Genomic DNA, 135,593 nt, shown 5'->3' with positions numbered 1-135,593 from the left:
GTGAATGTATCTTTCCATATACTGTGTAACACATCTTGGAGTCTCGGTGGAACTGGAGTTCAAGGCACCAGTTGAATGTGTGTATCAAAAGTGGCATGTTACAGTTGTGCTGCTCACATTAGTTTATATATGTTTTTTTTTTTTTTTTTTTGTGGAAAAAATATATTTTCTGTTGTCCATGCAAAGAAAATCAAATGTACCAGTCTGTGTGATAGGATTTTTATTTTTTGGATTAACAATCCCTTTAGAGTGAACAGTCTCTTTAAAAGGTATAAAAAATTAAGATTTAGAATATTTTGAACTCTCAGGAATGTTTTTGTTGTTGTTTTCGTCAGATATATGTGTTGAGATTAAGATAATGTTGAGATTAATAATTCACATTGTTATTTTTCTTTTAGTAGCCTCTCCTCTCTCTGTCATTAGTCTCTTCCTCTCTATCTGTTTATCTCACTGTAAATATTTACATATTCATAAGGCTACTCACCCTTCAGGGCACACCTGACATCGATGTTGATGTGTACAAGGTTGAAAATGAAAGCAACATTTACAACAGAACTAATGTCGTCGATTTAAACAGTGCCATCTGCAAATTCAGCATTTAGGTTTGTCTTGGTTGTTTTTACCACAGGCACAGCTCAGACAACACAGACATTTTAAGATGTTAAAATGTCTAAGAAGTAAAATAATTTCTTTCAGTTTGCAGTAATAAATCTCAGAGCATAAGGCCCATTAGCTTGTAGTATCATCTGCATGACTGGAGAAACATCATTATTGGTTATGTCAGCTGAAAAATGTTGGTCACCTATGCGTACATTTAGCCCACTGTGACCCGATTTACACATTTTTTTTCTGCTTAATCGACCATATTTCATTTTCTTATTCCTCCTCCTCCTTTCTCATAGTGTCACTGAGCTTTAAAGAGGCCCATAGCACAGGGCAATTACAAAGGGTGTTGCCGATCCTTCTCTGTAGACCTAGTGTTTTCTGGCAAGGCTAGAGAGATGAGATCACTCTTGTTCAGCCAGAGGGTCCTGCCCCCGGCCACTGTAGCCCCACAGGCTGTTATTCTCAGTGGCAGACCTCATTAAAAATGCACAGGGTTTTAGCTAGACTGAGTATAAGTGTGTTTGTGTAGTTTAGGAAGCAGATGGCCTATGGGAGAAAGGGTATAGGGGAGTATCCCATCCCTTAGCAGATGCTAGTTTAATGAGGAGAAGAATAAAGAGATCAGAGTAACCAACTGCACCCAAATGCAGAAGAAGAGAAATTACCATAAAATTATTACAATAACAATTTTCTTGAAGAAAAAGATTTTAACATGTTTGCTTTAAGAAGGAATTGAGTATATTGAGTTGCGTGTTTCAAAGATTGGGTTTCCCTCTGCTATTGATTTGACTAGTCCAGTGGTTCTCAAACGTATCATGGAGTACCCCCAGCTCTGCACATTTTGCGGCCACACTGAACTTTTCTCTCCATTGACTTCCATTCATACGCATGCGAATGCGTCAGACCAGAAATGCAAGCTTATGCTAAAAATTTCGCATTTCGCTGCATTCCAAAGTTCAAGTTTGGTAAACTCTGACCTTTGAATTCACATCACGTGAATATGTGGGACCAGTAGAAGATCGATACGTCACTGCATGACCTCTCTGTACAGAAATTCAAAAATGAAGGAAGCGCTATATAACTTTAGCTGTAGAGCAGCATCCTATTTTATATAATATAAAGATAATAATTTCGCACGTTTAAAGTCTAGTGTGACCGCGCCTTCAATCTTGATTCAACTCATCAAGTGGGTGTATCAGATATAGGTAGACATACAAAATGTGCAGTGCTGGGGGTACTTCATGGAGAGGTTTGAGAACCACTGGACTAGAAGAAACTAAATTAAATTAAGACTGCGGCTGTGTATCGGCTTGTGTAAGATTTTTGACAGCCATTTCCTAGTGTAGCATCATAGCAGTTATTAAGAAGGTGGCAAAATTCTGATAGATTAACTGCTATTAAACTGCAAATCATTATAAAAATACTGTGTTATTATGTAACACCTAGGTAGCTTGGTCCAAGCCATTATTTTTTGTTCTTAATTAAGTAGTCGCCCCAAAACCCAGGCTACTGCTGAGGTGATAAAATGAATAGGACAATGATTTCAGTGATCTTCATCAGTGAGGTCTGGTACCCACAGTCTTTCTTTTGCTTTTTCTCTGAAAGCAGAAGGAAACGGTATTGTTCAAAGGTTGTGTGTGTCAGTGCCTAATGTAGAAGCTAGTCAAAACTCTCAGTTCCATTTAGTTCCAGTTCAGTTGATTTAAATCAGCTGAAGCAGTGGTCGCCAATAGAGTTGTTACATTCCAAAGAATCTAATTTCAACCCTTTTTTATTTGAAAGGCCATTTGACTCTCTTGTACACTTTTTCTTGTTCTTTCTCTGTGTTTCTGGGTGTGTGGGGTCTCCGAAGGGGCTGTAACCCCTGGAGCTAAGCTCTGGTTAAGAGACAGCTGCAGAGCTGTAAAAATGCTGATATGGTTGCCAGGCCTGCAGGGTTCAGCTATAATTCCTTTTAAATGTAGCCACTGCAACGTTCCAGCACATCATCTAAGAGGTAGGAGGGACACATTTTTATTTAGCCAGAAGTGAGTCCAATATTCAGTCAGTAACAAGATGAAAGGCACAGCTGTGAAACACCAGGAAGATGTTGAAATGCAGTATGTGATCTTGATATGGAGGAATTATGTTGGAAATCTGATGCTAGAGTGAGAAAGCTTATGACTGTATATTTCATGTCTTTGATAGATGTGGTGAGAAAACACAAATTAAGCCTTAATCATCATTATATAATGTATTTAACACCATTCATGTAAAAATACAAACTGTGTGTGCACGTAAAGATGTTTGCAAGAGTATGTGCTGCCATCCACTTAAGAAATCTATTAAATCCCTCTGGGCTTTTTCAAGGCTGTTAAGAACAGTGTACTTCCTCTTGTAGATTTGATTATAATCTAGTCATACGTAAAATTACATTTGACTAGAATAAAAGTTACTCTAAATTTATGCTTCACTCTCATCTTACCTTTCTCTTATGAAGTATGTTCAAAGGCACTGTAGAACCTCACTGAATCACTGAAAAGATGGTGAGATTATGAAAAAATGAGAACGAGGCACAACCTGGGGTTATGCTGGAGTAATATTACCAGGATGAATAATCCATAAAGTGTTGGCACAGAACTGCATACATTTAGGGAAGTAATACTGATTCCATTAAATATTAACAGCCATATTTAATGAGTATAAATCCACTTATGAACTTTTTTCCATGCCTTGATAATTTACTGACTAAAACCAATAAATATTTCAGCTATATAATGTTTTAACAGTAGTTCTTTTCTAGCATTTTTTAAGAGAATTTTAGCTGTAATGTATGCAAAACTGTCTGGACTCATAATGGAGATTTATATTTATAGGTGAGATCATGTGCAGAGCAGACAATTTTTGTTCTATTTTTTGTTTGTGCAGTTTTATTACTAATTTTTACTAAGTATAGTGGAAATGTTATGGAAATATTGTCTCATTCTTTTTACATTTTGCCATATCGTTTAGAATGTGTGGACTTGTTTGCTAGGTTGAACTTTTGAGAGGTTACATTTGCTATTATTTTATTACTTTTCTTGAAATATTTATTGTGCACAGGATTTACAGCAATGTTTATCTGAATAAGCAAGTTATGTTTTTCTTGTCAATATTCAAATAGATACAAAACAGGCTGTTAGAAAGTTTCGCAGGGAAGATAGAGCAGGAAAATGAATGTTTTTAAGCATCTTGTGAGTGTGACTGTTTACTCAAGGACACAATGGAACCATTTTTTCCACTGGCTGTGTGTGTGTAACGTGTAGGCAGCAGTAAGCTGATTATTTGCTGATTAGTTTTTAAGGCCTATTGTCTTCTTTTAACCACCAGCCAAACTAACATCGATGTCAAGGTGTAACAAGGTAAAATAAAATAAAAAAACAACAAAGCCAAAAAGCATTCAGTCTCAAAATGACCAATGTGTAACACTTCAAAACAATAGCAAACTTATAACAAGTGACGATATTATAAATCTATACAGATTTCAGAGTATATATTCAGTCAACAATTTCTATTTTTCAAATGAATTGGATCTCAAAACATTTTAAACAGTTATTCTTCACCTGAAATTTGGTGAAGAAAAAATTTGTGCAGCATTCTAGGAGTACTCATATTCAGTCTAATAACGCTGGGATATTTCACTCTTTGTATTACTCTGCATTCAAGACAAGTTGCATGTGTCTCATTTCGAAGCCTGTACCTTCCAGAGAAAGCAATTTCTGGCCACATATGTCATCTAATTTCAAAAATCAACTATTGAAATGCTGACTCTAATTCCTTATGTCGAGTAAATTACTGTAATTTAATACAGTAATGGTAACTGAAATAATATAACAAATGCAACCTTCTGTGGGGGGCAGCCTTTGAAATCAGACCCAGTTGCTGTCGGTCTGTGCTGTAGAATGCTACTCGAACTGTTTTTATGTTATCTATTTATCTCAGAAGAAGCAGTAAGAGCAGTATGCTATTTCAAGAAGTCTGTATGAACTGATTTGTTGAAAAATATGTATATACTGTATGCAAAATGCATAATTTTTAAGTACTGCACTGTACCATCTGAATTATTAGTATTTATTTATTTTTGCATTTGCCAACAATTATCTGATCACCAATTTATTGAGTATCTTTTATCTCAAGGGAAAAAATTATAATGTTTTGGCACATAGCAGTGCCTGTTGATATTTGTGACATTCAGAAAGTGGTATTAAGGCTAACATTACCTAAATTTGATGATATACCCCAGCTAAATAATATGCCATATGTTCAACTTACATACCTCCTGTGATTTGTTTGTACCTTATTTACTTATGGTGTTGTACTGCTGAACATCACTTTCTCAATACATGCAATCTTTGGAGACACAATCAAGCAGGTTGTGTCAAACAGAACATAAGACGAGTAGGCAGGCACATCTTTCTTTCTGACTCACGTTTCGCAGAGGTTACCGTCTATCAGCTTGTCAGGTACTGATACCCACATGCTTTGGTGCTATTTTCCTCACCACTGGACCCCTGGAGTGATCAAAGGCCATTATTAAAATGCTAACTTATCAAAGTCAAACCTTCATCACTTAAATTAAATCATTTCAAGCTTGGCTGGCTCTCCTCTTCTCTGCCTCCCCTTCATTTTTCATTTTCATCCCTTGCCCATCCTCATTTCAGGAAGACGATCTGCCACTCACCCAAAATTGCTTCCATTTGCATAACTGATGCTTCATTTGGGCTGGGACTGTTTCCGTGGCGACATCATTGCACAATAGCGATGCAGTGACAGCAATAACGAGCGAATGGAACTCTCCCACCTCTCAATTTAGGGATCAATCTTGCAGTCAAGGACAAGTGTTCCATAAGTTGACATTTCCTTTCCTTCACCCTCTGGCTGAGTAGATGTTCAGGCTTCAACTTTCTGCGGTGTTCTGATAGAAAGTCATTGAATTATTTATTCAACATTCAGAATAGCATTTTAAGATACAAGTCTGAATATTCTATTGGTCATATGCTCTCTTTATAGTTGGTTCTTCTTTTTACTGTGTATGTTTTTGTCAAGGCAGAAAAATAAAGGTTAATGAAGTAAAATTAAAATGATTTTTTTATGTATTCAGTATTACTGTATATTGCATACGAGGTTCACAGCAATTTAGGAACATCTTTCCGTCGTATCTACCCCTCAGTCAAAAGTTTATACATTTGAACTTCCAATTGACATTGACCGTCTAAGTTAAAAAGAGTTGTAGCTTTTCACATGCCAGGCAGTCGCAAAGGGGACACAGTCTGGGAGATTCTTCATAAATTGCGATGGTCTCTTGGAATGAACAATATTGCCACTGACATTTCAGTAGCCGACAGATTCAGCTGAGCAGTTATTAGAAGAACCAAAGATGACAAGTTTGCTGTCGTTCTCTAGATGCTGTGGCACATTGTGAAGTGCATTAGAGAGATTTTCTCCTACAGCGAGGATTTTTTAAAGTGTTTTCCTCTAACTCATTAACCACTCTCTGGTAACCTCACTGTGCACTCCACAAAACCGGGAAAAATGATGTGAAGAAATTCTTTTAATTTCCACAAACAATTAAATTCTTCCCAAGTGCAGATTAAGCTATTAAAAGATTGTATCTTCACAGGCTTTGAAGAAAGTTTTTCAGAGGCTTACTTCAAGCATACTGTTTTCAGAAAGTAATACTTTCACATATCTATTTGAAATTGTTTTCTATTCATGTGCAGAACATGCAAGTTCCGTAGATAGGTGAGCCATTAAGTAGTTATTTCAAGTTTTAAATGAATAAAACTTTGTAGAATTTCGAAAAATACCTTACCGCATTGTCATTCTCCAGCTAAGATTTTGTGCTACACTACAGTGAATCAGGCCTATTACACAGGACTGAAGTCTTTTATCAAGGGGTAGTGATGTGCTCATGTTCCCATTCCCATCATAATAGGACGTTCAGTGGGAATCCGATGCTGTTTAATTATTTAAATGCCCTCAATATACAGTATTGCTCTTTTTACCTTTTTTCTGATTGTGGCAATGCTTTCCCAAATCATAGTTTACAAAGTAATATGGGAAACATATCAGTGTTCCCTGCATTTTCTGTGAATTTATTCTTTAGAGACCTGTTCTCTTGATCCACAGTATGCTAAAAGTTATTTTTCTTTAATATCAAATTTTCTCTTTGTGTCAAAATCTGTAGGGAAATTGTATGACTAATCATAGTTATTATTCTTTCATTCTCTCTCCCTTTTTACTTTAAAGTATCAGGGTCATAAGAAAAAAGTTATAAGATCTGACCTGGGTGGGAGAAGCATGGCACAGATTTGACTGACACCTCTGAACGACTTAGTATAGAAGCTGTCAAGAAGAGGGCAAAGTAATGTCATAAACTTGGAGTTGAGTGTAGTCTTTTAAGACCAACATTCCTTTTTTAACTTTAAACTGGTGCTCCGTTTCACCTTTTATGGTTTATTATAATTTTATGGACAGGAAATTAAACATAGTTTATCTAATGTTATTGTAATTGTTATAGAATTTCTTTCTTGTCATGATAATGACGTTCTCTCCCCTCCTGATAATGAATTCTGCTGTGATTATCACATACATGTAGTCATAAGTATTTAAATACCTTGTTAAATTTGCCTACACTTGCACAAAAAACAACAACAACATTATATATGTTAATTTAGGCAATTACTCATGTGCTTCTTAGAATTTGCAATTAAATCTTAATATTAATGGCATATTTTTTTTGCATTAGCTTCCACTTAATGTAATTAAAGCATACAGAACTATGTGTTGTAATATTTTGTCATTTCCTTTAGCTGCCTGCCAATTGAATGGACAGAGTCTAATTAAGCTCATGCAAGTTTATGATATTTATTTAATTTGATTGGCTCACCAGGGGTTTAAGTTTACAAACTGACAAATAACACCAACAAAATGAATCAATTAGACATTAGTAGATCAACACTATTTTTGCACAAATGAACTGAAAACATATTTTTGGGGTGGCAAATCCAGAAATGTCCCTGTTTGACTTGTTCTTAATGAAATTCTTAGTTTTGAAACATTCTTATCTAATTTGAGCTGTCAAATTCTTTTAGTTATAAGGCAACATATGTACTCTGAAGTGTTTTTTTCTGTGTAGCATATTATAAATAAACTCTGTTTAGGATATAAGCCTTCAAACATATAGAATGTCACTGTGTTTTGTAAACTGTAGGTCCTTGAGGGTACTTCATGTGGCACATTATGGATAACAGAATAATCCACTTGCCCTTGAAAGGGAGCATTCATGAGGAGGCTCCGCTAAATGAACGAACCTCCCTCACATAAAATGGAAATAGCTTTTTGTGATGAGGTACTAAATAATATAGAAGATTAGTGGAAATGATGCTAGCATTTTTATTGTCCATCCTTATAATGGCCTTCCTACACCTGTTTGTTAGGAGGGAGTTATCAGTGTTTTTAATGAGGAGTCGGTTCCCACCAACTGAACGATTTCATCCTTTTGCTTTATTTTTTTTAAACTCCCTGTCAAAGTTTAGAAGTATGCATATAATGATATTTGTATACAATTACAATAAAATCAATAATTACAAATTGAAAACAGACAATAAAAGGCTAAAGGGCTTGGCTTGGTGGTCTGTCTCCATGTGTATGCTTTCTGTGCATGTCCCAGCAGCCTCCCATCCTTTCATGTGGAACGGTGTCAGCAGACAGCCATTACACGGGCCACTGTCAGTGGCATCCAACTCCAAAATAGCTCCTCTTGCAGTGTTTGCCCAGTTGGTTTCAGAGTAGAGAGGGGCTGGGTACTGTAACTCACAAAGTAGACAGATGAGTCCTGCTCAGAGTGAGGCCCTCTCTCCATCTGTCCATGTAACAGAGCACAGGGTGGGGAGGACATATCTGATCCTTTGTACATCGAATTAATGAGCAGGTCTAAGTAGAGCATATCTGTATGTTTGTGTTTAAAGCAGTGTTATTTAAATTTGTAATTTAACATTTTTGTTATAATTATAGTAATTTTGTGGTGTTTATTTTTAAATATGTCTGTATAGTTTTAAGCTTTAGATTTATTTATTTAGTAGTAATTCAGTAATTTATATAATAGTTGTTTACTAATTTCAGTTAATGTATTGTTTTATTCACAACATCCCATATATTTATTTTTTTTGGTAGTTTTCCAAAACCCTGGTTTTGATGTGGTTATTCAGCTTGTGATTATGATGCACAATATGTATGTTTTATTTATTTATTTATTTATTTATTTTTTGTCAAATGAATAATACTAATACTAATAATAATAATAATAATAATAATAATAATAATAATAATAATAAAGAAATTTGTCTAAAAAAACATTTATACAAATTAAAAGTTTAAAGATTTAAGATGTGGTTGCATTTATTGTTGATCTGTGAAATTTTGCATGACTGTGAGTTTTGGGTAAGGGCGAAAAACTTCATCACGCAGATTTTGCATGTTGTTCATGCAAATTCACCACATTGACCACCAAAAATGCTTTTTGGTTTGACTTCTGTGTGAGCTATTCGTTATACATCTCTTCTCAATGCTATTGTCAATGGACAATTGGACTTTTGGCATGCAAAATATTGCTAAAATTGAAGTGAAGTGAAGTGACGTGTGGCCAATTATTTAACCCGTCCAAGTGCACACACACACAGTAGTGAACATGACTAGAGCAGTGGGCAGCCATATTGCTGTTGGGGGGTTTATATTTCTGGTTAACCACTGTGCCAACACCCCCCCCACCCCCCACTCCCTTTTTTAATGCATTCTCTATATAAACAATCTTATCTTATACAATAAAAAACAATAGGCTTATTTGATTTTCATGCAAATAGTTTCTGAGGATTTTTTCATAAATAGTTTTTTTTTAACTTTTCAAAGATTTATTGAATAACAGATATAGTGTAACCATACTAAACACCACTGTGTATGTGTGACAAGACCAATGCATTAAAATCCTTCAGTTTAATCACAGTTCTGTATTAATGCACTGCTTTAATTGATGCGCGCACACACGCACACGCACACACACACACACACACACACACACACACCACCACCACACAAAAATAAGCTGTAGCTCACATCTCTTGCACCAGAATTTGAGAGGCATTAATAGATGGTACCCCATTATAGATGGTATCCCTCTTAGGTATTCAGTAGTGAAAATACTATGCATTCATTAAACAGGAAATGCACAGTAGGGTTTCTAAATTTCATAGAAATTTGTTGTACATTCTTAATGGGAATGTGCCCAGTCAACATCACTTGGCAACATTGCCTGGCAACATGAAGTTGCCCCTTGCATCATCAGCCTTAGAGTGGTTCCGGTGAAATTCCTCAGAGAAAGGTAATAAAGTGAAACTATGTTCATCTGCCCTTGCTCTTATGATGAACTGCAAATTTGCTACAAAAAATGATGTCTTTCTTTCAAACACACACATACAAAACAATCTATATTATATTCGGTTTCATTATTTTGTAAAGAGAGCTGTGAGAAGTATGTCAGATGCTTGAATAAAAATGCACTTTGTGAATTATTCAGTGAGCTGTTTAGCATAGCAAAGGCCGGCAGAGAGGAGAGGGTTGTGGAATCGGGCGAATCTCGAGTTGAAGAATGACACAGTGTTGCTTCCTCCTCTCAGCTTCTCATCATGTTAATTACCGTATCTGGCTCTTGTCTGGGCTGCAGTACCTCTTGAGTCACAGCTGCATGCGGACGCTTTGACAGTGGAAAGAATAGGACATTTGTCTTTGTTTTTCTGGAAGGGATTGGTGTGATTATCGCTACAGTAAATAACTTTGAAGAGAATATTTATCTGTTTTAGAACATAACATTACCACTCATCTGTCATTTATGACAAAAAAAGGTCATTGGATTTAATCCATATTGTCGTGACTATGACTAATGAAAAGTGAAATACAAATTAGAAGTCCTAGAGAATTGAGAATTGTTGATTGTCAGGTTATATGTGAAGAGTTTTGGGAAATAACTAATGAGATAAGAGAAGATAAATGATAGCAAAACCCTTGACGACTTCATGCATTTAAACATACTCATGCCATATGGATTTACGCATTTGTCCTGGCCAAGACTGCATGGCAAAGGGGGTGTTTTCGCTGTCTACCGTGATAACCTCCAAATCATTTTCCATGACAACGATACATATGAATATATGGTACAGAAGGCTGACTCTCTTATTTTTCACCACTCTCTATCGTCCTCCTAAATCATTTTCAAACTTTTTTTCTCAACTGTTAAACCTCTCCTGTCTCAGCATGTTCATTTTCCTACACATTTCCATGGTCATATCCTTGATTTTATCTTATTTAATTTACAATGTTATTTACTTTAATTTTAGTTTGCCTATACATAAGAAATTTGCTAAGACTGTTGATTTACAGTATCTTCTCCATTACTGTTTGTTAAATTTCAGTCTATATTATCTGATATTTTGTTTGTGCGTGCTCCTTTTTAGACTAGAACTGTTCCTTACACCCAGTCTTCTCCCTGGTTTATCCTAGAACATATTATTATTATTATTATTATTATTATTATTATTATTATTATTATTATTATTATTATTATTCTCTTGAGATTTAGCATATATTTGTATAACTTTATGTAAATATCGAACACCTGTTGCTGTGCAGGATGGACTCGGAGATGATAATCAATTACTTGACCTCAAGACATCTATTTGTTTTTCTCTTAATTATTCATGCCAACATAATCAGAAGGAGTCTTACATAAGCAAGATGGTTTTTTCTGCTACTGTACTCCCAGGGCTATAACAAAATGAACCTCCCCACTCACAAATGGTGTATTGTTGATAGCCTGGAATAATTAGGGCTGCTCTGGTGGGGTGAGGACTATGTCCTCCTCAAATGACATTCTCCTCAGACAGAGGGACTCAAGTCAGGACTGAAATAATCAGTGATTTGTGGTGTCCATTTTGAGTCTCAGTGTGAAGCTGCTTAGTTCTGCTCCACTGCACAGTACGTTAGTTGTTCGGTTCATTGCTATTATAGTCATCCTTCCTCTCCGTCTATGGGATGTTGCCACACACTCACTTTGCATAATTATAGATTATACATATACAAGAACAAAATAGATAACATTACAAACTGGTGCACAATCAAAAAAGATTCAATTCAATTACATTTTCAATTCAAGTTTACTTGTATAGCGCTTTTTATGATACAAATAATTGCAAAGCAACTTTACAGAAAATGAAGTTTCTACAATATTTAGTAGTATCTTATAAGTGGTGATCAGTTTATGTGCAAATGACAGGAATTTTCAGAAAAATGTATACAAGTCAACCAGACGATGAACACTATTAACAGCAATTATAATGTGGTTGCGTAGTAAGTAGCAATATTTGTTAGTTCTGTATGTTGTTTCAGTGTTAGCATCATCTGAGGTCCTCTGAGGGGTTGGCATCATCTCTTTTCAGCTGTTCTGGATCCAGACTGGAGCTTGTGTAAATCCATGGTAAAACAGAGAAACATACAGAGACATCATTAGCGTAGCTGCTGTTCCAACAAAGTAAAATTAATTCGTTTAACCCAAGCTAAAGAATAAGAATGCGCATTTGATCAGAAACAACTGCAGTCAAAAATTATGAGATGCATTATTCGAATGCTTGGCGAACGAGATGCGTTTTTAATCTAGATTTAAACAGAGAGAGTGTGTCTGAACCCCAAACATTATCAGGAAGACTATTCCAGGGTTTGGGAGCCAAATGTGAAAAAGCTCTACATCGTTTATTGGACTTTGCTATCCTAGGAACGACCAAAAGTCCTGCGTGATGGGTTGTAACCTGGTTAGGTATGCAGGAGCTAAACCATTAAGGGCCTTAGAGGTAAGTAATAATAATTTATAACTGATACGGAACTTAATAGATAGCCAGTGCACAGACTGTAAAATTGGTGTAATATGATCATATTTTCTTGAACTGGTAAGACTAGCCGCTGCATTTTGGACTACCTGTAGCTTGTTTATTGAAGATGCTGGACAACCACCTAGAAGTGCGTTACAATAGTCCAGTCTAGAGGTCATAAATGCATGAACTAGCTTTTCTGCATCAGAAACAGGTAACATACAGTTTTTCGTAGCTTGGCAATGTTTCTAAGATGGAAGACTGCAGTTTTTGTAACATGGGAAATATGGTTTTCAAAAGACAAGTTGCTGTCTAATATAACAACCAGATTTTTGACTGTAGAGGAAGTAACTAGTTGCAAATTGTAGTCTACTAGATTCTGTGTACTGTCTTTTGGTCCAATAAGTAATATCTCTGTCTTTCTAATAGGAGAAATTCTTGGTCATCCAATCTTTTATATTTTTAACACACTCTGTTAGCTTAGATAATTTAGAAGTTTCATCTGGTCTTGTTGATATATATAGTTGATTATCATTAGCATAACAATGGAAACTAATCCCTGCCCTTGAGTACCTGTATAGTTTTGTAATCTATCTATGAGTATGTCATGATCTATGGTGTCGAACGCAGCACTAAGATCAAGTAAAACTAGCAATGAGAAGCAGCCTTGATCTGACGCAAAAAGCAGGTCATTTGTAATTTTAACAAGTGCAGTTTCTGTGCTATGGTGGGTACTGAAACCTGACTGAAATTCTTCTTACAGATCTTTTTTTTACAGGAAGGAGATCGAAAGATGTAGCAGAAATGTGAGCTCTCACAGCAAAACTCCTTTAATAATTATAAGAAAGATTACAATTAAAAACAGCATGAGTCTCTTTTATATTTTGACTACAATGGTTTATACAGAAATCAATTTGGGAAGGTTTTTTATTTATCACTATGGCTACAGCACTTAACACAGGAGTTGAGTTTCAATATATTGGCACAGCACTGCTATTACCATTTGTTCTCTCACCATCCCTATGCCATCTCCTCATCCACCTCCAAAACCCCCTCCACCCCTCCCTATTCTGTCGCTTAAACTTTATAATTTTCAGTCTTTGTACACACACAGCTATTCACTTCTGCACTTTGTTTTTCAGTAATTTTTTTTGTTTTTCCTAAAAAAATGGCATTGTAATTTGTATTAATTTATGTAAAATTCTGTACTTTTTATTAATACAGGTTTAATAGAAATGTTCTACAAATGGAAAAGATTGCCATAGCATTTCAGTCTTTTTTCATTTATTATATATATATATTTTGTATAATGTATTAAAATGAAATTGAGTATGTTTGTAGTAATATAAATACTATAAATACTGTTACGGATCACTCGGGAAGCTGAGGAGTAACAGATAAAGATGTTTATTTTTAACAGACACAAGCAGAGGAGCATATAGTGAGGGATGAGTGAATGGTTGGAATCGTGCTGGCTGGGTGAAGATGTCTTGGAGTGAAGGTGAACCACACACATGCACACTGGGGATCTGGGTCTTCGGAGAATCGCTGGAGAGAGTAGAAGAGGAGTTAGTTCTAAGAGTAAGCATACAGGAATGACCTTGTCGCGAACGTGACCGGACAAGGATTTAGTGCGTGTGTGTGGCTTTTATGGTGCTGAGGTGATAGGATGGTGATGCAGATCAGGTGGAGGTGAGGGTGTGCGTCGTGATTGCGTGGAGGTGGAACCTGGCGTGTTTGTAACACATACTCGTACTTCAAGTGGATTTGTAATACATTTAATAGTATGTTTTGTTTATCACCAATGTATGTAGTGTATATGACATATTTGGTTGCTATGATATTCTGAATGGTTGCTAGGCTCTTGCTATGCAGTTGCTGTGGTGTTGCTACAGTATATGGTTGATAAGAGTTTGTTTTGGGTGATTACAGACACTTCTGTTAATAACAGAATATCAAACATTGTTTTAAAAACTGATCCAGTTTCAGTGCTTTCATGTTAAGAAATTCAAAAGTTTTTGTTGCTCTTAAACTTGCACTAAATGTGATTATACCATCTAAGTAGCCTATGTAATTTTAATAGAACCTAATGTCTTCTTTAGTGATACGAGCTCAAAAACATTTATAACCTCTTGAATTTGTTCAATATTGTGTATTGACATGGTGCCATAATGGAAATGGAATTGTTATTTATAATTATAATGAAAGTTTATTTAATGGTAACGTTTGTGAACACAACTGTAGTGTATGTCAGATCAAAAATCCCCAAAAACTGTGAATGGGGGCTTACTTTTGTACAGCAAACCCTCACAGACCCTATGCCAACCCTTTGCCACCCTAAAACGCCATCTTATAAATTCTATCTTTCTGTAACCATTTTCTGAATTTGTGATCTGTGTCTGGAATTTCTGCCAGTGCTGCTTAAGGATGGAGCTTGCAGGGTCCATTGCTTGTGAATCTATTTTTAGCCATGTGTAATTTAAAGATAATACGCTCTATTTGCATTTGCCAGCCCTATCAGTCAGCACCGACTGTATGGCATTCTGTTTGCCTCCTTACTCACGTCAATTATGCTAACTAACACTCTTTAATTTTGACTCTTCTTTCATTTAAATTAAAAAATAATAAATAATTGAATACTAATCAGCATTTAATACTTTAATTTAATGCTTTTCTCTCATTTAAAAGGTGCACTTAGCAATCCTTATTTTTACTATCCCCCCAACATTGTCACTCATGACCAGAAGTCAAGACTAAACCAATTCACATTGGTGACCACATAATCGTTTTGTATTACCTATTTTATTAGCCATTTCACACAATTCAGAAAAACTAAAATGTGCAGAAAATATAGGCCTGTTATTATAATATTATGAATGTGCTTTATTTGGAAGAAAGTCAAGGTGTGAATGACTTTAGCCCACTTATTCCATTAGAGTATTGCTCTATACAGTGTATCCCCCATTCCACCCTCCTTTGTCCGTTCCATTTGGGAGAGACCCAGAGGTGAAGTCTCCCTCACGCCGTGCCCCGCTCCCCTTTCCCCTTCTCACACAGCTTCTGTGCACGACACCCTCTCAGCAAGCAGGGGCGCCAGTTTGCCAATTCCACACACAGTGAAATGATAGATAATGGAAAACTGCTTTGCGGTGGTGGCGCAGAAGATTATATATATTTTTTAACTGCTTGTGCAGTATCGTGAAAAAAATGCAGCTCAAGTCAATGATTCTATGACGATTCTAAGACAATGATGTTTCCCTTGATCTTTTGAAATAGAAGAGATATTTGTATGCTTAATACATCCTGTTTCATAACTTCATCAATAAAAAGGCTTTTGTGTAATAACAAATTTTTTGTGTAATAAAGCTCATTCTGATTTTGATTCTGATAACCCTCAGAAAATGGCTCATTTTGGATCAGAGAGACAAGGTGACATGACATAGGCACAGTCGTTTGCATATGACCGCCACCAGAGCAAGACAGCTATGCCTATTTTTGAACCATTGCATCTTTTTTATGCCCACATCTATTCAGTCAACATGCAGCGAGTAGGTTTGAAGGAGTAGTTGTTTACAATAATATTGCAATGCCAGTCAGATGATGTGCCATTCCTGGCTGTGGAAAAACTGACTATTTCAGTCAGAGGATGTGAAACAGGGTTGAAAAGGTCATGAATCACTCAAATTTGAATGTTTTTCATTCAAAAAAACTTTAGTAGTATTATAATTACCGCTCTGGGAACATAATAATTAAAAAAAAGAATTTGTTTTTATGACGCAAGCTTCCACAGCACAAACAGAATGACAGTGACAAGACAAGACACAGATAATAAAAAGAATAAACATAGGATAAGTAAATAGGGAAAAAAAAACAATATAAAGAAGACAATACAATATATTTGTTTATACAAGTGTGTTATGTACAGATGCATAGAAAATATAAAAAGAGGTATATGTGGTAAATAGAGAAATGTATAGATAGTGTTGTGTATTACATGTTTACTGCCAAGTTCATGAGATGGATTGCCTGAGGGAAGAAACAGGCTATTCTGGTGCTCAGTACTTTGTGAGCACCGACCAGATGGCCATGGTTCAAAGAGGAAGTGTGAGTCCAGAATGATTTTGCCAGCTCTTTTACTCACTCTGGATGAGAGCAGTTCTTGGCCAGTGGGGAGGGTTGTTACCAGTGTTTTGCTCAGCAGTCCGGACTATCCTCTACAATCTACTAAGGTCTGATTTGGTAGCTGAGCTGAACCAGACAGTTATAGAAGTGCAGAGGACAGATTCAGTGACTGCAGAGTAGAACTGTCTCAGCAGCTCTTGGTGCAGGTTGAACTTCCTCAGCTGGCAAAGGAAGTACAGCCTGTGCTGGGCCTTCCTGACAGTGGAATTTATGTGGAAGCCCCACTTCTGGTTCTGAGAGATGGTGTTGCCAATGATGGTGCAGTGCAGGTCACAGTACTGACCATGATGGTGAGTAGGGGGAGTACAGGGGGGTTTCTTCTGAAGTCCACTATCATCTTCATTGTTTTGAGCATGTTCAACTCCAGTTTATTATAACTCCACCAGACAGCCAGCTCTTTAACCCTTTTTCTGTAAGCAGACTCATCTCCGTCTTGGATGAGGCCTATAAGTGAGGTATAAGAACACATCCCTGGGGGTGCCAGTGCTGATGGTGCGGGTGCTGGATGAGAATTTTCACAGCTTTACTAGCTGCTGCCTATCTGTCAGGAAGCTGGTGATCCACTGACAGATGGAGGTGGACACAGAGAGCTAATTTGGACAGGATGAGGTTTGGGATGATACTGATGACGGCAGAGCTGAAGTCCACAAACAGGATCCTAACATAAGTCCCTGGTCTGTCCAGATGTTGTAGAATATAAAGCAGTCCCATGTTGACTGGATCATGCAGACCTGTTTGCTCTGTAAACAAACTGCAGAGGGTCCAGTAAGAATTCATTGATGTCCTTCGGGGGGCCAGCACCAGTCTTTCAAATGACATTATGATCTCAGATGGGCCTGGTGCTTTCAGTCCTCACACTGATGTTATATCATTGGCAGAAAACTGGTTTCTCAGCTTTTCGGAGTCGTTCCTGTTAGCTACTCTGATCTCCTTTGTCCAGTATATTACTGTCTCTGATAGGATTTGTAACATGCTGTCTGTATTTTGGCAGTTCATGTTTGAGGTTTGCTTTATTAAAGTTCCTGAGAATGATTAGGCCTAGTAGTCCGGGTGTTGTTACTCATGTGCACTTGTGGTGGATTGTAAACACTTACGAGAATAAAAGAGGAAACCTTATGCAGCAAGTACAACGGCTTACAGTTGATGAAGTGTGCTTCTAGATCAGGACAGCACATCTTGTTCAATGCTGTTACATCTGTATACCACCTTTTGTTAATGTAGAAGGATGTCCCACTACAATGCGATTTCACTGTTGATTCTGCGTCATGATCTGCTCTGAACAGCTGGAAGCCCAGCAAATGTAAAGACCTCGAATGTCTTCATTCAGCCAGGTTTCCACGAAACACAGAACATCAGAGTTTGAGAAGTGTTTATGGTTACACTTTATCTCGATAGTCCACTTTAGACATTCTACTGACTGTAAGTAACTTTGTAACTACATGTCAACTACATATCAACTAAATCTCAGAATTTTGCAACTACATGTCTGCTAACTCTCAGAGTAGACTATTAGGGTAGGTTTAGGGTTAGTGTTAGGGGTAGGTTTAGGCTTAGTATTAGTTGACAAAGAAAGTGTTAGAAGATATTAAGCAGACAGTCTACTAATACTCTACTAACTGCTAGTTGACATGTAGTTGCAAAGTTACTTACTGCTAGTAGAATGTCTAAAGTGGACTATCAAAATAAAGTGTTACCGTGTTTATTTATTTGGGAGAGCAGAAGTTTGTCCATTTTGTGGAAATTTGCTAGATGGATGCTAGGCAGTGGCGTTCTAAAGCCGCGCTGTCAGAGCTTGACAAGCACGCTGGCTTGCTTCCCACGCTTGCTTCTGAGTTGCTTGAATAGCGCTGCTGCTCTGCCAACTACAATGTTCAGCGAAACATCTGAGTAATCAAAAACCAGTAGAAGATTGTGTGATCTGTACTGCTGAATGCTCAGCAGTTCATGCTTCGTAAAACCTATAAAACTTACAACTTTTAAACTTATAAAACAAAAAACAAACAAACAAAAAAACTAACAGAAACATTAAAACAACTGGCAATCTGGATTTATGAATTTCATGCTACCTCTGAGCCAGGTTAAACATTTGTAAAAATACCTACATGCCACTTTTGTGTTCTTCTGTTCCATCTCTGTAGTGCATATAAATTTTAATACTGATTTGTTTTGATTGGTAACTACTTCTTCTTCTTATATTTTTTTTTATTAAAAATTTAGAAAAAAAGTTTTTAAAATATTCCCTTTCAAATTTGACATAACAGATGAAATACTTTTAATAAATTAAAGTAAAAAAAAATGCAATCACAAATTAGAAAGAAAAAGGCCCCTGTAAATCACTTTAAGAAGTCAAATATCACCTTGTAATAGGAAGGCCAAAGTTGCTCTGAGAATTTTTGACTGCTCTTAAATTAAAGTGCTCCTAAAAAGAAAACTAATCATAGAGCCCTGCATATAGAGAAATTAATATGATTTTAACATTAACGTATTTTAAATGCAATATACATTATTAAAAGGTATTAGTATTTTATTTTTCAATTGTGTGGCGTTTGAACAACATGAACATTAATTCCAACTTTCTAGTACATGAAATCTACCGCAGTTGATTTAATAGAATGTGATACTGTCTCAGTGGAAAAAGCAATTAGCTTGAGTTTGTATTTGGTTTTTTGCTCATCTCCTCATCCATCTAGAATCAGCATGCTTGAAATTAATTGGCCTCCTTCATATAGACTTCCTGCTAAGTTCCTGTCCTTCTCCTTAACATGGAAAAAAGCTTCCCAAATCAAAAGAACTACAAATCAGAAGTTTCTCATCTCAATCCCAGCCATCTGCATCTTTTGTGAATAAAATTGAGCCCATGGGTTTAGACCTGCCTTCTCATCTTTTCAATCAAATTCTCCGGCCCGCTGCTTCTGAGTGGCAACTGGCCAACATCTAAGCCTGGCACTCAATAGAGTTTCTCTGTGGTAAGAAGCTAAATCTGTTGCAGTGAACCATGCCTGATGTGTTAATGGTGGATTCTTTGCTCCTTCTGAAATGCCATACTCCAATCAGAAACCCCAGTTGACTCTTGTTCTTTCGTCCTCCATGCATCCCTTTCACTGTAATTAGATATGGTGTGCCCACTGATTGGATGTTTTATTCTCTTTGTCTATTAGCTGTGTACTGAGAGGCATCTTTTCTTTCCCCAGAAGGTAGGCAGGAAGTGTCATAGAGATTGGGCTTATCATGAAAAACGAAATAAGGAACATTTTGCCTGTATCACTGCGCAACAAAGAATGCCTCTTTTTCTTAAATTGGATTTTGTTTTCTGACTAGCTGATGCTAAATAAAGTGATCGGGGTTGATGCGTGTTTATATGTCACAAACTTCTGATCAGATGTAATCTTTTGACATGCGCACACTGCATGAATATACAGCATTTCACACCGTTATAAAAAGCACACTTGAAATATATCTACTTTGGGTCCCAATTAGGCGACGACCAGCACATGAACTGTTGTCTGTGGATGATAGTCTTAAACAAGGACTGGTGGGACATTGTGATGTTCCACCACACATACGCTGAGTGAAAGGGAGTTTTATAATGATGGGACACTCATTTATGACACTTTACTCCCCAGGAAGAACAGCTCGTTCTGCATGTCATACGTCATTGCACTATTTTTTTTTTGTCACTGCAAATGCGCAGTACTTTCCAATTTCATTTTTAAATCTGATCAAGTGTTTACATGTCTTCTAGCTTGGATTACAAAAGGAATAAACCACCCCTTACAATCCAATCGAAATCGGAATTGGCCAATTCAATCCGATTGATGTGGTTACATGTGACTTTTTTATTCTGACTGTGTTTCTAGTCATATTACAATCAGATTACTAGGGTCCATGTAAACACAGTTATTGATAGGCGACAATGAACCAGGACAAGCCATTATTTTAAATTGGAATTTCTCTGGATTTACAAATCTTTGGGAACTGGGAGTGCACAAAAGCATGAAATATGTAACAATGTGCAAGTGGTCTTGGGATATTTTATCACAAAATCTTACATATTGTGCCTTTAAGGCAATAAGAAAAATATATTTTAATAAGGTCTTTATTTTCATCCTGGAGATGAACTCTATGTCCTACAATGAATTCTCCTCTTTCTGTCTCCCAGCAATCATGAAAGCTTGTTGATAGAAGTTAATGAAATGAAATAAATTGGCTTGTAATGCATGGGAGGCTGTAAAGGTAATGGAATTTGAAGAGTGTCAGTGGGAGTGGGGAAATGGGGTGGAGATTGTTTGAGGTTTGTATCCCGAGGGCTGTGAAACAAGGCAGCAGTGATATAGAGCAGAGCCAGAGAGTGTCCAGAGAGTAAGGTGCTCCTTTATACAACCTTCTCTCAGACTTTCCATCAATTAAAAAATCTTGATATCTTTTTAAATATCACATCATATGATATAAATCACTGTGATATTACATGATGGTTATGCTAGAATAGGCTTTAAAAAAAGCAGCATTAGTGACACATAGTATGTGAACATAGTATCTTTGTATTATTTGGCTCTCTCTTGGCATTTCTTAACAACATATTTCTATTTTGAGAGTGTTGTAATTTTTTCTATTACATTGTTCAATGTAGACATCAAGTGCAGAGCATTTGCCTTTTCGTCTGCCAGGATGAGATTGAGAGATTGGTCAGAGACCAACAGAAAAAAATAAAATAAAAATAAAATAACCTCCTGAGGCATTAACGAACCTTTCAAATAGAGTTATGTTTAACATGGAGAGGGAAAGAGGGATAGAGATATAGAAGAAGGAGATAAAGAAGGAAGGAGAGAGACACACACACAGAGAGAGAGAGAACCTGTTTCCAGTTATAAGTGATTTATAAGTGATTTTGGTGTGAATAAAATTTAAATGCTAGACAGTGTCACACACAAACATACACACACTGTAATTTATTTTATAAGCATCTTGTAGACATTTCCACAGTTCCTCTGGATTGAGTCTGTCTATTTGTTCTGTTTCTTCATATAATCTCAGACAGACTGAATGATGGTGAGACCAGATCTCTGTGTGCAGCAATGGCTGTTTTCAGAATACTTGTGCAAACAAAAAATCCTACTTATTATTATAATTAATGGCAAAATGAATGCTTAAAACCTTAAAAACACTTAAAACCATTCTTTTCAATTGTCATTGAAAATATTTCTAATCATGAAATCTATGGTTATTGTATTTTTAAATTCTATGCTGAAAAACAAAATTTTAATTAGAACCGTACACACAAAATGCTGTCCGAAAAAGTAAAATATTGACTACTTTTCAGATTTTTGTTAATTTTGTAATTTTTATAAAAATTTGATAAAAGCACAAATGAATATAGTTTTCATTGGTCAAATGTAGTGAGGCTTAGGGGTTCTAGACTCATTCTTCCCACTAGTGCTCTTTTGTGACTTTCTCAGTTGCTACTACATACTACAATGCATGCTGATGAACTTTTATCATAGTTTATAGTTATATGGTAATGAGTGTTCTTTTTCATTAGTATTGTTTGTTATTTAAATTTTGTGAATGGGAATTCCTCTTTTGCTGTGTTATAAGCCGGACTTTAGATGCTTTCACATCGAATTTGCGATCTTGATGGCACGTTTTACAAGGAAAGATAATTGTCTGTTTTGCTTATCTATACACTTTTCACTTTTTCAGGCCTAAAACAAAATCATTGACAGAGTCACAGAGTCATTGTACTGCTGCTACAGTGTGGAGCACAAATGCGACCACGTCAAATCTGAACTCCCACACTCTCAACAAAATTTGACAATTTTTGTCGCAGTCTATATGCTGATGTTTGCAACGTGCAACTGTCAGTGGTCCAACAGCATGAAAAACAAAATGTATTCAAATCCTGAATGAATTGTCCATGAAAACGTTCTGTGTGCTGCATATAATAATTATAAAGCTGTCATTCATTTCATTTTATCGCAATCTCTCAAAAATCCATTATAATCAATAAGGCTCGGCCTCATTGAGGGGTTAAGAGAGACTGAATCTTAGAACTGCTTTGAATTTTCTTCGATATTAAATACATATTTTGAAAAAACAAAAGAGTTGTTTGACCTTGCATGCATGTAAACCTATTGTAGAAGACTCCAAAAACAATACTGGGAACCTTAGAAATTTCATAGGGCACTAAAATTGTAAAAATACAGAAAGTTTTCTGTGAGGGGTAGGCGTGGGTTTAGGTTAAAAAAAAGTGTATAACTATCTGTATATAAAAACAATAGAAGTATATTTAATGTCCCCGTTTAGATATCTAAGTAAACGTGTGTGTATGTGAACAGCTGGAGTTTGTCTGGCATTATTTTCTCAGCCAAGGGCAAAAGTCTTCCACAGTGTGAATGTGCAACAAAGAGAGAGAGAAAGATAGGGGTAATTTGTTTTGTTTGAGAGGGGACGGCAGGGAGTGAAGAGTGCTTAAATTGATTGATTGGTGGCTTGTAGAGTAGTGGACTGGGCCATAATTACTCGTTGTGCCTAGTGTGATAAAGAAATTAATCAAACCATTATGTTGCTGTGTTTTATCATCAGGTAGCAATAATTTAATAAACTAACTTCACTTGTCTTCAGAATGACTTTCCTTGCTATGTGTGTTGACTATCTTTTGCACAGAAGGTTAGAAATTTTACATTACATCTGTTGGTAGGGGAAGGATTTTCCTGTTGTTAATTATATAAATAAGAAAATAAGTCAGAAATTATTCATTTTTATCATTCCATCTGTCTACCCTTCTGTTCGCCGTCATACCTGTCAATAACTCTGGATCTGCTACCGCTCTATTACTCTGTTACCGCTATGGAAGTATCACATCAGACTCTATTGCAAACTGTAAAAATACACTCGGTTGAAGTAAGAAATCTAGGGAGATTTTAAAAGATTCACATGCGCAGTGAGGTTGTAACTTTTTGATGCTATGTCATTCTTGCGTACCTCCCGCTGAGCAGAACAAATGAGAGGGGCTGGAATAATCTGCTGGATCAGTCTGATTGTTCTTAAATCCTTCATGTCCACTTGTATCGCTGAGTGGAGCCTTCATGCAGAGTTGGAAATAGGGCAGCCAATTCTCCATTCGGCTCAGCTGTTTGTGGATTTTCTTCTCCTTGACTATCCCCCCATTTGCCTCAATCACTTTCCTTTTCCCATTCACTCTAAAAGAGTCTCTGCAAATCAGTTACCTTCCCTGGCTCATTTTGGATTTAGCAAGGATATTGTCTGTGGCTGATAATGAGGTGTGGTGCAATGATTTTCTTTCCCCCATGATGCCACACAGGTTATTTTGTCAGTGGAGGCTGCAGGCCTCATGATGTAGAAATTTAGGCTGGTGTTATTGTCTTCCCATTTTATCAAATAAGAAGCTTCAGCTCAGCCTTACACTGAGTAGATGTTACATCAAATCAAGGCCTGACATAAGAACTACAGAAAGTAAAGAACTTTGATGCAGTACTTGGATTTGTTGTGATATGATATTATATTTGAATACACATTCATTTTAAATTGCATTTGCCAGAGGATTATAGTGTTCTATGGCCTGCATCAATAGCCAATGGCTTGAATGTAAAATTATTTTGGTCAAAATTATTTTTTTCCTTTTACTCTAAGCTTACATGCTTTTATATCTACATGGGTAACCTTTTAGTTTTATATTTCCTCTTCTTATAAGTCACCCTAGGAGGAATGCAGATCTTAAAACAGTTTTGAATTGCTTCCATAAGGAGACATGAGCTCAGTTTTTTGTTTAGGATTCCCATGGGACTGTTATGCACATCCATTGTTGTTAGGAAAGTGTGTGTGTGTGTGTGAATAACTCAAGAATAGTACAGCTTCTATAATTAGCAAATTTTTTGCTCAATTTGCATTGTTCCTGACCTGTTGGCAGTGGGATGCAGCAAGTTTATTTGTCTTCAGAGCTTTAGATTAGTGGAGCACACCGCTTGTCAGAAATACTTGTTAAGCTTAGTTTATTTTTTTCTTGAAATTGTGTGACTAATTCACATTAAGGGACATCAACATGCCCGCAAAGTTTCAAATGTTATGGAATGTGTGTACCTAATTTCAATATCGATTGTGATGTTAATTTGACCTGCAAATTTCATGATTATAAGCATATTGTGAGTTTTGGTGAATTTGTTTTTAATCCAATTAGGGTCAATTTGACCTGGAACATTTACAATACCCATCATTTTAACATTCTAGAAGGGTTAAACATCACATCTTAAAATTGTACAATATAAAATGTGCATTGGTTTCTGGTCCCTTACAAAAGGAAAATATATTTACCAATATATTTCTTAAAATATATTGTGATATATTGTAATATATTATTTTCCCTTTTTATTTTCTAATATATTATATATTTTAATACAATATAATATATTGATAACACATATACTGCATTATATAATATATTGCAAAATATATAAATACGCTTTCAATATATTGCAATATATTGGAAAAAATAAATATTAAATTCCATATATAAGAATATATGCCTAATATATTACATTATATTTTCCAATATACTGCAATATATTTTTGTTTCATAAGTGGTTATTCATCAGAGGCAGAGGATCTTCTAATTTTTGGAAATTAAATGATTAATATCGAGTCTAGATTCTGATAGACATGTCCATTTGCCTAAACAAGTTTAATTGCCATGTCTTTCCTAAGCATACCCATCATTAGTATCAATATCACAATGAAAAGAGATTGCCTTTTACCCCGAATGTTACACAAACAATATAATCACTTTCCATTATGATAGATGGAGCTCTGGAGTCAGTTAATCGGTATCCACTCTTAATTAACATGCTCAATCATGTCTTTTTCAAAACGATCTGCCGCCCACCTTTTTCATGATAGCGATTATCAGTTGTTTGGCTGTGGATTTGACAGGCCTAATAATACTGGATAGCCTCAGTGAACTGCAGGGTGGACTGGAGACTTTTATATCAGATGTGTCCACAGTAGGAGGATGGTGTCACATTTTATGTCTGTTGTCCTCAAACGTGGACAGTAACAAAGTACATTTACTTGATTACTGTACTTAAGTACACTTTTATGTATCTGTACTTAATGTGAGTATTATTTTTTTACTGGGAACTTATGACTTTAACTTCAATACATTTGAAAGACAAATATCGTAATTTTCACTCCACTACATTTCTATTTAGGTCCTCGAAGTAGAAAGTTGTTACTATGTAGCAGCTTTGAAAGTCAGTGGGTGATACTTATCTTATAAGTGGTTAGGTGAAGTGATTTCCCAGCATTTTTTTTTTCAGTCTGTATTTACAGCAATTTCACTATCCTCTCAGATCAAACGAGTCAGTCTATTGTTCGTTATCTGGCTCGGCTCGGTGTTCATCTTCAGTTCTCTCTTAACAGCAGTTGAGTCAGTGTACTGTTTGAGTGCATGCATACTCCGGGATATTGGTTTGTTTTAACTCAGAGGGAGTGTCAGCCACATTCAAAAAGTTAACAGCTTAAAGCTGCGGTAGGTAACTTTTGACGCTCTAGCGGTTAATAAACAGAACTGCTTGCGTCTTGCGGAAGAACATCGTAGCCGGAACTACTTCTCTCTGTTTATGTCTATGAAGAATCACAAAGGTACTGGGTTACTCCGCTGCGGTCTCCCCGAAGCAATCTAAAATAGTCTGAATATAAACACTTATTATAGATGTACCCTAGTGATTCAGGACAGGCTAAAAACACGGTTTGGAAAATGGATTCATGGTGTACTCGCTTATTATATACATTTTTCTACATTTTGAACACAAACAAAGCTACGGACCGCAGCTTTGATTGGTTGTTTCTTACCGGGAGCGGATGACTTTCTGCAAATGGCAATAGGACCACTGGGAGGAGCCAGAGGAGCTTTATTTTTTCACAGATTATCTGTCTCATATTCTGCTATCAGGACATAATGACAGGTTTAACAAATATGTAAAAAATATATTTTGACAAAAGTTACCTACTGCATTTTTAAGTCATCTTAATGCGTATTGGAGACGTGAACCGTTTCAAACGATTCAGTTCGATTTGGTGAACTGGTTCAAGAAGATCCGGTTACATTGAATGATTCGTTCGCGAACCGGATATCACAAACTGCTTTGTTTTGAACTTTCTCACAACAGACACAGAAGAGAAGACAATGCTGAATAAAGTCGTAGTTTTTGCTATTTTTGGACCAAAATGTATTTTCGATGCTTCAAAAAATTCTAACGGACCATCTGATGTCACATGGACTACTTTGATGATGTTTTTCTTACCTTTCTGGACATGGACAGTATACCGTACACACAGTTTCAATGGAGGGACTGAGAGCTCTCGGACTAAATCTAAAATATCTTAAACTGTGTTCCAAAGATAAATGGAGGTCTTACGGGTTTGGAACAGCATGAGGGTAAGTTATTAATGACATAATTGTGCTATTTGGGTGAACTCAACCTTAAAGATTAAAAAAAATTATTTGCGTACTTAAGTTCAATAAATATCACATACCTTTAGACTTTTACTCAAGTAATATTCTAAACGTTGATTTCAACTTCTACTAAAAAATTTCTGGTAAGATATCTGTACTTTTACTTTTATTTTATTTTTATTTATTTTTAATAATTTTTGCATAATTGAAACAAAGCTAAATAATATTAACTATCAAAATTATCTAAAGTTAAGCCCCTAAAATCCATCCATACGTCTGTATCCATGTGAAGAATTTGTTTTATATTTCTCATCTAGTCCCTGACAGGTCTTCTTGGTGACCTGTCAGTGTTAACAGCACTGATTAGTCTGAGTGTTAAAGCATATAATTATGGGTCATAAGTTAGCTGGCATGAAACATCTCATGCATATTCAAATCAGGCTGCCATGGTAACTAGCAGCATTCTCAAATAACACTTATTCTCCTAGTGAATCAGAAAGGCAATGAGTGTTCTTAGGATTTAAAAATTATCAAATGAAAAATAAAACAATAAGCTATTAATTCAGAACTCGACAGGTAATTTTAATTACATTTAATCACAGATACATAAACTGTGAGTTCATACAGTCAATGTGGGTTAAGACTAGAAATGTTAGGTCTATGGTTAATAAAATGTGCTCATTATTCTCTGTTTTGCTGTCATCTCATAGTGCTTTTCTAAAAATTGTTGCATAAACATTGTGTGACATGCTGATTGAGACGTTAGACAAAACGTGGTCATAAACAGGCATGGGCCAAAACAGGCAATCCAAGGTCAAAATACATAGGCAAAACAAGGCAAGGCAAGGCAAGGCAAGGCAAGGCAAGGCAAGGCAAGGCAAGAACTAGACAGGCTAACACGCTAATAAATAATCAGCCGTGTGGGAGTATGCAACTTTTATAGTGTCCCTGATAAGAAACAGGTGTGGTGCAATAACGAGTTCCTAGGCAGGGGTTTATAGGACATGGAGTCCAGAAAGAACCAAGACAAAAGCCCTTATCATTTACATTTACATTTAATCATTTAGCAGACGCTTTTATCCAAAGAGACTGACAAATGAGAACAATAGAAGCAATCAGATCAACAAGAGAACAACAACAGTGCCTTGACAAGTCTTAGTTAGTCTAGCACAGAACTTTTATTTTTTCAAGAATAGAAAGATAGTGCTAGAATTAGTATTATCGTGACACATTGTAACTGGAGCTATACCGAAGGACTGCAGTGTATTTCCTGAGCGGTAATTAAAGATGAAGTGTGTAGTTTCTGTCTCACTTGTTTCATCCAACAGAATTCCAAAAATAATGATTTTGTTTTTTCTAAATAGATTTTTAAAGAGGGCAAAACGCTCAGATCCCGCCCTAAACGGATGCCATTGGTTGCTGTATTGGGCCACTCAAAAAAATGAAATAACAATTGATAGTGCCACAGTGTTTATGCTTTTCAGGAAATTTCCCAAGGTGCTACATTATAGTCTGCATACTCTCTTTTATAAGACACATAAAGGCATTGTGCATGTGCGCAAGGTATTTTAGTGCAGATTTAGACATTAGTCAGATTCAAGTGTTTACGGCCTGTTTTTTCCTGTTGATCAGATTATTTCAGGTCAATACGCTCTCAGAATTTCACTTGGATGGATTGAGGTGTTTACTTGAAGGCTTTTCAGTCCAGTTGAGCCACCGGTCTGATTAAAAACTGATTCCTGTAAACATATCGGGTGCATGTAATTGTAGCTGTTTTAAAATCTGCTTTTGGGTTTTATTGAGGCATTTATTGCTATCCTTGTGACTGCTGAATTGGCCGTGTTTCCACCTGATATTAAGATGAGTAATAATTACTTGTATTAGTATGCTTTCTTTCAACATGTCCCAGAGTGATAACATGTTAGAAGAGCTGACTAAGAGTACTTGGTTCTTCTCTTCAAAATTCAGTGTGGTCATGTGTTTTTAACTACCTTGATGTGGTTTCAGTGAAAAAATTAAATGTTGTTCCAAACCTGTAAGACCTTCATTCATATTCGGAACACAAATTAAGATATTTTTTGATGAAACCTGAGAGCTCTCTTACCCTGCTTAGACAGCAACAAAACATCCACCAGTACATAGTGAGGACATCATAAAAATATTTACATTTACATTTGTGATGCAATCTTGGAAAAACCCATTGGATGTCACTCTGGGACTTTTTCAGGAAATTCGAAAAATAGGTTGAATGTCAACCATTGTCAAAACTATTATTCTATCTACTATCTACTATTATTCTATATACATCTTTTTCATCGCCTCTGTAAATATCTTGGAAAAATTAACTTGCAGGAAAAAAGTGATTTATTGCAGCAATCAGAAAAGTGTCTTTCACTTATGTTAAGAACAATCAGACACAGTTAAACTTAATCTAAATAAACCACGTAACATATATACAGTAGGCTTAATGAAGGTGTATCAATGCACATTTCCTATCAGGCCAGTCCTGTGTAAACTACGGCACGCAAAATTGTTTTTATTGATTTATTTTTTATATCGTGAGATGCCGGAGCTCAATAGAACTACAATCTGAAGTAGCTGCTCACTTAAACAATCTTGTTCATATCAGTTTGTATCGTAGCTCAGTCTTGTTAATGTCAGTACCCTTAACGATGATATAATGGACTATTTCACATCCAGAGATGAAGGATGCAGTTGTACTGCACTTGCTTTTCTAGATGTAATCTAAAAGCTACAATATTCCTGCTGTCTAGTCATACAATGGGTGATCAAAAGTTCAGAGACTATACCCATGGTAAACAATGAAAAAGTGTTCTCTTTAGGGTAACATCAGTCTTTTTGTGTAATGATGCAGTATAGCACCCCTGACAGACAGCTCTTGTTAAACCTGTGAAGTGAAAGTGAACCCTGTCTCATCTTAAACCAACTTTTCTCAAAATTCCATTGCTGAAAATCATAGCTATCCGCCAATTTCAGATAACCATAACTTTTGTTGTGTTCAAGCTATAGACAAAATAAAAACAGTTGTGGAAAGGGCTTGCTTTCACATGGTATAAAACCCTAAAAAATGTAAAATTTCACCATGTGGTTTTTCCTAGATCGCATTCCATTTATTAATTTAGCAGACGCTTTATCCAAAGCGACTTACAATTGGGGAATACAACAAGCGATTCTTCCGAAATAGCCAAATAGACACAGGAAGTGTAGATTTGGAGTGGCCAGGAAGACAAGAAACTCAGTCTTTGCCAGGTTGAGCTGTAGGTGATGTTCTTTCATCCATGCCAAGATGTCCCCCAGGCAGCCTGAGATCCATGCAGCTACCGTTGGATCACCTGGTTGAAATGAGAGATAGAGCTGTGTGTCATCAGTATAGCAATGGTAGGAGCAACCATGTGCCTGTATGTTGGGTCCCAGTGATGTGGTGTATATGGAGAAGTGGAGGGGTCCAAGAACTGATCCCTGAGGAACCAGGAACCATCTCAGTCTTCCATTCCACCCCCTGCTTTTCTGTCCCATCACACTGGTATCTGTAGCCAAATATATAAATAAAACATATTTTATGGAAAAATATTTAGTGCCTCAACATTTTTACCGATATAGCTGATGGAAATGCCATTTATCGATAAAATATGGTCAGCTGTGGCCTAATGATTAGAGAGTTGAACTTGTAACTTGAAGGTCACAGGTTTGAGTCTCGGTGCTGGCAGGAGATTGATGAACAGTGCTCTCTTCCACCCTCAATACCCATGGCTGTTACTTGAAAAAGTAATTCACTACAAATTTCTACTATAAACATATATAAAAAACTACCAATTACTTCTTTAAAATTGTAATTTGATTATATTACTGATTACTGCATTTAAAAAGTAATCAGATTACTAATTACTTTACTTTCAAGTTAACTCTTCAAGTTGTCAAACCTAAAAAATGCACTACAAAGAGAAACTCAGTTATTTTATTAATTTAATATTGACAGAAAAAATACTATTTTAATAATACTATAGTATTATTTTTATAGCATACACTCCCGGTCAGGGTTTTGGTAAGGGAGGAACTCAGGTGCAGACAGGAAGTAACTAAACAGGATTTATTTAACAAAAAGGGAAAACAAAAACCCACGAGGGGGGAAACACTGACTAGGAAAAATACAAAATAACTGAACAGGACTGAGTTAGAGATAAACAAAGACTCAAAGTACAGGAACATTAACTATAAACAAACACTCACGGTAATACAAACACTTCTTCAGGAACAATCACAAATGTGGAACAGTTAGATGAAACAGTCACTAATCTGAGGGTACAAATCTCAAGTGATGAACAATGAACCGACGCAAGACAGAGCACACTAGGAGATCTAAATAGGGGAACAATTAAGACACGACAGGTGGCACAGATAGGACAATCACGACAAGACTAGGACAACAAGGGGGGCGGGGCAAGGGAACGAGACAACACAAGCACATGGCCCAAAGACAAGGCCATGTGCTTGAACACAAAACACGGGTCTGCCATGATCCTGCCTCAAGACTAGGAAAAAAAAAAATCAATGACACGAGGGCAGAATCATGACAGAACCCCTCCCTTAAGGAGCGGCTTCCAGACGCTCCTCAAGGGAACATCAAACACGGGACATGACTGACATGACAGACTGGGACACAGACACAAACCAACAAGACATGACAAATAATAACAATGGCAAACATGAATACACAATGGCAGGGTTGGGGTGGCAAATCAAAAAAAAAACAAACAGGGAAGGGAAGGGGAGGAGGCGGGAGCACAAAGTTCATGGGGGACAGACCAGGGTGGGTGGGAGGGGTAGGGATCTTAGGAGGACAGGACGAAGGCTGACGACGGGGGGTACGGGCAGGTCTGGGTGGTGAGGGGTCTCGGGACAACTGACAGAGGACATGACAGGAGCAGACACGGGACGCGGGGCAACACTTACGGGACGCGGGGAGATGACAGCTGGACACGGGGGAACAACATCTACTGGACACGGGGAGACAACAGGACATCTACGGGACACGGGGCAACATCAACAGGACACGGGGCAACATCAGCTGGACACGGGGCAACACTCACGGGACACGGGGAGACGACATCTACTGGGCTCGGGGAGACAACATCTACGGGACACGGGGGGATAACAGGACACGGGGAGACAACGGCTGGACACTCGGGACTTCTGGGGGCAGGGTCTGGGGACAAGACAGGACTGGCGGGGACTTCTAGGATCTGGACAAGACGAGACAAATAATCGGAGAAAGCTTTAGCAGCTAGGATAATTGGCATCTCCTTACGAGATGAGACAGACTGTACTAGAGTTTTTGCTGCAGAGTCGGCCGCGGCTCTCTCCTCCGCTCTCACGACTGCAGACTTGCATACAGCTCTCCTCTTTGCCGGCTCGGGCATGCCAGCGCTCACCGCTGCTGGCACGGGCACGCCAGCGCTCACCGCTGCTGGCACGGGCACGCCAGCGCCCTCCGCTGCTGGCACGGGAGGAGACAGGGTCACAGGACCGGCAGGCCCCTTCTTCTTCCTCCTTGGGCGCGGTGCAGAGGCCACAGCTGGGTCAGAGGCGGGTTGGGGGAGTTTGGTCTCGGGCAGGGCAGACTCGGACGCCGAAGACTCTGAGGCTGACTCCCATGAAGACCGTCTCCCTCGCTTGTTGGGGAGACTGAAGGTAGTGGGAGGTGCCTCAGGATTTTGGGAGGGACTTGCCTGATCCCCCAGGGTTGCCACGGCCACGACACGACCCTCTGGGATCGTTGGCAGCTGGGTAGGTGGAGGGGACCTCCGTGGCTCCTCCTGGGAGATGCTTTCCCACAGCCGGGCATAATTTTGGAGGATCCATTCCCCCTCAGGTGAGTATGGGAGGGTGACCCCCTTCCTGTCGGTGGGGGACGACATCCAACATTGACGACGGAACTCCAACAGGTGTTGGAGCTCGGGGGACCTCCTGCCTGCTGAGTTCCTTTTTGGTCGGTTCATTCTGTCAGGGTTTTGGTAAGGGAGGAACTCAGGTGCAGACAGGAAGTAACTAAACAGGATTTATTTAACAAAAAGGGAAAACAAAAACCCACGAGGGGGGAAACACTGACTAGGAAAAATACAAAATAACTGAACAGGACTGAGTTAGAGATAAACAAAGACTCAAAGCACAGGAACACTAACTATAAACAAACACTCACGGTAATACAAACACTTCTTCAGGAACAATCACAAATGTGGAACAGTTAGATGAAACAGTCACAAATCTTAGGGTACAAATCTCAAGTGATGAACAATGAACCGACGCAAGACAGAGCACACTAGGAGATCTAAATAGGGGAACAATTAAGACACGACAGGTGGCACAGATAGGACAATCACGACAAGACTAGGATAACAAGGGGGGCGGGGCAAGGGAACGAGACAACACAAGCACATGGCCCAAAGACAAGGCCATGTGCTTGAACACAAAACACGGGTCTGCCATGATCCTGCCTCAAGACTAGGAAAAAAAAAAATCAATGACACGAGGGCAGAATCATGACAGAACCCCTCCCTTAAGGAGCGGCTTCCAGACGCTCCTCAAGGGAACATCAAACACGGGACATGACTGACATGACAGACTGGGACACAGACACAAACCAACAAGACATGACAAATAATAACAATGGCAAACATGAATACACAATGGCAGGGTTGGGGTGGCAAATCAAAAAAAAAACAAACAGGGAAGGGAAGGGGAGGAGGCGGGAGCACAAAGTTCATGGGGGACAGACCAGGGTGGGTGGGAGGGGTAGGGATCTTAGGAGGACAGGACGAAGGCTGACGACGGGGGGTACGGGCAGGTCTGGGTGGTGAGGGGTCTCGGGACAACTGACAGAGGACATGACAGGAGCAGACACGGGACGCGGGGCAACACTTACGGGACTCGGGGAGATGACAGCTGGACACGGGGGAACAACATCTACTGGACACGGGGAGACAACAGGACATCTACGGGACACGGGGCAACATCAACAGGACACGGGGCAACATCAGCTGGACACGGGGCAACACTCACGGGACACGGGGAGACGACATCTACTGGGCTCGGGGAGACAACATCTACGGGACACGGGGGGATAACAGGACACGGGCGCCGAAGACTCTGAGGCTGACTCCCATGAAGACCGTCTCCCTCGCTTGTTGGGGAGACTGAAGGTAGTGGGAGGTGCCTCAGGATTTTGGGAGGGACTTGCCTGATCCCCCAGGGTTGCCACGGCCACGACACGACCCTCTGGGATCGTTGGCAGCTGGGTAGGTGGAGGGGACCTCCGTGGCTCCTCCTGGGAGATGCTCTCCCACAGCCGGGCATAATTTTGGAGGATCCATTCCCCCTCAGGTGAGTATGGGAGGGTGACCCCCTTCCTGTCGGTGGGGGACGACATCCAACATTGACGACGGAACTCCAACAGGTGTTGGAGCTCGGGGGACCTCCTGCCTGCTGAGTTCCTTTTTGGTCGGTTCATTCTGTCAGGGTTTTGGTAAGGGAGGAACTCAGGTGCAGACAGGAAGTAACTAAACAGGATTTATTTAACAAAAAGGGAAAACAAAAACCCACGAGGGGGGAAACACTGACTAGGAAAAATACAAAATAACTGAACAGGACTGAGTTAGAGATAAACAAAGACTCAAAGCACAGGAACACTAACTATAAACAAACACTCACGGTAATACAAACAAAAAATCAATGACACGAGGGCAGAATCATGACACTCCCAATATCAACAACATTATAATTTTTTTTGTAAGATAAAACAAATTGAATGTGATTTCTTCATTCTCAGTCTCTGTGAGTATCTTTCTGATACCAGTCACTAAAATTACATGAGATATACAGTAGTGTCACACTACGCTGTTGGAAGGAACACGGAGCAAAGGATAATCAAAGTGGTCTTTATTAATCCGGCAGCCGTAATTTTATTGACATAAGTAACTGTAATCAAATTACATAAATTTAAAATGTAATGCATTACTTTACTGCATTACCAGGAAAAGTAATTAGTTTATAATAATGCATTTCTGTGTAACGCATTATACCTAACTCTGGCTACTAGCCTATAGAATTTATGCAGTAGTTGAAATTATGTATGGAAACAGCTCAAGGGCAACAATGACAACATCACTCACACCATTTTATCGGTAAAAGGCTAGTTGGATGGGAACAGGCTATGGACAGTAACGTTCACAGCAACTTTTTTTTTTTATTTTTTTTTGTTGCACATATTATGTTTGTCGATAACAAAAAGGTGGAAACTTGGCTAGTGTGATGTGCAATAAGGAGACCCAAGCTGGGAGCGATGACTCATTCACAGCAACTGAAACACATCAACCATCAACACAACCTAGCTGACATTAGACTGCCACTGAGACCTCACATCACAAAACAAACAACACACCATGTCTCGCCCCCCTTTTATTAGACCCCGTTTTGTTTTGTTGTGTGTTGTTGTTGTTTTTTAATACTTCTAACTGTAATACATTCCACACTGTTTATGCTATGAATGACATACCTCAAATTGTGCAGCTTGTTAAGGATGAAGTAAGCCATGTAAGGAGAGCTGTTGCTCTGCTAAGTGTCTAAGTGTCCATAACAAAAGCTTGTTACGGGCAACTATCTGGAACACGATAGTAAACTACTTAACAACACATTTAAGATGAAAATGCATGAATTTAAATATATTTCCTACTGACTGGCTATCACAATGTTAGTTATTTTTTGCAATCAATCGAAATCAAAGTCTCCATTCTAGGGGTGTCATGATATACTGGTATTGACAATAACTGTGATATTCAAAGCAACAATTATCAATATGTTCGTTGGGTGAAAAAGCAAAACTCAATAAACAAAGTACCAAGTACAAAGACTGACACCCCCCCCCCCACACACACACACACACATACACACACAATAACGAGATATGTCAAGTCTAAGATTGTGACAGCCCTACTCCATTCCATAACTGCTAACAAATAGAAAGGCTCAAGCGTCTAACAGTTCTACAGTAAATGTCCTGCAGCTAAAATCTGCAGCTTATTATTTGCTAGAAAGCTTTTCCCTGCTGTTAACTTTGAATAGTTCAATTTAGACCCTTCAAATGATCTGTACTTTCCGGAGTAATGGATTGCAAGCACTCTAGACAGCTTTGAAAGTTAGCAAGCCCAAACCAATGCAAGTGCATGTGGGGATGCACATGTTTGAGACCGATATAAATAGCGCACCATAAATCTGACTCCCTGTGGAGAAGTTCTTCCATAAATTCTGAATCTGATCTGAGAAAAGTAATTCAGTGATGGGGAAATCAATTTCATTTAAAGCTCTCATCATGTAACTGACAGCCAGTAAGAAAGAATCTGGGTTTAAAGAAGTCTGAGAGAAGTATTCTATTACAGCGGAAGGCTGTGATATTACAATAGTTACAGCCTCCTGAGCTCCTCAGTTGGTTGTTGCTGCTGCATCCCAGCAGGTATATTCTTTTTGGTCACCAGGTGCCAAATTCACAAAACATTCTTAAGAATAAAATTATATTAACTTCTGTTTCTTAATCTTAAGAATAAGGTAATGAATATTTTGTATTCACATGAATTTTCTAAGAATGTTCCTATATTTTTTCTTAAGATTCATCTAAAGACAAAACTTTGTAATTTGTATTTTTCAAGAATTACTCTTAGGAATGTTCTTATCAACTTGAAAAATAAATATTTATGAATATATACAGTACAGATCAAAAGTTTGGACACACCAAATTCTCATTCAAAGAGTTTTCTTTATTTTCATGGCTATGAAAATTGTAGAATCACACTGAAGGCATCAAGGGCTATTTGACCAAGAAGGAGAGTGATGGGGTGCTGCGCCAGATGACCTGGCCTCCACAGTCACTGGACCTGAACCCAATCCAGATGGTTTAGGGGTGGTCTGGACCGCAGACAGAAGGCAAAAGGGGGCCAACAAATGCTAAGCATCTCTCGTGGAACTCCTTCAAGACTGTTGGAAGACCATTTCAGGTGACTACCTCTTGAAGCTCATCAAGAGAATGCCAAGAGTGTGCAAAGCAGTAATCAAAGCAAAAGGTGGATACTTTGAAGAACCTAGAATATGACATATTTTCAGTTGTTTCACACTTTTTTGTTATGTATAGAATTCCATATAGAATTTGACATGTGAATTCATAGTTTTGATGCCTTCAGTGTGAATCTACAATTTTCATAGTCATGAAAATAAAGAAAACTCTATGAATGAGAAGGTGTGTCCAAACTTTTGGTCTGTACTGTATGTTACTCTAATCCACAAATAATCCACTTCAGTCCATCAGTTAATGTCTTGTGAAGTGAAAAGCTGTGTGTTAGTAAGAAACAAATTCATCATTATGGCAAAACTATAAACCATTGCTTCTGGAGAAAATACAAGTCTATAATCCATTGAAACAAAAGCAAAAAATAATTTTTATTAATTCGAAGTCACATATTTTTCCTTGTCCTTCAACAACATGTGACCTCTGTCAGATATGAACTTTGATGTTTGGGTCATTCAGCTGCCCTCACACCAACATGTTTTCACTATTTTGCTGTCTGTAATCCTATCCCTGTTATACCCAGCAATCCAATGTATTTTCCAATCAAGTACTGAGACATTAGAGGGTTGTGTAGGGCTGTGGTGCCGGAAAGTTGACATTAATAATGTGATTGTGCTTTGCCCTCTTATCCAGAGGTGACAGGGGGTAGGCCTCCTCCTGCTGCTGAGAGAGAGGCAATCAGCATTTCATCTGCAAGACTGATTAACTTCACATTACAATCAGACACCCACACACACAAACCATGCAGGCACTCAGACACACAAGTTAATGTACAAATGTACGGGGCCACACGCAACACACACTACTCTCATACTCAAGAGGTGGATCTGTAATTATGCCAATGAGATCAAGTCAGGCCTACTCAACAAGCTTTAGTAATCAGTTTTATTTATGCATTTATTTTCTAACTGCTTTTAAGGAACATGGCAATTACAGGAAAACAAATGGCTCAAGTGTCATGTCACAGTCTTTGCTGAATCACCTGGGTATATCTTTGCTCAAGTCCCATTTCAATCAGACACAATCTGATTGTGAATAGAGAGAGTGTTGAACAGCAGTCTTACTGTTAAAACCACAGTTTAGCAGTCTTAATTATTTTATTTTGTATTTGTATGTAAAGTGTGATTTTAGTAGAAATATATTTTCACGTTTTGTCTGATTTCTACAGGTTGGAACACAACTGTCAGGGTTGGGGTGTGAGGATGAGACAAGGACTCTTTATTAATGATAAAATAAATTAAACAAAAACTACCACAGGGAAAAAGACTGGCAACTTTGCAAGCAGTGCAAGACAGGATCATGACACAACCAGGGAACATACAACAACAAAGTACCACAGGACTGCAAACACAAGGAGAATAAATAGGGAGCAGACAAGGGACGACGGGTGGGGCAAATGAACCAAATAATCAGGTAACAAGGTGGGAAGGGTTAGTAAATAGACATGAGAGCACATGGCACACAGAAACAAACAAGAAAAGCCTTTTGCTCACACAAAACAAAACCCCAAGCATACTGTATGGCCAGCAAAACAAAATAATACACAAAACATAGCTAACGAGAACACTCATAAGCCATGTGTTCACACAAATCATGAGAACATAAAAACACACAGCCCTTGAAAAAACAAGCTGTGTGACACACAGCACAAAACATAACATAACATGAAAGCATGTGGTCGAACAAGATGTATGTCACGATCATTAGATGGAGTGCCCATGAACTTCAGTAGAGGGCACTCCACTCAGGACCATTCCACCCATCAACCACCAGATGTCAGCATATCATCACTTGGACACTAGCACCTCTCATACTGTTGCACCACACCCGAACTAAATTCCCCATGAGTCACTGCATCACAATCACCTTGCCACACCTGCACCTCATTCATCAGCCAATTTCCTTGCCACACCTACACCTCATTTACACACACATAAAAGCAGCACAATCACTCTCACTCACTGTGAAGTCTTGTTTAGCCTGTCTGGGATTTCTGTGCGGTTTTCTCTAGAGTTTGTTCGTCCTGTGTATTATCTTAGATTGTTTAAACTGACTTTGATTATCTGCTGATTGCCCTGATCACTGCTTGTTACCGTTAATGATTCTGGATATCCCTAACATACGTGATGCCATTCCTGAGTTCTGCCTGTATGACCATTCTCTTAATAAAATTCTGCACATGGACCCGAACGCCTCTGACTCCTCGTTACACATTACACATAAAATATCTATGAATCGAAAGACATCACCCTTACAATTAACTTTTATGTAAGCGGTATGTTGTATGGCTAACACAAACCAAATTCCTTAGTTTTCCTGTCAACCAATTATAAAAAAATTTCAGCCTGGCCAGGTTTATTCAGTGAATCATTAGACAGCATGAAAAATATAATTGGCAATGACTTGTGTGTAATTTTCAAATGTCAGATGTTTTAGTGTCAGATCATGAAGGATACACATATAACTCTTCACTCTCCTCCACTGACAGAAAGACGAGCACATGTGAGTCTTGAGTTTCCAAACCATGCACCTTAAAACCTTGGGATACGGACAAATAATTTCAGAAATGTCAGTTCAACTGAGGCGTGTAAATAAAGGCTTCTCTTTTGACACACCATTTGAAAGCTGAGCAGATGACCTCTGCATTTATGAAGGTCTTAGAGAGAAACATGAAAATGCTCAATGTTTTTCAGCGGAAGACCAAACTCAACCTACTTCCTCAAACACAAGTGCATTTACAAGATGAATAACAAAATAATGGGCCTTTTTCATGCCTTCAGAATGATGCATTTCAGTTTCATTATAGAGCTATAATTAAGATCATTACATAACTGCCTAAACTTTACAAAATGCAAAGCTGTGTTGTGTCTGAACGCGTTAATTGAACGATAGTTCATGAACTCGTTCATATTTTGGGCGAACGTGAACTGAACATGCTGTATTAATGCCTGATGAACGTTACTGTCAACTCGTTCATTCTGGTGTCTGTGAACGGCATGCTCTCTCAGGTTAACTTCGTTCAATAGGGTGCCAGATTTCTAAAGAGCCTTCCAGCCGAAAACCCGGCTAAAACACACCGTAAACGGGTCTTAATATGTAGCGGAAAAACACCCAATCTGGCAACACCAGCCACCAGTGTCGCACCGCCGTCCGCCGGATGCGTGACGCGTCATCTAAAAAAAAAAAAGGCATGGAGGCGACAGCAGCATGTAGCAAGAAGGCGTATGATCATTTAAAAGAATTTTATGATGTTTATGACAAGGTCGTTGAGAATGGGAGACAAAGCAAAGCATTAAAGCAACAATGGGGAAATGCTGTCCCCTCAATGCTAATGTAAACCCTGGTTGGATAAGGATTCAAAATTGGATATGAAGATGAAATCTGACGCATAGCTTCATTGTTAAAACTGATAAAATAATTGCTGTCTGTGATTATATATGGGCTGTGGCAATAATTGTGAAAAATAATAGCTCACAGCAACATATGGAAAAAAAGAACTATGAACTAGTTCATTTTTGGAACTGTGAACTTAGTGAACTTAGTTCAAAATTTTGTAGTTTGAACTATGACCTGAACTAGTTCATTTTAAAATTTGTGAATTGAACTTTGAACTAGTTCATGTAGAAAGTGAACTTTCCCAACACTGATGCAAAGACAGAAAGTCATGTTATGATTGACTGGACTTTAATGCAGATTAGACAGCCTTTTGCCTGTAAAATATTTGATTCTAATGACTTTTGTTATTCTGTTCTTCCAGACTGGAGACAGCAGTTAGCCTAGCACCCAAAGACGATGAGGAAAAAGTGAAAACAAAAGATGCAGTTGCAAAAACCCATAAGAAAAATGGACACATAAAATGCAGAGGACGTAAACGCCACAGTCACCGGCAAGTTCAGAGGTCTGTATTTTCTAAAGCTGTGAGTCATATACACATTTTCATCAAGGATATTTTGATGTTTAGGAGTAACCATGGTTCCCTGAGAGGGAATGAGATGCTGTGTCTAGCAGACAGTATGGGAATGCTGCCAGCAGGACGGGTGTATACAGGAAGTATAAGAGGGCGCCTGCCAAACACATCACCAACTTGATTGTATGAAGGAGATGTAAAAACAGGCAAGCCTCAGGCTTTTAAAATGTTTTTGCTTCAAATTGGGTTATTTTTAAATCAATTTATGTGTATTATTATTATATAAATAAATTATATGAAATTATATAAATGGTATGTATATGAATTATATAACTAAAATTAATAGTTATATATTCTTAAATTTTTTCTTTTTAGGAAACAAAATCAAAGAAAAAAAATAGACAAATTCTACAGTTTCTAATATTCTGCATGTTGCTCAGGAACAAAATATATTTTGTCCAGCGGGAAAAAAATATATATATATTTTTTTTACTCAGTCGTTTAAAAATAACACATTTCAGAGCTTTTACAACAGTACCTTGATACCGTGATATTTTTGCTTAAGGTTATCAGACCGTCAAAATCTCATACCGGCTCATGCCTAGTCGTGAGTTTCTGGTCAATATCAGCAGAATCAAATTTTTATAGTTAAACTCCATGCATGCCAAAGAGCTGTGTGATCTCGGTCTGCATCTCGCCCACAGCGGAGGCGCCACACTCGGTGTGAGAGAAAGCAAAAGAGGGGTAAGCACAGAGCTATCTGGGATAGGCTAACAGCTATGCCACACAAGCCATGCCCACCATCGTACTGGCTAACATACGCTCTTTGGACAATAAACTGGACTATAACCGACTACTATGCTAAACTCAGAGGACTGTAAGAGACTGAAACAACAGGTGTTGTATTTTTTTGTTCACGGAAACATGGCTCAGCAACCTTCCAGACTGTGCTATTCAGCTCGATCAGCTGACATGTTATCGAACGGACAGAGTTTGCGGCGGCGTGCTTTGTGTTTACATCAATGCTGCATGGTGCCACAATGCTGTTGTGGTCTGCAAACACTGCTCACCCCTTGTGGAGTTTATGATTATTAAGTGCCAGCCGTTTTATCTACCGAGGGAATACAGTGTTTCCCACAGGATTTTGTGGTGGCAGATGACATCACATTAATAAGCATATTTATGATGTCATGACATTGGGTTAGCGTTCAGTACAGATCTGTTCTACTCCCTGAACTTTGACATACTGTATACAACTGAATGCCCCCCCCAAAAAACATTCACATTTTTCTGTTGTGATACAAAAAACATTACATTACATTTTATTAATATCCAGGAGTTACTCTCACTTTACTCCTTAAATCCTGATTTATAAGAGCAACATCGTCTGACAAAAACAACATACCACTACAATGAAGAGTAACTATATGCGGTAGGTTTGACCATATTACTTTTTTTTTTTTTTTGCCTCATGCAGTGCACTGCCTGTGTCTGAGTAATAAAACTGGGCACATTAACAGATGATCTATGTTCATGTTTATAAGCCCAGACAGTCAGTAAGCGACAGGTGCTTGGAAACGCCGTTTTATACTAATTTACTGATGAGTCTGTTGAGGTACAGCCAGCTGAAAGCGATGCTCCTCTGCTGCTCACTGCACAGAACAGACACAGAGACAGACGACACTGCGCTGGGGAAGTCAGACCTCGCGCTCGCAGGGCAGCAATGGCAAAATCTTCCAACTGAATGGAACCATAGCTATTTATTACAAATAGTCTCTAGGTTTTTCATTATGTACCTTTTTTTGAAAAAAAAGTTATTAAAAGGGTCAAAAAGCCGCAAAGTCGCGCTAGTGTAAGAGACGCAGGAGTTGATGGCAGGGGGTGGTGTTTATTTGTGGTCGTCAACGTGGATATTGTGGCGGGCTGCCACAAATAAATCAATGTATGGGAAATTCTGGAATACACCGCCATATTGCTCGTTGCTGTATACATCCCTCCCAGCTACAGCAACAGGAGCGAGGCACTAAATGAACTGTATCAGCACATCAGTGAGCAGCAGACAGCCTACCCTGATGCTTTTCTCATCTTGGCTGGGGATTTCAACTACACAGACTTAAAGAGTGTATTCCCAAAAATATACCAACACATTGACTTTCCAACACAGGGGAAACAAGGTTCTACAAGTCCCCACTGTAGACAACATTACTGGACATGTACTGAGAGACTGTCCAGTGAAACTCACTTATGTCTTCACAGACATTTTCAACATTTTGCTTAGGCTGTTGTCCCCACATGCCTCATGGCTCCCACCATCATTCCAGTCCCGAAGAAGCCCTCTCCATCCAGCTTCAATGACTATCATCCAGTTGTACTTACCTCTATTCTCATTAAGTGCTTTGAACGGACCACGGAGTCATGGACCACATCAAGTCTGCAGTTTACAGTAAGAACGATTCTCATCCAATACTTCTTAGTGCCTATCAGACTTCAAGAGCAAGGAGGGGGTGCGAGTGGCCATGTTACTCTTCTGATCCTGCCTTTTATCCAAAAAAATCAAATCAAGACAGAACAGCCCTCTCAGAGGTATGAGAGGAAGATTTGGGATGCTGTGAATAAACTTCCTTAAGGCAGTGGACTGCACCTTCGTCTCCCTGAACTTCTCAACCACCTTCTCAATGGAAGTGCCAAGAAGTCCGGAAGGTGAAAGTTGAGCGTCAAGAAGAAAGGGTTTCTCCTTCCTCCCAATGTCCACAAGATTTTACCACAAATGCCTTTCCGTAGCCACCAATGCTGCCCTCACATGAGTAATGGCAGCAGCAGTCTGTTTAGTGGTGCAAAGAGCCAAGTCTGTGGTGCACAGTTCCTCGACTGCCTCAGGGAACAAAAACCTTGCACTCATCTAGATCTCTAAGAAAATCTGCTTGGTAAGTTTGAAAAACAGCCATAGTGTGCAAGTCTCCACCAGTTTGACCTGCCACCACATATGCCCTGCCATTCAGACGTGAGGTGGTCTGAAACCGTCTGGATGCAAGAGGAGGAGTCTTTAAAGAAGATGACTCACCCTGGGAGAGATAGCTCCTCTACAGTACAGTGTGCATCTCCGCATATCTGTGCTTAGCCACAACCTTTACATTAGAATAGTCTGCATGCAGAAAAAGATGTAGCCGAGCCGAATATGGCCTGTCCCACAATCTCACTAACTTTATGTGGAGGTTGGGAAGAAAGGGGATACTTTTGGGGATGGTGAGGTCATGACCGGACAGAAAGCGCTCGTCCCAACTGACTGCTTCTTTTTTGCATGACCAGACTAAGGCTACATCCACATGAAGGCAGAGCTTTCCCTATCCAATCTTTTTTCCCCTCATCTCAAGAAATATCTGTATCCACACAAAACCACAAAATGATGTAGTATGCATCCCAGACCAATATGTGGCGCTGCCACAGAGATACAGTAAAAACAGAGAGGTTGGACTTGCACTATGCGCATAAACCTTGCATGCGGTATACAAACGACATGGATTAATACATTTATTAATCTGTGTTAATGTTAGTTCATAAAAAGACAATCGTTCAGTGTTTGTTCATGTTTTTGTTGCTGTTACATGACATAGTGGTGTCTGACTAAGGGTGAGACGTAGGCTAACGATGTCATCGTTTCAGAAAATATACTAGATTCGCTATCCATACAAAAACGCAAGAAGGCGTTTTTAAATTTATCCACTCTGGGACCCATTTTCAAAACATATCGGTTTCACTTTCCCAAAATGCTGTATCCGTGTGGACAAAATGCCTATACAATACAAAAAAACTCTGTGTGGACGGGGCCGAAATCAAACCTCTTCGAAGCACACACCATTACCTCTAACATTTTCCCTGTATGAACCCAAGATCTGAGTCTACACTGTGCCTCAGCAGCAGCGGGACCTGAACGCAGAAACTTGTGCCTCATCTGGAGAGAAGAGGGATAAACACAAACTGAGCTTTTTCATTGAGAATTTCTTACAATGAGCACATTCAGAGCAACAAAAGCACATGCTCCCCACCAAGACTTATAACACATAGATTGTGTGTCCTTTGTTGTCAAAAACCTCGGACATGGAGGCACACACTTTCTAAAATGCTTGCTTGCCTTATTTTTCTCCATAACACCTTCACATGCACTGTCAAACAAACGGCTTCTGAATACAACAAAAGATGGTGTCATGTTCGGCAGGCACAGTCTTATACTTCTGGCTGCCCGCCTGTGACATCACAGGCCACGTAGGCCAGTTTGACTGGAGTTTTGTCACATGTGCTTCAGACACTGGTCCTGCTGTCGGCAGTCCCGAAAGAGGAAGAAGTGCAGGTTTCCGAGAAGGTGAAACATTTCAATATAAAGCATTCTTTTGCTGTTCTTGAAAAAAGCTATTTGTAGAGTTTTCCACCATCTTTGAAGTGGCTGAAAACAGCATGTGCTGTTGAAAAAAATACACTTATTCAAATGCAAATTTTATTTGAGAAGATCAAACATATGAAAATATGAAGCACTCTATAACCATGATTTAAAATCCCCAAACTTTAAAGCGAGACAGGCACAAACACTGTTATCTCCTTGCCACAGTGTATACATTCAGGTGTTCCTGGAATTTTTATCACCGGTGTCTTTTATGGGGTCCTCTTCCTTCCAATCCACCAAATTCAGATTCCACCTGGTGAAAGAAATTGATTCAGCATTAGATTCCTTACACAATAATTCCACTGATAGCTTCGAAGTGTTCATGATAATGCAGGGCATAAGCAGTGCATCAGTATGTAAAACAGGGAATACGCCAGCTCAAATGTTATCTTAAACATGCTAATCTCTAGGTGAATTCATGCTTGGTTTTCTGGGGGGGGGTTGAGATGTTATGATGAAGCATTCAACCGCCACTAAACAATGCAAGATCAAACAATGATTAAATCAGATCAAGCTAAACCCCTGAAATAAACATAAACAGCTTTCCTTCATCACTACAACTGAAGAATCCTAAATCATGTACATACTGTACACAGTTGTTTTAACATTCTTTCTTATACAAATAAAATAAACATCTCAAATGTGGAAAGCCTTATGGTATATTGTCAATATAAGTCTCAATATAGTGACATTTTAAATATAAGCCCTCTGTCTTTCTGGGAAGACACTTCTGTTTAATGTTTTTTATTAGTCCTGACAGTGCTTTCACAATGCAGGTTTGTCATCCTTTGGAGTGTGACAGTAGTCAAAAACTCTTTTTGATCTTTTGCTTGCACACTTTTCCTCTCATAACTTTCGCAACAAGCTTAAGCCTCTATTTTGATTTTGAAAATCATGGTGCAGTTTTTTTTTTCCAAAGCAGAAAGTTAAGTACAGCAGAACTGGCAATGTAAACAGCACTGAAGCCCTCAGTGAAATGTCAGTTATCAATGTTGACAGCCTTTTAACTATCTAACCTTGTCCATTCTCCTGAGTGTGTCAGTTTTCGGTCTAACTCACAAAACGACCCTCTCCACGCTGTTCCTTCTGACAGCTGAAGTGATGGTGGCCATTAGGGGTGTTTTCGTTACCTGTGTGCCTTCAAGGTCAACTGAAACTGATGGAAAGATTTTAAAGCTGTAGAGCAAACCTACAAGCTAAATAAAAGGCATAACCGGACACATCTTTGTGAAATTCACATGGGGGGGGGGGGTGGGGGGGTCATTTCTAACAACATGATTTTGTGCAGCAGTAGTAACTACACACTGCCTCTTATTTCTTTTTCCATTTTTTGACAGGTGACAAAACCATCTTTAAGGTGCAGTTCCACCACCTACTATGCTGGTTATTGATACTGCATTATTTACAGTATTGTCATATGTCTACTATTTACACAATTTCTATATATATATATATTAATTTTGAACTCAATTCTACTTGCCCTTTCTCTTTCTGCTCTCCTCCTGTTTGCTTTGGTGTGGCTGGTTAAGTGAATGACCACCGCATGATGGCCAGTTCTTTAACGGCTGGTCTACGTGGTAATACAGTAGCCTACATTGGACAGGACATCAAAAAGCCCACCTATCATTCATAGACCTCAAATATAGCTTTTCATCTAAAAGATGTATGTAATAACAACTTTTAATGGCCGCTCAATCTAATGTTACCCTACAGAAATGTGCATTATTGAAGTGTGTGTGGAAACTGAACAGCAGCATGCTCACAGTAGGACAGATGGAGGCACCGGTGCTGTCACCTGCTCTGAAAATACTCCATAATTTTTGGACATACAGATAAAAGTAATAAATCTATCAAATCCATATATGTTTATTTGTGTGCACTCACAATAACAAGAAAACGTTGTGCTTCTTTAAAATAAAGCAAACAAGATGTGGTTTCTGCCGTCTCGGTCATGTGGACTTGGGCGAGAAACTTGAAAAATAAATCTATAGATAGTGAAATGTCTACGTTCAAAAACAAAACAAAACTATAAAATAAAAAACGTGTGCGTTAGCATGGATGATTTACATGAAATTTAATGTGTGTGCAATTTTTATTTAACTAAAGTGAGCATGCTGTGATCTGTACCGTTTTTTTTTTTATTTTATTTTTTTTTATTTTTTTACTGTAACTGACAGATTCCGGCCAAAAAAAAAAAAAAAAAAAAAAAATACAACACGGGAGTGGGAGGGAACGGAAGTCATTCTTCCGGGATTGAAACTGGACGAGATTTTCTCCCAGTTTTTTTCATGGGATTGGGACAGGATGGGATTTTATTTTTGTATTTTTTTGGGGAGTTGGACGGGAGAGATTTGAAAATCCACTCCTGTGTCATGGCAAATGGCAAAAACACAACAAAATACTAAAACTTTATCAAAAAAAAAAAAAAAAAAAAAAAAAAAAAAAAAAAAAAAAAAAAAAAAAAAATTTAATATTAAAATATTAATATGAATAAAAAATAAAAGCTGCAGAGATTAACTACAAATCCTGTACTATTGTAGTGTTTGCATGTGTTTGTGTATGTGTGTGTGCGTGTGTGCCTGTGTCAAGTGTGTAATGTGAAACAAAGGCTCATAATTAAGCAGAAATGGCACTTGCTTTTCTGCTAATCAGCTTCTAATGCGTTTCAGGCTTGCTAATGCAGCAATGGCTGGATGAACTGCCTCCTGATATCAGACCAAACAGCCTTTTCCACCCTTAGAGAGCGAATAAGCAGCCCGCTCCCCTGTGAGCACATCCGTACAGTCTGCCTGGCTCTCTGTCTGTGTTTTGAACCATCTAAATGGTTTCCTCTCAGTGCTCATATTGAATCACTGACTGGCTGGATAAAGCCAAAGCTACAACAGTCTGTAATTCATCGACTGTCATGGACAGCACTCCCCTGTGTCTATGAAATATTATTATCCTGCTGTAGTGATGTGCCTCAAGAAGGAAATCTCATTGCCGTTGCCACCGTGCCTTACCCTGCTCCCGTCATGTGTATTTGTCATGGATATCCAGTATAGTTCCTCCCACGCATTCATTGCTGCCTGTCAGATGCATGTCATTCTGACAGTCTGTGATGTTTTGAGGTGTACATGTACAGTATAAAGAGCTATTTAGTGTACACACACCTCATGAAGGAAATAGCATTACATGTTCTTCCTCCACTGTGCTAATGCTTATGAGACAATCTCTTTAAGCATTTTAAGCTTAATATAGTGAGCTAAAATTAGTCTCTAATATTTAAATAAGGTCGGTATCAGAAAATCTGCCTTTGAAAATATTATAGAGGTCAGCTGTTCCATTCCATGGGCCTTATTAATGTTTAAATGTTTCAGAATGGGGATTTTGAAGCATCTAAGGGATTTCTTTGGGCGGGTTCAAAGGATTAAAAGTGATGGAAGGACATTACTTGGTGTGGCTAAATAAGATGGCAGTGTTAACAGTGTCTTTTCAATCTTTAAAATCAATAAATCCCCTTCGTTCAGGGGGGCGGAAATTTAACCTTTTTCAATTAGCTTGAAAAATGCCTTTAACTCGTTCATCTCACCGCTTCCCCTTAATTTAAATCAGGGATATTGGTGGTTAGGTTAAAGCGTTTCACGCCCACTTTTGATTGAATCTTCTTAGTCGTCTTGATGGAACGAGAGTGGTGTGTCATTGCTGCAATCAAGATAATAACAGTAGTGCTCCATGCTTTAGTAAACAGTGAAAATGTGTGATATAAATGTCTGTTGTCGGTTTATGGTCTTCCCTGTTGATGATTGCACTTGAATTGGAATCAAGACTCTCAGTAGTAGATGCAGTGTGGGATCTATTTTAAGCTTCAAATCCTTTCTTGCACTCCCCTAGATGTTATTGCCTTTAAAAGACGATTTTGAGGTGACACCTCGGTGCTTTTGAAACAGCACACATGTCCTGCTCAGTCAGGACATGCCGTCCATTCTCTGATCTTCTGCTTTGTTGTTGCATAAGTGTTGCTACTAAAAGTACTAAAGTTGCCTGTCATCTATCTATCTGAGCATGCAGCTTTCTATCTCTCTCTCCTTTTGCTATCTTTTAAATATCTTTCTCTTTAACCTCTATTTTTCCAAATGCCTTTTCTGTTCTTAAGAATTTAGATATTTTGGGTGAAAGTAAAGGTTCATTGGCGCTGTTCAAAGGTTCTTCTACCTAAATTAGAACACCCATTACTCATTAAGAGAATAGAGACAACCCATTTAGACCATGCACCCAGGCACACCAACAGTTTTTCCATCTTTAAAATAGTAAAAGTGGATTTGGACATGCCCTGAGTGCACCTGCGCCGTGCACTTTACACTTTGCGTTTAGATCGTTAAAATAGGGCCCTAATTATTGATTATTAAAGAAGTAATTCTTTGCAAAATACTATGACCATAAAACACTTTTACCATAGTGTATGATTTGTAAACAAATACATTTTGAGGTTTGCATCACATAACCAGCTTCATTTGTACAGTATGGCTTGCTAACATAGTAAACATGCTTTGTCACTCAACTGGTACAGGGTTGCACTTCAGTATCAGTCCCGTGAAACACAAATCATGCTACAAGAGCTAATAGATTTATAGAAGCAAGCTGGAATGGAAAATTGAATGGTTGCTTCAGCAAATAAATTTTTATCTCACGTTTGCTTTAGTTTACATTGGTATCGCTTAGGTTTAGGGTATGATTTAGTTTATGTAGTACATTATTTTCAAACATTATAGAACACTAACCTTTTATTTGGATGTTACATTTCCGAACAGCAGCAAGACAACTAACATTATAAAAAATTGCTAGATTCAAGTTCATCAGTTTGTAAGGTCCATGGAAGGTCCAAGAAAGGTATCCAGTGCTGGCTGAAGTTGAAATTGTTATTCAATTTAAATTCAAATATATTTGAATCCATTTTATTATCTAAACTCCATTTTAGTATGACCTGGAATTTAGGTTGAAAGACAAATTGGTTGATTGTCTGTCTCTAATTATTATTATTATTATTATTATTATTATTATTATTATTATGACATTTGATTATTCTAGTTAACTCTTTACTTTATATTTACTCATTCATTAGGATTCTATGTCATTCAGAGTGTATAATGCCGGCCGATGTACATATACCCCATGATCACAAACTCTCCAGTCTGATCATGGTTAGCACTGTGAAATATGATATTCCAATCATGTTTTACCTAGCCCCCTATAACTAATCTAATTATATACTTTAACAACTTGAATATAGTGAGACAATAACCAGAGGTTATGGCTAGTATTATGAAATATGCCCGAACCATGCTAATAATTCAATAATATTTTGTCTAGCTCCCCATCGGTAATGCAGTTGTATAACATCTTAACTAAAGTTATGCAGTTAGTCAGGAATCTATAATCTCACTTGATGTGCCCTATGCTCCATCTAGTCTGAGATTTAGTATGTACTAACCCTGGAGTCAGATTTCAGTAACAAACGCCTTCACTTAATCTACTTGAGAAAATACTTTCAGAGTAAGGCAGAATAGAATCAAATATAACAATTTATTAACAGTCAGGTAAATATGTATTATGCCATTTACATAGCCAATTCAAAGATAACAAATCAATACAAGACATCAGATTCTCAAAGATTCATTTAAGACTTAGATGCACACCTGGCTTTTAGAAAAATACAGAGTGTGAAGTGTGTGAACATGGGTGAGGGGAAGGAAGGGGATGAGGAGGAACCAGTGCATATCTGAGAGAGGCGTTTCCTCGAAGATGCCTGTGTATGTTTGTATTGTCTGTTTCTCAAGAGATCAAGGAACTGTTGAATATGTGAGTGAGGCATTTCCTGCATTATCTCTCACAAAGAACTAAGAATAATAGTTCTCTGTCTCTAGAAATATTTTTATTTACAGCTGTCTATTTATTCCGTTCTAGAAACTTTCTGTCAGTTGTACTGTTACAAATCAGTCAGTCTTTGATTAACTCAACCCTGACCTTTGCTTACAGTGAATGACTGGTCATTCATCAAGCTTTTACTTTTGAATAATTGTCATTGTATAAACTATAAAATGTAAATAACAAATAGATTCTAAAAATTGTGTTCTCTCTTGTGTTTGCTTTTCCAGGGTCTCTTTTGATGCTGATCTGTCCCCTCGTCCAGTCCCTAAAGCAAAGAAAAAGAAGAAGAAGTCACAGAGGAAGAGGAGGAGACACAGGTCAGCCCACAAAACAAATTATCACATGTGACAACAATAATCTTTTATTCTGAGCAGTCAACAAAACTGAAAATGTCATGCAGTTCAGATAGATAGAACGATTTTATGCTGTATTTAATCAATGTGCATTAGTGAACAATAAACAGTGTGGTTGTGTCAAAGTATCCAAGCACATTATTAATGTAATGACAATAGCCATTGAACAGAACAACTATTCTCAGCTTGAAACGCTTTAAGCGAAGGCTTTTACATTTCTTTACATTTTAGGATCTCATGTACATCAGTCATTGAGTGGCACACTGAACAACTCTGGATATTGCATTCATAAGCTCAGCAGAAATGTGGGTGATTGGTTATAGTGATTAACGCTGCAAACCGTGCTCAAAAAGAAATCTGATGCAATGTAATAAAGCAAATCTACTATAAATGAAATGCCAATTAGCACTTTTCATTCATTTCTCTTCACACATTTCACATGACAGTAGATCTATCTTAGCGCTAAAATTATTTTGGTTCGTTTTTAACAAAAACCTACTTTTGAGAATTAAATAATGCAGTTCTGAGAATGAGAGAACATTGAAAACTTTGAGAGCAACATAAAGCAAGATTTTAAAAAATATTTGAATATTTAACATTTGTAGATGGTCTAAAGCAAAAGAATTGAACAAATTCGGAAAATATTTTAGTGCTCCTTGTATTTAAGTTTATATAATCTGTTTGAAAATTAAAACAAACATATTACACATTAATATATATTGATTAATGACAGGCATTAGGACTGCATGCGCTAGTAACTGTTTACTAGGGTGACCATATTTTAGTTTTCTAAAAAAAGAGGACAGTGTGGGTGGGCCGGGCAAGCGGAGCGGAGTAGGGCGGGGGTCTTTGGTGTGGTTGGTTGGTGGTTAAAGTAATGCTGATAGTGCCTAAAGTAACTAGCACAGTTTTATCATAGGTAGAATCCAAAATATTTCAATATAAGCATTTCAGTCAAATGTAATTTATGCAAAATTTCAACTTGATAGCCTCAACAGTAGCTGCAGGAGTCAGATTTTACTGATCACGGGTTGAGAGGAGAGATGGCTGACAGACCATGCTGGAGGATTTGCTGCTCAACAGATCCTAAACTCATTGACAAATAAAAAAAAAGATGACATGTCCGAGAAAAAGAGAGCGTATGTTAACCATATAGTTGACTCTTTCCCACACCGGGTGGGTCATTCTGTACTTGCATTCTCAGATTAAATGCTCAACAGTGAATCTAATGATCAAAAGTTTGCTTCAAGTATGACCACACTGCTGATATGATCTTATCGCTAGCACACCCTGAGCACATGCGAGTTACTCATCTTATTGGCTAGGCATATCAGCCAATTTTTCATATCGGGCCAAAGCTGATATTTGCATTTTAAGTTATCGGTTGATTTCAATATTGTTCCGATAATATCTTGCATCCCAATTTGAAACAGATTTAATAAAAAAAAAAAACATAAATCAAGTTCATATCAGTTCATATATAAATTCACATATCTTTTGAATAATATTCTTAATTAGTTAAAAATATATTCAATTATATTAAATATTTTGGAACACATTCCAAGATTTTCATATATGGACAAAATATTCCAAAATATATATGCAGAATATAAAATAAACATATATTTGATCTTCCAGATCGCCCTCCTGCAGTCCATCTCCTGTGAGAAAGAAGAAGAAAAAGAAGAGCTCAAAGAAAAGGAAGCAACATAGGTAGTGATTGATTTTTACATCAGATCATGTTTAGAGGTTTGCTTTGAGTACACTATGCTGGTGTGGTGAGATTATTTTGTCACAACTGCCTTTTGTCATCTCCTCTCTGCGTCCAGGTCTGCCTCAAGAAAGGGACGACACAGGTACATTTTATATTGATTTTTGTTTTGTTAAAACTATTTCCTAGAATAAAGTGCACAGTGCTTCTCACAAAGTATAGATAATACCTGATGATTATTGTTGTTATTATAGTGCTCTTAAGTCATTCTTAAGTCATTCTTAAGTCATTTATGGCTCCCAGAGAGTTTATTGCTTAGAGTTCCTCTTTCATAGCTCAGGAGATTGAATGGAAAGAGCTCAGTTATCTATTGTTAAAGTATCTACTTTGTCTCAGATGTTTCTCCAAAAGTCTTTTAAGAGATAAAAAAGCTAAATTATTCGCATACTGTAAGAATATAGGGAGCTATACTTACCATAAAGATTACACACAGAATTTGTTGAATCTTATTGTTTTCTAGCAGAAACAGCAAAGAGATCTCATCTGTGAATTTAGTTTCCTATGGAACCATTCATTTAAACCTAATCAACAGTTTTACTCCTATTTTTCCAGTGGCTCGAGTCCCAGACGAAAAAGAAAGGAGGACAAAAATTATAAAAAGAGGTTGGTGATTTCATAATGTGCCTTAATCATTTAGAACCCATCAGCTTACACTTCAGTTGAAAGTATTCAAGCACTGACATATTATTAAGTTATATTCAAGTTCCTCAGTGGTTTATCCTTTAGTGTCAAAAGCTTAATGCATTCTACAGTGTAATGCACCTTCATGAACTCTCATGCACAAGAGTCACATATTCTAGATTAGATTATGGTGTATTGACAGCCACACTGTAGTGCACCTCAGCTCCTCTCAAAGAGTGCTGTTATTGGCTGCTATTGTTGTGTGGTCTCTCAAACTGAAGGAGAGCCAGTGCAGTATGAGAGCAGCTCCTCACTGAAGCAGGAAAGCACCCAGAGAGAGAAACACCAACCAATTTCATGGCTCTAGTCTGCTACACACACAGCCAGAGAAGAAGTGCCTCGCTGGGCTTCTGATCCTCAAAATGTTCAGGTTTTGTGAGTGTGTAAATCAGTAGATCTCAAGTGTTTTTGCTTCACAGTCCAACACTCTAAATTCTTTGTCCTTTGCGAATTAATTGCACTGAAAATGTTTACATAAGCTTTAATTTAAATTTTATGATACAGATGCTAAAGATGATTTAGGAAATAGTCAGAACATGAGAATGTTAATTGCACAAATGGGTTATTCTATCTGATATAGATGTTTTTTTCTTCTTCTGATGTGTTCTATTATAAATTGATTTGGTGCTCAAGAAACATTTTTTTTTCTATCTGTGTAACTTATTTATTTATGTATTTATTTTGGTTTTTGGAAACCGTCATAACTGTAACAACTGTAATTGAAATAGCTCAGCAATCTTATGTGAATCTCCACTCAATAACTGAAAGTGTGACTAAACTGTCTCCATTTCAGACTCAATTAACACTGTTTTACATGTGCAACATTTAATTATAACACTTCAGAGACATTCACACAAAAAAGCCCTAACTCTTGCTAGGGTGTTTGGTGTTTTTTTTTTTTTTTTTTTTTTTTTATTGTCTTATGGCATTGTAATTTCTCTTTTGGCTCACTGCTTACTAGGGTTGGGCCGATGCCATTATCTATCCCAGCACAAAATAGCATAAAATGTGGGTGAGACAGTTAATTATTTGCATGTATGTCTCTGTTGGTTACCCTTCAGGGCAAGGAGCCACTCTCATCGCAGACACCGGCGCTGGAAAGCAGAAATTAGGAGTTCTTCCACTATGGAAAACAGGTACAGTTGTGACCTTACAACTGAATAATTGGGAGAAGGCCACATTGAAATGTAAGATTCAGTGGAACTCCATGGCTGAGTCTAAAACGAAAGGCAGCTGCTGTCCTGGCCAGTCTATCAGTGGCACTATTACATCACATCTTAAGGTCTAAAACCAATTAAAGTAAGAATAGAATACAACAAAATCCTAAATTGACATGAACATTCATTTACAAACACACATTACCATATTCATATCAAATTAAATTCCTTTTATTGTCACATCACCACAGCACATGTGCCTTAGTGATTGAAATTCTTGGGAGCATTCTCCAGACAGTGCAGAAACAATTTACATATAAACATACAGATTTCAGCAGATGACAATGTGCAATATACACATACCTATAGTCAGTACACACAGTGTACTATTAGACATACTTATAGTTAGCACTACACATTATACACAGTATGTACATACTTACAGTTAGCAATACACATTATACACAGTATGTACACATTCTATATTATGTAGACATATATACACATATAAAAGCGAAGGTGCAAACAGATTATACATGAACTGGATACACAAAATGCCATGGATGTGCATTGGATGGTATCCAGTGGTAGCAGATAGATTATTGTATTAAATGCAGTGTGTATGTATTGTCCAGTAATGAACTGTTGGAGTTAAAGTGCAATGTATGACATACTGTATTGTGAGAGTATGCTGTAGGGTGTATTAGTTCTGACTGTTCATTATTCTGAAGGAAAAAGCTATCACTCAGTTGGCTAGTGCAGGATCGGATGCTGTGGAGACGTTATTCCAGGGCAGCCGAGAGAGCAGTCTGTGGGATGGGTGGTTGGAGTCACTGATGCTTCTCCGAGCTTTCCTTATACACCGCCAGGTGTAGTTGTCCTGGAGGAAGGGACACTCACCTCCAACAATTTAGTGGGCAGTTTGCATGACCCTTTGCAGTTGCCAACAGTGCAGTTTCCGAACCAGGCAGTGATGCAGCCAGTCAGGATGCTCTCCACAGTGCAGGTGTAGAATGTTCTAACGATGCTGGGGCTCCAAACTCCAAACTATTCTCAAACTGACAAGCTGTCTCAGGAAGAAGAGGCGTTGATGTGCCTTCTTCAGCACTGCATCAGTGTGCTGACCATGTGAGATCCTCATTGATATGAACAGCAAGGAATTTAAAGCTGCTCCCCAAGAGTCTTGTTGAAGTTGATGGGTGTGTGTTCTCTGCTCTGTCTCCTGAAATCCACCACTAGCTCCTTGGTCTTGTCAATTTTGAGTGAGTTTTCCTGACACCATTTAGTCAGGGTGCTCACCCCCTCTCTGTAGGCCGTCACATCATTGTCATTGATCAGGCCATTGTGTCGTCAGTGAATTTGACAATGACGTTGGAGCTGTGTGTGCCTGCACAGTTGTGTGTACAGGAAATACAGGAGTGGGCTGAGGACACAGCCCTGAGGAGCACCAGTGTTGATGGTCAGAGGGGATTATTGTTGCTCATTCTGACCACCTGACTTCTGCCTGTCAGGAAGACCAGGATCCATCTGCACAGAGATCTGTTTAGTCCCAGAGTCTGGAGTTTCGCAACAATGTGGCAGGCACTATGGTGTTAAATGCTGAGCTGTAGTCCACAAACAGCATTCTCACATAGTTATTCTAATTTTCCAGGTGGGAGAGTGCAGTATGTAGGGTGAAAGCAATAGCATCATCTGTAGAACGGTTGCTACAATATGACAATTGTAGCGCATCCAGTGAGGCAGGCAGCACAGAGCAGATGAATTCTCTCAAAAAACTTGCTGAAGATGGGTGTAAGAGCAACAGGCCTACAGTCGTTCAAGCATGTGATTTTATTTTTCTATGGGATGGGCACAATTGTTGATTTTTTGTAAGATGAGGGCACCACAGACAGAGAGAGGGAGAGGTTGAAAATATTTGTGAAAACATCGGCCAGTTGGATTGTGCATGCTCGGAGCACATGAGCCTGGGATGCTATCAGGACCCGCAGCCTTGCGCATATTCCCCTGTCTGAAGAATTGGGTTACATTCACAACAGAGACGGAGAGTGCACTCACCTCTTCTGCAGCAGCCGCAGGAGTTATTGTGAGCCTTGAAATGAGCAAAAAAGTTATTAAGCTCATCCGGTAGAGAGTCTGCAATGTTCACAGTAGCTGGTTTATTCCCTTTAAAGTCTGATATGTTATAGATGCCCCGTTACATGCTTCTTGCATTGTTGGTGTTGAATTGTTCTTCAACTTTGTTTTTATATTGTCTTTTTGCTGCTTTGATGGAGTTCCTGAAATTATAACTTGCTAGTTTGCGATAGTCAGCGTTTTCTGTATTTAAAACAGATGTCCATGCTGACAAGGCTGCTTGAACATTGCTATTAATCCATGGTTTTTGGTTGTGGTATATTCGTATTACAACATATGTATGAAAACATTCTTATTCTAAAAGTTCTTCTTTTTTTTTTTTTTTTTTTTTTTGGAGAATGTTGGAGGTCAAAGAAATTCATGGCTTCATGCTGGCCAGTCAGGTTTTTCTCTTATCTGTGAGCACCCAGTGCCACTGTGGTGATGACTGATAAAGGTAGAGGTGACACAGAGGAAACTCTTTTATCTGCCTCTCACATCTGATGTCCAACATTTGGTGTGTAGATCAATGGAAATGGGAAAGGGAATTATATTTGAGATCTTGCCCCAGTTTCATCTCTTTGGAGTAGGTTGTAGGGTGATGAGGTTGATGTACTGTAGAGGTGTAGCACTGTAAGGAATAGCGATGAAATAAAGTTTCAGGTTTTCTTTGATAGTAAGAATCAGTGAAGATTGCCTGCAGAGCGTATCAATGTCAATCCTGCTGATTGACCATGTACAGAGATTATGACAAATGCTTAAACAAGTTAGGACATTGGAGTGCATGCTTCCTTATTGCACAAATGAGTATAGTTAATGAGATGTAAAATAAGACCATTTTGTACTGGTTCAAATTAGTATTTTTTAAAAATACATTTTGAATTAGATTAATGCCTCAGAGTAATCACAGACACAGTTTTTCATGTATTAAATTAGCTCCAAATGCTCTCCCAGGTGTCACCACTCTGATTACTTCATCAGTCTTTCATGAAAAAGCTGCTCTCATTCATTCAGCTTACAATTTCTGCCTTTTTCGGGAAAGTAGAAAAACTCAAATTGAATAATCTTAAGCTGGAGATGATTGCTTTTAAATCCCTAACTGATCTCTCCTTTATTTGGAATTTTACAGGGATATTCAAAGGACGAAATCATTATAGAAAGAGAGCACAGTGAAGCTTTACATGGTTTCTTGAGTTGAAAAGGCACAGACAGCCCACTCACTCATGCCATACAACAGGAACAATGGCCATCAGTTCCAATTCCAGTGAATCCTCATTCACTTCACAAAGACCCATTACTGATCATCCATGTCCTGAGCTGATATAATTGTCATGTCCTTTCATAGGAAACCATTTTATTCCAACTCAAGCCTGTGCAGATCAGAGTAATTAGACGATCATGGAAGACAATGAAATAAAAGTCTGCATGTTCCCAGTTGTTTAAGTAAATGGAAATTAGCTGGATCTCTTCAATTACTATTTCAGAAGAAATATAATATCAGTAGATGCAAAAGCTTTTGTTCAATAATTTATTTTGACAAAGTTCTTCATTTTACACTTTTTGCCACTTTCCTTGATGCTTCTCCCAGTGACAGTATCATTTTCCATATGTTAACTTGTGGAAGATTAACCTTTCCTCCTCACTGCCTATAAATCTAGAAATGGAAAATTGACTATTATACCTTAACTACTATACCTATTATACATTTACTGTTCTACATTATGAATTTTTTTTTTTTTGTTTGTTTTTTTTTTTTTTTGCTACTGTTGTAAAGTAAAGGTGCTGTGAGCATTATCTTGATAAATTAAAATGGTTCTTCTTACAGTGCTATGTACACTCACATGCTGTCATATCAGGTACACCTGTTTAATTGCTTGGTAACACAAATTGCTAATCAGCCAATCACATGGCAGCAACTCAATGCATTTAGGCATGTAGATGTGGTGAAGACAACTTGCTGAAGTTCCAACCGAGAATGGGAAGAAAGGGGATTTAAGTGTCTTTGAACGTGGAATGGTTGTTGGTGCCAGTCCTGCACGGGTCCATTTTTGGACACCCGTGCCCGCCTGTACCCACAAAGTTCAGCACCAGATCTGACCTGTCACCTGTGATAATATAAAAATTAAATCCGCACCTGCCTAGACCCGTTAATATTTGGCCCGTTACCCGATCCGCGCCCTCGATAAATCGCACACTCTGAAATCATTCCAATTAAAGTGCTTTATTTTTTTTATCTTGCACCTCTTTCAACATCACAACAGTGTCATTAATGTGCTAATGAAACGAAAGTGTGCTTTGTTTTTGCGCCATTCAAGTAGCCTACCATCGGCAGCTAAATAGACTATGGAGCCTGATAACTACATGTGAATAGAAAAAATTATATATATATATATATATATATATATATATATATATATATATATATATATATATATATATATATATATATATATATATATATATATATATATATATTTATATATATATATATATATATATATTTATATATATATATATAACCTGAGCCTGTCGTTCACAAACTATGCCTTTAATTTCCCTTAAGGTTAATGTGCAGAAAAAGGATATCGTCCACAGTCCCAGCTTTAAGTTGCATTCTCCATTCTTGAATTACAAATCCAGCTGTGGAAAAGCTTTTTTTTGACTACGCATGTGCAAGGGTTCACGACACTAACTTCATTTATGTCTCTGTCCAGAATGCTGGTGTTGTGCCAAGCACTTAAACAAATGCTCAATGTCATTTGTTTTATCAGTGTACAGTACAATATTTTGAATTATTATTATTTTTTTACTCTTCTATGTGGATTCCATCTGATCTTGCACACACCACAACTCGCTGTCGCAAATCGTCTCCGCTGTCGCAAAACCTCAACTTTGCGCATGCGTCAGTGGAACCAGACGATATGCTTAAATGTTGCCCGGCTTGACTGTTAAAAGCAGATGATTGGCTTTCCAGCGGGAGGGGCGGGACATGTGCATACAACCGCCATCTTTGCCGTTATGGGTTTTTCTTATATATTTGTATTTAGGATTGAGGAAGTGGCATGTCTCTTATAAATTGTCTCTGACTTTACGTGAATGGCCTCCACAGTCACCAGATCTCAATCCAATAGAGCACCTTTGGGTTGTGGTGGAATGGGAGATTCGCATTAGGGATGTGCAGCCGACAAATCTGTAGCAACTGCGTGATGCTATCATGTCAATATGGACCAAAATCTCTGGGGAATATATATAAGAATATATGCCTAATATATAACATGATATTTTAAAATATACTGCAATATATTTTTGTTTCATAAGGGAAGTTTCCAAATCCTTGTTGAGTCTATGCCACGAAGAATTAAGGCAGTTCTGAAGGCAAAAGGGAGTCCAACCCAGTACTAGCAAGGTGTACCTAATAAAGTGGCCAGTGAGTGTATATATAATGTGAATATGAATATTTTAATTCCTCCTGAAGGAGTGTTAACAATGATTTTATGTGCTTTTTTAATTATGTAGATCTGAAGATTGTGAAAAATCTGGTTTCCAAGACAGTGGCCATTCATCAGCTGTCCATGGAGTCAATGCATGCAGGTCGGCAATCAAGCTGACCAGTAAAATCTCCCCTAAGTGCTGCTGCCACTTTTCTGAAAGCACCGTAAGTGTTTCTTATGGCTACTTGATGTGCTTACAGTGCCAAACTCTTGGTCATTTTAAGGCCCTTGTGAAACCAATCACTTCTTTTTGCTTAATAGGCGTCGAGACCAAAAGCTATGTTGTTTTTGCTTGTCTGTTAACTAATGCATTTAAAAGTAGCTAATATAAAAACTGGATAATATTAAATTGCCATTTCATTTTTAATGGGATCAATAATCACCATTGTAGTACTGCCTTTGAGTGAGGTTATTTTTGTGGTTGGAATTTTTAACCATCATGAGATTTACATATTGCACACATGCTTGACACACAATTTAAATTTAAGTTAATTAACTTTTTAATGAGAGTGCTTTTGGAGTGTTTTCCGCTCTCAGTAATTACACTTGTTAAAAGTGACATGTAACCTACTGCCACACTCTAAATACATCCACTCCAACCAGAAATAGCACACATCATTCAATATATAAAAGTTCACCATCACTTAAGAACGTGGTCCTAAAGAGTAGTCATATAATATCATAATTTAATAATTTAATGTTAATAATTAACATAAACCTATATGCTGCATCATGGATTTTTGAACATTACTTTCAGAAAGTTTTAAATAGACTTTTGTATAATGGATTTGAAGCCTTTGGTGATCATTTGAATGCATGGCAGATAAATCACTTTTCCTGACATAATCATTAAAGTTACACTAATTACATTCTTTAGTCTTGTAATCATTGCTAATATTTTTAGCATATTTAAAGATTGTCTAGTGTGTGAAGAAAATATTCTTTCCACACATTTTTTATTTGATTTCGGAAAGTTCTAAAACTATAGATGCTATAGATGTCTCTCTCTCTTGGTGGTTGTTGTTGTTTTTTTTGTCTTTCTTTTGAATAAAAAAAAAAATATTATTTGTTTTTTCTTTTAGATACATTTTATTGCACGGTTGGTTAGCAATGGCCTCTTTCTGTTTAAGTAAAGCATGTTTTGCTCTGTTGTGGTTTGTTTCATATACTGAAGCCTGCAAAAAGCTGATGCCCTAGAGAATAAAATCTGTACATAACCTGCCCATAATTGTTTTTGTCTCACTTCACAGCGAGATCATTACAAATAACCACCGGGCTCTCCAACAGTTGTGAGCCAGTTTGATTGGTTTTCGTGCAACTGTAGCAAACTAGAATTTTACTGAAGTTTAGCTGCTTCTTTCCATTTTCCATGAAGGGTATAGAGTCTATTTAAATTTATTCCATCAGTCCCACAATATAAAATAACTAATTTAAGACCTACAGGTGCACAATAAAGGTAACGAAAAAGACTCTTGCCGCTATGTGGCAGAGTGGAGTTGGATTTAAAGAAGAGAGGGTTATTGTCTTTTTCTTGCACTTTACAACTCTAATGATGCACTTATGTCACCCGCTCTTCCTTTTTTCTTACACCTTACCTACTTAAGGAGGAAGTCTTGATTGGTAAGTCGATGCTATCCGCAGATTCAGGGACTTACTGTAGGCCGCTGGTGGACTGTAAAATCTCTTCCGACAGGGGACTAAGGCAGAAACATGTTCTTTTTATTTTTCTCAAGGATTTACCTAGTTAGAGTGATGGAGATATTTCTTTTGTCTGCAACCCTTTTCATATTAATTATAATATTTGTTTTACTTAAGCCCATTCTGTGATGTCTGTTCAGTGTTCTTTAAAGGAAAAATACTTTCAAATTGGGGATTTCTATTTCCTTTTACTCTCTCTTTCTTCAAACATAAAAGTAGCTGGCAGTTTATTCATGAAGGTTCTTTTTTTCTCTTTTTTTTGATCTGGATGTTTTTTTTAATTTGCCTCTTTCATTAGCATTTGTTCATTGTTTATTTTCTCTCTTCAGACTCTATTTCATTAATTTCTTTTGTAAGAGTTCTTGCTTTGTTCTTCTCCTTTACAAATTTCTTGCATGTGACAGATTTGCATGGCGTTTTTTAAATCTTTTAGTTTCTGTCCCAAAATACTCTGTAGGGACATTTTTGCCTTTAAAAGAGTACTCAAACTGCATCATGCAGGTAGCAGATATTTTTATGTGGCCTTGTTTTTCTTTAGAAAAACAACAACTTTGCTTTGTCTGCTTGCAGGTCTCACCATCATGTTCTGGGGTTGAGGGTTTAAACAAAATGGTGATTGTCCAGGACTCAATATCCAATAAGGGCAAAGGACATGCAGATTACGATTCAGGAAATGACACGTCCTCTCCGCTTTCAAGTAAAACAGGCATCACAAAATCAAAGGTTACTGGAAAAGGAAAGTTCTTGTGTCAGGATCTGACACCTCCTGAGAAGCTTAGGTTAGCCCATGGGGATAATGCCTCAGATTCAGGCAATTCCCTAACCAGCTATGACTCTCTGAGTAAACCCGTGGTCAAAGAAAATACCCTACACAGCTCTGTCTTCAACAAGCTCAAAAGGTGAGGCTTTTTTTGAATGTACTTTACATCAAATTTACATTTGTCTGAATTGATTATATTACAGTTAGAATAAGTGTAAGTAAAAATAATATATGGTATTCATCAAATACATCACAGTTTAACATTACATTAGACCATGACAAGTCCATTAACATTATCTTAATTTTTGGTGTAGGTTAAGCTTCCATTTCACTCTTGACAACTGATTAACCACTGATGAGTCACTTAATAACTTAATAACATAAAACAAAATCAAGCCAAACGTGGATTTTATTATTATTATTATTATTATTATTATTATTATTATTATTATTATTATTATTATTATTATTATTATACTTGGCAACTGGCTGAAATAATTTTCCATTTTATATTTAATTTCAGTTAACATTTGTAGATTTAGTTTTAGTTAACAATACTAACCCAGGTACAAAATGCAGTCTCTCTGTGCAACTATACAGATCTCCTATTATATTTTGAAGTATTAAAGTAAAGGTCTAAAATAACTTCCCTCTTATCATTGCAGTGAAAAAACGGGCAGGTATTCTGATTTGGAGAAGACACAGCCTCTGGGTCTCATCACTGACAGGAATCGAAGTCCGTCTTCTCATAGATATCAGGATCGAATGAGGTCCCGCAGCAGAAGCATATCATACCAAAGCAGATACTCGAGGCGCTATTCCAGAAGCCGATCCCTGTCTTCAGGGAGAAGGTGGGTCACGTAGCTGCTATTTATTATAGAAACCACAACTCTATACGATTATAACTTGTATTTTTGTATCTGACTTGTATCATCTCCCTCGGCTCATTTACAGATCACATTCCCGTTCATCCAGTTACTCCCTGGATTCACAAAGAGACAGTTTGTCTAGTGTGAGCAGTTACCACACTCTAAATAACTCACGGTGCACACCAGACAGGTGAATTTCAGCTGAAACAAGATGTGTAATTTTATCTAAAATAATTGTTTGACAATGACTGCAACATTAATGAAATCTGTTATTAAACACATACATTCTGGCATCTCTTATGTGTGGATGAAAAGATTTCGAGAGCGTAAAAGGGACTGCAGTTCCTGCAGGAGCAAAAAGCACAGCAGGAGAAGACCTTGTTCCCCAATGAGAAAGAGAAGAAGAGATTCCCCCAGTCACCTTGAAGCCCGTAGAATAACAAGGTCTGTTCCTACAGAACTACAGTGTTATACCACAAGCTAACAACCTACTGTATGAATCACATAAGGGAAGTGCTCTGCTGATCTTTCTTTGGAGATCAGTAAACCAAGATAGATTTTCTTCACCTTTCTACGTTGATTGTAGAGACAAATCTGTAGAAAGCTGAGGAATGGATTTAAACAATGATTTGTTTTTAAAATAAGCTCTAAGTATTTTAGTAGGATTCAAAAGTACGGAGCCCTGCACATGGCATGCAGGAAAAAAAGTAGGCTAAATAGTACGCACAATTTACTATTTCATTCCCTCGATTTGCTAAATCATGTACAATATTTATAAATCGAGAGAACAAATGAATAAATATTGCACACGATTTAGCAAATTGAGGGAAGAAAATAGTAATCGTGAGCATGTTTTAGTACATCGAGTACATTTTCTTGAAGGTCATGTGCAGCTCCGTACAAAAGAACAGCATTTATTTGAAATATTTTGCATAATTGTCTTTACTGTCTCTTTTGATCAATATAATGCATCCTTGCTGTGCTGTATACACTTTTATATGTATTAATTTCTTCTTAACCCCAAACTTTTTTGAACCGTTATATCATTATATATTATTGATCAAATAAATGCAGCCATAAGATATTGCTTTCAAAAACATTCTTTCTTTTTTTTTATCTTACCGACCCCACACTTTTGAGTGGTACTGTATGTTTATACAAATGGACAAGTAATTTTGTTATTTTATTATTATTATTATTATTATTTTTTTATTTTATTTTTTTCAATTTAAAATGATTTATTAATATGCCATTCTTTGTGTTCTCTTTCCACATGCCTTCCTGTCTTGCACAGTGCCAGAAAGAGGCCGATACCCTACCACCGTCCCAGTCCCTCCGTCAGCAGCCGATCCTCCAGCCTCCTGCCCTGGCGCCTGTTTTCTCTCAGTCGCAGTCGAACTCGCAGTCGTTCACGGAGTCGCAGCCGGAGTCGCAGTCACACTTATTCTTCATACAGGAGCTACAGTCGCAGCTCATCGTGGAACTCGAAATATAGCAGATGCAGACGCAGTCGGAGCAGAAGCTATGACTCAATGGTGAGCTATAGCAGAGCCCGTCGCTAATTTACGGATGAACCAGATGCCAGAGCTACTGCGCAATCCCAGGACCGCATCTTACTGTAACTGGAAGTGAAATGGAGCAACACTGAGAACATGCTGTGCTTAGATGTGGAACACTAGCCAGTGACAGGATCATCTGTTCAGTGTCAGATAAAACTGAAGCTTTCCATATTGTTGTGTACTAAACTGTGTGCTTTCATCCATCCTGCTCAAATGAAGACTTGTCTATCAAACACAAAGCCTGCTGTAGTAGGAAGGACCGGACCGGAGGTTCTAATATGTGTGCTGCAATCAGTGAGTTCTGCTATACCTTGTTTTTCTCATAGGTGTGAGGATATTGTTAGACATTTATCAAAACAACCATAGTAGATAAAAAGTGCAGAGTCACTCACGAGACACTCATAAGCTCAACTGTAAAAGCCCATGTATGAATCTATTGTATTTTTGTAGTGTTTTCTTTTTTATAGGATATGTCAAAAGTGCTTGAGGAGAAAGATTTATTGCTTCCATAACAGCTTTTACTGAGAGCAGCCGCTTCTGTGTTGCACACACCTTCACTTTTGAAAAATGTGCCATCCGAATCGGCCCCACTGGCAAATGCACACCCCATCAGCCCAAATGCCAGCTTTATTTATCTTCTATTGAACTGGAAAACAATTCAAATGTCATTGCCCCGTGATGGAGATGATGATGATGGTGGTGGACGATCAAGATACAGGTATGGAACCATTTTGCGGGTCCAGCTGTCCGTACTGTTACCAAATATGTTAAAGTACATATTCATTTAAATATTTGTATCCACTGGATTCAAGGATGCATCTGAGAGAACAAAGAAAAGGTACATTTTCCCTGTTGTGATGTTTCCAAGATTCAAAGCACTGCTATACTTAATTATTATTATTATTATTATTATTGTTGTTGTTGTTGTTGTTTTTGTCATTTTTAAATGCATTACCCTTGAGCTGTGTAAAATTATTTAATATTTTAATGCCTAGTTTTTTGTATTTTTAACTCATTTCTTTTGGGTCTGCAAATAGTGAGGTACAGATATTTATTATTTAAATCTCTTGAATTATGTAATCACACACTTCACATATTGTAAATGACGATGATATTTATAAATATGAATATTTTATAAAGCATATTTATTGGTTGCACATCAGTGCAACAGCAGAAAAACTATTACAGACTTGGAGAAATGAAGATGGTTGTCATAAGAAATCAGTCAGAGTGTCTAGATCAAGGATTTTTTTGTAAAGGATCAAAGATATATATTTGGAGTGCGATACAGCTTGATGAAATGGCGTGTAAAAATCATCACCTTCATCGCGACAGATGATGGCAGTTTCTTTGTTTCTGTGTCATAAAGTCTATTTGAATGCTTGTTAAACGAAGGCATGGTGATCTCTATGCACTGTATATTATTAGCTGTCTGACTGTTGTGAATTTGACACTTGTACAGATAAGTTGAGGGGGGGGGGGCTTTATGTGTGTCACAAATGTTTTATCTAATCTCAACCATAAATGAGTTTAGTAAATGATTATGTAAATCTGTTGTGTAAATATGCAAATGTTTAGTATGACAATATTAGGCATGGGCTTTATTTATTGAGATGGAGTAGTGGTATTGACTCTTTACAAGGCTGACTTTCTAATTTACATAATTTGCATTCCTTCTAAAAAAAAAAAGACAACATGCTGAAATGTTGCCATGAATCCAACCTATTTTACAAAATCCAAGTGAAAACATTCTACAGTATGCCATTGGTTTCTGTAAATAAAAAAATAATAATAATAAATATTGCAATATCCTGTAATAATTTATTTTTGCACAGAATGAATGGTAGAGATATAAAGCAAGTGTGTCTTTGTTTTAGTGCAAAGGTAAAAATCTCAATCCAGGGCACCAGGCTGGAAGATTATGTCAAGAACATTCCCAATTTTCCCCTATTTTACAATGTATATACAATGTTGTCTATGTGCACAAGAATATCAATGTATCCCTTGCTAAAGTAAATTACTGCCTAGTTCTCTGTGGTCTGAATATGGTATGATCTGCAAAGCGTTCTAAATAAATTATCAATCTAATTAATTCACCCACTCTTTTGCTTATTTAAAATTGCACTCGCTTTATTCATTGTCTTTGTGTTTGGGTGTGTGTGTGGGTGTGTGTGTGTGTGTGTGATTCGGTTTTATAATATTCATATTATTCATTTCTGTATGAAAAGTGCTGTAAAAAATGTCAGTTCATTGGCTGGATATTTTGTTGTCTAACGAAATCAAATTACATTTAAAGTGAGGATTTTTGGGTCAAGTCAAGTCAGCTTTATTTATAGGCCTAGTGCTTTTAATAATATAGATTGTAACAAAGCAACTGAACAGCATTAAATAGGAAATAAGTACACTGTAAATAAGTCACTGTACACTTTTCAACAGATAGGAGACATCTTAAAATATAACTGGGTGTAAGTTTTTCTTGCTCATCTTTCAAATTTCTCTTTCGTGACGTATGCAAGGACTCGTCTAAAGAAGGAAATGCAGAAACCGCGTGCCTCTGTTGTGTTTCGTCACATCTCGTGTTTAGAACATTATTAGTGTTCTTCATATGTGTGTGTGACTCCTCTCCGGCCTTGAGGAGTGAGTAGTTTTCTATTATGAAGTGAATGAGTCATGTGGGGGAGGGTGAGATTGGACCAGTCGCTGTCCGGTTGAGCCAGTCACAGCCCGGGGTCTAAACTTGGATAGGGAGGGTCTTCAGTCAGCTGTCGTGTGTCGCCGAGCACTTTCTGGAATTTGTAGACCGGTAAATCACATATAAACCAATGGAAAGAGCACTTAAATCGTCAGTAAACTTCTAGAACTCCTACATGAGCACAGTGGTACGAGTAAACTTAGGTGCGTAATCACGCGCCTGGAGACTTAATTGCGGCAAGTTTTTGAAACGGAATTAGTTTTGCGCTGTTTTAATAACTTAGTTTCGTACTTCTGACAGGAACGCGACATTTTAAACAAGAAAAGTTACATAAATTAATTTTTTTTCCCACCAAGTTTCACCATGGCAGAAGGGGATTACTACACTATGGGCAACCGACAGAGGATTCCGCGGGATCCGTTCCTGGAACAGTCGCTATCATCTCGATTTATGGACGACGACTTTGGAATGCCACCTTTTCACGACGAATTATCTATGGACTGGCCCGGCTGGGCACGGCCTCGAATGAGCGCCCGCATGGACGCGCCGTGGACGGGCTCGTTGCGCACGGGCTTCCCGCGGACGAGCATGGGCTCGCCGCAAGGCTTCAGTTCCAGGTACAGCGAGAGCCCGCGCCGATCCAGCGCGCCCCCGACCAACCCAGACGAACCATGGAAAGTGTGCGTGAACGTGCACAGCTTCAAACCTGAGGAGCTTAATGTCAAAACTAAAGACGGTTTTGTAGAGGTGTCAGGTGAGAAAACACATATGAACTTTGAGAAGGACGAGTAATTGTTGGTAACACAATTTATATTACATTAAATTATAGACCATATTAATAAATTATCGAATAACATGGAATTATATATATATAATTACATGTTGTTCTAGCGAGTTTCAACATGGATATATATATATATATATATATATATATATATATATATATATATATATATATATATATATATATATATATATATATATATATATATATATATATATATATATAGCCTAACAAGAAAAAAATGACACCAGATTTTCAATAATGCCCTTTGGGCCCCATATTATTATTTCATACCCCTCTGCTGCTGTCTCTCTGTGGTTTGAGAATGGAAGGCCTTTTGCATGACTTGCACATTACCAGCAAATCTCTTGTAATCAGCCACCTGCTGAGATCCCTTGAGGATCACTCACATAAACACACTGAATTAGACCTCAAATAGAGAGGTCCCACACTGCACTACTTCCTTTGCATTTTTTTCTCTCTCTTTAATGACCAAAGTCCTTTAGTAAAATTTATAAAGTGAAAAGGGCAAAGTACAGTTGCTGTGTGCTCCAGAAATACTTTATATTTGTTGACCGTGACGGCAGGACAGAAGTTCAGAGTTCAGGACGGAGCAAAGGCCTGGCGGGTTGGGATTTTTGGAAACAGTGTGCTGGTATGCCAGCTGGGTCACTCAGTCACAGAGGGAGGAGTGTGGAAACGTCACATAACCTAATTTTAAAAGTGTCACACAGAGATATCAAAGTGAACTACTCTATGCTCTGATTTACCAAAGACCTTTACACAGTCCCCAGATTCTGGTGATCATTTTTGGAACACCTTGAAAATCAGCAAAACATTAACTTTGTCCTGAGGAAAGGCATTATCAAACAAATGACACTGCCACATCTGAACATCTTTGTTATATAGTGCACAATATGTCAGTATGGAAATGTATGGAAACAAAAAAGGTAATTTGCAACTTTTATGTCACATTTGAGTTTATATCCCATAATTCAGAATTTATTGTCAAAATTGTAATTGCAAGTTATAAACCAGTAATTCTGAATTTTTATATTTAAAAATTTTTTTTTTTTTACAGATTTTGCATGAATTCGCAATTATGAATACATAAATTGCAATTTTGATAAATAAACTCGCAATTTAAAGAAAGAAAAAAGTACAATTAGCATTAGTATATTTTTATTCTGTGACAGAAATAAGTTCCCATATAAATATTGATTTCTATGGATGAACTGCTCTTAAAATATCCTTTCATTTATATACATTTTAAACTATTTGCAAGAATTATATCAGCTGCAGATTATGAGCCTAATGACAGGAGAATAATCAGTCAAATGTGTTTGTGCTCATAGTGTTCCCTAAAGAGTAAGTAATTGTAGATATGTAAGCCACAGAAAGACGCAGTATGGCATGGCTGGCATTTAGTGACAAACAGCTGCAGAGAATGAGGTCAAGAGGCTTTTAAACAGGCCTTCTCGATTTGAAATAGCACAAAATATACTGTTGCCTTTACAATGACTGTAAAATGTGAAGGCTCTTCAACAAAAAGCCTTATATGGAAAGAAAGTCTGAGACTATAAACCTGTTCAGGTCTAATTTAATGTCAGTGTCAAGCCAAACATTATAGCTTTTTGTGAGCAACCAGTGCTTGAATTGACTTCAAGATACCCGTATATATTGATGTTGTATTTAAAGCGACATCTTTTTCAAAAGCAATTCTCTACACCTCTTATTTAAAAGCTGATAACTGCAGAATGTCATAAGTGTTGTATGGTCGTATCGATCATCTCGCTAGAAGGCATCGATCTCTGCATTAACAACTGCCTTTATGTCTTTTCACCAGGGAAGCATGAGGAAAAGCAAGACGAGGGTGGAATTGTTACCAAAAACTTCACGAAGAAAATTCAGTAAGTCTGATGATTGTATCAAAAGTTTCTGGGGCTTCTGATTTGGAACCTTCTAGAATGATAAAGCAACTTCCCGAGGAATGTCACTCAGGGTTTTTAAAGCAACACGAAGCATTCCCACTCCTCCACCCACCCCAACTTCTCAGCTTTCTTCTCGCTCTTCAGAGTCAAATTGGATGGTTGAGGCAGAGGAAAAGAATCAAAGTCAAGAGATCAAATAGAAAAGAGAAAACTCTTGTTAGACTCAGAAAACATATCATGTGGCTCTGATGTCTGCAGTAATTAAGCGACACAGTGATTTGATTTTTTTTTTCGTCACCATGCTGTTTCTCTGACAGAGATGAAGAAAGAGCCTCTCAGAAAGAAAACTAAATTAATTATTGAACGAATTCAGCATTATTTTAGTATTTTAACACAAGAGATTACACTATCTATTCAAAAGTTTGAAAAATACTAAGCTACACTGATAATAAGGGTAAAATGTTTTTTTTTTAAAGAAAATTAGCATATTAGAATGATTTCTCAAGCATCATGTGGCATTGAAGACTGGAGTAATGATGCTAAAACATTCAGCTTTGCATCACAGGGATAAATAACACTTTAACATATATTTGAATTATATGTTATAATAATACTTCAGAATATTACTATTTTCGCTTTATTTTAAAATCACATAAATGCAGACTCGTCGGTGTGCATAGAAGACATAACATATAAAAATAACCAACAATCTTACTGACCCCAAACTTTTGTTGATGGGAAATGATAGAGACTCACAACTGATTCTAACAGCTAAGCTAAGAACACAATACCCTTGTGGAAGATATAGGTCACGCATAAATACTGGGTAAAATTGTCTATTCTCAATTCAACTGAGCTTTTCTTCTTTCAGTATTGTCATTTGCCCTTCAGTAGCCGAGCTGCACAGCGCAGGAAGGCTGTAGCATTGCTGTGCTAATTGAATAGCGTCAGACCGCTAAAGTCAGCTACATGATAAGGTTTATATAAACTCCACAGAAGCTTGGCAACAAGTGTGGAACCTTCCAGCCTTATTTGGACATGATGACTTGCAAAGCTCAGGGACTCTCTCTCTCTCTCTCTCTCTGTCAGTGTCTCTCTGTCTGTCTCTGTTGAGTCCTCTCACTCTGACAGAGATTAAAACACAACAACAAAACAGTAAAGTAGCTCTGTCCTGAACCCTCTGTCCAAACAGCATTAGACTGAAATGAGGTAGTATTAAATGTAGTTTTGTACGATGTACTTTGTGAAAATTGAGGGTCAGTTTTTAATACTTTTATTCAGTAAGGATGCATTGAATGAATGAATGAATGGTGGATTTATATAGCACTTTATTGTGTACTGTTGTACACCCAAAGAGCTTTACAATCATGTTGGGGGGGGGGGGGGGGTCTTTCCTCAACCACCACCAGCTTTAAATTAATCAAAGGTTTCAGTCAAATACATCATTTTACAAAAAAATTATATTTTAATTATGGTTTAGGCAGCTATTTGCTTTCAACAAAATTAAGAATACATTTTTCTAAGCACCAGATCTTCATATTAGAATGATTTCTGATGGATCATGTGATATAGAAGGTTGGAGTAATAACTGCTGAAAAATTAGCTTTATCATCACTGGAATAAATGACATTTAAAAATATAGTAGCATAAAAATATAATTTTATTAGAATCATTTATTTAAAATTTATTTATTTCTTAAGTTATTTTTAATTGTAATAATATTTCACAATATTCCTGTATTTCATTAAATCAGTTGCTCATAAAATTCTTTTCACAAATATTTTAAAGAAATCATACAGATTTCAAACTGTTGAACAGCATGTTATATTCAGTGGGCATGTATTTGTTGATGTTTCTTTGTTTTTTGGGGAAAAAAATCTTGCAAACATTTTGACAATAATAATATATTATAAACATATTTAATATTACATTGTTGAAAAGATAAAAAAAACTATTCAATCTAATTGGAAAGTATCAGGTTTTTGTGTGTTCTGTATATATATATATATATATATATATATTTATTATTAGAGTAGAGCATCTCATCATTAGTTTAGAATCTTGTCAATTCTATAATAATTTTGTTGTATTATAAGTCAAACTCTATAAAAAATGGTGAATGTGACTCACTCGAGGGGTTCATTTTGTATTATGTGAGGAGTTTCTGGCTATGCAAAGCATTACAAGGAAGGTTAGCATGATGCTTTTTGTAGCCCATTTAGTAATAAATTGCTGACAGTGGAAATTATTTATTTCATATACTTTGTTAAGTACTGCTGCATTTGCCTCTCGGATCTCTAAAACATCCCTAAAAGTTCCTTCACCTCTCGAATTTTGCAGTAGGAAGCGGCTTTGTATGATATCACCATCAATTCATGTTCAAAACAAGTTCCACCTTTTCTCTGTAGAGCAGATATGAATTTATGGTAATCCAGCCTTAAAGGCATCACAATTCAAACAGACAGTAAGAACTCGTCTCATTAAAATAGCTGCAGTCAGTCTGCCTGCTGGATGATTAGACTAGTGTGTAGATGGAAATTTCTGGTGATAAACTTTGCATCAGGAGGCGATTTGTAATAATTGGCAACAGACTCTATTTCTGAGCTCAGCACCTGGAGCAGGACTCGCTCACTTTCTCTCTCTTTCTCTCTCTTTCTCTCATTGCAAGTGATGGCAGGCAGAACATTTAAATGAAAACCACGAAATGCACTGGGAATTATCTTCTAGCCACAAGCTGCCACACAGAAAATTAAGTTTGTTTAAAATGAAACCAAAATGAGAATATACTGAGTACACAAGGATTAGTCTGAGAAACTTTCACAATTCTGTGTTAATATCAACTTTAGACTTGAGTTTGAACTCAATTAGTCTGGGTTATGTTCAGGCAATACCGTGTAGTTGTTAAAATTAAACTGACCTTTGTCAACGTCTTATTGTAATATTTGATTCAAAGCTTTGTCTCTTTGTTTTACTTTGTTGGACAAAAAAAGTTGAAAAGTAAGGTATTTATTTAGATTAGGGCTAAAACGATTCCTCGAGTAATTCGATTAAAAAAAATTATCGAGGCAAATTCCTCTGCCTCGAAGCCTCTTTTAATTTATTTCAAATCTCACGTCAGGTTCTTTCGCAATGATTTTTTAAAATGTGACACAACGCGTTTACGTCACCCACAAAGTGGCAGGAGACACAAGCGCTGCGTCTGAAATCGCATACTGCAAGGAGTCAACAGTGTTTTGATTTGAGGGCACGGCAAACATAAAGAGAATGTTGTTGCGTGTGTTCATTGCTAAATAAAGCTGGCATACCACAACTAGGGCCCTATGATTTCCGCGATGCAAAAAATGCAGAGGTAGTCGTGGAATCCAGTCATAAAAACAAAATTTACAGTTTAACGCGGAATGGCACGGAAATTGCGAAATTTTGAATGAATTAATCAAAAATAGGTCATTGCACTTACATCAAATCATGATATGGACTAATATCTGTAAATATGAATCCTGCATGTTCTGCGTGTCTCTGTTAATGAATGGAGCAGAAGCGCGACTTCCTTTATCACACACACTGAAGTGCGCGTGACATTCGCGGTGATTTCAGCGTCTGCTGTCTCACTAAATAAGACGAGAACACATGAACAACATCTACAGAACTGCTCTGAGAGTCACTCCATAAGCATTTGACCGTTTGATTTGAGTAAAGCTAGCGTCACATCACATACACAGAGCTGTAAAGGTACGTCAACCCGTTAAAATAGAAGTCCGGTTTAGTTTAAAGTATTTGCCAGATATGTATTACTATCATTCAGCAGAATGTACATAGCCTACTACTAAAAAATATCTAACCTTATTTTTTTAAGGTTTAATCACACAATATTTGCTCCATGTTTTATTTTTAATAGTAAATCCCCTTAGTTTACCAAAAAGTTACATTTGCTTAATTTTCAATAATTAAAAGATAAATTAAATTAATGTTTTATGTGCATCTCAGAAAATACTTTATTTTGAAACTCCAACTGAATGGCACTTACATTTACATTTATTTACTTTGCTGACGCTTTTATCCAAAGCGACTTACAATTGCTATATATGTCAGAGGTCGCACGCCTCTGGAGCAACTAGGGGTTAAGTGTCTTTCTTAGGGAGCAAGATGGTGCCTCACAGTGGATTCAAATCCGGGCCTCTCACACCAAGGGCATGTGTCTTATCCACTGCGCCAACCCCGCCACTTAATTCATGTCAACTTTATTGTCACTGGGTAATAATTTTAATGTATGCATTGCATTCTATGCATTTAAAAAATTAAAATATTGCACTTTAATTAAGCAAAAACACATTTTATCCAATTAATCGATGGAATTTTTGGTAGAATACTCGATTACTAAAATATTCAATAGCTACAGCCCTAATTTAGATATTATAGCTATCAGATATGTACAACCAAATTTTACCAAGGACTAAATCAGAATCTGTTTCCATCTGTGTCAAAGAGATATATGTGTATTGTCATTGATGGTTCCATAAAGAAACATTAACATCCATGGAATCTTTTCAATGCACAAAGGTTGTTTATAGTGCAAAAAGTTTATTTCTATTATTAAAATGTTCTTCACCCTAAGTAAAACTAGTTTTTTAAAGAACTATTTACTGAAAGGTTCTTTGGGGAACCCAAATTGGTTCTTTTATGGAATTGCTGTGAAAAGCGTTCAGAAAAAATGGACATAATTTCTTAAATCTCTCATCTTTCACAGAATCCCATCCGATGTGGACCCTATCACTGTTTTCGCTTCGCTGTCTCCGGAAGGTGTTCTCATCATTGAAGCTCGGCAGACCCCTCCGTATTACCTTTACAGTAATGAAATGCCTGCAGAACCCATGGAAGAACCCGAGGCCAGACCTCAGGATCCCAGCATGGCTTCAGCCTAAACCGGGGAGTGAATATGGGCTTATACACCCATGTTATTTATTCCAAGCCAATGCCAAAATCTAGTTTAATCAGTTTCATAAATTTACTTAAACCAAAAGTCATTAATCTGCTAGTGAGTATTCTATAAATCAAATGTCACTCTACATGGTACAAGTTTGGATCAAATGCCAGTAGTTTTCAATTACTATGTCAATGAAGAAAAATGAATGTGATAGAGCTACCAGTCAAGTGGTAAGTGAAAGATACGAAATGGAATGAGACCAGGACGAATTTCTGTGGTCATAATCATACTCTACACAAGTATCTTGATTGGAAAGCATGGGCAAACATTGTAATGGCAAGTCTCAAACCTCAAGGGGGCGATAGAGTTCCCTTCAAATAAATTGTCTTTTTTTTAAAATGTCTTCTTGTGTTCTGTAGAAGAAAGATTTGGAACAACATAAGAGTGAGTAAACAATCGCTGAACTTTAATTTCAACTATACATTTAACTAACTTTCTAGCTTAAGTTAAGATTCTTCTTAAACTGTTGCTCCATCATGTTCAAATAGAGGACAACATTGGTAATGTAATGCATGCTTGTGTTGCCACATAAATTATTTTTAGACCCTTTCATTTGTGAAACCAAGCTTGCTGAACTAAAGTTTATGTTCACATACTTGTGTAGAGTCCGTTTTGGACTTTCTGTCCCTCATATAAACCTAAACTTGTTTTCACTCTGAATTCAAACGGAAGTGCTGTTAAATCATCTGAATATTTGTTACAATGGACAATGGGTCTTCTCTGAGAACTGGGCCTTAATGCTGGAGCTCTTTCTCAAAGGCTGTTTATGGTCTCCTCTTCTTTTTCTTCTTCTTATATTTGTGTTTTCTTTTTGTGTAGGGATGTAAGCTATGAATTTTTATAATAAATGGAATTTTACGAAAGAATGCTTTTTTATTTATTACTCCTCTCTGCAAATCTCTAAAGTTAATAAATGAACTGTATTTCCGCTATAGCATGTTATTTCTCCTTTAATTTACACCTGTTTGCTTATGCCACCTATATAACCTGATGCTGTCGAGTAATAAATCAAGCATCATGCTCTCATTTGTTTCACAATCCTCTGTCCTCTATCACATCTGGGAGTTGGCCTGGCAGATTGGCTGTGTGCTTATAGGAGTGACTCCATGGGAGTTGTCTCTGCACAGTTTGGTGGTAATTGGGTGACAGATTAGTGTGGAGATTATTCTGAATGCTTTGGCTCGCTTTCAATCTCCTCGACGAGAAAATATTGAAGAAAACGGTACTCCATTGCTGATTAACTGATGTGTTTGCCCATTGGATTTTTCTCGTCAAATCGATTTGCGTTCTCTAGTTATCTAATTTTGAGGTTAATGAATCACGATCATAACCATGCTCAAGAGGCGCTGGCATCATAACCATCCGAGTTATGATGAGAATTACACAACATTTGCTAGAACTCAAGGGATGCAATGTATTCACAGCATAAAAGATTCATATAAAATTATCTACAAGCATGACAAGAAGTTAACTATAGTGCCACACTGACAGATCTCCGTCTGTCACCTTCAACTGGAACATTTCTCAGCTTTTCCTGATTAATCGCTCTTGTTATTTTAAAGCACAACAAGAAGCTTCACACATTCTTGCTCAGGTCTTTATTAGTGCTAAGAAGATGCATTGTTACAGTAAATTCGAAAATATTTATGGGAATTAAGAGGCTAAGGAAAGAGCTGGGATGTCGTTATCTTGTAGCTTACATTTTGCCTACATCCATTTCCTTCTGAAGCACCTGCTGAGGCTCGAACACCTCCTGGGTTTGCCCGAAGGTTGATTGCTCATCTTCTGTCACAGCAGGGTCTGCATGTCCTTCTTCACCTTCCAGTTCTGGAAGCTGCGTGACCTCTGCCTGCTCTCCTTGCTCGGAGGTAATGGTGTCTGGAATCTCTGGAGCCTGAGGCTTGTATGCAGACTCACGGACTTCCTCTCCATCTTGCTCGGTGCCTTCAACCGCCTCTTGAAATGCACCTTCTTTGTCCTCCTCTCCGGGTTCACCGACCTGCTCGCTTTCAGACTCAGTGGTACCTGGTGCAGATTCTGAGATGGACTGGGGTTGTGGTTCACTAGAAGCATCTACATCTGGTACAGTCTGCTGGTCTTGTTCGGTGATCTGTTCACCCTCAGGAAGCTCAGATGAGACTGAGGGTTCAGGCGGTTCTCCTTCAAATGATTCCGGTTTAGCTTCTGCTTCAACTTGAGGCTCATCAGCATCTTCTTGTTTTCCTCCAACAGTTTCCTCCACCTGTGGCAAACGTGAAACAGTCTTTAAATGTAGTCAAGAGCTTAAATGCCACATCAAGACCCTAAAATGCCAGGGTCAGTGTACACAAAAATTATTAATTTTCTGGGTTGTGATGAAAGGCCATACATCCCCTGCGGGAAAATAAGCTTAAATTTGATCTCTTTGTCAGTTATTACAACAATTATGAGCCTGGTAATTGGAATTACTTGGTGATTCATTTATAAACTGACTTCAAATTCAGCATTAGATATTTACAAAATTATAGAATTATATACACCAATATCTTTTTTTTTTTTTTTTTTGCAGCCTATAATGACGACATGTCTTAACAATCTGGCATAAGTGAAAAAAAGACATGCAACAGATAAACAATATCTACATTATAAAGTGATGCAAATTCATTTGAATGGCCACATCTCATGCAATAATATAATACAACAAAATAATTGAAATAATAGGTTTTGAGAAATCCTTTTACTCTCGCATGTCTGTATTACAACCTAGTTTCTCCAGCAAACTTAAATTGCTGTCAGCTTCTTGCCAATAGACTGGCTAAAATTACAGCTCCTGGGAGAAAGATGCTCTGCCTGCAATGTCTAGCTCTTACACAAAACCAATTACGTTCCGGAGGATGGATGGGTAATGTTTACCCTTGGATTTTCCTAGAAAAGTTTTCAATAATGACAATAATGTTGCCATTTCACCATGAATGGCAGAAAACAGCACTTAAATGTAATGGTTACATAAACAATTGAATGCATGCCACACAGAAAAATGAGTGCCTAATTTTGAGCTTCAACAAGTGAATTTGTTCAGACTGTATGATTGACTAATCAATACCTGGATGGGGATATTGACATCAGCAGGGAGGGGAATGCTGGGTAATGGTGTCTCCACTGTAAGGATCCCATCTGCGGACAGACGCGACTGGAGATTTTCAGCATCCACACCACCTGGAAGTCTAAGGAAATGGTGAGAGAAAAAATCTGCATATTTGAATGATTGAAAGGATAATGTGACACTGAAGACTGGAGTAATGACAATTTCCCATCACAGGCATAAATTGCATTTTAAAGTTTTTAAATTCTAAGAATATTTCACAACATTACTGTTTTTACTGTATTTTTTATTAAATAAATACAACCTCGATGATCATCATCAAAAAATCTCACCCACCCCAAACTTCTGAATGAACTTGTTGACACTTACGTGTATTTTCTTGTGAAACATCTAGCAATGTAGCCGTGCTCATCTTGTCTTTCCTCATGCTTTCCTATAGATCAAAGATGTTTATACAAAATTTAGAAGAATAACTTTAGCTCACAGAAGAGCATTTTATGAATTTCGTAAATTATTCTAAATGAAATTTCCCCAAAAATAAATAAATGTGTCATTTGATAGCTGATATTAAATTATTGCATTGTTGCATCTGGTAGCTGATATTAAAATATTGCATTGTTCTTCTAAAACTATTGTAAACAGCATTTTGTCTTTTATATGCATGTATATATATGTATGTACTGTACGTATGTCTGTCCTCTTTAATGCATGCCATATAATAGTCCTATTTATCATCCATACCTGCAATTACCAAAAATCCATCCTGTATTTTGACCGTGATCTCCGAGGGAGCGAAGTGATTGACATCCAAGCTAATTTTCCACTTGCACATCTCACCAACCTCTTCTGACACCCCTCCACTCATCTCCCTCTGCACCTTAGACATGGGCTGTCCTGGGGCCTGAGTAAAGGAAGTGAACATGGGTGTGCGCAAGTACCCGGGCCAAGATGATGTCCCCAGCCTTCTGAAGATGCCTTCCATCCAGCTGAGGTCTTGAGGGTGCAATAACGGAGGCAGGCCATAATGTTGGTTAAAGATTACGCTAGGCCATCTGTAGCTCAGGGGATTCCAAGATACATCATGACAATATTGAGGCCTGGATGGCGACTGGATAGCATCCGCCATAGTGAGAAAATCAAAAAGTGTAAGGAAGAAAAAGTCTTGGAAGATCCAGCCACAGTATGACTAAAGAAGTACTAACTATATAAAAATGAGACCACTGTGCAATGAGGGCAAACCCAAATGTGACCAGCACACATCGCAGACGCTGTTTATATAGCGTCCTTGTGTTTTAGCACTTACTAAGCACTTACCATGATGTGACCAGAGGAGAATGTAGGAATGAAGTGATGGCTAGGTATTTCAATCTGCTGCTGGACGGGTGGAGGGGCTCTATGGGAGATGCTAATTAAGGATATTTATAGATCTAAAATGGAAGCAACAAATAGCTGTTTGATGAGAACGGACAAGCAACGTCCTGCTTAGCCTTTGACAGGCAAAGTGCTTTTTATTGAACTGATCGTTAATGGTGTTATAGAAACTATTTAAGTGTTGAGGTGTCTACATAGAGGTTGTGAAGGTGTCTAAGTGCATGTTAACTTTATTTCCAGGAACCTTAATGAAAGAGTGCACAGGGGATTTTCTTTAATGGGCCCAGTGCAGAAAACTCACCCTTATTAATTTCAGCGCCGCCGACTATAGAGGCGTACAGCTGACTGCACAATTATATTTGCTCAACACTTTATTGTTGTGTTCAGGTTCTATTTAATATACTGAACATTGGGAGTCTGTGCCTGGTGTGCAATATGATTAAATATATATATAATAGAATATTATTTCACTATGTGCAATTATACAGATGCTTGTTATTCCAAACCTATACAGTATGGCCTGAGCAATATCTGAGATGCACAACTGTGCTAATAATCCATCCAGCATGGGTTCAAATACTGCGGAAAGGACAGGTTCAGACCGGTTTTTAAATTGGCTTGTTACCACTGGAGACCAAACAGCCAACATTACGCTTAGTTTGCACTGTAAGACTTCTGCCGCTTTTATATAAATGAATATATCTGAACTGCCTTTCAAAAGTTTGGGGTTAGTAAGATTTTATTAATGTTTGTGAAAGAAGTCTCTTATGTTCACCAACGCTGCATTTATTTGATTAAATGCAACTTTGTGTAATATTGTGAAATATTATTACAATTTAAAATAACTGGTTTCTATTTTGAATGTAATTTATTCCTGTGATGGCAAAGCTGAATTTTGAGCTTCATTCTTCAGTGTCACATGATCCTTCAGAAATCCATTTACTGATCAAGAAACATTTCTAACATTTTTTTTAATGTTGAGAACAGTTGAGCTGCTTAATGTTTTTCTGGAAACTTCTTCTTTGATTAATAGAAGGCTATTTATGTTAAATATAATTTTTTTAAGCATCCATGCCAATTTCTTTCAAATACAAACCCTAGTTTTTTTCAATAATAGTGTGCAGTACATGAACTATTTTAATTTTAATGGGCTGATAATTGTTCTTCTCTCAACCCAAAACAGTGAAAATGGAAGTTCAGAGCGATGTCTCTTCAGATTCTGGACCATGCAAGGTTGACAAACCATATAAATGTGAGATGTTTTGGGACAGACTTCACCACAGACAGGAACCACTGAGCCGTAGAGTCTACAGTTCACTCAGATGGAGCTGTGCTGAAGATGTGTTGGAGCCACTTCACCTGGAACCAAAGAATCTGGAACAAGCAGACAAGGTAATACTGTCTATGCAAGGCATCACAAGCATATTAATAATATCAATTTAATGAAGCTTAATTCTAACGAGCTGAACAAATAATAGTAAATTGTGTAGTGTGACTGTATATATGTATATATTTCACTTGAAAAATAGTTTGTAATGTAAATCAATATCTTTATAACTGAATAGCAGACTACAAAATGCATATGCATATCAGTTATCACTCCATATCTGCCAACAATGTCTTAAGATTATATTTAAATACTTAGTTTTATGATCTGTAGATTTTTTATGATCAAAGATCTGTACATTCAATAATGATTAGTGATTGTATAATCAGTGACGATTATACAATGAATGAAGATACTGTGATGATTAAGAGATCAAAAGCCTGATGTATAATGTTTGATGCTCACATTTTAACATTTTATGGCTCACATCAGATCAGATTTCTAAAATAAATAAAGAAATAAATAATATGGATGGATAGTCAATTTCCTTCAGTCCAGTAAGTGCTCATCTTGAAATATTACAATAGATAAATTATTCTTTAGTGTATAAAAATCTTTATTCTTTAGTTTAAAACGGCACATGAACTGTAACCTGTTTTGATAAATATACTAAAAGGCTTTTTACTTGATAATAAAGTATGAACTATTGACCAAACGTCAGAAAGGCATGCGGTAGATTTTGTACATCAGGCTTTTAAGCAAAGTTTTGACCATGTTGATAGTTTAGAGACCTTAAACTTGTGTATCTATTATGATACATTAGGTTTTTTAGGTTTAAACATCAAATTGGCTGTAATTGTGCACATCATGTAGTATTTTAGCTTTTAGTATGGACATACTGTGGAGAAAATTATCTCTTGAAAACTTGATTATTTAAGTTACTTTTTTCAGCCCTGCTAACAAAATTGTGCTCTGAGAATGTTTTGCTAATGTTACTGTTGTGGAAAAAAGTCAAATCTGAACACTCCCTCAATATAATGGGAATGCTACTTTTGAATGTTTTCTGAGCCACAAGTTTTAATGTAAAAAAAAAAAACATTAAAACTTTTTAACACTGATGTGATTAGTGTGAACTTTTTCTCCCATGACACACTGTCCAAGCTCTCCTCACCTTCGCAGGCCCTACACATCTGTCTTGATCCTTGAAATAAAGTACTCCAATTACTCTTAATGGACAAGGATACAGAGCAAATTAATGACACTGACACCATCAGCTGTGATAAGGGCATCACCCTTTCCAACTTTGCACTTCTTTTCTCTTGTGCCGAGACAGACTGTTCCATAGAGGCTTTAGTTTCAACAGTGAAAGATGCTCTCCAGTTCTGCTGAAGACTTCAGCATGGCTCTGTGCTTCTCCCAGTGGCTTTACATAACCGACACAGACATAATCAATGAGAGGCAGAGGCTGTCATTTGAAACACAATTACTCCTGTGAAGTGGGCCAGAGCAATGCCATCACTTCCTATAACTACATGCCTTAAGGAGTTACACAACGCATGCTGATCTGCAGAGAGCCTAATGCATTATAGGAATTTACAATGTCAAATGAGCTGTGAGCTTTGCATTTATTATCATTATATATTTAGGCATGTACGGGCAGGTTGCTTTTGTGTGTTTTCAGTATTTAAAGTGACAGGGAAGAGAACTCTTATTAGATAGCATGGCAACGGTAATGTAAGGAATGGTTTTATGCGATTATACAGTAAGTACTGATATTTCTACCATGCATTTTCAAACAATCCCAGATGGTCTGTTTAACATTCTAGTTGCATAATCAGTTGTTGTACACATTCCTTTTACGTTGAAACAGAGTAGCGTGAGGCTTCTCCAAGGACAGACTTAACAAATGTCCTTTGTGCTCTTGTGGTGTGCATTTATTTGCCACCTGTGTACTTATTTCTCAGAAACAATGAACTGAACATATGCACGATTATTTCTCAGTATTTTGATGTATTCTAGAGAGTATTGTAATATTTTTTTTTTTATGTTGTAAGCATGAACTTTTAAAGTTTTATTTTAATAGTGTTGTGTCAGGGAAGCTGCTTTAGTTATGCAGGATACTCATAATAAAAAATAATTCAGTAAAGCTGCCCTTTTGCAAAAAGTAGATAATGAGGCAGTATCTTCATTATGTTCAGCTATGAGATGGTGCCAATTTCTGCAGTCCAACAAGTGTTCATCTGGCACAAAACAATAAGGATGTAATTTAGGGTGACAGCATTAAATTGACAGAATAAATACAGCTAATGCAATAGAAAACTATTAACAAATTATACTGACAGAAGTTAACTTTCCTTAAAATTCCATATTTCCCCCTTTAAATTGATTTCCTGTAGTGTTTTATTTACTTGTTTATTTATTTTATTGATTTATTTATTGTAACCTTAACATTGATAAATAAATAAAGATTAAGAAATAATTAATAAATAAATTCAAATTCAAATGAAATCAGTATCAATAAAATCCATCTTTGCACCACAGAGGATGCACAGAGGCTGCTGTGGCATTAAGATCAAAGACAGCACGAATGCATTTACTGTAAAATGTTGATTACAGGAATATGAAATGTTTAAAATATTGAAAAACTTTAAATGTGACTATATAATGAAATGTAGGTGGCAGCAAATCAGTGTATCTGTCATTGAATCATTCGTTCAGTCGATTCATTGAATGAATGTTTTATTCAGTAACGAACAAAAGGGTCACTGAATTATTGATTCACCTGATTACGGTAGTTCAAACGCAGATTTGTTCAGTAACAAAACAACCGTGTTTTGGTCTGGCTTTGTCGAGAACCATTTTCGTTGACAAAGTAGAACAAAAACAGACAACATTGTGTCTAAAAGGTAAGTCTCTTAAAATGAACTTCTGGTTGATTGAACTGCTGTATAAAATCAATATCACATTTGCAATCGTGATAACATTTAGGGGGGAAAAAACAGCACTTTTGTTGTGAGATAAATGTAAAAAAAAACAAAAAAAAAAACTAATTGATTATGGTCCCGTTGAACATATGTCATTTTTTTAGTAACCATGCATGGTCAATGTGAAGTCGATTTGCTCTTTAAGGTAACAGTTCTTTAAACTATGTTTAAATGTGGCTCATATGTTGTGGCTTTAGGCCCAGTAGGGGTGGAGCAGTGGAGGCAGAGCTTTCAGGCATGTCTGGCTCCGACACAAGCAGATTTACTGCAAATGAGATAATCTCTCAGCAGGGGAGAGGGAGGATGTGCACAAGGGCATGGAGGACATGAGACCGGAGCAGAGACCTCTGCCAGAGAAAGGACACATTCTTTCATCCACTGTCTCTGAAGTCTGTCTCTTTTTATACATATTTTCAAGAATTATGAGATGGAACTGACCTGTGGTTTTTCTGAGAGGGGATGATACTTTTTTAAACTCAGTGATTATTTTTTTTTACATTTTTGTGTTATATATTTCAGTATCATGTTATAAGTTGCACTGGGTAATTACAGCCAAATAAAAAAAAATTTTTTTTTGAAAATCTTTGTTGTTTCTACATTTGTAGAATTAATGTGAATTATTATTATTATTATTTACTCATTTTAATGTTAAGTGCAATCAATCATGATTAAATAAAAATATTTGATTAAATAGTTTTTATTTAATCGACTTACATCAGTAATATATTTATACATTACTTATATTTATTATTTATTATTTTATTACATTAAAAACTTTGGAATCAATTAAGAAATAAATATTTCTGCACTTTCTAGGATAAAAAATAAGATTCTGAAATTGATTTGGAGTTGTTATAATTTTAATATGATTTGTATTTTTTTATTATTATTGTTAAATTAGGAAATATATGAAAAACTAAAATAGTATATGTCATGAGCTAACTGCTAAGCAACATCTCTGACAAAGCATGAGAAAATTTAGATTTTCATTATCACTAAGGGGGGAAAACTTTGAGCGCTTTGCCTATAATGAACTTTTGTTATGTTGTAATGTCACATCTTCTCTGGATTTTGTGGGCCGTACTTTAATTGTCATTTCTGTGCAACTGTGCTGCCAGTAAAATCATCCTGAAATGACTTGTGTTTTTCTACTAGGCACCAAATGAGAAGATCTCTGAAGTTGATGACAATCTCATTCACGAAACCCCTCCACATTCTTCACAGGAAAATGAGGTGTGAGGGTTTATCTGCAATGCTTTCACACCTACCCAATGATTATATATCCACACGCTAGTCCTGTTTCTGCAGCTGAGTGAAAGTATGAGACAGCACATGGCATAGGTGCAAACGAACGTGTTAATTAAAGTCAGCCGATTGACTGTGCAAATAGGTGCAGGTTCTATGTGGAATGTCACATTTGGAGAATTGTACCAATCTATAGCTGGTCAGATGGCAGATTGCGTCAACTTGCTCCCATTATAGACTTGCTTGCCTTTTTTGCATTTATGAGCTGTTGTTCAAATATTTGAACTTTAGAAGGCCTAAACAATAAGGACGGCCAAAGGGAGTGTTGTCAGTACAACATCAGTACAAATGATTTGATGATCAGACATGGGTTGATATGCACTGAACATGAGAAATGTATAAATAAATGAAAAATAGAAGACAGTTAATGCCAATTTTGCCTATTTTAAATATGTCACCAAGGTAAAGTTATATAGCAAAAGTGTATTTATGATTTGATAGCTGTCATGAAGTCATATAAGTAATGCATTAAATTGATCAGAAAACATTTGTAAGGTTAAAAGCCATCCTAGGTGTATATGAACTTTCTTCTTTCAGACGAATACAATTAGAGTTATATTTAAAAAAATGTCTTGGCTCTTCCCAGCTTTAAAATGGCATTGAATATGTGATATTCAGTAGATATTCATATAGTTCATGAGAGAGTGGCGTTCCAGCAGATGACGTAGGATGGAGCTTCCTGTTAAAATAGCATGGCGCATCACTTGCTGGTGGCTTGATCCGGATGTGGCATCTGTTTATCGCACCAGCTACCATGCGGAAAACTGGAGACCCAGCCAGCTAGGCAAATTCTGCCACCAGTGCCTCCAGGTCATCCGGGGTCGGGAAAGCGATCGACCTCCTCAAAATACTGATGATTGCCCTGCGGATTCTGTGCACAATCTCATGCACCATGGACTTTGGGATGTCAAAGGCCAGTGACACCAGCCTGTACAATGCTGCGTGGGCCAGTCAATAGGGAAACACCAGCACCTCACTCTCATCTTTTTCCCAGCCATGGTCAGAATCTGACTTCAAAGCAGCGATGAGGGATGTGATGGACTGTCGTGAAATCAAGAGGTTTAGAGTAAGGTCAGATCCATCTTTGAAATACAACCAAGAATTGGCACTGCAACATTCAGTTGTAGGGATCGCAGTCTGTAAATGTGTGTGTGTGTGTGTGTGTGTGTGTGTGTGTGTGTGTGTGTGTGTGTGTGTGTGTGTGTGTGTAAATTTGCGTATGAATTCCATTCATACTACAAACGGTCGGGAAGTACGTTCAAATAACAAATAAACAAAATCACGGGTAAATAAAATACATTAGTATCAGTATTTTTAATTTGAGTATCGATAGTTTAGATACTCGCATCATTATTGATATTTCGATACTTCAGGATCCATACGCCCATCCCTTTCTCGTGAACGCGCGTAGCAGTTAGAGGAATTTAAATATTATGTTGTTAATGTTTAAATGTTAAATATGTATATTTTTCTCACAAAAACACACCAATTTGCTTCAAGGGGTCTTTATTAACCCCCTGGAGCCAAGTGGGGCACTTTTTTTAAATTATATTTTATGATGGACTGGCGCAGTTTATTAATCTACTGAATATCACCCATTCATTGCCATTATAAAGCTTGGAACTCCAATTTTCCAATAACTCCAAAAGTCATATAAACCTACACCTAGGATGGCTTGATAGTTACAAAAATAAAAATTACCCTGTAATTCACTATCCCTTGAATTAAATTTTGAAATGTATTAAAATAGAAAACAGTTATTTAAAAGTGGAAGTAATGTTGATTTTTATTTTATTTTTTAATATTGTCCTCTATTTTAGAACAATGGCTTGGCCACAAAAGGGCGTTATAGGCTAATCCCTATGCCAAGCCCTGTTTATAGATATTTACAAAAACCTTCTGAAAATATATGTTCTTTGGTTCAATCTCATTCCTGCTGTTTTTTTTTTTTTTTTTTTTCACAAGTTGGGATCAAAGTGGCCCCAGTCATGGAAGAGAGAGGACACGGTTCTTCGGAAACACCTATGCCGAACAAGGTTAGGGTTCATACTGTGAACTAATTATTGTTTATGTCTGCATCAATATGTTATAGCGGTACAGCGCCAGTCAGCTGCATGCACAGATGCTGCAGTTAAGCACTGCCAAATCACTGGATTGCCTACTGCATCAAATATGAATATGTATGTTTTCATTAAATATGATTATGATTTTTAGATCTGTTTTATGATTTTACAAATCCCAAAATTTGTACAGAAACAGAAAAGAAGATATTTTTAATGTTGGTTACCAAACATTTTTAGTTCCCATTGATTTCCACTGTATGGACGAAAAACACTAAGACATTTCTCAAAGTATCTTCTTTTATGTTCCACAGAATAAAGAAATTCATACAGGTTTAGAATGGCATGAGGGTGAGAAAATCATGACTGAATTTTCTGGGGGCAGGGGCTGGTTTAAGTGAACTATCCCTTGTCATGCTTTGAAATAGATTTGTCTTGTAAATAATTATTTAAATAGACCAGACGACTGGGGTTAGTTGTCTTGTCACATCTTTAATGCACTGATCAGGCAATCAAAAAAATAAAATAAAAAATCTGTCAGAAGCTTTTAAATTGCACAAGAGAGCACAACAGTCTACCGATAATGGAATTCTTAAGTCATAATGCTAGTACTGGCATTTCAGTATAATGTTTGAGTTAATTTTTCTGGAGGTTCTCCCTACAGACACCAGCACAGCTCTGAATAAAACTAAAGCACAATAAGAAATCTGTGGCCTGGTTTCATAGACAGGGTTTAGACTAAGCCAGGATTAGGCCATAGTTCAATTAGGACATTTAAGTCATTTTTAGAAACATTTCTTAGAAAAAAACATTACTGGTGTGCATCGTGAGGAGAAACAAGGGCACTGACATATTTTAAGGTCAATCAGTGTAAGTTTCTTACAATTGAAACAGCTCAGACTTACATTTTCTAGTCTAGTCTGAGACTAGGTTTAAGCCTCGTCTGTGAAACCAGGGGTATATGTAAGAAGTAATTTAAATGATAAACTGTGTGTTTTTGCAGCAAAACCTATTATTATCTGTTCTTCCTCTCCTGCCCACTTGCACCGCCTGCGTCTTGCCCAGCGGCTATGGTTTCAACCTGGCAGGCGTCACCGATGGCATTTTGTTTGTGAGGGAATTTAACACAGTTGCACCACAGGCAAGAGAGCTGTGTCTGCCTCTCACCCTCTTCCTCCCCTTCTCTTTCTGCGCATCACAAAATGGTTGACATTTATGACAGACAAAACCGTAGCCAAGCGTGCTGAAATATTCATACTCATTGTCATGAAGACTGGCATTTTGAAAAGAAAAATGTGATTATTATGGCTGCATTCAATGAGTTGAAACACAGTCGCAAGAGGATAAGGTCATCGCTCTGTGTATATCAAAAGCTTTTTGTTCAATATTGCTTCAGTTATTTCAGTTATCTTTACTTTTGGCCTTGATGAAATATGAAGCTGATATACTAATTTTTGTAGGCCAACCAAGAAACAAACTGGTTCCCTCTACAAAAACCCAACACGATTTTTCCAATGACTTTTGGATTATTGCAAAAAAGGAGCTCTGTGACTAACAAAAGTGTGTGATTCTTACATTTTCTTCAATCTCCACAAATGAAGAAAACATTTTTTAACTTTAAATGAAGTAAAAGCTAAAAAAAAAACAAGAAAAAAAAAAAACAAGGGGGTATTGCTGATGTTTTTTATGTTATAGAATAAAACAGGGTAATTAATATTAACAATGAAACTTTTTAAGGGAATGTGTTATAAATGTTCAGTGATTGTGATCTCTTAGTAGTTGCATTCTAAATATTTTAATGTCTCTACAGGCAGCACATTCTTGCAGTGAAGCAGGGTCGTAGCTACTTTCACCTCCTTCAGAAGGAGGAACAGGAAGCGCAGGAGGAGCAGCGGAGAGAAAGACAGAGGAGAGAGGAGTTGAGACGTACCAAACTACGACCTCCCAATCTCTCCGATTCAGATGAGGACAGTGATACTGAGAGGTTAGACGATGACAAAAGTGATATTTTCACTATCTAGCTCTATTTTTGCAAATGTAATGCTTATATGCAGGCTGAATTTGTGGAAAAATGGGCTGATAAAATTCACATTTACACATTTGGCAGACACTTTTATCCAAAGCAATTTATATTGCATTTAAGGTATATATTTATATTTTATCAATCCTTGCTTTCTCTAGAGAACAAACACATGACCTTGGTGTTGCTAGTGCCATGCTCAGTCAAAATAATTCATTAATTCTCTGGGCATCATATATTTGAATTATATTTTTTGTTTTTTATTTATTTATTTATTTATTTATTTATTTATTTATTTATTTATTTATTTATTTATATATATATTTATTATTATTATTATTATTTATCGTTGATTACATTTGATGTGGTATTGTTATAATTTCTTCACAACAATCAAATACAAAAAGGAAAAATGTACAACTTTTTTAAATGTGCAAATGAATAATAAAAACTGTCCAACAGTTTCATAACTGCCATAGATGTCAGCTCAAGTTGTGTTTGATAACATGCATTTGAGAGGGTTTCTGCTAGTCTTAAAAAGGTCTTAATTTTTCATTCCGCAAATGAAGGCTTTAAAAAGTTATTTAAATTGTAGCAGAAAGTCTTACATTCATAAAGTCATGGCATTAAATGCTGCATTCACTGTAAAAAAAGATGTGTCTTGTTTTACAATACAAGTATCTAAACATTGTTAAATCAAGATACTTTTACTTAAGATGCAACATGAAGATAGCTGAACTGTTGTTTTTTTCGGATCAGTGAAAAATAAGTGGGTTTATATAGAATAAATATCTGTCAGTGAGGTAAATAAATAGTTTTCCCTTTCAATTAAGTTCTAAGTCCACTTATCATCTTGTTTATCAAGTAATATGCCTTGATTTAGGAATCTTCTTTTTTTTTTCTTCTTTTTTTTTTTGCACTGTAAAAACTAAAATACTGAGGAAGAATATAACTTTTTTTGCATTATTTATCACTAGCTACAGTAAATGTTAAGTCCATGTTCTAGGGGTTGGGAGTGCTACCTAAACATTGGCGTGTTCAACTTGAATACATATACCATTTTTCCATTCACACCAACTAAACCCATCACGGATGTTTTGGCAGGTGGTGTGATGTTATGGCAACATCCTCGCCAGGTTGGAAACCCAACAGGAGGAAAATGCGGGCTGCTCGCCCATTTACCCCCATCCACAGATCATTGATCTCAACACCTCCTCATCTACTACCAGGGTAAGACCGCTCAGCCCTTTCTTGTGCTCTATTTTGTTGTTTACACAAATCCATATTTTGATTTAGCATTTTTTCATAATTTGACATAATTTGGTTTTTCTAAATGTCTCACTGGTCACTTTACTCTTGGTTCAGAATAAGCTGCTTGAGTGCCAGGCTTTCTGCCATAATTCAACAATCTGTCTACATGTGATTAAAGCATTCCTGATAACTTCTCAGTGTCACTTTTTCATGGATGATTGGAATACTGACATCTTATCAAATAAACACACGTTTTTTTCTGACATTACAATTTAGTTCACACAGACATAAAACTGCATTAAACAAAATTTAAAAACAAGAAAATAATGCTTTTCTCTGCTGGAATTAGCCACAGCAATCTGTGAGAGTTTTCACTATGAGGGTCTCAGCTTCCAGAAAAACAAAATTCATTCAACCATCAGTCTCGCCCAGCAGGACAGAGTGATTACCCTCTGACTAGAAGGATCTAATGCAGCAAAATGAAAAGAAAAAATAAACATGGCTCATTTACAGTGTCTCATGATGGAATGGAATGTCATGCTGGAGTCAAAGTACATCTTCGATGCATCATTACTCCTTTGATAACCTATTTGCATTTTCTTCCTGCACATTTTTGGTTTTGTTGTGGATTATACTGTAGTTACCTCTCAATGTGTAGGCTAATATGTTTGATGTTTTGTTATCTAATGCAATTACATTGATATATTCTTTAAATGTATCCAAAAGTTCACAGATATGTTTTGGAGGGCACTGTACTACACATACACACTTCTGATCTGTATCTGTGATGCATTGCATTAGTAAGTATTTCAGTCTTCCTGTAGCTCAATTGGTAGAGCATTGTGCTATCAGGTGCAATGCTGGGGGTTCGATTCCCCCGGGAACACACAATAGGTAAAAACTGATTGCCTGAATGCAATGTAAGTCGCTTTGGATAAAAGCGTCTGCTAAATGCATAAATTTCTCGGGCAGGTTATTTTGATATGAATACACCACCATTAAAAAGTTAGGGGTAATTTTTTAATTTATAATTTTTATAGATATTTTTACTGAAATTTATAAACAAAATATTTCAAATAAATGCTGTTCTGAACTTTCTATTCATCATGGACTCCTGAAAAAAAAACATAATGTCTATTTAATGCCTTTCAGTGGTGAAACACAGTGGTGGCTCTAGACACATTTTACTAGGGGGGCCAAGGAGTAAATGCTTTTTTTTTATTATTGGTTTTGTGAAGTATTCAAATTTGTTGAGATTGGTGAATTGGTGGGTTTTTGTTAAATGTGAGCCAAAAGTCTGTGTGCATTGGATTTATTTAATACATGAGTTTCACAATTTGAGTTGAATTACTTGAATGAAATTTTCCTCAACATTCTAATTTATTGAGAAGCACCTGTAGTTTAACATTTTGGTACAAATCTATTTTCATTATACAGATTGCCTTTGTATTAATAAATCTCAGTATAGTTTTATTTTGTTCTCTTATTTATCCAACAGTAATTATCGTAAAATTACTGTTTTGGGCCTTTTGAATGAAGATCTTATTATTGACAACTTCCCTAAGTATGTGGTCACCTCTGCTTGAATGTGACATTTATAGAAATCCTGTTCCATTACCTGTTTCATTTAAGCCAGACATTTAACCCATGTATCACATTGTGGCTAACTAGGTGGCGTGATAGCAGAAATCTTGTTGTCCGCCAACAGTGAGTAGGTGGATGTCTTTCATTGGAGGTCTGATTAAACATCTTAACCTTGATATTTAAACAGAAAGCAGAGAGCAAAACAGTGGCTCTACTTCACGTTGAAAAGAAAGTAAGAGGAATTAATTTAGACATGGAGATGGCCTTGAGATGTTAGTTTGTAACAAATGAGCCAAAGCACAGTCAGGCTAGCTTTCTCTCTCTCTCTCTCTCTCTCTCTCTCTCTCTCTCTCTCTCTCTCTCTCTCTCTCTCTCTCTCTCTTTGTAAATTTTATTTCCAACAGATTTTTTTTTTCATCTTTAAATAGGAAATTAAACACTGAATCTATTAACAATGGATTTGATTCTCACACTCTTTACAGACAATCCCCCCAACTTGGACTAGTTGTGTCACACACAGGAGAAGTCCTCATAAAAGCAACTTACTCTGACAGAAGCACATCTTTTTTTTTTCTTTTCTGTTTTTTTTTATCTTGGCTAATATATATATAAAAATATATAAAATGAATTGCTGGATGAAAGATTTGTTAGACAGCCTCAAAAACAAAGTTCTGCTGCTGTTTTGCTGTCAAGAGGTCTTTCAAGCCACACAAGGCTTTTTATTATTTATCTGATGTGATTCGTACATCGTGTTGTTGTTTTTTAATTATGAAAAGAAAGCTGTCAGGTTCTCTGTGGAATAGCAAGTTTTAGGGCTTCTGCTTTACATACAGGATTTCAAAGCTGAACATTGTTGTTGACACAAGGTTACATGTTGTGCCCTGCAGGAATATTACATTGGCATACTGGGGGTGTTTTTCCCCTCACTTTATAAATATGATTTGCAAGATTTATGTTATCTTTTTTTTTTTTTTTTTTCTAGTGAGTGTTTATATCGTCAGTTGTGCTGTCTGAATTGGCTGCTGGAGGCACTGACTCTAGAACGTTCTGGAAGAGTTGGACCTGTTATTTTCTGTTGGGATGTCAGGTGAGTGAAACATAAAACATAACAAGAGTTTGAGTTTAAGGACAGTCACTCTTTAAGCTCATCTCCATCCCCATCATTGTAGATGTACACTACCATTCAAAAGAATGGGGTCAGTAAGACTTTTAAGGTCAAAAATATGGTAAAAACAGCACAATTTAAAATAACTGCATTGTATTTGAATTAATTTTATCATATAATCTATCCCTCTAAATTAGCAAAACGCTAAATTTTGAGCAGCCTTTACTCCATGTCACATGATACTTCAGAAATTATTTGGAAAATGCTGATTTGTTGCTGAAAAATCATTTCTTATCATTGTTCTCCTAAATATTTTTTAATTTATCTAGTTATTTTTATGAAACATTTTGAGGATCCTTTGATGGATAGAAAGTTCAAAAGAACAGTTCTTATTTGAAATAGAAATCTTTTGTAACATTATATGTGTGTTTACTGCCACTATTGATTAATTTAATGCACGACTGAACACAAATTAATTAATTATCCATTTATCATCTCAACAACAGATCAGCATGTTATTTTTGCCATTCGAATTAAATAAGAATTATCTCCAATTATTTAGCCACTGAACAAAATTCATGCAGTATTCATTTTAGCATTTCGGTTCATTACGATGGAAAGGTGGTTCTTGGAAACAGAAAGGTGGTTCTTGGACTGGCAAGTCTAGGGTGTTGGAGTAAGGAATTGGCCTGGATGTGTGCCTTGGTGGGGGGGTCTAGCATTGCTCTAGGATCTGGTCTTGAGTTCAGCTATGAAACAGGAAGAGATGACATCTAAGTCTCTCTTAATAGCTTAAAGGTAAATTGTGAAGCACGACAGTTACTATAGTCCTGATTCCAAAATTAAATTATGAACTTTGTATTTTATATGTCAGAACTCTTGCTCTCGTTCAGTTGGTTGAATTCCAACTGACTTTGAGAATTCAGTGCAGAATAGAAGCTGATGTGCTTTGCATGTAAAAGCAGCAAATATATGTTTGAGCTTGTGGACACAAAATATTTTGGTCTCTAGGTGAGATTCGAATAAATACATTTTATCACCATAAAATATCAAAATGCATTATGTGATTATTTTGGGGTTCAAATGCAGTTGTTCTATTCAGGCATGCTGCTTTTAGTTAGTTGGTTTGTCGTTTAGCAGCCACAGCATCTTCCAGAATCCTTTCTGCATGCACTACCCCCATTGGAATAACCTAAAGTTAACTGCCTTGCTCAGGGGCACAACTGTGTTCTAGTGCTTGAACTGCCAGTTCCAGGGTTTGAATCTGTAATCTTAAAATCACTAGCCCAGAGAATTCCCTATTAGATCACCATCAGTTGTTTTAGAGGATTTTATGTGTTGAGACAATCCCATATACATTATAGACCATGCTGCTTAGGTTTTACAGCATTGCAAAATCTGTATTAGCTGGTCACTGGTCTTTAAGAACATAATTTGATTATTTGTTTGCCTTTTTTTAAGATAAAACAGACATTTAGGAACAGATGCATTGCAATGATCAACATTTAACATTTACAAAAGATATCTATTTCAGAAAAATGCTGTTGTTTTGAACTTTCTCTTCATCAAAGATAAAAGCTCTGTCATATTTTCCATAAATATATATGTAACGATATAGAACTCCATATACATCGGGAAGAAGGAGGCGGGAACCGGCGCACAATCAAAATCATTTTAATATTCGAAAATAAATACAAAATGGCGCACCAGCCCCTCACGGCCGACTGGTGCGCATAAATAAAAGCAAACACATAAAATAACGTCCCAGGCCTGGTCCTCTCTCGTCCTTCACGGTCGTCACTCCAGTTTTATATCCTTCCATCTCCTACGTGGGACTCGATACTGGCGGTGGGGCACAGGTGTAGCTCATCTCCAATCACTACACCTTGCCTCACTCCTCGTTCCCACGCCTCTCGGCCCCGCCCCTACTCGCCACATACCCCCATCGCCCCTCGCAGGCCGGGGGGTACCCTCGAGACTGCGCTCTACTCCCCCCCCCCCCCCCCCCTTACCTCCGGGGGGGACCGCTCACGGGGACCTGCGGGAAACTGGGGGTAGGACAGACGAGGCGAGAGAAAAGGAGATGGAAGGAGGAGCGACAGGGACGAGAGAGGGGAGAGAGAAAAAAAAAAAAATCCGGTTCCCAGACGCACTGCTGCTCGGCCCTCCACCGGCTGGGTGATCTCCTCCGCGGTGCCCGGCGGTGGCACTGGACGGCCCTCGGCGGACGGCACGACACTCCTCCGCCGCCCGGTGGATGGCGACGGCTCCTCCGATTTTGGGCAGCGGCAGGAGTCCCCCGTTCCCTGCCCCTCCGGATTCCGTCATGGAGGCGGCAGGCTCCGGCCCCCTGGCGAACGGCGCCGACTCCTCCGCTCCCTCACGGACGGCAGCCGCCCCTCCATATCGTGGGCGGTCGGCAGCGAGCTCGCCCGTCCCCGGCAACTCGCTCCAGCCCACCGCCTCGAGCGTCCCTGGCGGCACATACCTCGCCGGCTCGAGGGCACCGCGGATTCACCACAGCGGCGAGGGATCTTCAGCAGCGCGTCCCTCCTTCTCCCGGGCTTCGGCACCACTGTAACGATATAGAACTCCATATACATCGGGAAGAAGGAAGAAGGAAGCGGGAACCGGCGCACAATCAAAATCATTTTAATATTCGAAAATAAATACAAAATGACTGGTGCGCATAAATAAAAGCAAACACATAAAATAACGTCCCAGGCCTGGTCTTCTCTCGTCCTTCACGGTCGTCACTCCAGTTTTATATCCTTCCATCTCCTACGTGGGACTCAAGACCGGCGGTGGGGCGCAGGTGTAGCTCATCTCCAATCACTACACCTGGCCTCACTCCTCGTTCCCACGCCTCTCGGCCCCGCCCCACTCGCCACAATATAATATAATAATATTAAGCAGTACAACTATTTTCAAATTTATTAATAATACAAAATGTTTCTTGAGCAACAAATCAGCATATTAGAATTAATTTTGAAGGATCACATGATCAGCCTGAAGTATAATGATGCTGAAGAAAATACTTACTTTAAATTGTAATAATATTTCAAATGATAACTTTTTTTTAACTGTATTTTTTTATGCAACAAATGCATATTTGATCATTTTAGTTTGGTGAGCATGAGACTTCCTGCAAAACATAAAAAAAAACCTTACTGACACCAAACTTTTTGACAGTAGTGTGGCATTAGTGTTATTATTATTTTTTTTTTACAGAGTAGAAATTGTACAATGGTAGAATTTTTAACATGCTTTTACTCCTTTGTGTTCTGCTTATTAGCACTGTGTCTGTGTGCCTGAACTCTTTTTCTGTATTTTAGGAAGGTATAACCTCTGTCTCAAGTGCATGCTGGTTCAGTTTAATTGATTTTATTTGCATGTAAATCTTGCGAACATGTCTGTTTATACATAACATTTAGTTTAGTGCCTGAGAAATATAACACAAAATTTACATCCATCTTTGTTAAACAGACATTAAAGCTGGCAAGTCTCTATATAACATATTGTAGTGTGTAAATAGTGTGTGTGGACTAACCCATACTAGTGCAGGCAACCAGACTGTGTCCCCTGAAGTCATGACCTAATTAGATTTGCACCATGTTTTTAACCTTCATTTTTTTTCAATTTTAAATGATATTTGAGGATACAAGCACTTATGACCTAGTCTAATATTTTATGCATTTTGGAAAATTAAATTAGATATTCAAAAGATTCATATAGATATTTCAGAGTCTGGCAGCAACAGTTATGATATTCTTTCTCTCTCTCTCTCTCTCTCTCTCTCTCTATACATACATACATGGGTTATTATACACTACAGTTTTTTTATTCAGCATTCTATTCAGCAAGGATACATTAAATGTCATTAAAAGTGACAGTTAAGACTTTTACAAAATTTGTTTAATAAAAATGCTGTTATATTTAATCCTTTTGAATATACATGTTTTTTTTTTGTTGTTGTTGTTTTTTCTAAAATAATATTCAGCAGCACAACTGCTTTTAACCTTGACAATAATAAATGCTGAAGGATAAGGATAAAAAAATAGGAAATCTTACCGACCCCAATTTTTGAATGGTAGTGTACGTTAAAATATATAGCTGCCTGTAACAATGTTCGTAGATTTGGAAGTAGGCGGGAACCGGCAAACATTTAAACACAAAACTTTAATAAACAAATGAACAATTACGAAATTAAAGTAAAAGCAGCAGCCCCTCATGGTCAACTGCCGGATAAAACATAATAAAACAACAAAATGAAATACAGGCCTGGTCCTCTCTCGTCTTGCACTGTCGTCGCTCCTTCTTTTAGTCCCTCCTCCCTCACTCATCATCATTTACTCCACCAGCCTCGCTCCACTCCCACGGTTCTCGGCCCTGCCCCTCTCCACTCGTCACACTGCCTTTATACTTGAATATAAATATTTTAGGGTTCAGTTGTTAAGGTAGTCAACAAACATAGGTATTATTCATCTCTGTACAAATACTGCAGAACAAGCTATGCGCCAAAGTTTAATACTTGGGTTCAGGGGTTTGTTCAAATCACTAATAGTGATGCTTCAGCAATCGCCACTAATGAGATCCTACAGGAACAACAACTGGAAAAACTAGAATTAGAGTTAATTGAGAAATGATGAAACCATCGTATATAGGTGGTGTTAAATAGAGAGATACAGGGGGAAAGAGAGAGGAGGGAATTTAATCCTTCATTTCCTGGAGCTACAGGTTGGTGCTAGTGATGGACGGAGAGAGCGAGGTCAAAACAAATGGAAAAAGAGGGAGAGAGATTGTAAGAAGCGTCTCTCAGAGCCTGGAGGGGCTTCCACCATCCCAGAATCCAATTTCCAATAAAGTGAAGCTTTATGGGAAACGGTACAGCACGGCAGAGAGCAGATATTACAAAAAATAATGAAACTTTATCAACCGCCGTTAAGACCCAAGCCAGGAGGAGAGAGAGAGAGCATGAGATGTGCGCGCTTGTTTCCCTCCATCCTTCTATTTCTTTCTGTCCTTTCAAGGTGACATATATAATTTTGATAATATTCCAGGCTTGGCAAGCACATTATGAAGAGATCATGTGAATAATTAAAATGTCAGGAAATTCTCTATGTCTCTTTATCTGTCTCTCTCTCTGTATCTTTCAGGGACCCTGGAACAAGCCGAACCACAATAAAGAAGCTGAATAAAGAAAAGGCAATAGAGGCCAAGTGGGAGCAGTTTATTGCCCCGCCGAAGGTTTTCTCCTCCAAATCGTCTCTTTCACACTGGAATGTTTGTGTTTCTGTGGCTCTGCTGGAGCTCTGTGAAGCGATGTGTTCTCCTTAAGCATGCCACTGGGGTTTAGACAAGTGTGCAACATTAGCTGCTTTCTAGAAGACACAGTAAATAAGCAAAGGGCTAATTACGCCGTCTGTAGAAAGAAACTTGTTCAAACACCCATTTTGCACAACAGTTATGTGGGGTGGCTTTATGGCTAAAGATCTGAGCAAGCAACTAAAAGTGGTGAGCTATGAGTTATCACTGCTGTGGCCTTGGTCAAGACGATTAGGGTGTTTGCAATGGTATACTACTAGTATGCTACATGGCATACACTCTATAGAGCAAAAATAGAGTGTGAAAGAATTCAGTACAGTAGGATTCTACATTCTTGTAACGAAACCTTATATTGTCTCAAAAATAAAAAGTTATTTTGCATTTGTCATCTAATTATAATTGTAAAAAATGTGTCTCAACTTTTGGAATTCAAATCAAATAAGTGAAGTTGGAATTATTACAATTGTTTTTTTTTAGTAACATGCTATTCCAAACATAGCTTTTATTATGTTCCTCCAGTTATAAGGTGGGTTGCTTGGGATAAATGACTAATTTATATGAGCATATACAATACACATTTAGAGCATCATTTCTTTTTCATAATTTCATAATACATTTTCACAGATTTCTTTCTTTTTGTATGAATCTCTTGAAACCTGCCAAGAACACATCCAGGTCATGTTCCACCTTAAAATCAAAAGAAAGAAATAGCCAAATTAGAAATTAAAAAATTAAATAAGAAATAAAGTATTTATATACATATATCCATCATTTCCAACATTTTTTGAATTATGCTGAAAATGTCTTCACTTTCTTCAGTGAAGGTTTTAAATGTAACCTCGACATTTTTTCCTCTCCAGCAGACACGGCATCTCACATCCAGGCCATTACATGTTTCTTCAGGGAGACATGAGACCTGGAGGACCTCCACTCTCACTGTGGTTTCCTCCTCAGTAACAAGTTCATCGGTGGGCAGCTTGCTGTCTTTGGCTCCGGCTCCAGATCACACCTGTGATGAGCCTATTTACACCAAGGGCATCGAGACTCTGAGTGTGCGAGAATCCGATTCTGATCATTCATCGACAGAATGTAGGTCCCAATGGTTAACATTTAACTTCTGTCTGATTTAAATGAGGTATTTATAGCTCCCTGATTTTTTAGTGGTTTAGGCATGCACTAAGATGACACAGTTTGACAGACAGTTTTATAGGAATATTTGAGATGTTTTCAAAATCACTTCTGGGACTGCAATCTATGGTATGCTGTTGACTGCTGCTGACAATTTCAACTCGTCCATCAGTGTGTAGAAACCTACAGTAGGTGGCCAGCCTATCTGGGCCTTACCGCCGCGCATACCGCCGCAGCGGTGACTGAACTGTAATTCAGTCGCGTGTTGAAATCATTCGCGAAACTACCGCCAGGTGGCGCAAAGGGACGGATTGCTAAATTAATGTAATTATAAAATGAGATAGCAGTAAGTAAAACAACAATAACATTATGATATAACATTGTAACATTTAAAAAAAAAGAACATAAAATTTTACAATTTGTTAATTTTTTTAATGTAGGATAGTCTTAGGCTACAGTCTACTAAACAAAAATGAAAATCGTTCTACCATAAAAAAAACTGCTTTTTTAAATTATAATAATATTTCACACTATAAGTTATTTTTTATATAGGTATAAAATGCATTTACACACATTTTTGCTTTGTTTTTTCATGACAAGTCGGGAATTATTATTATTTTATTTTATTTATTATTTTTGTGGCAGAACACAGCTGCTGTGAAACTGATACAGATAAACAGACTCATGGATTCACAGCCTGAGTGACTTTTGCTGGTGTCTGGTTCTAGATGAGTGGAGCACAAAACGAGTGTTATCTGTTTCCCATCTCACTGCCAGATGAACTGTCACTTGCCTTGCTCACACAATCACATGTAGCACATTGTCATGGCAACAGTGCATGCCATCATCATCATCATTATCATCGTGCACTTCAGTGCTGTGCTGTTTGACTCTCAGGACAAAACAAGACAAAAAAGAATCCATCAGATTTGGATTCATGGCTAGACAAAGACACTTCCAGAAATGCTCTTTGCTCAGAATTAGAGTTTCTTTTCTGTCCCTCTTGAAATCTAATTTTGGAAAAAACTAGTTTGTGAAGCAAAACTTTCTTTTTTTTCTGTCACGTCAATAAATCTTTGAAGAATCCTTCCCTGGGTTGTAAAATGCATGTATCCGCTGTGCTGTTTTCTACTCCTGGGCCGTTTGGGCCTAAACGTGTGATGGGCCTAATGCACACTAGGTGTCCTGCATTTTTGCCTGAAGATAATAAGCTCAAATTCTCTAGACCCTGCAGAGTAGATCAGAGAGAAGAACTGAGTCCTGATGAAAGCTTGGGAGCTCAGTGAAACTTCCTTTGTTTTCACACAGTCATTACGGTTTATTTCATTTCCTATAAAAGAAATCAAAGGTCTATTAAAGCCTCTTTCGGTCATGCCAATTATTCGAGCAAGAGACTAATCCAAACGATTTAAGAGCGAAATCCAAAAGCTGAACTCTGAAGATATCCTGCTTTATTGGAATTTTATTGTTGCCAGTTTAATTGGTTTTGGGATAAACCTGCTGTATGAGAATGTATTTGAGAAGAATCAGCATGAACATTAATTATTTAATATGTAAGCTTATATAGATGTGATTTATCTTCCAATTTAATAACTCTATGTATTTATAATAGATAGTAAATCCAGAGGATTGAAAATGACATTGTTATAGTTTGTATTTATGAGGCATGAAACCAGCCAATTTATTCAAGGGTTCTGTCTTTTTTCATCTGTGTCTCCAACAGCATCCTAGTTTGTTTTATGTAATGAAAACTTAATTTGTGCTCACGATTTATGTTTTATCTCAGTTAATGAAGTGTTGTATTTGAGGGAGATGATATTTTCATGGTGATAAATCTGTTTGAATTGTTATTAGATAAATATACGGACTGAATGTTAATTTCTGCTGTTAGCTTGTGTTTCTTTGGATTTGAGTGTGTGAAATATCGATCGACCAGCAGAGGGCGCGCTTGGATCATGCACACAGCCATGCAAGTCGTAGTTAGAGAAATATGTTGAACATTGAGATATTGCATTTCTATTGCCCTTATTCTCTTTCATTTTGTGTTGACTTTAAAATAGACATAAAAAAAATAAAATCAATACAAATTAATAAAACCCTTCATTTAGAACCGTATGACATTTGTTTTCGAACCCCATATTTTTCTGATTAACAAAATTACATTATTAATCTTTTAATTGTTTTACCAAATTTTTACATTCATAAGGCAAAAATAACTCATAAGAAATCATCATATATTACCTTATGTAACACTGATCTTAATATATACCCTTTCTAATATGAGATCACAAAACAAGCTTATAAAAACAATAAACATTCTAAAGCTTTTCAAATTTATGTAACTCCCAAATATTATATAGAATCTTTTCTGTCATTCTTTTTTATTATATATTTGTTCTTTTTTTTTTTTTTTTTTTTTTTTTTTTTTTGGTGTTGCTGCTGTTGTTATTCTGTTTTACATGCTTTAATCCGTTATTGCTTTAAAAAAATTAAGGTGATATATATATTTTTTTTTATTGAATATTAAAAAGATTAGAGAACAAGAGTTTCTTAAATTAAATTATAAATATCAGAGCATACAATGAAACTGGGCTACTTATTATATACCACAATGACAGGAATTGTATTGCCTCATTGTAAAACTTGCATAAATTGTGCTTATATTTGTTTATCTTTTTAGATCTCCAGAAGTTTCTCGAAGAAGTGTACCAGAGTGTTCTTAAAACCTGCTGTAATTCTGATAAACAACTCACGTCCACTCCAGACAGGTAAACTAGCACAGGAGACAACAACTATTAAAAGTAAATCATTATTATAATATTTTGTTATTATTATTATTATAGAAGACTGTACTGACAGTGTGTCAATATATATATATATATATATATATATATATATATATATATATATATATATATATGACACATGCACAAATGCCACAGTTTCACTGATGTTTGTAGTTTATTTGTATATCATTGGTTATCAGATCATTTGATCAGCATGTGAGAATGTGATGACCTCTGATTGCTGAGATTTCATGTGACCAATTGTCTGCATTATGTTAAAGTGATATGTCAGTCAAAGTCCAACCCGAGAGTGAGTCACAGCAAAACACAACCGGAGAGAAGACGGAGTCTCTGAGAGTGAAGAGGTGTGTCTACTGTTCCCAGTATTCCCAGGTTATGAATGACTAAAATGACCATCAGGTTATTTCGGGCCATTTGTTAAAGAGCTTGAAAACCAGTCCTTTATGCTCACTGAGGCTGCATTTATTTGATCAAAAATACAGTGAAAGTGTCATACTGTGAAATATTTGTACAGTTTAATTGCAGTGATTTCTATCTTAATATATCTTAAAGTTTTTTTTTTAGTTAGTTTTTTTGTTGTTTTTATTCCTGTGATGGCAAAAGCTGATTGTTCAGCAGTTTTCAGTGTCACATTATGATGATCAGAAATCATTCTAATAAGCTGCTCATTAAATATTTCTTATTATCAATGATGAAAACAACACTGAATACAAGAACAGCATTGAAAATAAATACGTCTTTACTGTCACTTTTGATCAATGTAATGCACCCTTGCTGAATAAAAGTATTCTTTTTACTGATCCAGACATTTGAACAGAATGTAAAACAGTAAATCTGAAGACAAAATAGAAAAAAAGGAGGTTATTATTTATAAATAATCAAGAAAATATTTTGTCCAAAAAAAGCACAGTTACATGAATGTTTTGCACATAGAAGTGTAGCAGCGGACCTAGGCAGATACAGTTACATATGAACCTTTCTGCTACTTGTGTAATATGGCTTATTCATTGCAAACAATGTATTGCTTTTTGACATATCAAGCACTAGTACAGCTCTAGGCCTTTTGCATTGACCTTTATTTTCATAAACTCCACCTATGATAATAAAGCTATAAATTACAGTTTGTGGAAAGTAAACAGCATGGATCAGTTTCCTTCCTCATCTCTTGTCTAAGCTGTTGTGCAAAAGTGTACAGACAGTGTGTAGTCCCAAACGGCTCCATAGATTTACTGTTCAATCCTCATGTTGTCTTACCCTCTGATGCACCGCTGTACATCTCTCACATGTGTACTGCCCATGTAAAGGGATCTTTGTTGTGTACATCAACTGAAATCACTATTATATTTCTTTCTCATTTTACTAGCTCCCCTGCCAGAATCTCTGCCACTAACCGACTCATTCACAGCAGGGAAGCCATATTGGGTGTGAAAAAGGCGTCTTTTGTGGACATAGCAGAAGAGTTAACACTTAATTTATCTGATGCTCTAAATCGCTGTGCCAAGTGAGTTCTTTTTTCCACCACACTGGGGAACAAGGAATCTTTTTTATGATAGGTTTTTTTTTTTTTACTATATAACACACTTTTAAACAGTTCTTCAACTAAACACACTTTACTTTTATTAACTGAGGAACAGGGGCAATTTCTCTTATAAACTGCTAATGATACATTTTTACACTAAAATGTTGAAATGTTTAGATTTTAAAATGTAAATAATAATGTAAAATATACTGTAAAAGCATTTGCGTAGCAAAAATAAATAATGAAGGTATGGAAAATAGTTTTAAAGTAAAATTGTAAAAAAATAAAAATCTGAAGAAAAAAGCCTGAAAATTCTGCAGTAAGTAGAAAAAATTTACAAATTACATTTTTTTTAAAACTTACAAATATCAACAAAACAAAGAAAACTGTTACAGTATCTCAGTTATAGTAATGTGATGCATGTAAATATCTCCTCTTTTAAACTCTTTCTAGGAAGAGATGGGATTTTGGGGCCAAGAGATACGGGTCTCTTTGTAACATGCTATCCCGAGGACGAACCTGTTCTGCTGTGACCTCCAAAACCTCTGTGGTCTCTCCAGCAGTGCCAGACTCCAACATCCCAAACAGCACTGAGGATCCATACAGCACTCAGTGGTGCGTGTGTGTGTGTTGAGTGAATGTCTAATGGCCTGCGTCACTTCCAATCCTCCAGGGAACACGGATGCAAAGCCACTTATGTGCTGCATGTGTGTGTTTGGCAAATATTAACGTTAATGACCCTACAGGATGCTCGCAGGTGCAAGAGTGTGTGTATGCATTCAACATTGCTGTTTACAGTAACATTACACTAACACAGTCCTTGTGTGTTTCTTTGTGTCTGCTGAAGGCTCTCAGCGTTGCTCAGTAATCTGGCTCCCGTCAAACACTCAGACGGGAGGGTGGCACGTTTGTTAGAGAAGCTGAGTCGATTTACAGAAGGCCACACACAGCAGCTTCACCCACACAACTTCTTGAAGATCTTAAACTCCCTCCAGCCGTGGGAGCTCTGCTGTCCTGATCTGTGTGTGGCTATAGAGGTACAAGACAACCAACTCTGAGTACTTTTAAATGTGATAATGCTACAGTCTGCTGCACTCAACAGTTCAGTCAAGACAATGGCTACAACATACAGTATCTGGGCCATCTGCATCCTGCAGTGGGCCAAAGAAAATATTTGTAGATGAAAGACACTCTTAAAAATGCACCAGTTTTATTGGATTTCATAACAAAGTATCAAAATCAATGAATTAAAAAAAAGATGATACATACATACATACATATATATTCAGCAAGGTTTATAGTAAAGACATTAAAAATGTAACAATAATTGCTTTTCTTTTGAACTTTTTATTCATCAAAGGATCCAGAAAAAATCGTTTCCACAAAAAAAAAAAAAAAAGCAGCACAACTGTTTACAAAATAGGTGTCTGCATAATATCACACTTAATATTTTTACTCACAATATATTGGGTACGCAACAATTTGGAAAGAAATTAATATTTTTATTCAGCAAGCATGCATTAAATTCACCAAAAGGGACAATAAAGAGTTTTACAAAATTTATATTTCTAAAAAATTATTAATTATTCTGAATATATATCTGGGTTTCCAGAACAATTATTAAGCAGCACAATTGCTTTTAACATCGACAATATAAGAAATGTTACTTGAGCACCAAATCAGCATGTTAGAATGATTTCTGATTTCTAATGGCTGCTAAAAAATGGAAATAATATTTCACAATATTTTTTCTGTGGAATATTTATGTATTTCATATTTATGTAACCACTCAGTTCAGCTAACACATTGGGGACAGTTGGCTGTGTTGTATTTAATCTACAGCATCATGATGTGTTCTTAATTATTACAATTTTAGATTTCAGGTGTCTCGGCTTTCCTATCTATTTCCTACCTCCTTTAATTGTAACTGCCAAAATGTTGCTGACCCCCTCAAATCAAGTCTAAATAGGACGCCGTTAACAACCAGCTATTTGGGCCGTATAATGACAGATTATCCAGTGTGTAATAAGCTATTGTCAGGAACTGGGAGGGTATGGTGCTAGCAGCTGGTAATTATGAGAAGTGCTCTTTTATCTTTCTTCCCGTGTGTCTCTTCTTCTCCCTGTCATTGCAGATAGTGAGGCTGAATGTGGTAAAGATGCCCAAAGCAGAGTATGACTTGTGGTTATACAACAGAGTCAGCCAATCACAGACCACCAGGAGTGCTACACACAACCTGTAATCCATTCTCTCTTTTGCCTTTTTGCATTTTTTAAAGCTGTGATTTCAGTAATATGTCACCCGAAAATCAAGAGTAAAAATAATAAATATTTTAATATAATATTATAATATAGAAATATAAGGTGTACAATGTTTCTTATAGTAAAATACAAGTTCTTATGTAGTTATTTAGTTTATTCAGTTAATTTCAACAATTCATTCTATTATTATTAATTTCCTTTTCCTTTTACAAAAATAAAGTGTCCTTTAAATACTTAAAAGTGCTCTTAATAATTGTATTTATTTATAATTGTATTAACTTATTTAATTCAATAATAATTGTTAGAGTTGTATTATTAGATATTTTTAATTTCATAAGTAGATTCTCAGTACTGTCTGGACGAGAAAATACTAAAGATAATACAAGAAATTCTGCCTTGACGTATCAATATTTCATGGCTTCAGTAATAACTGTAATTGACAGTTTGAGACTTTAGTACGGTGGCTGAGATAGCTCAATCAACTGCAATGTAGCGTTTCTTAATTTGCATGTGTTGTGAAGGATTTGCAGCGTGTTACGTTATATGCATGTGTTGTGAGGATTTGCAACACTTGTGTTGTCAAACTGATTAAGATGTTTATTTATTTTATTTTTTTGCTGGTGTTTTTTCAATTTGCATGTGTTTTCTTAATTTGCAGCGTGTTGATCTCTCTCGGCCACCATACTTTTGGCATTACAATGATGAGAATGTTTGGGAACACAGTCGTTTTAGACAGTTCTGGGAGGCAATTATACAGAAATACTTTGATGACAGACTTTGGCTCAGTCTCTGCAGAACAACGAAAACAACATTTGAGATGCAGTGCAACGAGATCGCTCCGCTGGTTAGTCAAGTTATCCCGTCCCATCGCGCAAAATGTAACATAAATTTTTTAATGCGCATAGAGGAATTTATTCAGCAAATGCATTTCCATCTCCCATTATTCGCATGAACTATTTTTCAAATTATTTAAATACACAAACACCAAGCGCAAAATTATTTTTTGGGTGAATTAAGGGGATTTTCTTTTTGAAATTTGGCATTTCATCATTCATTCCTGATGCATTACTTGAAAATACACACAAAAACAGGGTGATGGAAACATAGCTAATGTCTTACAAGATATTAGGCATTATCTCATTTCACAATATTTCAGTGTTGTTATGCTCGGTTTTCATGTTCTGTCTCTGTTCTGTTTGTTCAAAAGCACATTTGGATAATATCTCAAGGGGTAATAACTTTTCTGAGTCATTCCAGTAAGAGTTATTTTTACTGCCACTACTGAACCAAACCTTCCAGTCACCCATGGCAGACACCCATCTGTTTCTTCCATCAGCTTGCCAAGTTGGCCTAGCAATTTATATTGCTTGGCCAACACAAATAGCACAAATTCATCTCTAGACATTCATCACACTTGGTTCATGTTGCTCATCCCTATCAAATACACAGTCATCATGTTGTGTGAGACCAAATATTATGACTGTTAAAAAAAAGTATAATATGTATTTTGTTTCATTCTTTCTGGCATTAAAGACACTATTTGACTAAAAATAAACCATAAACCATGTTCGATAAACGCGTCACTATAATGATATCATGACCTTTGTGTGTGCCCTTTAAAATCAGCAGGGTTTTAAATACAAAGCAGAATTTCTAATTCACCATTATAAGCTGTCCTGTTTTCCCCCCTTTGACTCTGGGGTCAAAGTTCACCTAAGGGGTTGATGGGTAAAGAAGGGGAGGTGTGCTGTTTTCCAGACATTTCTAGAATGCCTCAGCATCTGTGTCTGGGACACATCTCCGCCTCTTTCAGGATTATGGGATTTCTGTAGATTGCATTATACCTTTCCTCCTTACAAACACATTAGCTGTTGCATCATCTTTGTTGTTCTAAAGGGATGCAGCAATTTAGCCGCATTAGTTACATGTTTCTGCCAGGCACTTAAAGAGAAACGTTAGATTTGAGAGGCATGAGAGGAGACCAAAGGTTGCCCATTTGGAATATTATTTATTTAATTTGTTTCCAAATGAACCAGGTTGAGCAACATAAGAGATTGTGTGTGTGTGTGTGTGTGTGTGTGTGTGTGTGGGCACATGTGGGCATGTGTCTGCTCAGTTGTTTGTCTGCATGAGTGTGCCGAGAATCGAAGCCTGTCCTAGCGCTTCACTGCAGTCTCGTTTCTTTTAAAGGAAAATTCAATATTTACTCTTCAGTTACCAGCAGCCCCCTCCAGATATACAACGGATGGAAGGTTGACCTGACATGATCTTCAGCCACATGATATAATGAACTTTAAACCTTGAAATTATTTTTCATTTATACAAAAAAAAAAACATGGTCTAATTATATATAAATTTCTAAACTATTAAAAAAAAAAATGCTTTATTCATGCTCTATTCATCAAAGAATTCTAAAAGTAAGAAATGGTTCTTGAGTGCCAAATCAGTAAAGAAATTCAGCTTTGTCATCACATAAGCTGTTTTAGTACTTCAACCTCAATGAAAAGAGAAATTACTTGACAACCATCTAAAAAAAAAAAAAAAGATATGTATATATACAGTGGGTACGGAAAATATTCAGAACCCCAAAAATTTTTCACTCTTTTTTATATTGCAGCCATTTGCTAAAATCATTTACCGGTAAGTTATTTTTTCCTCATTAATGTAAACACAGCACCCCATATTGACAGAAAAACACAGAATTGTTGACATTTTTGCACATTTATTAAAAAAGAAAAACTGAAATATCACATTTCGTTTTTCATTTATAGCAAATGTTTAAAAATATTTTTGAAAAAGTAACTCAGATATTTTCTTGTAAATTAAAAAGTAATTTGTTACTTTTACTTACGTGAAAAAAGTAATCTGATTACATAGCTCGAGTTACTTGTAATGCATTAACCTCAACACTGGTGTGTGTGCCTACTTAACCATATTTTGGGGACAAATTTGTACCTAAAACCGGTGCCCAGGGAGCAGTTGGGGATTCGGTGCCTTGCTCAAGGGCACCTCAGTCATGAGGGTGGAGAGAGTGATGTATATTCACTCCCCCCACAACAATCCCTGCTGGCCCGATTCTCGAACCTTGCAACCTTTGGATTACGAGTCCAAATCTCTAACCATTAGACCATGACGTCCCCCATAAAACTGGTAAAATAAAGTAAACACAGTTTTTTTTTTTTTTTTTTTTTTTTTTTTTAATGCAGAAAGTTTTCTGTAAGGAGTAGGTTTAGGTGTAGTGTTGTGTATGGTGATAAAATATACAGTTTGTACAGTATAAAAACCATTACACCTATGGAATGTTCCCATTTAGATAGCTAAGTAAACGTGTGCGTGTGTGGTGTGTGTGTGTGTGTGTGTGTGTGCGTGTGCGTGTGCGTGTGTGTGTGTGTGTGTGTGTGTGTCTGTGTTTGGACATTCTCATTACTGTAATAAAACTGTAAAATATTTTTTTTATTTAGTACCATTTAAAATCATGTTCTTAAATCTAGTACATGTGGCCCATTTCAAATTAATATAGATTTTATAGTAATATATAGTAATGTATATTTTATATTAATATATAGTAAAAATATATTTTAGATTTCTAATATGAACCCACATTTTTAACTTAACCTTAAAGGTTTTAGGAATCCATGGGTTATTGGAAAAGCCTGTCATGTAACATTCCTGTAAAAGTCGTTATGACACAGTGAGTGTGTATTGTGTACACTGTGATAGCTTGAACTTTCTGATGGTGTGTAGTGTCACAGTGATGATGTAAATATGACATCAGTGACCTTGGGGCAGCCCTCAGGACCCATTACTGAAAAAAACTGACTAGATCGTATACTTACTAAGTGACTACATGCTGTAGATAGAACATTAGAACATTGTAACACATTTGTATTGGCCTTTTATGGCTTTTATGTGACTTCAAAGTCCATCTTGTCTCAGGCCAGTCTGCACAGGATATAATGTGTCAGAGAAATCAAGATCACGAGAAACTCAGAAACAACTAGAAAACCTGTATTTAAATCTTTACAGGAAAAGTTGTGTAATGATTCTTCCTGCTTCCTTAAGTAATCTAGTGCTGCGATCTAAAGTAAATTATTAATTCACACCTTAACGGAAATACAAGTTAAATTGAAGTTTCGGGTGAATAAACAAAAACTGCATGTCAGTGTAGTCACAGAGGATTCATACATGGCAGCATTAAACATTTTCCTTTTAAATATATAATGTAAATATTAGATCAACCTCTTTTTGAATCAGGCATATTCAAAGGGGTTTTTAATGGGTTTTTTTGTTGTTGTTGTTTTTTTTAAGTCTCTGATCCTTTGATGAAAAAGTTTAAAAGAACAGCATTTGTTTGAAATACTTTTTAACAGTGTAAGACCTTACTGTCTATTTAAATATAAAGATGGAAAGATCTAAAGCAGTGATCCTCAAATCTGGCTCGCGAGATCCAGTTTCCTGCAGAGTTTAGCTCCGACTCCAATTAAACACACCTGCCTGTGATTTTCTAATGATCCTGAAGACACTGATTAGCAAACTCATGCGTGTTTGATTAGGGTTAGAGCTAAACTTCGCAGGAAAGTGGATCTCGCAAGCCAGATTTGAGGATCACTGATCTAAAGTGACATTCAGGTGGAAAAACGTGGACCTGGCAACCCTTGTCTTCCTGCTAACTGACTGTTGGCTAGTGCTTAGTACAGCTTGTGGGTGTGTGAACTTTGACCTCCTCTCAAGGGTTTTAATGGTGAATGAATTTGCAGTCTAGTTTAAATAGTCACATATAATAATAGTTTTTAAAGACTTGTTGTCTTTATTAGGAATCCTATCTGATTAATAATATTAATCAGATAAGATGAAAAAAATCTAAAAGTAAAATCATTGCATAGCGTGCCATTGTTGTCTGAGCATAATGATATCTTATGTTCTTTCTGCATGGATGTAGTGGTTGATTGTTTTGTGGCAATAAATGTGTGATTTGATGATATGAGCTGTCACATGTTCAGGAAGTTGAAGCCATGGCAACAGCAGAATGTGGTTTGATCAGTCTTTCTATCTCTCTCAGCTAATACTAACTAAACAACATGATGCCTCAACCATGAAATGGAAGGTATAATTGTTTAATAAGCAACTAAGATTACAGATTCAATCCTAAAAGAGATCAAGATCAACACTCAGGTCTTGTGGAATACTTTTGTTCCAGAGACATTCGTACACCACTGGCAGGCACAAGTAGATTCTAAACAGCATTTTATGTGTTGACTGTAGCCCAGGGCAACATTTCTAAAGTGCATTCTAGTGCTCTACTCTTAGCAAACAACCATGTAAAATGGGGATTTGTTCAGAAATTAAACCTATTCAATTCTGTGCAGATGTGTAGAGTTTTAACATAATTCTGTGTGTGGTTGGTTCAGCAGTTAGCAGAAAGAAGGTAAGTGTCTTAAAGGGACAGTTCGCCCAAAAATTGGATTTCTGTCATCATTATGTATACTCAAGCTGTTCCACACCTGTATGAGTTTCTTTCTTCTGCTGAACACAAAAGTTCATTGTAGGTCCAGTTTTCCAAGTATACAAGTAGGGGTATTTAAGAGTGAAAGCATATGAAAATCTAATTGTAAACTTCTTGACTTAGGCCTCATGACTATTTAGGTTAAAAACAAAAACCAATCTGATAATTTTTTGTAAGCTTGTATTTTTTAGTTATTTTTTAGTGTATTTTTTGAAACCAGGCACTACTCACACACCTGTTCAAGAAAGACCGGTGGTTATACTCTTCTAGCTTCCATGATTCATTTGTCATGAACTAATCTGTCATGTGATTTGACAGTTATTACTTAGGATTTTTTTTTTTAAATGCTTAATACTAATTACATTGTTTAAATATTAAAATCCTAGTGATGAGGTAAGATAAGTTGATACTTATAATGCTTACAATCAATGCTTTTGGTTCCATCTAAATGTTTTTAAGAAGTTTGGTGTGTGTTGTTCCGTAAAAAATCCTTCTTTTTTTTTTTTTGAAGTAGAACCATATAACACTCACAAACTCAAAAGCTTCTTCAAAGACTTGAGAGGTTAATCCTTGTGAAAGCTGCTGCCCTGCTTGACCTTCTGCATCACATGTCTTTTTCCATCCTTCTCTGGGCTGAAAAACTGTTCAGCCCAAATGCTTTTCCACAGTTGACTTTGATCTGTAATACATCCCAGCATGGTTTCTCCTTCTGATCTGAGGCATGTTTTGGTGCTGAGACATAAATTGCCAACAAAAGGAACTTGTGGAGGGTTGTTATGATGCAGTATGCAACCACCCAGAACACCCTAGCAACCGCATATCAACAAGCTAAAATCTCCCAGAATATCTTCATAAGCACAATGCCTGGTCAACCACTGTTAACACCCTTTCATTGTGGTAGTGGGTTTTTCAAATGTAAGCAAAAAGAAAATGTAAAATATATAACATTGTAGTGTATTCTTTCCATTTTCAATATCCAAGCTTGGTGGATAGTCCCTGAAACCGATACTGGTGGGACATTTGTGGGTATTTCCCAGTGTCCATCAGCTGTTGGTCTCCTTATAACTGTTTAACCATGACTGTAAGATGAGAGTTACTGTAGGATTTATGTCAATCACCCAAGGTGATTATAGTATTATTCTAATTTGAGCCGGTGTTTTGTTGTATATAGCAAAGTATAGGCCCAAAATATATTTTAAGAATTACCAATAACATCATGTGTATGACAAAATATCTTGTTAATCATTAGTCATTAATGTAAGTATACAGCCTTATTTTTTGTTAGAGCTTGCTTCTGTTATCTATTATAGCTCACACGAAAAAAAAGCGGAATCTACACCTTCAGTTCTACTGCGTTGTCATGAAAGTCACTTCGCACTATCGGACAGCTTCAGTGTCTCACCTCAGCAAATTTCAGAAACTCGATGTGACTGACAGGATGAGACGAGATATACCACAATGTGGTATTACAAATATGCCAAGTGTATGATGGGAGATTTCCTCTTCAAAAAGACGCTCGGTGAAATGTTTTGTTTGTAAGACAAAACCATTGCATAGCTGACTTACATTTTTGGATCGCACAGTATCAACAGTTTGGGTTTAGTAAGATGTTTTTTTAAAGAAACTAGTACTTTAAATGCATTAAATTTATTAAAAGTAACATTTAAAAAAAAATACAAAAGATTTATATTTCTAACTCATCAAAGAATTGAAGAATGATCATATTTCTTGAGCACCAGATCAGCATATTGGAAGAATTTCAAATGGACACGTCACTGAAGACTGGCCAACACATGAATAAATTACATTTTAAAATATATTAAAATAGCTATTTTAAATTGGAATATTTCACAATGTTACTGTATTAATTTCATAACATTTGTGAGCATAAACCACTTCTTTAAAAAATATATCTTAAACAACTCAAAACTTCTGAATGGTAGCGTAGGTAAATATTATGATGGAGGAACAAATTATCTATAACAGTAACATGGTCTTGCAAAAGAGGAAAATCAGGTAGTCAAAACTCGCAATATTGCTTTAAAAGAGTGGCGCTGCCTGGAATTTAATCCCCCAAGGGGTTTTGGAGAATTGCGCTCCCCATTCTCCACCCTGCACTGGGAAACCAAGCTGATTGAATTAGCCTGGGGATAAAAGGTGTAAACCATCCTGTAATCATAATACACTACATTACACCCCGTTTGACCCACTTTTTTGACCTCAAAGTCAGGTAACATTTCAACAGGTTTATTTAGAATGTTTTTGCAAAAAGAACAGACCCTCGACTGCCAGCTTCCACACTGACATGCCTCCGAGTAATCAGCCATTTTAACATGATGGCCATTGTGTAATCGTTTACTTTAAAAACCCTATCTTATCACCTCTTGTTTTAGAAAAGTACAGAAAGCAGATAGCAAAGTCCCAAGGGCAATTTGACCTGGTACTGGATCTAAAAATACTAGACTGTGCTTCTCGCCATATGCACAAGTCTATGTGCAAAGCATATGAATAAGTTCAGGTTAAAGGGTTATTGTCTTGGTGGTTACTTGTTTAGAATATCTGCCACACAATCCTACTGAAGCAGAGTGTTATGATGTGGTTCCAAACTTGTAAGACTTGATCTATTAAATATGGGGTCAACTCCCTCTTTAGAAGGAAGCTAAAGATTGGTGTAACAAAGCATTTGGCACATGTTCAAATTCACACCCAAAGTCAGACAATGTTAATGCAATGCAGATTTTTTTAATGCAGTATGATTAAGGAGAGCATTTACAATAAAATTAAGTTGTACATAAAGCAGACGGATTACATTATACAGAAAACTCTGGAAAAGAGAGATACAAATAAATAGATCTACTTTTAAAAACAATCAACCCCCCCCAACCCCTTCCCCAACAAAAATACTGAGTTGTGTTTGAACTGTACAGAGTCGCTGCAAGTCTTGTGCACAAACAGATCTGCATGATTACAACAGAAGCCTTAAAGCAATGCCTTTGGTCTACATTGCAAGCGGAGCTATATGCTACTGTCATACGATCACTATAAAGCACAAGACAATCACTTACAATAAAAGAGCAAAGGCAGGCGTATTTGCAACTGGATATTGTATGCAACCTTCAGACACTAATCAGTTGGGGGAAGAGTTCAGTGGCAAACATGTCATCCCAAGAGCCCTCCGAGCAGAGGGGGGATGAAATGTTGCTGAAGGGGGAAGGAGACCTCTCGCATCCAGAGTCACTGTACGCATCCGTCAGATATGAAGCCTTCTCATAGCCGCTGAAGGAAGTGGCGTCAGAGAGGAAATCATCAGCCCCGTCTGAATTCTGATCCACCGCAGGGATGACCACTTCCTCTGGTTCATCTTTGACGGACACCATTTCGACTTCCACCTCGATTTCTTCATCGACCTCAGAGAAGGCGACACAATCCTCATTTTTGATTTCGCAAATGCTCTCCTCGCTCACCACCTCGGTGGGTTTGGTGTAGATGTGGTCAAAGTGGATCAGTTCATTAAGGGTTTCCAGCTTAACTGGTGCGGGCCCCAAAGCTGCAGGTGGGGAGTCAGGTACTTGCTCTCCTGCACCCCCAACCAGCACAAGCTCTTGCTGGGGCCCATGTGCTTCTGGGAGTTCTGTCTTGAGGAAGAGCTCTGGGTCAAGGATGTCCAGAATACCAAGCAAGAGATCAGACTGCAGGAGAAAAGACGAAAAGACAAAAATGAGATTTGATGAACAGATGACAAATGAGCAGAAACCATCAATGTGATTTGTCTTCAGCAGAACGCCCAATGATTGAAAACTATAAACCTCTGAAAACCAAAACCTGCAGGATATTCACCTCAGAGTCTGAAGGGCCAGGGCTGGGAGTATCCATGGTGAACTCTTCAGATTTGGGGACTGCTGGGTCTGCACCTGCTGCGGAGGCACACGTAGCCTGAGTGCTGCGGACTCAGAAGACCCGGTCACCAAACCCAAATCGCTCACTGCGGACTCCAGTACCTGGACCTAAAAGAGAATGAGAGGCATTAGTTGGATGGTGGAGAAAAACAACAAAAACGAAAATGAGCATGAGTTTTGTTGATCGTGCAACAAAGTCCTCTTACCTTTTCTTTTTCTTCCAGGGTATCCAACCCCAGTCTCTGTCTTAGTTCCTCATTCTCACTGAGCAGATCGCTCGTCTTCGCTCTTAACAGCCTGTTCTCAATGTGAAGTTTCTGATTCTGTGGAAAACATGTCAAAATTTTACCTTTCCACTAAAAAACTGAAAAAATTGAAGAAAAAAAAAAAAAATCCATGATTAGAGTCAAGTACCTCAAGCTCCAACTCCAAGACTTGCTGCTCCAACTCCCCCATTTTGGCCTTTTTTCTGTCTCTTGCTGTCTGTGCAGCAACTCTGTTCTTCAGTTTCCTATAAAAAAAAAAAAAATGAAATCAGTGTTTTGGCTAAACAACAAATATATGATTTAGCAATAAATATAGGATTTCCTAGAGTAGAAAACTTTTTGGTTTATTTATAAAATTCTTAATTTCTTAATATAGAAGTCATTGTACGAAGCAAACTAATTTTGGCAGGTCAGACTTTGAGGAAGTGGCGCATGCGCAGTCAAGTTCCTCCTGCCACGCAGGCAGATGTGGATATATTGATTCAGAGGGGGAGGGACTGACCGGCAAAACCTACTTATCTTGGCTGAGAGTCACATTCTTCCGTGTAGAAGGGTCAAATTGGTTCATTTTTTTATCATTTGCTGACAGTAACATACTATAACGTCTACATGCGAAATGTCTAAAACTAAATATTGCTCCCCTTGTGAAATATTTCGGTTTTAACCGGTTTCAAACCAACAGAACGGATGTAAAAGTCCGATGAAATTCGATCTAAACTCGTCTCACCTTCGAAGTGCTTTTTCCTCTGGGCTCAGATGTGTGAGTCTCTGCCTTTTGCGCAGTGGTGGTCCAGAGATTGTGGAGTCGGAGTCTGAAGAGGCTTGGTTCGGTATCATGACAGATATTGAACGGCTGTATCCGCCCTGTGTTGTGCCGGACGCAGCGCTGTGTTTGCCCGATATCAAGAGGACTTTATGGGCTCCTCCGGTCCCTGCTGTAACTACGACCATGTTGTATGGTTTTCTGGATTCGGATCTGTGTACAGAACCCTTTCTGTATTGATTATGGGTGGGGAAATCGTCTGAAAAATTGTCTTCGTTCCCCGTATTATTATCTTCCTCCTTCGTTGTCTGAAAATTGAAGGCGTGTAAACGCTCGCGTTCTTTTTCTACAGTCGTGGTGCGCTGCGATTGGCTGCTGTGACCACTGACGTACTTGGACGTCAGTCTTTCCTTGGGTTAAAATAGCTGATGTAAATTTCATGGATACTCCGTGATTCTTCATACTCCGTAATGAAATTATTGTGGAAATTTTATCAGAAATTCTTCAAGAATCACAAATGAGTGCGACCTTAATAATTTATTACCATATCTGACTTTATTAATAAAAACGTATGTTATTTTTTTATCTCATGCTTTTGATTTTTCTTTTTCCATTTCCTTTTTCCAATCTCTTATTTTGATATTGACACGAAAAGTTTATTCAGTTGATGAAATTCATTGTTTTAAATGTTTCTGAAAGTATATAGTAGGCCTATATCAATTTGCATTGAACTATTGTATGTCATTGCATCAGAAAACTTTTCTTGTCATTGCAAAAGAAACTTCTTTTCTTTCTTTTTTTATTCCTCTCAGTTCATTTGGAAACATGATTGAGTGGTTAAAATTCCATTCAAATGCCATTGCATGTTTGATCACTTAAGAAGGTCAGATTAGCTGCAATTGTTACAGGCTCATTAGCAAAACTTGAGTGAAGATAGTCTATAGTTAGAGGAACAGCTGAACAAAGGAGAAACTTCTGAGGGGACTTTCATGTTCTAAACATCCCTCCTGAGAGTGAAAGAGTAGGCAAAGTGTGTCTCCCTGTTTGAACAGCATAAATTTGCTTAAAGTCTGTGTTTGTAAAATACTTTTCATACAATCTACATCTACATGTGATTCTGATAATGGGAACCCTTTTAGTAAAGATTTCAGAAACTTTCATAAGATGTATTTAATTTATCCATCTGTTTATGTAGATTGTATGTTGTTGTTTTTTAACAACCGATTATTAGGAACTTTCAAATAAATTTGGAAAAGGATTAAATATTGTATGATCTACAGGTGGTCCTCTGTAAGCATCCTGTGGTAGTGCAGGAATTATGTAATAAAGGTGTAGCTGTGAGTTGCTGTCCGTTGAATGTAAAGTCTGTCACCTCAACTTCTACAGTATGTGGTTTGTGTGAAGAGCAAACAGCGACAGTTTGCTTGCACAGTACTAGCCGTTGAATCAATGTTGTAACTTAGATGTAGAATTTACATGTTACACTGGAACATGGAGCGTAATAAGAGAAGTTAGCAGATGCCACTCGGTTTGACATTTGTAATCTCTGTTTGTAGAGTAGTGGTCTGTGGAAGGGAACTGAAACCTCAACTTTTGAGTTGAGTTACTTGTTATTTAGCAGATGTTCCCACCCTTAAGCTGCTTATAGTACACTAATAAGAGGGACAGTCCCCACCAGTACAAACTGGGGTTAAGTGTGCTGCTAAAGGACACTAATACTAATAGGACAGAACTTTGATAACTGTATCTTTTCTGAACTAAGAGTTTTGGGGATCAGCTTGGTAATTCTGTGAGAGAAACATTTTTCTGTTCCTTTAGCTGTTCTTTTACAAGGACATCTTTCTTGTTTCTTCAACAATATCACATGTAAAACGAGAACAAAACTGTCAAATTAAGTCATCACTCCTCCGTACATTTCTACTGAAAAATCTAAAGGGGAGTCTCTGAGGAACACCTGGTTTTCTCTCTCACTGAGATAATGCATTAGTATTAGTTTTGGTCTACTTCCTGTGAAACAGAAACTATGTTTGAACAGAGTGTGTTTTTAATGAAGAAAAAAAAAATATGTAAGTTGGCAAACTGACTAGAGGATGATGAAACTTAGCAGCAATTCCTGTTATAAGTGACTCTTACAAAGTTGTTGTGACATTCTGATACAAAGTTTGCCAATACATTGTAGGTTAAACTGACTGTCAAATATATTGGGGGTTAAACTGACCGTTTGCATGTAGAGTCAGTGGTGCTAACATAATTTGCATTAATTAGCATTACAATTTATTCAGAGAGGCACTTGTGCACTTGTCTGCAGTTGAAAGTATAAAAATACAGCAGTTCTCAGACTCCCTTTCCTTAAGTGAAAAAAAATATAACAAATAAAAAGTATTTTATTTTAGCTAGTTGCCAAGAAAACATTTCTAATTTCAGTTTAGTTTAAGCTGAAGTACAAAAGTAAATTAAACTAGAATTTAATAAAAACAAAGTGGGCATAAAAAAGATAAAACAACAAAATTACTAAAATATATAATAAAATAAGTTTATAAACAGATTAAAAAAAAAAAAAATCTAATGCAAAATATTAACAAAAACGATAACAGTACATCATTGATACTGAAATAACACTACTCTGTGTCATGCACTTGTTTACAATAATGAATAAATAGAGCTATTCAGCACTAGAACAATGGATCACATTACAGCATGACAGAGATTGCTTTATTTACTTTTAAGCTTTTATGGAACAAATAGTAAACAAATTCGAAGTTAAATGTATTTATAGATTTCTGAATCATTTTTGAGAGACCGATAGTTTCAGAGTGTTTCTGAATGCTGAATTATGCATGATTTCATTAGTACATCAGTGTGTAGCATGTACTGATAAAGGGTCAGATTGGGGCGATGAAGATACACTCTTAAAAATAAAGGTGATTCATGATGTCAGAAACAACCTTTAACATCCGAAGGACCTCTCTGCTTCACAAAAGGTTCTTTGTGGTGAAAGAAGTTTCTTCAGATTATAAAAAGGTAAGAAAGAGATGGTTCTTCAAAGAACCTTTGACTGTATGGTTCTTTGTGGAACCAAAACTGTTTTTTCTGTGGCATCGCTTGAAGAACCTTTTGAAGCACCTCTATTTTTTAAGAGTGTAACAGTGCAAGTGCATGATTTAAAGTGTTTTTGGCTGATGTCTTCTCACATGATCACTTGTTGACTTTTACAGAATCCACAGTGACACTCAAGCTAGGGTGGGTATGTCTCTAGCATTTTACCTTTTGTTATTTGTGTTTTAGGGATAATGGGAATTGTAAGGGTCACACCCGTTCACACACACACACACACACACACACACACACACACACACACACACACACACACACACAGCCGCTTTACTCCCAGGGTTTGTACAATGTTTACTCAATCCCAGAACACACTCTCATATGTATGCAAACCGCCTGCTGCTTTCCCACCAGTTTCAGGCAGAGAACACTGGCAAACCTGAATTAATGACCTCTATAAAGATTTATTGAGTATTTGTGCCTTTAAAGTTTGGGACCTTGCCTTATTTAAGGTCTTATATTTGCCCTACTGTTCAGAAGTTTGGGGATAGTCAGAATACACTAATAACAATAATATTATTAAATATTATTAAATAACAGTTCATGAGTTTTAATATGTCATTTATTCCTGGGATTTATTCTTAACTTTTTTTTTGCTGAATCAAAGTATTCATTTCTTTTAAAAAAAAGTAGTGAACAGTTGTGTGTATCATAACACATCCTTGTACTCTTGCACATTTCATGTCTCATTGAAGCAGCAATTGTGTAAGCAGTTGGGAAACCTCAAAGGTGACACAACCAAGGAAACTATCTCTGATCAAACGGTCTGGGCTAGTGGATGTCTTTTTTATGTTTTACCTGTACATGAGATTATCAGCATTTGCATGTGTTTTAAATACTGGAACTAGATTAATCTATGAAGAGTTTTTTCTTTTTTCTTTGAAGAGTGGTAAACTGTGTTTGATAATAAATAAAGAAGAAATAAATCTAATAATATAGATTTAAAAGCTATATTTTACAGTTAACTTGCAAATTCACTAATATATATTTTTGATGACAAGTACAAAATAGTACAAGCAAACTGCATAGGATATTGTCTACTACTGTAAGGGCCAACCCAGAAATAAAAAAAATCTTTCATAATTTACCCTCATGTCATTCCAAATCTGCATGCATTTTTTTCGGCCGTGAAACACAATAGATATTTTCAAGAATGTTGAATGTTTTTGGTCCCTCTGGCTTCAATAGTATTATTGTTATTATTAATTTTTCATGCTATAGAATTCAGTGAGGCATGAAACCATTTGAAACCATATATATTTTTAGAAGTAATATATCTACACTAGCATATCAATGATTTCCAAGTTAACTTTGACTAAATCCACAAAATCAGTGTATAAATGAAAAGAAATAAAAATATATAGATAGAAAGTAAACAATTGCGTTGGATTACATACATGGGCTTCAAAAACCAATAATTTATTTTTATTGTCATGGATGAAGGTGCGCCTTGATCCAAAACAATTTGTTGTGTAAATTATCGTAAATTTCATTAGTGGGATCTTGCTTATTGTGAGTGTGGCGTAATTGTCGTGGTGTCTCTGGCAGACTATTGTTAGCAGGATAAGCTGTGCTTTGTTTGTGGAATAGCTGACAGTGCGGGGTCTTTGTTGTTAAGCCATTGCGCCCCCTCCTTTGCTCTCCCCTCCACTCCGTCTGCCTGTAAAAACAACAACAACAACTACACAACCCCAAACAACAAGTCTCACTTTCACCCACAGGCCTCGCAAGAGTCTTTTGCTGAAAGGGGGATGTGAATGTGCAGTGAAGTATGTCCACATCTCCAAAATAATGTACATACATTTGGAAACTAATCCGCTTCCGGCTGTAATGAATCATCCAAGATGAATGGAAATACTGAGTTGGCTACGCACAGTGTCACCATGGTTATGTTCTACGTCTGTACTTTGAATATGCATTTCTTTTGAGGGTCATTTGTGAGTTTAGCTTGGTTTGTGTCATGCACTAAACTGCCTCGTGTTTGTGCTCTTCTGTTCATTAACTGGTGTTGCCTTTGCAGACATTGAAGTGTTTGTTCAATCTGATTCACTGAAGCTTCACAGTCAACAGGTTAAGGGTTTTGTTTTTCTCTGAAGCACCTCCTGGTGGAAAATAACAGATCACATATTCAGAGGTAACTGTATCACCATGGCACGATTCATAACTGCATGCTGTTATACAACTCTATATTTTTACTATTTTTAGCATATCTTTTGAATGGCAGAAACAGTTCAAATACTGTGCAATTACACAGTCCTGAGCTCAACACGTGATAAGATTATTAGCCTGGAAACTTCTTAAAGGAATAGTTCAGAAAAAAAGAAAAAAAAAAACTCATACTTTGTGTACATGTATTTTCTGTATGCAAGCCCATTTACCCCATATAAGAAAACAAATCATTATTATGGGGTTAAAAGATAAAATAATGACGTAAAAAGATACAACTATAATGTTGACATTATTTTTTTTTTGTCATGTCTTTTTATGTCACAATTTCAAGTTCCTTCAGAGACAAAAAAATAAAATACAATTATAAATTTACTTTACATAATATAATATTATGACCTAAATGTTGAAAATGTTGTTCTAACTAGGACCTTTTATGTCATAATTAACTTTTTATCTCATAAATTATGACTTATGTGCCAGTTTAGCTCCGCCTGTAAGATCAATGGTTTAAGATGTTTTTTTTTGTCTGTTTCCATCAATTATCGACATGATAATTATATAAAATTTAGGCCTAAACTCCCTAGTAATTGTTGTTGCTCGTTTCCTAAAGCTATCTTTGAAATGGAATACCTGTGTGCTGCTTACTGCATACACTGTAAAAAGTTTAACTATTATTTACTCAATTTTTTTGGTGAAACATTTTTACACTCAAAAAAATTGAGTAAATTTTAAAGCTGTGAAATCAATGAAATATACTGTTTAAATTGAGTAATTGTAAGTAAAAAAATTAAGTAAATCTGAGTAACTGAATTACTTTATATGAGAAATAAAATTAATTAGATATAATCAAAATTATAAAACACCACAACTGTAATTCTATGTAAAAAAAAAAAAAAATATTGAGTAGATATAATTGAAATATTGGATGAAATTTTACCAAAAATAATGTGCTACGTTTACTACATGTAAAAGTGAATTTAACTTAATATTGGACTATAAATTATCAAAATGCTGCATTCACTTTTTTTTTACACCATTTACCCTTAAACCAAATAAAGAAAGAAACACATTTTTTATTGAAAATTTATTTGTCAATTAAACATAAGACAAAGTCTAAAATCAACCTTTGAAACATTGTATCCATTTTAATATTCCAGTAGATTGCAAAAATTAAAAACTGTAAAGTAGCCATAAGGGAAATGATTAAACCTTATGAAACATTTCATCCATCTTAGTATTCAAGTAGATTACATGTAAAATACGATAGCCGTAAGAGAAATGACATCTTTGTTCCTGGTGCATACCAGCCATTTGCAGTCACACTCAACATTAAACCATAAAAAAATATAAAAGCAACACTTACATCAATATTAAAGGGATAGTTCACCCAAAAAGATGATGTTGTCATAATGTACTCGCCCCCCCGGGTTGTCCCAAATCTGTACGAATTTCTTTCTTCCGTTGAACACAAAATATATTTTAATGAATGTTGGTTAACAGATAGTTGAAAGTTGCCACTGACTTCCATGATAGGAAAAAAAAAAAAAAAAGTATACTATGCAAAGTCAATGGCAACCTTTAACTGCGTTAACCAACACTCTTTGATACTTGGCTGAATGTCACGTCACTTCACTTAAAATATCTTTTGTGTTCAACAGAAGAAAGAAACTCGTACAGGTTTGGGACAAATTGAGGGAGAGTAAATTATGACAACATCATCTTTTGGGGTGAACTATGTCTTCAACAGAATTAATCAGATAACAGAAACACTTCCATCAGGAATACCCATTCTGTGGGATGACCATGAACCACTACTATGCAAGAAGATTATTTTTTAACCTCTGAACATTAACAGAGTTTTGGAGGATCCAGCTCAAGAAACAGTTTTTGGAACAACTCAAGTGAGTACAGGGTCCTTCTCAAAATACTAGCATATTGTGATGAAGTTCATTATTTTCCGTAATGTAATGATAAAAATTTAACTTTCATATATTCTAGATTCATTGCACACCAACTAACACACCAACCAAATATGTCAGGTATTTTATTGTTTTAATACTGATGATTTTGGCAAACAGCTCATGAAAACCCAAAATTCCTATCTCAAAAAATTAGCATATCATGAAAAGGTTCTCTTAACGAGCTATTAACCTAATCATCTGAATCAACTAATTAATTCTAAACACCTGCAAAAGATTCCTGAGGCTTTTAAAAACTCCCAGCCTGGTTCATTACTCAAAACCACAATCATGGGTAAGACTGCCGACCTGACTGCTGTCCAGAAGGCCATCATTGACACCCTCAAGCGAGAGGGTAAGACACAGAAAGAAATTTCTGAACGAATAGGCTGTATCAAGGCACCTCAGTGGGAAGTCTGTGGGAAGGAAAAAGTGTGGCAAAAAACACTTCACAACGAGAAGAGGTGACCGGACCCCGAGGAAGATTGTGGAGATGGACCGATTCCAGACCTTGGGGAACCTGCGGAAGCAGTGGACTGAGTCTGGAGTAGAAACATCCGGAGCCACCGTGCACAGGCGTGTGCAGGAAATGGGCTACAGAGAAGCAGCACTGGACTGTTGCTCAGTGGTCCAAAGTACTTTTTTTGGATGAAAGCTAATTTTGCATGTCATTTGGAAATCAAGGTGCCAGAGTCTGGAGGAAGACTGGGGAGAAGGAAATGCCAAAATGCCTGAAGTCCAGTATCAAGTACCCACAGTAAGTGATGGTGTTGGTCCACTGTGTTTTATCAAGGGCAGGGTCAATGCAGCTAGTTATCAGGAGATTTTGGAGCACTTCATGCTTCCATCTGCTGAAAAGCTTTATGGAGATGAAGATTTCGTTTTTCAGCACGACCTGGCACCTGCTCACAGTGCCAAAACCACTGGTAAATGGTTTACTGACCATGGTATTACTGTGCTCAATTGGCCTGCCAACTCTCCTGACCTGAACCCCATAGAGAATCTGTGGGATATTGTGAAGAGAAAGTTGAGAGACGCAAGACCCAACACTCTGGATGAGCTTAAAGCTGCTATCGAAGCATCCTGGGCCTCCATAACACCTCAGCAGTGCCACAGGCTGATTGCCTCCATGCCACGCCACATTGAAGCAGTCATTTCTGCAAAAGCATTTCCGACCAAGTATTGAGTGCATAACTGAACATAATTATTTGAAGGTTGACTTTTTTGTATTAAAAACACTTTTCTTTTATTGGTCAGATGAAATAAGCTAATTTTTTGAGATAGGAATTTATGGTTTTCATGAGCTGTATGCCAAAATCATCAGTATTAAAACAATAAAAGACCTGAAATATTTCAGTTGGTGTGCAATGAATCTAAAATATATGAAAGTTTAATTTTTATCATTACATTATGGAAAATAATGAACTTTATCACAATATGCTAATTTTTGGAGAAGGACCTGTATTTGTGGGTCTTGGGATATCTCAAATCCAATGTGACTCCTGAAAGATGGCAGCAGGCTCTGCTGAGATTCCCAAGATTACATCGCTGACTGCCCCATTACTGTTTCGAAGGATGTAGATTTTTATGACCTCCTCTGCCAACTCTGCTTGTACGAAGACGGGTAGATCAGCTGAACCCTACAGGCAAATTTTAAAGATAACTGGTTAGAGCTAACATTCAAAACTGAATGTTACAAGAAAGTTACAAATACACAAAACAAGTAGCACCTGAAGAAGCAAACATTCTGTTGGACCATATGATAGGTAAAATCTCAAATAAAGTTTACTAGGGGGAGGAGTTGCAAAAATTAACAGCATTCTTCTTAACAAGAGGACAGGTTAATTTTCTACATAGGGACATTTATTTTTTAACAATAAACCTAGAAAGAAAAACGAAAAGAGACCAACTGCGAGCTTCTATGCTGTAAATCAATGCTATAGGCTTTTATTGAGGTCCGCATTATTTCAACCAATTTCTTTATAAACATGTTTAATATTTAAGTAAAATGACTAATGGTTTTGAAACAAAAAAGCTTGTTTAATTGCACTACTTGAAAAAAATATGCATTGCATTAACCCTCACACTCAACCCTTAACCCTCTAAATAATTCTGTGGCTTAGTAAATATTACAGTAATATTTAACTTTATTAACTTAATAAAATCTCTGAATATAGTTTACTTGATTATACAAAAGATGGCTTTCCTGTAGCTCAAACAGTAGAGCGTCGGCGCTAGCAAAAATTGATTAAATTGTAAATGTGTACCTTGAAATGCAATGTAAGTTACTTTGGATAAAAGTGTCTGCCAAATGCATAAATGTAAACATATTAACGGACTAAAAATACAACAGTTTATTTTATCTAAAATGTACAGTTATATTTTATTTTTTCCACTAAAACAATTTAGTATTAGACTAACAAATTGTTTATTTATAATACACATAATATATTTGTGAAATTTCTATCAATTTATTTAAGGATGGAAAATTAAACTGATCTGTTTCAGGGAACAAAAATATTACAAATAATTTCAAATCAAAATGAATATATTTAAACACACTCTTAAGAAATTTAGGAAGTTTACTCAATTAAAACAACGTACCCCTCCCCCAGCCTCCGCTGTCCTTCAATACCCACCAGGTCTGGATTTGTTACATTAAAAAGCTTACGGTTTTCAAACTTTTGACCGATATTGTATGTGATCTAGGTTTCAGTGCACTAGAATGATTTTACAATGGAGCAGGCCTTAAACTGTCCGACTCCCTATAGTGGGAGCTGATTAAAATGCACCAGTCTATGTTATGTCCACGCCATTTTAAATACTTTTGCATGGCGTATTTGTAGTGGTGATTTAAGAGCTCATACTTGAGTTCGTGTAGTAATTATGATGTTTTACAACAACGTGACAGCTTTTTACAAGAAAGAATGTTGTCATTTGAAAGTTCATAAATGATGTGTTCCCTTTTGACAAGCCACTGACCCCAAAGGGGAACCTGTACAAAATCGTTTTCCATTGGGCATGTATAGTTATAGTTGCTGGACCACGGTACACTTATCGTTAGACTTTCAAATGGCGGTTGAAATAAACGGTGATCCAAATAGTACGAACGTTAACCCACTCCAAAAAAAAAAAAAAAAAAAAAAAACTAACATACATATGGCTGCCCCACTAACTAACTTCGAAAACTACACTGTTATGTACACGTACACACGGTCAATGTTTAATCAACTTTTGAAAACATTGCAAATATACATAGTTATAAAAGGACTACGTTACTTACAGGAAATTCGAGTAATGCTGTTCACGTCGTTGCTGAGAAAAGCAGTCCTTCAGTGACAGGTGCCTCTTGTTTGAGCCGCGAAACTTGTTAAACTTCTTAAGATAACGCAAAATACAAACACAATTGTTAGGAAATCCTTAATAATTAACTTCTGAATTAAACATCACAAACATAATTAGTATTAGCTGGCTAAATTACATAACGTACCACAATATGAGAGGAGTGCGGGTCTTGCCGTTGCTGAGGAAAGCCGTCCTTCAGGTGACTTCGATTAAGCTACGAAACTTGTTGAATATGACGTAAAATACAAAGACAATTGTTAGAAAATGCTTAATAATTATTAACTTTTTAATAAAGTGTTACAAACGTAAGTAGGATTAGCTGACTAACGTTACTTACCAGGAGTTGTGAGGAGTATGGCTAGTCGACGTCGCTGCTGAGGAAAGCAGATTTTTTTTTTTCCTGCGGAGCTGCACACGTGATCACTTTAGCCGCGAAATTTACTCAATTTATTTAAACTGTCATTTATTAAGTTGGAACTTTATTTAGGAAAATTGGTTGGAAATACTTAATAATTTTAGTTTCTAAAACAGATCAGTACAAGTAAATAATTATCAAATATTTCTATTAGAATTCACCAGAAATATTGAAGGTATATTAAAAATATAATTAGTTAGTTAAATACTTATTTATTTTCATTACATAAACTTAAATAATATATGTAAATTTTAGAGAAATTATTTGTTGGATTTTTAATTATTCTTTTTAATCTGACCCACTCAAAATATCACTTAAATGATTTCAAAAGATTTTATTAAGTTAATATAGCTCTTTATTTTTGTGAAATTTACTAAGCCACTGAATTATTTTTTACAGTGTACTGTGCGACACGTGACCTCATTACCTTACACTTTTCATTGGTCAGTCCACACAATCAAACAATGAGATAAAAAAGAAATATGAAGCATAACGGTTGATAATGGTTCATCATAATGAATATGGAGAAACAGTGAGAGTAGTAAAGTTTCTAAACATTAGTATCAAAGATTGGGTGAGATTTGGTTTTCTAAATGGATGACGTAGACGAGAAAGGCAACACACTAATGCCATCTGGTGGAGAATAGAAGAAGCGCATATTTCATGTCTATTTGTGAGATTTTTTTTTATATAAATACCTACCTTCCTATTTTTGGTGAAAAAAAAATAATAATACAGTCATCAAAAAAAAAATATATATATATGTATATATATATAAATAAATAAATATATACATATATCATATATATATCAGCAAATACTAATTATTTATTTGATTTTATTCATTTATTTATTTAATCAAATATAATCTCAGTGCTAGACATACATTAGTAGTATTAGTTAGTGTCCAAATACAATGTGAAATAAAAAAAGACAGACATAAACAGCCTTTGAACATAAATATTTTATTTTGTAGCCTACAACAAGGGTCCAAAAAAGGTTCTAATGATGACAAAGCATCTGGAGAGGCTTCAAAGAGAAGAGTGTGGCATTTTATAGTGTGTTATTCTCTGGAGAGACTGGTCAGGGTTGTTAAAACAATGAGGTTCAAATTAAAATATGAGCAATTCATGGACGCACTTGCCAAGATATCATGTGGTAACAAGCTTAGTTTCCATTTGCTATGTTAAAAAGGAATAGAGAAGATGAAGGTGGCAGTTTGTGTGTAGGTGAGAGATGTGGAAGAATAAATTAAAAGAAGCAGGAACCACAATCATGTCAGCCATATGGTCTGAAGTCATTTCCTGACATGCTGCTAATGTGGTTTAATCTATGTTGTCTCTAAAAACACAGAGCAGCCTGTTTCTTTTCACTGATCTCTCTCTCTCTCTCTCTCGCCCTCTTTACTCTGTAAACGATGAAATAACAGATTTCAAGATTTGTTCGCTTAACTCATGAACATTAGTTACAAATTATCAACTTTCTGATGATATTATTTAAGCTTTATGTAATTCATAATGTTGTTGGCCCCTTTATAATAATACAATATTTGTAGCTTCCCTCTCTTGTTAGTCATTTCAGTTTGAAGCAAAGGCTTAATGATAATAACTGGATGTACTAAAACCAATAAAAAAACTGATAAAACCCCACCACAATTACTAAACCTGTAACTAAAATGAAAAAAAAAAAAAAAAAAAAAAAAAAAATTACTAGAACTATAATAGTATCTTAAGGATAGTAAAATAGCAGAGGGTTTTACCCCCTGGATTACTGTTATTCATGTAACTTGGACAAAGTCCAATAATAATAAACACAGTGTTTATACATTCATTATAACATATTTAAACATAATTGTGTGGTGCCGTATTACTGAAGAACTATGTGACTTCTGTTCAAAGCTCTTGTCCTGTGAGAGTTTTATCTGAGAGGAGGAGCCAGAGATCAAAGCAAAGTGATTCTCAGCACACACACACACACACACACACACACAATCTCCCTTCCAACATGTTCTCATCCTTCTCTCCAGCACAATGCCAGTTAGGTTACTATAAATACCAGAGAAGCCATTTAGCATGTGTGCGATCTTCACAATGCTCTGGGAACCATGCTCGTAAATCAGATGTCCCCACGGTGAATCGTTTCTTTGATGGGGCCCTGCTGACGTTATCCTCTAATGAAGAAAAGAGATGATGAGGAGGCCCTACTTTTGCATCTGTAACTCACAACACTGGAGTGTATTATTACATAAAGCAATTAAGAGGCCCCTGGACACCCACAGATGGAAATGTTTTCTCCCATCGACTCTGAGAGGATGTTCCAGCCGGACGATATTGTATGTTTCGCAACACACAAGTAGGCCTATGCTTACTTTAATTCATAATAGACCAAATCTAATTAGCCTTGTTTAAAGGCATTTCAATCATATTAGGACAATACAAATAAAAAGGTTGATTTTAAGTCTAAAATCCATTTGAGCTGATTAACAGTTTCTAAGGCAAATGTATTGTTTTAAAGTATATGCCTCACAACACGCACACACACACACACACACACACACACATACACAAGAGAGAGTGTATAGCAAAACCTCACTCACAGATGGCATTAGTTTTCAGATACATTTTGTTTTGCAAACACACCACCAGAGGGCAGAGTTGAACTGATTTAACTGAAGGCTGTTTGCACTTTCATCTTTTCTCTTTCTTTTTCTTGCACACACGAAACAAAACAATTACGAATGGAGAAATGCTGTAATTGTTTCTGGTTCATATGGTGCATCTACACCATGAATCATAAACTATTACAACATTTCTCCATTTGTAATTGTTTATGAACAGCATTTCAGTTTCCTTCTAGGTCAAATGTTTTTAGAAATTCGTAACCTCTAACATTCGAGGGCTGAAGCTTAGCTTAGGTACTAATATGTGTCAGCTGTTGGATTTTATTAAAACTTTAACATATCTTTGTCATGGAAGCGTTTGTCCTGTCTGAATCTTTTTTTTTTTTTTTAATGCTTGCTACCTTTCAAATTCATTTGATGTAGATAGTTTGACAATGAAAATCCATAATAAAAAAACTGGAATTAATGCATGTATATCAAAAAAATGACTCATATCACATATGCTGTCATTTCCACAGCTAATAATAAAAATAAAATAAGAATTCTCCTGTGATGCATGTATAATTTTATTCAGCAAGAATGCAAGGGAAGTTTTCATAGTTGATCTTTATTGATATACTGTTTGTATTGCATTGTAATTTTCTATCTTTTATTTTGTTTATTATTTCCACTTTATATCAAAAAGAACAATTACATTCCAAGTTCAAACTTAACTTTGTGCCTGTGTCTGTTGTTTCTCACCACAAACAACCCGCCACCTACTCTACAATCTCTAAATCTTCTGTTCAGTTAAATTCTATCTGCAATAACAACAACTGATTTATTAAATTATTGTGCCATAGACACGTGTTACATTTGACTAAAATGATGCAATGTTTATTTTGGTTATCAAGTGACTATGCATGCAATCTATGAAGCTTGGAAGAACCGAGAGTGAAAAGGAGACCATTTTTTCCCTCATCCTGTGGTAGTTTTATAGATTACAGCTGAGGGTCTTCTCTGGAAACAGATGGAGAGCCATTCTCCTCCTCATCCTTGAGATCATTTGCGTACAGCTTCGATGACATCATCAGCTGAGAGCTGATCTGTAAATAATTGTCGTGCTGTAGGCAAACCAGTCTTTTTAGCATTCTGCAAGCTCTTTCGGGTTTTCCTGTGTTGAATCAGAACATATGTTGGCCATTTTGGGATCCGTTGTTTCTTCCTGATACATTCCTGACCTCGAGGAGCTGTGCAGTTGGTTTTCATAAAGCGAGTGTCTTCAAAGACTCTTAAGCCACTCGCTTTTTGAATATCTTGGGAGATTATTGCATGCAAATGTGAATTTATAGTCTTTGATTGTCTGAATAATGTGTTTACACTGGTCGAGCAAACACAGAACTATTCAATAAAGTCAAACGTTGACATCACAACACAAAAATTATGATCAAATGTAGAATAAATATACATAATTTATAAGTTTGGTAGACTAAACAAAGTTTATTTGGTAAGACTAGTATGATCCCATTAGTTAACATAGTTACTAAAAAGACAACTGTTTTTTTTTGTTGTTGTTGTTGTTGTTGTTCACGTTCCATTAAATAATATTAATAGACACAACTTTTGATTTTTGCATTAGTAAATGTTTAAATTAACATGAACTAAGATTAATAATTGCTTTTGAAGTATTTTTCATTGAAAGTTCATGTTAACTTACGTAAAAAAAAAAAAAAAAAAATGAAACCTTACCATTTATTTTATCTCAAGTAACACAAAAATGTTTTATTGCTTTAGTGTTAAGCCTGTCTTTCATTATTGACAAACTATTTTCCTGTTTGACACTGTAATGCTGCTTTATCACAACCAGTACTGTATAAAATGCTATACAAATAAAGGTGACTTGACATGACTTTTAGTTTTAGTTAACTCTAATAAAACCCCGCTGCACACTGATATAATGTCTTTGGTCCTTTATTTTATGCCTGAATAAAATGCAACTTTTTACTATACTCCCCAGGCCATATTAAAGATATGACATCTCAAGTTTGCCCAGGTTATTTAAAAGCATAAAGAGCCTTATCCATGAATCTACATCTACATTATTTGCAAAAGCAAATTCCAGCATTTAATTTATTTACTTTTTTCCTTGTTAAATGGTCATCTTGCCAACAAATGTGCACTTAACCAAGGCATGCTCTGGAAAATAAACAGACTTTTAATGTAAACTTGTGCTTCCTTATGGATCCAGTCTAAAGTGATTACAAACGAGTGCACTTTTGCTCTCAGTCCCAGGTCAAATCTTTGAATACTTCAAAGGTTATTTTATTTTTGAAGTACTGAGGCACTATAAAACTGAATGAAAAGGGTCTTTAAGTTGGTCTCATTCCTCGTGAATCACATCCTTTAACTTGTTTTAATGTAAGAGGTAATTTTGCTAATCAAAAAGTCCTGCACAGAAAAAAGAGACCCTAAACTTCATTTATTGTTGAGACTGACATTGTTGTCTTATGTGTTTCCCCGAGATCTTAGTTCTTAGTAATTTCATATTTTATGTTCATATATTATTAAATACCTATTTGACAGATTAACCTTTCTGTTGTATTACGAAGACTTTAAACGTGATTTAAAACAAATATTAGGCCTAGCCTACATAATCAAATATAGCCTACTGAAATACACTCTTTCGGAAAAACAGGTGTGAATACTTGACAAACAAAATATAAAGTGTGGAAAGTGAACCAAAAGCCTATAAAAACCGAGTAAAATTCACTTTAGTGAAAGCTAAACAATTTTGAGAAGATAAATTGTTGTCCTTAAGGTAGTCCACATAAAGTTTATCTTAGTCTGCAATGACACCTGGGAATGTTTTACCAATCCTCCATCAAAAGTAATAAAACGCTTTTGTGACTATAATATAAATGAAATGAAAATCTCTAAAATTAACTTCAAAATAATTAATACACATGCACAGTTCTGCGTTGGAATTATCCAAAAAGTGTCGATCCTCCTTAACGATTCATTGCGGAGAGTTGCAGGGAAGAGAAATGGAACGGACCTTCACGAATCGGTTGCTTTGAACGAGTCTTTTAAATGAACGACTCCTTCGGTTTCACTTTGATGCAACTCAGGTTATAGTTGGCTGAAGTTCCACGTTCACAAGAAGAATTATAGCCTATGTAAAAATGACCATACACACGTAGCTTATAATGGGGTAAGGACTTTACTGAAACACATAATTTAGTCTATTTTGTTTTTCAATATCTTGACAAAAAAGTTATACCCGGCAGTTGACAAGTGGAGAAAAATAAATTTCTGCTAATCTTAAAGGCTTATCTTTAAATATCCTTGGAGTCCCCTCTAGATTTGTAGAAACACAAATTTAAATAAAGCATAATAATAAAAAAGATAACCTGATTTAAAAAGAAGAAGAAGAAGAAGAAGAAGGCATAATTGCTTCGGCAGAACCTGTTTTTATAAAGTCTACACAGTATGGGCAGAATGATATCCTACAGAAAGAGTCACTAAGTGAATCGTTTAAACGAAGTGATTCAAAAGTATCGATTCATTTAGATGAATCAAAATCCTAACCACCAGAATGGAGAGGGTCAGGAAGATCGGTGGGTGGGGTTAACCCTTTGTGGAAAAAAAAATTAAGGAATCACGTGTTCCCAGATCAAAGGAGATCCGCTTTGTACAGAGAGCGCGAGCAACAGCAGCCAGCGAGGCATACGCGAGCAATGCGATAGTCCGGGCAGCAATGGTGAAATAAGCCACGACATTCTTTTCAAGGACAAACTTTTATTTTTAAAGATCGCTATTCTCACATCGTACCATCCATCGCGGTTTGTTTTGTCCATTTCTGTTGTTGTTTGTATTTGTGGGAGGACGCTCTCGCCTCTCAAATTTGATTCTGAATCAACACTTTCTTGAAGACCCTTGGAAATTATGTTCCGATCGGCGCTGATCCAACCGGCAAGATGATGATTTTACCGAGGACTGGGTTCGGTCGTGGTGCTTATTCGGTGGTCTTGGTGTTGTT

The 135,593-nt window shown here is 36.8% G+C and overlaps 6 protein-coding genes across 6 annotated transcripts in view; 4 read left to right on the top strand and 2 right to left on the bottom strand.

The window, feature by feature from the left end:
* The first annotated feature begins 14,021 nt into the window (after positions 1-14,021).
* srrm4 (serine/arginine repetitive matrix 4) lies at positions 14,022-68,104 on the top strand. The gene is made up of 14 exons (XM_052598761.1): positions 14,022-14,117; positions 16,865-17,008; positions 41,062-41,210; positions 51,789-51,878; positions 53,553-53,627; positions 53,744-53,770; positions 54,238-54,288; positions 55,428-55,502; positions 61,152-61,290; positions 63,395-63,723; positions 64,250-64,435; positions 64,539-64,643; positions 64,769-64,897; positions 65,748-68,104. Exons 1-14 carry the CDS (start codon positions 14,022-14,024, stop codon positions 66,013-66,015), a joined length of 1,863 nt encoding a protein of 620 aa, XP_052454721.1. The 3' UTR covers positions 66,016-68,104.
* Positions 68,105-68,751: 647 nt separating this feature from the next.
* On the top strand, positions 68,752-77,266 carry hspb8 (heat shock protein b8). Its single transcript, XM_052596693.1, has 3 exons — positions 68,752-69,458; positions 71,335-71,398; positions 76,164-77,266. The coding sequence occupies exons 1-3, from the start codon at positions 69,068-69,070 to the stop codon at positions 76,336-76,338; spliced, it is 630 nt and encodes a 209-aa protein (XP_052452653.1). The 5' UTR covers positions 68,752-69,067; the 3' UTR covers positions 76,339-77,266.
* Positions 77,267-77,306: 40 nt separating this feature from the next.
* Positions 77,307-80,731, bottom strand: si:dkey-1k23.3 (heat shock protein 67B1). Its single transcript, XM_052596681.1, has 4 exons — positions 80,224-80,731; positions 79,852-79,915; positions 79,483-79,603; positions 77,307-78,642 (listed from the first exon to the last, which is right to left on the bottom strand). Exons 1-4 carry the CDS (start codon positions 80,606-80,608, stop codon positions 78,097-78,099), a joined length of 1,116 nt encoding a protein of 371 aa, XP_052452641.1. The 5' UTR covers positions 80,609-80,731; the 3' UTR covers positions 77,307-78,096.
* A 1,311-nt stretch (positions 80,732-82,042) lies between these two features.
* On the top strand, positions 82,043-107,742 carry LOC128013564 (coiled-coil domain-containing protein 60-like). The gene is made up of 14 exons (XM_052596673.1): positions 82,043-82,245; positions 86,320-86,397; positions 88,435-88,505; positions 90,340-90,513; positions 91,654-91,779; positions 94,367-94,471; positions 99,646-99,736; positions 100,675-100,903; positions 103,623-103,710; positions 104,010-104,093; positions 105,113-105,250; positions 105,722-105,883; positions 106,116-106,305; positions 107,403-107,742. Exons 1-14 carry the CDS (start codon positions 82,111-82,113, stop codon positions 107,508-107,510), a joined length of 1,779 nt encoding a protein of 592 aa, XP_052452633.1. The 5' UTR covers positions 82,043-82,110; the 3' UTR covers positions 107,511-107,742.
* An 8,016-nt stretch (positions 107,743-115,758) lies between these two features.
* xbp1 (X-box binding protein 1) lies at positions 115,759-118,280 on the bottom strand. Its single transcript, XM_052596670.1, is given in 6 exon segments — positions 115,759-116,721; positions 116,870-116,977; positions 116,980-117,036; positions 117,135-117,251; positions 117,343-117,439; positions 117,922-118,280. Coding segments are annotated over 6 exon segments (1,176 nt in total). The 5' UTR covers positions 118,146-118,280; the 3' UTR covers positions 115,759-116,148.
* Positions 118,281-135,237: 16,957 nt separating this feature from the next.
* Positions 135,238-135,593, top strand: part of znrf3 (zinc and ring finger 3) — a 76,523-nt gene continuing 76,167 nt past the window's right edge. The window contains exon 1 of the mRNA XM_052596639.1: positions 135,238-135,593. This exon is cut by the window's right edge and continues 160 nt beyond it. Within this exon, the coding sequence (XP_052452599.1) occupies positions 135,532-135,593 (62 nt within the window). The 5' untranslated portion in view covers positions 135,238-135,531.

The sequence above is a fragment of the Carassius gibelio genome, chromosome A5, assembly GCF_023724105.1.
Source record: "Carassius gibelio isolate Cgi1373 ecotype wild population from Czech Republic chromosome A5, carGib1.2-hapl.c, whole genome shotgun sequence".
Classification (NCBI taxonomy): Eukaryota; Metazoa; Chordata; class Actinopteri; order Cypriniformes; family Cyprinidae; genus Carassius; species Carassius gibelio.
The sequence above is the reverse complement of the archived record's forward strand: the minus strand, read 5'-3'. Positions and strand labels throughout refer to the sequence as shown.

Coding starts and splice junctions, on each gene's coding strand:
- srrm4 (XM_052598761.1), top strand. CDS start 14,022: ATGTCTTGGAGTGAAGGTGAACCACACACATGCACACTGGGGATCTGG. Junction 17,009..41,061: donor TCACAGTACTGACCATGATG/GTGAGTAGGGGG, acceptor TTGTTATTCTGT/TCTTCCAGACTGGAGACAGC. Junction 51,879..53,552: donor AGGAAGAGGAGGAGACACAG/GTCAGCCCACAA, acceptor TTGATCTTCCAG/ATCGCCCTCCTGCAGTCCAT.
- hspb8 (XM_052596693.1), top strand. CDS start 69,068: ATGGCAGAAGGGGATTACTACACTATGGGCAACCGACAGAGGATTCCG. Junction 69,459..71,334: donor CGGTTTTGTAGAGGTGTCAG/GTGAGAAAACAC, acceptor TCTTTTCACCAG/GGAAGCATGAGGAAAAGCAA. Junction 71,399..76,163: donor AACTTCACGAAGAAAATTCA/GTAAGTCTGATG, acceptor CATCTTTCACAG/AATCCCATCCGATGTGGACC.
- si:dkey-1k23.3 (XM_052596681.1), bottom strand. CDS start 80,608: ATGGCGGATGCTATCCAGTCGCCATCCAGGCCTCAATATTGTCATGAT. Junction 79,916..80,223: donor TGGATTTTTGGTAATTGCAG/GTATGGATGATA, acceptor TTTGATCTATAG/GAAAGCATGAGGAAAGACAA. Junction 78,643..79,482: donor ATGTCAATATCCCCATCCAG/GTATTGATTAGT, acceptor CGTTTGCCACAG/GTGGAGGAAACTGTTGGAGG.
- LOC128013564 (XM_052596673.1), top strand. CDS start 82,111: ATGTTTTGGGACAGACTTCACCACAGACAGGAACCACTGAGCCGTAGA. Junction 91,780..94,366: donor CCTCCTCATCTACTACCAGG/GTAAGACCGCTC, acceptor TTTTTTTTCTAG/TGAGTGTTTATATCGTCAGT. Junction 100,904..103,622: donor TGATCATTCATCGACAGAAT/GTAGGTCCCAAT, acceptor TTATCTTTTTAG/ATCTCCAGAAGTTTCTCGAA.